The sequence below is a fragment of the Amaranthus tricolor genome, chromosome 1, assembly GCF_026212465.1.
Source record: "Amaranthus tricolor cultivar Red isolate AtriRed21 chromosome 1, ASM2621246v1, whole genome shotgun sequence".
NCBI lineage: Eukaryota > Viridiplantae > Streptophyta > Magnoliopsida > Caryophyllales > Amaranthaceae > Amaranthus > Amaranthus tricolor.
Window position 1 is genome coordinate 10,957,947 of NC_080047.1, and position 137,345 is coordinate 11,095,291.

At 32.5% G+C, this 137,345-nt stretch overlaps 9 protein-coding genes across 12 annotated transcripts; 5 read left to right on the forward strand and 4 right to left on the reverse strand.

Annotated features, from left to right (window-relative positions):
• Positions 1-12,237: 12,237 nt before the first annotated feature.
• On the reverse strand, positions 12,238-31,738 carry LOC130827149 (uncharacterized). 2 transcript variants are annotated; one of them, XM_057692805.1, is made up of 13 exons: positions 31,135-31,738; positions 28,103-29,192; positions 25,084-25,266; positions 24,711-24,943; positions 24,265-24,339; positions 21,222-21,293; positions 21,045-21,143; positions 20,886-20,954; positions 20,683-20,797; positions 19,557-19,625; positions 15,356-15,701; positions 14,270-14,381; positions 12,238-13,851 (listed from the first exon to the last, which is right to left on the reverse strand). In XM_057692805.1, the coding sequence occupies exons 1-13, from the start codon at positions 31,270-31,272 to the stop codon at positions 12,721-12,723; spliced, it is 3,732 nt and encodes a 1,243-aa protein (XP_057548788.1). In that variant the 5' UTR covers positions 31,273-31,738; the 3' UTR covers positions 12,238-12,720. The 2 variants fall into 2 exon arrangements, with proteins under 2 accessions (XP_057548788.1, XP_057548781.1); XM_057692798.1 differs by having other exon boundaries at positions 25,057-25,266.
• Positions 31,739-39,785: 8,047 nt separating this feature from the next.
• Positions 39,786-41,244, forward strand: LOC130826497 (protein EXORDIUM-like 5). Its single transcript, XM_057692080.1, has one exon. It carries the CDS (start codon positions 40,063-40,065, stop codon positions 41,122-41,124), a length of 1,062 nt encoding a protein of 353 aa, XP_057548063.1. The 5' UTR covers positions 39,786-40,062; the 3' UTR covers positions 41,125-41,244.
• Positions 41,245-63,234: 21,990 nt separating this feature from the next.
• On the forward strand, positions 63,235-64,877 carry LOC130800009 (metallothionein-like protein 4B). Its single transcript, XM_057663336.1, has 2 exons — positions 63,235-63,370; positions 64,510-64,877. Exons 1-2 carry the CDS (start codon positions 63,285-63,287, stop codon positions 64,667-64,669), a joined length of 246 nt encoding a protein of 81 aa, XP_057519319.1. The 5' UTR covers positions 63,235-63,284; the 3' UTR covers positions 64,670-64,877.
• A 1,195-nt stretch (positions 64,878-66,072) lies between these two features.
• Positions 66,073-72,431, forward strand: LOC130800019 (putative disease resistance protein RGA1). The gene is made up of 2 exons (XM_057663348.1): positions 66,073-69,917; positions 72,304-72,431. The coding sequence occupies exon 1, from the start codon at positions 66,338-66,340 to the stop codon at positions 69,908-69,910; it is 3,573 nt and encodes a 1,190-aa protein (XP_057519331.1). The 5' UTR covers positions 66,073-66,337; the 3' UTR covers positions 69,911-69,917; positions 72,304-72,431.
• Positions 72,432-72,800: 369 nt separating this feature from the next.
• LOC130800026 (bifunctional riboflavin biosynthesis protein RIBA 1, chloroplastic-like) lies at positions 72,801-77,311 on the reverse strand. Its single transcript, XM_057663360.1, has 7 exons — positions 76,701-77,311; positions 75,618-75,984; positions 75,313-75,534; positions 74,899-75,221; positions 74,565-74,694; positions 73,963-74,259; positions 72,801-73,334 (listed from the first exon to the last, which is right to left on the reverse strand). Exons 1-7 carry the CDS (start codon positions 76,748-76,750, stop codon positions 73,071-73,073), a joined length of 1,653 nt encoding a protein of 550 aa, XP_057519343.1. The 5' UTR covers positions 76,751-77,311; the 3' UTR covers positions 72,801-73,070.
• A 22,608-nt stretch (positions 77,312-99,919) lies between these two features.
• Positions 99,920-109,937, forward strand: LOC130800036 (dicarboxylate transporter 2, chloroplastic-like). Of its 3 annotated transcripts, none has more exons than XM_057663379.1 (5): positions 99,920-100,811; positions 103,788-104,105; positions 104,252-104,696; positions 104,776-104,912; positions 109,516-109,937. In XM_057663379.1, the coding sequence occupies exons 1-4, from the start codon at positions 100,017-100,019 to the stop codon at positions 104,889-104,891; spliced, it is 1,674 nt and encodes a 557-aa protein (XP_057519362.1). In that variant the 5' UTR covers positions 99,920-100,016; the 3' UTR covers positions 104,892-104,912; positions 109,516-109,937. The 3 variants fall into 3 exon arrangements, with proteins under 3 accessions (XP_057519362.1, XP_057519372.1, XP_057519354.1); XM_057663389.1 differs by lacking the exon at positions 109,516-109,937 and adding an exon at positions 106,652-106,670; XM_057663371.1 differs by lacking the exon at positions 109,516-109,937 and having other exon boundaries at positions 104,776-105,130.
• LOC130800051 (bifunctional riboflavin biosynthesis protein RIBA 1, chloroplastic-like) lies at positions 105,622-112,415 on the reverse strand. Its single transcript, XM_057663399.1, has 7 exons — positions 112,279-112,415; positions 108,208-108,532; positions 107,583-107,804; positions 106,867-107,189; positions 106,575-106,704; positions 106,193-106,489; positions 105,622-106,108 (listed from the first exon to the last, which is right to left on the reverse strand). The coding sequence occupies exons 1-7, from the start codon at positions 112,329-112,331 to the stop codon at positions 105,821-105,823; spliced, it is 1,638 nt and encodes a 545-aa protein (XP_057519382.1). The 5' UTR covers positions 112,332-112,415; the 3' UTR covers positions 105,622-105,820.
• Positions 112,416-113,175: 760 nt separating this feature from the next.
• LOC130800060 (probable flavin-containing monooxygenase 1) lies at positions 113,176-118,580 on the forward strand. The gene is made up of 5 exons (XM_057663408.1): positions 113,176-114,337; positions 114,955-115,192; positions 116,007-116,182; positions 117,021-117,391; positions 118,069-118,580. The coding sequence occupies exons 1-5, from the start codon at positions 113,894-113,896 to the stop codon at positions 118,403-118,405; spliced, it is 1,566 nt and encodes a 521-aa protein (XP_057519391.1). The 5' UTR covers positions 113,176-113,893; the 3' UTR covers positions 118,406-118,580.
• Positions 118,581-128,656: 10,076 nt separating this feature from the next.
• LOC130800068 (protein MAINTENANCE OF MERISTEMS-like) lies at positions 128,657-132,426 on the reverse strand. The gene is made up of 4 exons (XM_057663419.1): positions 132,275-132,426; positions 129,479-130,830; positions 128,979-129,401; positions 128,657-128,898 (listed from the first exon to the last, which is right to left on the reverse strand). The coding sequence occupies exons 2-4, from the start codon at positions 129,692-129,694 to the stop codon at positions 128,737-128,739; spliced, it is 801 nt and encodes a 266-aa protein (XP_057519402.1). The 5' UTR covers positions 129,695-130,830; positions 132,275-132,426; the 3' UTR covers positions 128,657-128,736.
• Between the last annotated feature and the right edge of the window lie 4,919 nt (positions 132,427-137,345).

The window sequence follows — 137,345 nt, forward strand, 5'->3', positions numbered from 1 at the left end:
TTTATGCGTTTTTAAGCGTTTTTGTCAATTCCGCGCGTAAAGTAGCTCAAACTTGGTTTTGATGCGAAACCGGGGCTGATTAAGGCCTTGGTTATGCAAGGATTAATGTTGTGCGTAAGCTTTGATTAATGACACAGTCAAAAACTACAAATGATCATGAAAAGAACATGAAACAACCACAAACACTTAAACAAAATTCTGATCTAGCAAACTGTCGACCAGCCCTCCTTCGGCTCAGCTTCTAGGAGTCCACGGGGATTGTTAGAATGGTTTTAGGACCTTGATAGCTAGATACAAGTACCAAGATTCCATTTCCACTTTAGCCTAGGTCCTGGATGCATAGGTTTGGTCTCCACGTGTCGTGCAAGGTGGTCTGGTCACTAGTTTGATGCTGTCAATTTCGCGTTTTTATTTGTCAATTTCGCGCGTAAAGTAGGTCAAACATGGTTTGTTATGCACGAAACTTGGCACACAACACTATTTGGCATATATTATTGTGTTGAAATGGTTAGAATTGATAATAATAGTCATATGCTAGAAATTAGAAGTTAAGTTGCGATTTTATGCGTTTTTAAGCGTTTTTGTGAATTTCGCGCGTAAAGTACTCAAACTTGGTTTGTTATGCACGAAACTTGGCACACAACACTATTTGGCATATATTATTGTGTTGAAATGGTTATACTTGATAATAATAGTCATATGCTAGAAATTAGAAGTTAAGTTGCGATTTTATGGGTTTTTAAGCGTTTTTGTCAATTTCGCGCGTAAAGTAGGTCAAACATGGTTTGTTATGCACGAAACTTGGCACACAACACTATTTGGCATATATTATTGTGTTGAAATGGTTAGAATTGATAATAATAGTCATATGCTAGAAATTAGAAGTTAAGTTGCGATTTTATGCGTTTTTAAGCGTTTTTGTCAATTTCGCGCGTAAAGTACTCAAACTTGGTTTGTTATGCACGAAACTTGGCACACAACACTATTTGGCATATATTATTGTGTTGAAATGGTTAGAATTGATAATAATAGTCATATGCTAGAAATTAGAAGTTAAGTTGCGATTTTATGCGTTTTTAAGCGTTTTTGTCAATTCCGCGCGTAAAGTAGCTCAAACTTTGTTTGTTTTGCACGAAACTTGGCACACGACACTATTTGGTATATATTATTGTGTAGAAGTTGTTAGAATTGAAAATCATAGTCATATTCTAGAATTTATGTGTTAAGTTGCGATTTTATGCGTTTTTAACCGTTTTTGACACAAACTTCTATTTTCTCTTAGTGCTTTCAACAACCTCCTTCTTCCGTTGACTGCGGCTACTACGCGCTGAAGTTTATGGACGATATTATAAATTCCGTGAAGGAATTTGGAGTCGAAAATATAGATGCCGTAAGTATTTGTTACGTTCTTAATTAAATATATTATTGGTAAAATCTAATGTTTCTATATTAATAGCTTTTATTTTAATATTATAATATAGGTTTTAAACGACATTCCGAGGGAAACACGCGCTTTGAGAAGTGAAGAGATGCGCGAATTAAAAGACAAGATTGCCGTGTATCTTGCTAATATTTGTCCTTGATAAATTGTAATTACTATTGATTATTTTTTATAGTTTATTTAATGTATATATATATATATGTACGTACATATTATATTATATATATATACGAGCGAGAGTTTATTATTACAAAGAGATTAATGTTGATTATCTGTGATTATCATTGGATTAATCACTGTTATTACATTGTAATATTATTGCATTATTATAAGGATTAAACGGAAAAAGAAAAAAGAAAAAAAAAGAGACTTATTGCTGCGGTTTTAAGCCTGACCGCAGCAAATAATGACACACTTATTGCTGCGGTTTTCCCCCTGACCGCAGCAAATAACACCCATTATTTGCTGCGGTTTTAGCCCATGACCGCAGCAAATAATGCCCATATTTGCTGCGGTTTTGAACCGCAGCATTTAAAGTAGGACATTTGCTGCTATCACTATTGCTGGGGGCCAAAACCGCAGCAAATAATGGCAAAAAAACCGCAGCAAACGAGGTTTTTTCCACTAGTGAAGATTATTATGAAACCAATTTAAAACTATAGTGGTACCATAAGGATTAAAAAAAAACTTTATCTATCACGCATACATTTTAAAACTAAAGGATTTCCATAAGAAATTTTCCTACAATTTAGAATATCCCAAATAAGATCAATTCAATTCGATCTGTTATAATATCTTATGCATACCGCATCAAATAATAACTCTTATTTTGGTTCTTTAATATATTTATATGTAATGACTTATATGAAAACTAATATTTTAAAATATCAAAAGAAAAATAAACATGCTTTTTATTTGTCGTCATCTTTTTTATTGTATCGCCACCTTTTTTATATGAAATTTCTAATTTTGCCCTCCCTAAAAAATCTTCAATTTTTCTTAACTCATCAGCGAGACGGCTCTGACTCCAAAAATCTGCTAAAGGAATACTTGAAGTATACATATTTAAAAAAAATTAATATAAAAAATTTTCAAAATTTGCTAAAATTAGTTATTTCGATATTTAATATCTTGATTTCACCTTTCATTTTGGTTTGTTGTACAAATAATTCATTCAGAGTGAGTTGAGAGAGTTTATTTTAGAGGGAAAACAAAGAGATAAGGTTTAAAGACAATAAAACTAAAAGAAGTAGCAACACAATAAAAAGTGACGATGTTAATAATGTCCAAAATTAATTACTAGTCGTCATCAGATCATTGTGTCGCCATTTGCCTCCTTTAATTAATGAAATTAAAAGAAGCCCCTAAATTACATTAAAGAAAATTTCAATTTAAAGTTTAGGAATAAGGAATTACTAGGCAAATGACATTTTTGAGGTAAGTTCTAACAAAAAAAAAAAAAAAAAAAAAAAAAAAAGAAAAAAAAAAGTTGAATTTTACATATTTTTAAAATAATGGTGAATTTAGCTCAAATTCAAAATTATATTTTATTATTTAATCATTTTGAAAAATTTAATTTAAAAAAGATAGCACATAGTGAAAAAGGTGGCGAGAGAATAAACAATGATTTGAGCATTATTTAATCACCACTTCCTTAACGTTCAACATTGGCTAATGTAAAAATAGATTGCCAAATAGACTCAACATAGCAAATCATTTTGTACTCCATCAACCATACTTTAGTTTTGCAAGTGTTGACTTTTACATTTGCCTTTTAAAGAATAACTACAATACTACATACATTTTACCATGTGTCTATTCTATTTGAGTTCATTTCACTTTTGCTCCATTTGAAGGCCTATTTGAAGGTCTTTAATCAACCAATAATGCTTATTTAAAGATAAAAAAAATAGAAAATTGAATTTTATCTTAGTTTAAGTAAATATTATTCGACCTTTCTTTTTACTCGACCTACTTTATAATTCAAAATTAGATAATATATCCTGCTTCATAATACTATAATACATTTAGTGTCAACTAAATAAGGATTTCCATGTTTCCATTAACTCATGCGTTTGTGTCAAAATGTCAACTAAATATGGCTTTCAATGCCACAACTAACTTTTAGTCCATTGGTTGTTAGCTCTAAACGATAATATTAGAAATCATTCCAATATAAATTTTCATAAACTTATCATGTCATTTTCATTGTAATAAAATTTTAATCATTAAAATGAATTTAGTATACATAATTTTCACTATCACCTAACACAATATTTTCAAATGGTAATACATTTGATAGAATTTTATGAAAATAAGAGATGATACAAGTAGAACAAGTATAAACATTAAATTTGTTAATTGATTTTCTAATTAAAATTATTAATTTTTAATTACAATTTCCATCATTCAATACAAACAATAAAACAGTCATTCGTAGTCTACTATATCATTCAATGCCAAATAATAAATTAATAATCGCTTTATATTGGGAATAAGGTTCTCTTATTAATAGGGAGCGGAGCAAAAATACACTATTAATTTTAAGGCACTATTTGTTAACTTTTTTTTTTTGAAATTTTATGACGTAAAAACATACAATTAAAGCAAAGCAAGAGAAATATAAACAAATGTAATTAATATTTGGAGCCCTTAACTTTAAGAGTTTAATACGACCAAACAACTTATACATGCTCAAAATCACATCTACTTATTAAAAGAAAAATATTCTAAAAGTAATGACTAATTTTTTTGTTATTATTATATTCGTGAAATGATGGGTTGTTTGAAGAGGACGTGAAATGTACGGTCTAGATTTAGTGAAATCTACCAATAAAATAACATCAGCCATCTAATGTTGGGAATTTGGGATGGTTGATTAAAGGAAGGAAAAATGATGATTTGTTAATTTGCTAATTTCATTTTGATTTGCAGGACATCATCATGTATTTCAAGACTTTTGTCCATCCTCGTTCTCCATTGCCTTACCTTTTTGTTGTGCGACCTCCAATCTTAGTGTATGTTTATATTGATTTGGTGGACGCTAAATTAGTTGCACCAATTTTAAACTTAATAATATTTCATTGTAGAGCAAATATCTTATTTTATTAGATTAGTTTACTTTTTGGAATGTTTGACATATGGAAACGGAAATTTGAGGATAAAAAGGTAGGATTGAAATTTGAAATTAATTGTATGAAATTGTTAAATATAATTCAATTCCTTATTTGGTACATTAATGGGAATAATTTGAGAATTGTAACATCTTTTATTTGGTTCGTTAGAATGTGATTAAGAATAAAATAAAAATTTATCAATTTATCCTTAAAAAAATAATTTGCGAATTATAATATCTTTTGTTTATTTTGTAATTTTACCCATTTAAAAGGGTATAAAAGTCTTTTAATATTTTTTTCTCAATTCCCACCCATTTATTACCACCCCTATATGGTAATAATATAATGGAACATGACCAAATTTAGATCCAATTTCCAAGCTTATTTTTAATCTCATTCTCGTTAACCAAACATAAGATAGGGATTTTTAATCTCATTCCCATCCTTAATTTCTTTCAACCAAACATACCCTTTGTCATATTTTTATATAGATTTGATACACGCTAGATTAGTTGCACCAATTAACATATAGTACTTCTAATCTAGAGAATAACAATTTATTTCTAAAGTTTCATTTTCTTAATATCAATAAATATGCTCAAAAAATGTGCATTACACTGGTACTACTTAGTATTGCTAATAATTTTCCAACTATTAAAAGGTAGGGAGAATATAAGGAGAAAAGTAGTATAATGGATTGGTAAACTTATATAGATCTATCTCCTATATCATTGTGCTACTCAGTATTACAAGAAGTTGCACTTATATATAGTGCAAGATATACAAGTAAAAACAAGTGTGTTACTATTAAAGAGGATAGAAACACACACAACTCAATGCATTCATGAGTTGTCAAATCAATTGCAATACTCCCCTTGAATGCATTACATATATGTGGGAATTTTATTATGACATTCATGGTCCTAAAAAAAAGACTACTTCATTAAAAACCTTTATCAGGAAAAACCCAGTGGGATAAAAACCTGATCAAAAGAGAAAAGAGTACAGTGAGCATATTTCCCCCCTGAAGTTAATATATGTCTCGAAATTTCCAATCTTGCGTACCAAATACTCGAATTTCTTTGAGGGGGGTGACTTTGTGAATAAATCAGCGGGGTTTTCACAGGATTGAATTTCTTGGACTTTTATCTTTTTATCTTTCTGCAGATCATGTGCGAAGAATAATTTTGGTGACAAGTGTTTTGTTCTGTCTCCCCTGATGTATCCTTCTCTGACTTGGTTAATACATGCATCATTATCTTCATAAATTGTAGTTGGTGCCCTAGTTGTATCATTTAAACCACAATCTTTTTGGAGTTGGCCGATCATGGATCTCAACCATACACACTTTCGACTGGCTTCATATAAAGATATAAGTTTTGCATGATTTGAGGGATGTAGCCGTTAGAGTTTGTTTTGTTGATTTCCGAGATATTGCGGTTCCTGCATATGTAAATACATATCCAGTTTGTGACTTGGCTATATGTGGATCAGATAGATATCCTACATCAGCATATCCAGTAAGTATGACATCATTTCTTGACTGGAAAAATAATCCAAGGTCTATAGTTCCCTTTAGGTATCGAAATAGATGTTTTATCCCATTCCAATGTCTTTTTGTTGATGCATTACTATACCTAGCTAACAAATTTACAAAAAAAAATGTTATATCAGGTCTTATATTATTTGCTAAGTACATTAAAGTACCAATGGCATTCAAGTATGGCACTTCAGGGCCTAAAATTTCTTCGTTTTCTTCTTGTGGACGGAATGAGTCATCCTTTATGTTTAGTGATCATATCACCATTGGGGAACTTAGTGCATGAGCCTTGTCCATGTAAAATCGTTTTTTAAAACTATCTCAGTTAATTGCTTTGATGGACAAATATTCCACTTTTCAAATGTTCAATTTGTAGTCCAAGACAAAATTTAGTTTTTCCTAAATCCTTCATCTCAAATTCCCTCATCAAATATTGAGTTGTTATTTCAATTTCTTTTGGAGTTCCAATCAGATTTAAGTCATCTACATACACAGTAATTATTAGGAAACCTGATTGAGATCATTTGATGAATACACATGGACTAATTTGATTATTTTTGAATCCTGCTTTCATAAGGTATTCACTCAAACGATTACACCACATTCTCCCATATTGCTTTAATCCATACAATGATCTCTTTAATTGTATATAAAATATTTCTCTAGATACATTCTTTATTGGTAAGTTTAGTCCTTCAGGGACCTTCATATAGATGTTTGTGTCAAGTGACCTATATAAATATACAATTACGACATCCATCAATCTCATGTGTAGGCATTGAGAAACTGTTAAACTTACCAAAAATCTGAGTGTGGTTGCATCAACTATTGGGGATTATGTTTCTTCATAATCAATTCCTGACATTTGAGAAAACCTTGGGCTACAAGTCTTGCCTTATATCTGACAATTTCATTTTTCTTACAAATACCCATTTGAAGCTTACGGGTTTTATGCCTTTTGAAGTTTGTAAAATTTGCCCAAAAACTTCTCTTTTTTCTAATGATTTTAACTCTGTCTCAATTGCTTCTTTCCATCTTGGCCAATCAGGTCTTTTTCTGCATTCATTTATCAACATTGGCTCAAGATCATTTTCATCATTTATTATATCAATAGCTACGGAATAAGCAAAGGATTCATTTGGAATGATCGTTTTTCGATTCCATTTTTTCTTGGAGAAATTATAATTTATTGAGGTTTCATAATTTTCATTTTTTTCATTATCGGAGATATCTTGATTTTCTCCTTTATCTCACTTTCATTGAGTATCATTTGGTGCACCTTTTTGTTTTCTCAATTTTCTTGGTTTTAAATCTTTTCAACCAAGTCGCCTTCCACGCTTTCTTTGCATAACAATTTCATCACTTTTTGCCTTTTCATCAGAAATTTCTATTCAAGCAGGAGTATTTGCTGCTGGTATATGTGATTTTGTGACTTTCTTAGTACCAACACTTTGTAGATAAACAGTTCGTTGTACTTCTTGTTCACATGATTTTTTTTTGGGTCTAAATATTGTCTCATTAAAGTGGCAATCAGCAAATCTAACTTGAAATTGATCACCAGTTAATGGTTCAAGATATCGAATGATTGATGGAGATTCAAAACCGACATATATTCCCATTCTTCTTTGTGGACTTATTTTTGTACGTTGAGGGGGAGTAATGGGCACATATACAGCGCATCCAAAGATTTTCAAATGTGAAATATTTGGTTCATGACCCGCTACTAATTGCATTGGTGAATATTTACAAGAAGCTGTAGGTCTTAGCCCATTCAATAATGTTGCATGTAATATTGCATAACCCCAGGCCGATGATGGTAATTTTGATTTCATTAGAAGTGGTCTTGCAATTAATTACAATCTCTTAATTAAGGATTCAGCAAGACCATTTTGTGTGTGAACATGTGGCATAGGGTGTTCCACTTTAATTCCAATTGACATTCAATAATCATTAAAAGTTTGAGATGTGAATTCGCCGGCATTCTCCAATCTAATACTTTTTATCGTATAATCAGGAAAATGATTTTTCAATTGGATGATTTGTGCAAGTAGTTTTACAAATGCATTATTTCTACTTGATAGAAGGCTTACATGTGACCATCTTGTGGAAGCGTCTATTAAGACCATGAAGTACCTAAAAGGTCCACATGGTGGATTAATTGGTCCACATATATCTCCTTGAATTCTTTCAAAAAATATAGAAGATTCAATAACAATCTTATTTATTGATGGTCTATTAATAAATTTTCCAAGAGAACAAGAGGTGCATAAGAGCTCATTTGACTGGGGAATCTTAATATTTCTTAGTGGATGCCCAACTAAATTTTCTATTATTTTATGCATCATCCCAGAGCCAGGATGACCTAAGCGGTCATGCCATAGAGTGAATAGCTATTTATTGTCTAGTCTTATCACATTTATTTCAATCAAGCGTATATGAGTGAGATACAACCCCGATGAATATGCTGGCATCCTTTCAAGGATAATTTTTGTGCCATTACTTTCTGTTGTAAGGCATAAGAATTCTTTCTCATTTATGGTTTTAGTTTCCATATGGTAACCATTCTGGCGTATTGCCTTGAAACTGATAAGATTTCTTCGAGATTTACTCGAATATAGTGCATCATTTATTACTAATTTTGTCCCCATAGGAAGTATATATGGTGCATGCATTTTCAGTGCCTTCAATTAATTTTGTTGTTTCTGATATAGTATTGACATTTTCCTGAAGCAATTTTAAGTTTGAAAAATATTCTCGATTTTTCAATATCGTATGTGTTGCTCCATTGTCCAGGAGGCAATGAAATGTTGATCCATTTACTGACATTTTCTTTTCTAAGACAAGAGAAGAAAAAAAAATTATATTATTAACATAAAGCCAGAATACTCAATACAAAAACATAAGTAGAGAATTACAACTTAGCAAATTAAAAAAAAAAAAGAAAAACAAGTCAAAGAAACAGAAAATACATCTAGTCATTTCAAAAGATGTAATTATCTTCTTATTAGGGATCAAGTTTGTGGAGGTTCACACCCTCATTAAAGAGATCGGAGACATCTAAGTTGGGCCCAGATGTACTTGCTTCATTTACAAAATTTGCTTCTGCCCTTTTTTTCTTTGTTTTTTGGGAAGTTTGATATAAATCCACTAAATGTTTGGCGATACGACAGGTTCGCCCCCAATGTCCAATCATGCCATATCTATTACATGTGCTTTTGTGTTTTTGGACTTGTTTAAAATTATTATTTTGGGGGGGCAAATATATTTCTTTCATAAATGTGGCTACGTCCGCGGCCACAACCAAGTCCGTGACCACGACCACGACCATGGACATAGAAATTTCCTTGTTCAAAAGTATTCATGCCGCCTTTTTCGTGATATTTTCCACGACCTCTGTCTCTTATGTAATAGTTCCCACGACCTCGATGACGCACATTCCTCTCAATCATATCTATCTCATTAAAGGGCATAGACCCTACAGGTCTCCTGTTTTGATTTTTTAATAATAATTCATTATTTTGTTTCGCAACAAGAAATGTTTTCAGCAATTCATGATATTTCTTGAAATGTCTTTCACGATATTGTTGTTGTAATAAAATGCTATTTACGTGAAAGGTTGATAATGTTTTTTCTATCATTTCTTCATTTGTTATTAGTTGTCCACAATAGACTAATTTTAATTTTATCAGATGAAGGGCTGAATTGTAATCACTAATTGATTTGAAATCTTGAAATCTTAACTCTCACCATTCATCGATGGCCTTTGCGAGAAGTACACTTATTATGGCCAAATCTTTTATTTAGCTCTTCCCAAAGTAATTTTGGGTCCTCATAATTGGTGTATTCATGTTTGAGACTGTCGGTTAAATGATGTCTCAAAATTGATGCAGCTTTTGCTATCTTCCTCTATTTTTATAGGATCTCTTTCAATACCCTTTCCTTTGTCAGCATGATTAAAAAGTTCAATTATTGTATATAATAAACTTTTTCCTTTTAGGTATAATTTGATATCTGAAGCCCATTGTATAAAATTGTTTCCTGTTAATTCCAAGGCATTGAATTCTCTCTTTTTGAGATCAGCCATTATTTTCTACAATTGAGAAAATGACAAAGTTATTTAATGATTTTGTGTATCATTAGAGATATTAAAGCATATTAGTTATCTCCCCTGATTTAATATCTCAAAGATAATAAGCACAATATAATCATAAATAAAAACAAAGTAGATAGTATTAATAGATGATAAAACAAAATACAAATTGCTAAAAAAAATTACAAGATTTATAATTTATTTTTGGATAATAAGGTAGAGCATTAGCGCTATGAGTAATACAATTAAACCCATAATGATAATGAATGCTTCTAGTATTTTACTTATATTGTCGGCAATTGGATTGATGTGGGTGTTTGTGGATGTATTGTTTGAAGAAGATGAAGAAAGAATTTATGGGTAATTTTTTTTTTTTTTTTGTGTTTGGGATAAGGTGTGAGTGGTGTGTGTGTTTGTGACGGGTAGAAGACCCTATTTATAAGGTGTAAAAATTTCATTTTCATATTTTATCTTCAAGTTTAATAAAAATGTGGTAAAAAAAAATTTTTTATTTTATTATTATTATTATTTTTTTTTGGTTCAGAATCGAACCTTTAACGACTTACTTAAATTATAATTTTTGGACCATTCTGGCATTCATCCCAGGGTGATATTTGTATAATTAAAAAGGATTTTATGTTATGTAGAACTAATGTAATCATGTGTGCTAATAATCTGTGTTATTGGTAAACTAAGACAACTTTTTATTATTGGGTTTACAATATTAACAAAAGAGAGCCTAATAACTTATTTTTTTTTATTATTTTTTTAAGGTGAAATTAAATTTTATGAGTTCATTAAGTGATTATATACATATAAATATATAAAAGTTTGATGTATATAATTTTATATACTAAAGTAATCAAATGCATATGCACATAATATGATGACATGATCAGATAAATAGAAATAAAACCGTCCATAAAGGTGTTAACAATGCTATATTAGCCAGTCCATAAAGGCGGTCATTACAAAATAATACTAGCTAGTCCATATAGGCGGCTGAAAAAGTAAAGACGAACATAAACATTAAACGACATTATTAAAATAAATTATTTTATGGATTAATAGTCTGAAAACGTTTACTACTAGTTCCTTCGCCTTCGTCATTTTTCCTTTTATTACTTCCTTATGCTACCATAGGATCATTAGTAGGTTGGACTGGTGGGTTATCAGTAGATTGTGGTGACTAATTAGTAGGTGGTTCTGCTGGTGGATTAATTGCATTATTGAGACTTGGCATTGGGTTTTCATTTATATTGGTATTATTTGGATTATGTCTTCGCAGTTGGTTTGAACCACTACTAGCTAGGTTGATAGTAACAAATATACAATTTTCTTCAAAGATAAAGTATAGAACGGTGTTAGTAACACCTTGAATAATAATATTGATACCATTTGATTGTTGGTTCATATTGTGGTTAAAAAAATGTGTTATAATGTTCTGAGAAGAAAAAAAAAATTTCCTTTTTGGATTTTTTGAGAGCGAAAAATTGGTGCTGATAACGTGTTAAAAGGTAAGGAGAATATAAGAAGAAAAGTAGTATAATGGATTGATAAACTTATATAGATCTATCTCCTATTTCATTGTCCTACTCAGTATTACAAGAAGTTGCACACATATATACTGCAAGATATACAAGTAAAAACAAATTGCACATATATATAGTGCAAAATATACAAGTAAAAACAAGTGTATTACTATTAAAAAGGATAGAAACACCAACATTATAGTATATATTTGACAAATTATTATGGTAAATTTTCAAACCAATAATGCAAAAATTTAGCATTTACCTTAAATCCAAAAGTGCAACTAATTTGTACATAAAAGAATTAATTATAGTCAAACACAATTGGAGACGGTCTATCCGAGAGACTATTAGATATATGGACTAAATAGCCTAATTAATATAATATAAAGAGAAAAATAAGAATATGAGCTTCTTGTTTTGAGGTCGTCTCTTTAAGAGTCGGTCTCTCACAAGTGTAGCTGTTAGTTGGTCTTTGCTCTAAAAACAAATCGTGTTATGCTCCAACTCCAAACAAATGCAAAATCAGTATCCACTGCTACACTACAGTATCATAATTCATAACACAGTCCGATTTTTCAGATCACTGTAAAGAATAACAAACACGAGCTGCTACTACAACGCCAGCCCACTATATTCACATTACAAACACCACAATATTGGCAAAGAGGGAAGAAAATCACAAGATTTCCCGTAGTTCGCATCAACAAGAAAAACGTAATAGCAAAAATTTTGCACACCCGGAAAACCCTCCAAGAAAATATATATGATAGAGGAGAATTTTTACAGAGGGGAAAAATCAAGAAATACACCAGCAGGAAAAGATCGATGCAGGAATGTCTCGGCTCATACATCACTGACAGAACTTGGCAGATACGGAACCTGCAGAATGCGTAGCTTTTAGAGATCCCAGATGAAGCATTCCTTAGCATCTCTAAGCAAAGTTCTTCCCAGCATCAAATTGAAGAAAAATGGAGTGTCACATACAAACTTACTATTTTCTAGAACGCGCTCCAACTATTTGTGTGTCCTTTAGGGGTTTCACTATCCATAGTAGACTTAAATGGCCCAGAAGAACCAAATGCATCCAAGTCTCCCCGTGGCGTTTCACTTACCATTGACGAACTAAATGGTCCGCCGAACCCATAAGAATCAAATTCACCCCTAGGTGTCTCGCTGCCAAAAGAAGATTTGAATGAACCAGAGTAACCAAAATAGTCTGATTCTCTTCTGGGTGTTTCACTGCCCAGTGATGACTTGAAAGGCCCACCAAAAGGGTCAGCCTCTGATCTTGGAGTTTCACTGCCCCAAGATGACCGGAAAGGCCCAACTGAACCAAAAGGGTCAGCGTCTGCTCTTGGTGTTTCACTGCCTAGTGATGACTGGAAAGGCACCGCAGACCCAAAAAGTTCTGAATCTGCTCTGGGAGTTTCATTGGCCATAGATGATGACCTAAAAGGCCCAACAGAACCAAATGCATCTAACTCTGACCTTGGGGTTTCATTTCCAAACGAAGAACTAAATGCACTAGATCCAAAAGCATCGGAGTCCCTCCTAGGAGTTTCATTACCAAATGATGACTTGAATGGTCCAGAACCAAAAGGGTCTGTATCATCAAATGACGTATACCGATCCCCATAATCAAAATCATTATTAGTACTTCGCATAGAATCAAACCGTGCAAATGTATCCCTTTGCTGAAATGATTTGTCATCTTGTGAGTCAAATTCTCCAGTGCTGCGCATGGAATCAAATCGAGATAGCCTTTCTTCGGGCTGGAACCCACTATCGATCGATCTGAAAGAATCAAACCTAGAAAAGTTGAGACCATGCTCTGGTCCTTCACCATACTTCTGTGGAGAATAACTTGACCCATAAAGTGGTGTGCTTGGAACAGAATCTGCAAAAATGCTCTGTTTAGGAAAATAGCCATCAGCAGGAGTACCGGGAACAGAATCTGCAAATAGGCTCTTTTTGGGCAAAAAGCTCTCAGCTGGTGTGCCTGGTACAGACTCCGCAAATATGCCTTTCTTGGGCAGGAAGTCCTCAGTCTGAGAACTAGTCCTGATAGGAGGCAGAGTCCACTGACCATGTCCAAACAAATCATCAATATGCTTTTCACGATCCATATCCTGAAGAGTATCAACATGTGCGGATAAGTTGAAAAATATCAGAACATAAAAATTTTATTTGCGGAAAAGTTTTCTTTTAACACCAACTATGGAGGTGAAAGCATTAACACTAGCAGGGATGACTAAAAGTTGTCCAACAATTAAAAAATCCTTGTAGACTTTGCAACGAAAAAATTAAAAAAATCAGCAAGACAGCACAAGCCAAAAACATAGCCGCCAAAACCCAAGTGAACACAAGTCAACAGAAAACACAAACATAAATCCGAACTAAATCTTTGTAAGCTTTGTATTCTTCCAGGCTATTATCACAAGCAGAATATTTCAATAGAAAATATTTCGATGAATCTTTGTCCAGCAAACAGTAGGATTAACAAGAGATTCATTTTAGAAGTAACATAATCAAAAAGTCTACGTTTACCTTTGAGGAATCCCACATCGAATCAGAGTCATCAGTAACATCAAATATGACCTGCGATGGCTTATCAGAACTCTTTTCTCCGTAAACAGAAACATCAGCATTCCCAAGGTCACTGCACAAATGGAGTAATAATGCATATAATGTCAAGAGAAGCAATGATACAGGAATAACAAAACAATAATATACAATGACATAGAAGCCAAACTGATGTTAGTCATCACAAATTGAATTGATATTGATGGGTTATATTAAGCTGATTAATACTCCTGAATACAGCAAGCACTCCAAACAAATTACTAGTTTAAGCAATAAACAAAGCTTTGACCTTGACGGTAAAGACAAAGGATGATATATTTTTTTCCTTTTCATCAAAAGACAGAGACAGTGTAGGATGATCACAACAAGGTTTCATTTCCTTATTTCCTGTTAATATGGAGGGAGGAGAGGATGAAACTAATCCACCATATACAGAATCCTAGCATAGTTTATGATATGTCAATATCCAAAAGGAATCTTAAAAGTCTACATTAGCTTGCACACTTGAGAAACATTTATTATCTTAATGTGATCTTTCCACCAAATATTTACAAGACTTCAACCCATTCCCATTAACTCAAAGGCTCAAACCATACAGAAAACAGGAAATAATTCGAGAAGATAATCACTAGCACTACAGGAACAATAATTCTATAATTATATTAGAAAACTCGATTGTTGATCGAAGGACATCTTTATTCGGAAAAACGTAAGTTAATGGCCACTAATGGAGGATAAAGGATCCCATAATCAGAAACATGCATTTTACAAAAACACATGCATAAAAGCTCACGATAAAGTTTGGTTGAGGAACAAAAATGAGAACAAGAGTAATAGGATATTAAGAAATATGCTGTCAAAAGCTAATAGAGCAAGAGATTAAATTTAAAAAATAAAAAATAAAAAATAAAAAATAAAAAAAAAATCATGTTCAGCACTTCAGTACAGTTTAATTCCATTTCTAGCTTCCAGATTAAAAGGCATCAAAATAGACTGTTAAAACTTATAACAAAAAGTAACGCCGTTTATATCATAAAGATAAAGGCATACCTCTGAGGTTCATTGGCACGAGGTGAGGAATCTACACCTCCAGACTCTCTGAAATGGTTGTCGTTGGAACCATCATGTGGACTTCCAAGTGAACTTCTACCTGAAGGACTAAAAACTGGACTTTTTACCATGTCATCAGCTTTAGAGGAGCCAACTACACCATTTTCAGTCACCTCGCCATCCGCTCCGGCAGGCTTCAAAGGTTTGGATTCAGTATCTGAGGTAAGAATAGATATTTCACCCTCAGCAGCCAAACTTATCTGTTTCTTGGCAACCTTGACTTTTGTTTTTGGTGGTGCAATGACATTCTGCACGTCGAGAGTCATTTCCTTCACAAAAGTGTAGCCTGAAACAGAAAAGCATTAGCACCAGTAATCATCAGAAAACGGAGCTCGTACCCATAATTTCTAAACATTGATCAGTAGTAAACACTTGGGAAATATAAAGATCTGATTACATTACTAAATTTCAGAGATTAACTAAGATCCCAAAAACTACTGGCTGACTCTTTTTTCAGAGTTCTCAAGGTTGTGAGGGAAATCCTCTTAAGAGCAAGAATTAATGAACTAAACTTTGCTTGTTGGATTAAACATTAATGGAAATTGGAAAAGCTTTATAAAGACATCCACACGCCACAGCACGGCACACAAAGTAAAGATTTAAAACAATCACATTCTGTCACTAGAGAAAATTCCAATTAACTTTTGCAGAGTTTCTGGTGTCTATGATATACAAACAAGTAGAGGTGCTTACCGGGGTGAGACGGTTCAACGGGTTATGGGCTTAGTTATAATGATTGGGTCATTGGTGGGGTGGGTTGCAATCGAGCATTGGTTAGAAAGGGTTAATAGTGGGCTAAAAAGGGTGCCTCTCTGCTCTCTATCTCCCTTCTCTCTTCAAAATCAAATGGATGAACTTCTGATTATCACAGTCCACAACGACAACACCACAACGACACCAGTCGTCAAAGCCTTAACACCAAAAGACTGAGAACGGCTACATGAACCAATATATCAGTTTTAACGGTCGTGTCTACGTAGATTTTTCTACTCCATTCATTTTGGTTCCTCTACCATCTCAATTTGCAAATCTAGATCCTTCATATCCTTTTATGCTCCTTCCCTCCAAGTCATCTTTGGTCTTTCTCTCCCTCTTTTAAATCTTTTGAATTTGAATCTTCTATCTTCCTTATAGATTCCCTAATACCTCGTCATTGAATACGCCCAAATCATCTTAAACGATAATTTTTCATCTTTTCCTCATTTGCAACTCCTAAACCCTTTCTTATATCTTCGTTTCGAATTTTATCTCTCAAGGTATGCCCACTCATCTATCGAATCATTCTCATTTACGCTATTCCTATCTTCATACTACGATCGATAACACTTACTCTTTAACGTCCATATAGTAGCATTGGTCTGATAGTCGTTCGATAACACTTACTCTTTAAATAAATCAGTTAGCCAATTTACTACAATCAACCCTAGGCATCTCTATGTCTTTAAAGGTATATCGTCTAAATGAATTTCTTTCTTTAGGTTCATTCTCTTCAAAGCCCCCTCAATTCTGATTTTTGCATTCTTTGCATGAATTCTCTAATTTCATCTAAGGGAGTAATTGTTGTGTCTACAATATTTCCTTGTTTTTTATAGCTCATCAAAATACTCCCTCCATCTGATCCTTGATGTTCTCTTCGTGAACTAGAATGTTCTTATCCTAATTCTCAATACACTTTACTAGACCTGTATCATTAGTTTATACTTACCCCCTCTTTGAAATCCCATAGATATCTTTGTCTCCTTTAGAATCTAGTGTGTCAAATATCTCTTTAAAAAGCCTTTAATTTCACATCACGAACTACTACTTTTGCCTTGGTTTTAACTTCTTTATACTAGGCTAAGTTTTTCCTTAGTCCTATATTTTCTTAATGCAAGATAACATCTTTTTCTTTTCCTTGATAACTATCTTAACCTCCTCATTCCACCACGTTGTATCCGTCTTTACCAGAACACTACCCTTGATTCTCTGAAATCTTCTTAGTTATTCGAATGATGCAAGTTTTCATCTTTGTCCAAGTATACTCTGCATCCGAATTTATCTCCCAGAAAATTTCTTAACCAGTCTATCAGCCAAAACTATAGTATTATCCTCTTCTAATCTCCACCATTTAATCCTATGTTACTCTTTGGTTTCCTTTACCTTTGGTGTTGCTTGAAGGCGAACATCTAGGATAAAGAGTTAGTATTATGTGGCTACACACTCTTTTGGGATAACCTTACATTTTAGAAAACTACCTCGATTTATCATCCTTGTCAAAAAGTAATAAAATTGAATTGCGTTTACTCTAGTTCTAAAAGTCACCAAATGACTATCTCTCTTTCTTAAACCATATGTTAGCAACCAACACATCATGAGTGCAAAATCCAAAATGAACTCTTCTGCATTTTTAGTTCCATAGCCAAAACCTCTTAACTATTTTCGTCGCCACTGGTACATATTTCCACGTGCCCATTCAAATCATCTCCTATATAAAGCATCTCATTCATTGGTATGTTCTACACCATATCATCAAGATCCTCCCAGAATTTCCTTTTAATTAATTCCTTTATCCCCATGTACTGTGCATGGAGCCCTTCCGACATGATGTTTCAAGTGCGGTAAACCTGGTCAGTGCACCAGTGTCTTTCTTAACTTAATTCTAGCTAATAATTCTAATGTGGATTTCTTCTTCCACTCCAGAATTTTTCAACAAATTTTCAAAGTTCAGCAATAGTATGGGCGTAGTGACACTAGCTACCAATTGAATCCCACTGCTTTTGCTTCAATTTTGGATTCTCTCTACTCTAGAATTTTCAAATTTCAACAATGGTGGGCATAGTGACAATTTTGGATTTTCCTTCAATTTCAGTTTTCAATGGAGTGATCATTCAATTCCATTTTTCAATGGAGTGAAATTGGACAAAATGTTTTCCGTTAGGTATTATGCCTCGGTCCTAATTATTGTGTTATATTTGTTGTAAAATTGCTACAAAGTAAAAAGCCCGCCAATTAATTGACCCACGACCCTCATCCAACCCGCCAATTATTGTGTTAACCACCTCTACAAACATGCAAGCAAAAGCAAGACATGAGGGTCAACATCTCTACGAGAACTCTGGTTGCGTCCTGGTAGCTAGGCTACATTTCCAGCAATAGGTTTTTGTATACCTTGTGCCCTAGCTAGATTATATGAAATTGAAATTTTCACCACATAGCCAGTGGCACATCCAAAAAGAAAACAGCAAGAAAAATAGAATAGACACACAGATGCACAAACTAAAGATAATTGTAGCCAATGAAAGAAAGAAAGCACAAATTAAATCTATGAGCAAGGACAATGAAGGGAAAATCAAAAAAGCACAAAAGATAACTGCAGATGATAGGTAATCAAATGAAATAAGCAAAACTACATATTCTCTTGGATTGTGTTAGCGATATGTAGGCTTGTCTCTACATGAATTTTTTCCAATGCCTTTAAGGAAACACTACAAACGTGTTAAACATCCAAATAACCAAGATCACTTCTAAATACACTAATGTTGTGTTTGGGAACAATGCTTTCACTTAAAAATCTAAAATTGACTCAAATTTAGTTTTCGGCAAATCAAAAAAATACAAATTTGGATCTGAGCCAATTTCACCTTTACTATTCTTAAAGTTGAAAATTTGAGAATGACTACCTATACCTTGTCATTTTCAAATTCTTCGTTTATAATTTCATAATTAAAATCATTAATTTGAAATGAATGACTTGTTGTCAAACACAATCAAAAAAATTGCTCAAGTTTCAAAATACAAAAAACCATTAGCTTAAGTTTCAAAATACAAAATAAGGTTATATTAAGTTTCAGAATAAATAAAAACATTAGCTTAAGTTATAGAATCAAACAATCATCAAAAAGTATGTACCAACCATTACAGCCAAATGAGACAACACAAAATGAATACACCAAAATTTCCAACTATTGAAAATAAAGTTTCTGCAAGACTACCAAATGCCTAGAAGCCATAATAGAACCACAGTAGCATACGTAAACCAATATGCATACACAGGTTCATATTAGAGCATAGAACTGTAAGCACACTAAAGTTGATCACTGACAAGAGATCAAAAAATGCTTTAAACACATCCATCAAAGAGTTAACAAAAAATTGAACTTGCCTTCGTCTTCAAATTTATCCCAATCTTCATCCCAATCAGCAGCACTCTCCTGGATACCAGGCTGCCATCCTGCAGTATAGAACAAACTTCAGAACAAAAACAGAACCAATTTAAAGTAGTGTTTCAGATGAAACAAAGGGTTAGCCAAAAACACATCAACTCGTATTTTTTGCAGTTCTATAATTTTTAAGCTATCTTGCCTTTTACTCCCTCTGTTCCTAAATGATGTTCTCATTTGCCATTTTGGGTCGTTTCATTTGTTGTTCTCCTAAAAGAATCTTATCATTTATATCACAAAATTTGGACATAATTAAGCTTGTTCATCCTCATTTTAATATTTAATGCTTAGGATTCCACATATTTTCCACCAACTTATTTTAACTTTGTTATATTTCTTATGGTCCCCATGAATTTTCCGCTAACTTTATTTAAATATTTTTTTAATAATTGTGATCTCTATATGTTTCCACTAACTTTGTTTAAATATTTTAACTTTATTATTCAATAAAATAAAATATCTATTATGTAAAAGATTCAACTTTTCTAAATTTTCATAAACATTTCTTATGGGAACATCAAGAGGGAACGGACAGAGTAATATTCTTTAACTTTCTCTTGCTCCAAAGATGCATCAAGTGAAAAATCAAAAGCTACAATACGCGATCTCCACTTTAATCAACCCAAACTTGTTTTTCGACCCTTAGAGCCAAAAATGTCCTTAAACAATATAAACACTTTGCCTAGATATTCAAAAAAATTAATGACTACGAGACAGTCAAAAACCCAAGGCAGTGATATCATTGATAACACCTATCACAGCATATTCATCTCTTATTTTGTTTGCTTCTTACTGCTCCCTAATGTCACTACCCAACAAAACCACAACAAATTAAAAGCTCACAGACAAATCGGAGAATGCCGGTTCTGTATGAAAGGCTTATGTGCATATGAACTGAAAAAAGCTGCAAAAACCTATTCAAGAAACTTGATTGAAAAAACAAAAAAGGCAACAGATTACAGCATTAAAAAGTAACAGGATAATAACTACATAGAAACTTACAGAAGCAATTCAATTCGAAGTGATAACAAAAATTCAAAAGAATGCACGTCAAAAGTCTAAAGTTACCAAAAGGAAGCTCAACAAGTGTGGTTGGTTTCGCGCGTAGTCCATATTTCTTGCAACGTTCACTGAGAGATTTAACTAATTCCTCCAAACTAGATTGGATACGATCGGCATGAACCTGATTACAATACACAACAGATCAGAAATGTTAACACCAAGAAGAGAAATCCATGCAAATTTCTTTCAAAACAAATATACAAAAATACCTGAAGGTTCTCATCAGTGCCATCCTGCTCCATCTTTACAATTGCTTGATACATCTCCATTTTCCTCTCCTACAAACAATCAGAGTACGATTACTCTATAATCTTTTACCTAAATATTTCAGACCAACCTGATGAGCTATTATAAATCACAACAAAAACCTGAATGTCACGGAACGTCGCTTCTTCGATTGTCAACCTAGAAGCCACATCACCTGCTTGTCTATACTTCTCTTCATATTTCTTAGCCAAAGACTCAACCTGAAAAGTCTCACTCTGATTAAAATCTGACCACTGATAACTAATAAATTAAATCTAGAACAACTAATAGGTCCACACCTCATGCTTATCTGCAGCAGCTCTTTCTGAAACTTCATTAAAGCGACTGTCACATCTACTCTTGTAGAGAACCTTAAAAGCATAAAAAATAAATGCAATTAATTTCAAAGGCAAGATACAAAAATAATATTTAGATATTAAGGGGCCATAGACATAAGCAGACCTATAAACAACAATTAGAAACAAGAAAATTAAGTCTGTCATAAGAATCAGCAATATTCTTTCATAGAGAAAGCAAGGCAAGCATTAACCCAAACCAGTACAGGGAAATAATAAAATTTTTACCCTCACCATTATGCCATTATTTAATTTTCCCTCAGTCTCAACGTGACCAATCAAACTTAATAAGAACAGAGGGATGATATTCTACTAATGCATTTTATCTATATTCATTTCTTTTATCCAAATATACAATATATTTTTTAAGAAAATTATACTAATGGGGAATTGTCAAAAGTACATGTTAGGAATGAGAAATCTCTAAAGAGATTAGTTAATAATTTACATTACAATCCTCCAATAATTCCTACAAAGATCATTAAACGTAGCGTATTCAAAAAGACCATTTGATTTTGCCCATGGAGACGCTAAGAGCTTAGCTTTCTCCCAAATGAGTTCCAGCGGTAAGAACCGATCATTAAAATTCGTCTATTCCTCTCCAAACCAAATAGACCAAAGAATTCCATAGCCGTGACATCTCCACAAATTTTTGAGTTCCTTCTTAAATCCAAAGCCTAGTGACTGAAGAATAAAAAATTCCTAATCCTCCTTGGAGCTACCCAAAGATCTCCACTAATCTGAAGAAGTCTACCTCATAGTTCTTTCGTAGACTACAATGCAAAATAGATGATCATCATCCTCTCCATCTACCAAGCACATTAAACATCGATGCGAACTCAAAGCTTTATCAGATCTCTTAATTTGGAGATTCTCCATAGTATTGAGCTTCCCTAAAACAACCAACCAAAAAAAAAAGCTCTAATTTTACATGGAACATTAGATTTCCAAATTAAGTTAGCAGCAAAATAAGTGATTAGTAGAATAAGAAAATAATACTAGGCAAGAGTAAAAAGAAGAGCGAGAGAAGCCTTTAGGTATATTTAGGCTCCAAGACCTAGAGTCCGAATTCTTATAGGGGGCAAAATTCTGAAGAATGGATAATAACTCAACATATTAAATGTCTCTTTCTCAAGGATGATGCCTAAAGAAAAAAGGCCATGCCACTTGGTTACCTCCCTCCATACAAGAATAGAAATAACAAATAGGAGCATCATGTTTTGTGGATAGTTCGTATCATCTAGGAAAAGGAGATTTGAAAGTTTGTACTCCTATTCAAACATCTTCCCAAAGTCTAATTGAATTGCCGCTCCACACTTTAAGTCAAATAAAAGGAAAAAATTTTTGAAATACCCGAGAAATTGACTCCCTAGGAATGAAAAACAAAGAACCTGAATTGGTGCATACTTCCCGTAGAGATGTAGGAGATCCATAGATGCTTCTGATAACTCGATGCGAAGAGAATCTGGTTCATGAGGGAATCTCCAAAGCCACTTACCAAGTAATGCCGAATTTTTATCCTCCAAATCCCTCACTCCCAAACCTCCTTGTGGTATTGGCAATTTGACTATCTCCCAATTCATTAAATGATCCCTTTTCACCTCTCCATCTTCCCCCCAAAGAAAATTTCTCATCGTCTTCTCCAAAATTCTAATAATGAACTTCAGGGCCTTAAAAAGGGAAAGGAAGTAAATAGTAATATTCCTTAAGCAACACTCGACAACAATGATTCTAACTTCCAAGAAAAAAGATGATTTCTTCCATCCATCAAGCCTCTTCGAAATCTTTTCAATAACCCGACCCCAAAAATCGTTTTTTCTATATATAGTACCTCTATATGCACATTTATCAAAATTTAAATTTTTTCACAAACCTCGTCATTCCAATTATGCACCATTACATAAGTGCGCATGGATGAAAAGAACACATTACACCATATATAATCAAATTCCATAGCAGAGACATAATTAAACAATTACAACAACCAAACATTAATTCAACCCCAAGAAAGTTAGACTAATACAAATGTCAGCATTACCCCAATGTCATTAAGTGTCTCCCACCTAGGGTTCCACCTTTGCAGAGTTTTGGGGGTTAAATGTGTACAACCTTACCTTTGTAAAACCAAAGAGGTAGTTGCCGATTTGGCCCCTTATATCAAACATCATTGCAACTTCATTTAAATAAAAAGTGTACATAATATAACAAAATAGTCCATTGTAATCTGAAATCAAAAGCTAAATATTTGGTTTTATTGAGAATAAATGCCTTGGAACAAAAATATACAAAGAACTTGATTAGAAAAGCAAAAAATAAACTGAAATTTTCTTCCGTTACAAATAATTGGAACATTTCTTTTTTGGAACATGGTCAAGATAATTGCAATGGACATTTTAGAAAAACGAATTTCAGTATTCTTCGAATATGTATGTAAGACCACTATAAGCTAACCAAATTTATATAAAAGATAATACAAAAAAGACGTAGAGAATGGAGAATTTGATAAAATTAATTAATAAATAGGAAAGAGAAAATGATTGAAGTAAGAAGACAATGTGCATTCCAAATTTGTCCAAATATATATTTAAAAATTGGAAAACACCAATACCTCAAAGGAAAATAAATGGTTAAAACTGCTTTGGAGAGCAAGCTTTCCATTTATCACAGGGAGCCAAACAATAGCAAAGCCTTTCCATTAATAAAAACACTAGAAATCATTAGGATATCAACACTTATACAAATAACTGAAGCTACATGGTACGAGACTGCTAGTACCAGTAGAAATTTGAAATTTCTGTTGTATAGATGTTGCCACAACTCCCAAGGGAGCTTCCAAACCAAATTAGTTACATAACAAGGTGTGTAATTTTTCTTATTTAAAGTTAAAACTCACAACTAAGAGTCAAGAACAAGTAACAAAGATGTGTGTCAATCAATTATTTAAATGAAAAAACCAAGGAATGAAATCTTAGATAAAGAGACTCACAAGCTCTTGCATCTTAACTCGGAAGAACTCCGTTTTCTCTCTTGATTCTTTTATTTCTTTCTCCAGTTCTTCAACCTGGCATTAAGCAAATGAGATTCTCAAAATATGTAAAAGCAAACTACAAAAGTCTAGGACTTTACATTTACGGCAAAGCATGAGCAAAGAGCATCTGATTCTCAAAACACATTAAAGCTGGCAATATTATAAAGAGTTCATAATAGATTAGACAATCATCAAATATAACTCAAGCCTGGCAGACATATTTCATACATCAACAATAGAAACCTGAAAATATAATATGCTCAGATTTAAAGCCTAAAACAATATACTTCCTCAAAATTGCCTCACTGGCATCTCAAACAACACAGCCACCAGAACATCATTGCAATAAAGGAGCACCTGAACTGGATTTGAAACACACAAGTTGTCTAAATGTAAACACATACTTTTTTATTGGCCTCTGATGCCTCCTGGAATTTCAAATTAAGTGATTTCTGCTCCTCCTCACTCAGCTGATCTACTAGGTGTTTCTCTAATGTTGGTACTTTGGCTTTTGGTGGTTTAGGAGGCATTCTATCGTCGTGTGATATATGAGCACTAACAGGCAACGGCGGCTTTCCAGTCGGACGTGCAGTTGGTCTAGGAGCTGTGGCAGGTGCTACTGCTGGTTGCTGGAAACCTGAAAGACAAACAAAAATTTACAGACTTTCATGCAGTTCAAAGCTTGTCGACAATAAAATCAAACATTAATTAAGGGCAAAAGAACCATGTCTTTTTTATGTATAGAATTACCAGCCGTATGAACCCATGCTACATTACCATATCCGCCTGCTGGTTGAACACTTGCAGGAAAATCAAGCACCACACTACTCGGAAGCACTGCTGGAAGAGGACGCCCTTCCCTGTATCTTTCCATAAGGTAAAGTGCAATGCAGAATTCCCTGAGAGAAAGCATGCTGTCATTATCCTGATCAGACAGGTCCCACACCTGCTTTAAGACCTCTGGAACATGAACAATACTAAGTTAGTGGCACATCAGATAAGAAATGTGTCCCTTTCACCAGGGAACTTGAAATGTCATATGCACAACAATTTCAACAGTTTAAAGAAACTACACTCCATGTATTATATCGGTAAAAAAGATTTGCATAAACCCAAAACAATAGGGCAGGCATGCAACCAAAACACATCACACCCCCATGCATTGTGCAAAAATGTCGTACGGTTGCAATCACTGATGCGGTAATGCGAGTAATGTGGTTATCGTAATACCTAAAGATCGGTCGAAAGCAAGAGATAGCCCTTGATACAGCCTCAACTACGGTTTGTTTACACCATTACAATGCGGAAAAACATTGGCTCGTTTTTTTCTTGAAAGCCTTCACGATGCAGCCGATGCGATTCGATGTCGGCTTGTTTTTGCATTATGCCCCCATGGCCCCAATACACAAAAAATAATCGATGCAAAGGTCGTAGTTGACTCCAAACAGATGAAACTCTCCCTCATAGTGCTCAATCAGTTCCACCATTATATACAAGTTACAAGAATAAGCTTTAAAGAAGTTATGCTTTTTAAGTACATAAAAATAAGCAGGGGGCGAATACAAGTCATAAATAACCAGCTAAAACACATAATAGCAAAGAATTTTGAAGCTACAGATGGTAAAAGCTATAGGGAGCAAGACATGCTTAACCACACCAAAACAAAAAAGTTTCAAACCAAATCAAGAAAAACTAATGAGTTAACAAGCATATTCAATCCTTTCAAAAACGAGGAAAGATAGATCTTAAAAGACCATATATGATATAACGTCCTACATTTCCATCCCAAACACACAACGTCCTACTTCCCCATAAAATATACCTTTAACCACTTTTCCTCCCTTCTCGTAATTTACACAAAATTGGTACTTGGGGTTAATTACATGGGGCACAGAGCAGAAGACAACATCTAAACGAAGTTTTGTGGTGATTATAATCACGCGGGAAAAATGTGGTCTTAATTATTGAATACGAATATCTCATAGGTCTTTTCATTTATACTCTCAGCTAACATTGTAACATTAGCATGTAAAAGGACCAATAACCAATGTTTTTAGACTCACTTTTAAACTTCAAATACACTTGAAAAGAGGTTACAATCACTTAAACTCAAGGTTTAAGTTGATTCCCAATTCTTTTTCCTCTAGGTTAGACTAACTAATCCGGAAGCAACTAAGCAGGCAACTTGATATTGTAATCCAAATTCCAACCTGCAACAGATGATGACAACAAAAGACACAATTCCTTAAAAACTATAATCCTCCAATGGGAATATGACTTGCACATGTCTACCCTATCAAAAAACGCCATTCCACAGATCTAGTATGACATGATTGGGTGCCAGAACGAAAGGTACACAAAACATTTCCCATGGTAGCAAATACAAAACAGATTGAAAAGGTATCATTTACGAAAATTAAGACAACTAAGAACTACAAAAAAAAAATACTCCCTCCTATCCCTACAATTTTTCCCATTTGAAATTTGACACAATTTAATAATTACACTTAGTTTTTATTTTTTTCTTAATTTATAAGTTAAAAGATAGTCAAGTAAGATCTTATTTAATTATGCATAATTAAGTATATTAAAGATTAAATAAGTACATTGACAAGCATGCAATCTCAAATTGGACATATTGGAGGCTGTTACTTGGATTCGGGTACTGATGTCGGATACTGGTACATGTCCAAGTCTCGGATACGTCTAAATATTCAATTTTACGCCTAAAATAAAGTGTACACGTGCCATACCAATGTCCGAATGTCCGAGCATCAAGGATCGGACACGGGTACGTGAAGCAAAATGAAGAGTCCGAGTAACATAGATTGGAGGAATAGGAGTGAGGAATAAAAATAAGAGTTCATCTAGAATAATGCATTATTTCTACAATGACACATTATGTATAAAACTACTATTGCTCCATCAAAAAATTGGAGCAAGAGTTCTATATACAAAACTATAGAGCATGAGATTCATGATTCTAAGTTCATGAATCATGACTTGTGTGGAAATAATTTTAAATCAAATTATACAATACAAACTCAACTTTTTTCAACAATACATCATTATATTACCCCAATGCCATTAAATAGCACCCACCCATAGGGGGTTCAAGGGTTTATATTTAAGAAGCTTTACCCCTGTTAGTAGTAACAAAGATGTTTCTGATTAACCTTAAGTTGCAAACATAATCTATAACTTCACACAAAAAATAAGAAACGCATATGATTTACTGGGTCATTTTATTATAGTCCACTATAATCCAAAATCAAAGAACTTTGAATCTAAGACCCATCGAACTAAAGGATGATCTAGTGGAAATTAATTTATTATAACTGTTTAGGAACAATGATATTTGGAAATTTAGGATCGGCTCAAATTTTGTTTGGCAAATCAAAAAAAAATCAAATTTGGATTTGAGCCATTTCCCAAACCTTGTTAATCTCAAATTTTTCGTTTATGATTTCACTATTAAAATCTACAATTTAAAATGAGATACTTGTTTCCAAACACAACTCATAGGAACTGCAATACTCCACCCACTTTTACTTTTACATACAAAACATTGGAAATCAATGAAAAAAATGCAATAGAAAACTCAATCCACAACTATGACTTAAAAAAAAAATGACAACCAAGAATTGTGTACACTATGCAATAAAAACTGATATTAAAAGGCATTTAGGTAATTAAAGTATTAAAAGAAAATTCTAATGAAATAGAAAAAGAAGCAAACTTGGACAATAGCAAATTAGCAATAAGAACACATAAAGCAGGAAAGCAATTGACACACCTCTTGGCAGTCTCCAACTTAGAAAGAGGTTGCGTGCCTGTTCCCCAGTTATTTTCCCATCTTTATCCGTATCTACTTCCATGAATACTTTGGTGTATTTCTGCAGATCAGTATGGGTCACTCTTGGCCAATTGAATTGGGGTTGAGTTCCTGTAGTGCTATGAAGCGAAGAAGCAGCCGCACCATGAGGAGCAATATTCTCGGCCCGAACTTGCTGATTCTGCCTTCCTTGAGATGGTAAGTTTATATGCTGTCCACTGACAGAAGCTGCAGTGAGTGATTTTGGTGCAGCAGAAATGGCTGGTTTAGAGGAAGGCCGGTTGCCAGCTGAATCTGGAACATATGTTGAAGGAACTGGTATGCTGTCAGCAGATGGGTTAGTGACAGAACCATCTTTTTTGACCGGTGAAGAAACTGCAGAGAATGCATCACCTCCATAAAAGGAACCGGGAGGTAACCCATTTTGTGGAACATGTGGTTTGGGTTGCGTAATAAAAGATCCTACACTATCCAATGGCTTAGGTGGCAAAGAACCCACTGGCCCTGCTGTCAAAGAAACCCCAGGCTGGTTTGTCAAATGATTATTTCCAGATGGTGATTTTCCTCCATTTGTAACTCCTGCGTGATTCAAAACTTTAGAATTAGGTAGGTTTGGGCTCAATGAAGGAGTTCCCCCAGAAAATCCTTGAAAACCACCTCCTTGTACAGGTTGTGTACCTACACCAGAAACTGCATTTTCCGGTCTCACTAACCCACCAACTGGTGATTGGTTATTCTGCTGACGGAAGTTGGCATTTGGCAACACTGGTACTCCTCTATGCCCTGGATTTTGAGAGGCAATAGGAGCAGCATTGTTCGTCTGAGATGCAGGAGGGGTTACTCCAGGAGCATTTGAATGGGGAGCAGATGCAGCAGGGAAACTGATTTGTGGTGCTGGTATTTTCGATGAAGCTGGGCCATATAGAGCTGACCTGACAAGCTCAGGAGTTAAATCGCGTTTACTCTGTACGACTGTCACAAGCTTAAGAGCATTATAGAATTCTGCTCTGCCAAGGAATCCTGTTCGATTTTGATCAGCATACGTCCAGATCTATAACAAAGATGGGAAAATTCAGTCAGCAGACCTGAATGTTCCACGAATATGACTAAATGCGGGCATCCTATACTGATATTTTAACACATTAACAACGAATCCAAAGTTGCCTCTTGCAGCTAATAGAAATGTTAGTCTGAATGCAGCTTACAGAGTAAAATCTATATGTTCCGTAAAAGAAAACTTTCTGTAATATGAATAAAAAACGTGTACTCATATTTTACGGACAATTGTTTAAAGGTTTTCACTTCTTTACCAAAAGAAGTAATGGCAAATTTTTGAGAGTTAAAAAGGAATGAGAACACATATTATGTGAGGGAAGGGGAAATGAAACCCGTAAAATGGAGAGAGAGAAATAGAGAGGTGCATAGAGGGGACCAAATGATGTGGGAGAAGAACAAACTCCTGACTTCTGTTTTTGAATTATTTCATGCCATGGTTGCTAGGTGTGTTGTAAAGTCCAATCAAATCTCCACTACAACTCCACACCATGACCAAACCACACATTCTAATGTCGCGGCTACAAATCTAATTTCACAAATATGCCTTCAGCAGTAGTAGAACTTAGTCTATTTACAACCTTTTTCCAATAAAAAAATATTATTATCCATGCCAGATCCCCTTTGCCCTACAAAAGAAATCTTACAGCAAGTGGACACAAGGTTCTAATGAGAGAAAACTTATGTTCTTTTGCAAACTACCTCAATCCTAGCACATAAATTCATAACATTACTCCTTATATGGCCTTCTCAAACACAAAATAGTGGCTTAATTGATGCAACAAAGTCAAATATGATTGTTCAATAAATTAAATAATGAATATCCATGATCTGAAACAGCCAAGATCATGACTTACCTATTCACACACTTCAAAACAAGCAAAAACTTGGATAGAAGAAAATTCCGGCATCAAAATGCCACACCTCAATAATTAAAAAAATAAAAAGTAGAGATGATAACCCCAGAAAATTAAAAGAGGACCATTGTGATTATTAAGATATAAGACCAGAAGCCCTTAGGGTTAATCCTAAGGCTACAACGGTCATCCCATAAACAGAAAACCCTAGCAATTATAGCAATTAGAACACAAAGGTTGCTATTCAATAGTACCTTCTATCATCGCTTTCAATCCGAATTAATGGACCACAACTACAAACTACAAGCTCAGGTGACGTAATGACTTACTAACTCGATCCCATATAGATTTACCCCTTGATACCAAAAACCTCTCACATCAGTAGACTTGAATGAACTTTATAGGTTGCAAAGAAAAGTTGATAACAACCATAACCAATCTCACAAACAACCAAAAAATGGAATTCAAACTGGGAAAAAGGCATAAAACTTGGTTTATCCCTAGATCCACTTCTCCCTCTCTCTCTCTCTCTCACACATGAGAAACAACAAATATTTTTATGATGCCCCTTGAGGATCAAAATGAGCCAAATATAATTACGATAGGTACCAAGTGAATATGCAATGCTATGTAACTTGGGGTCTTATGAACTTGAGCAACCCAGACTGGTTAAAAAATAAACCTACATATTTCCTTCCATCACCCTGCCAATACAAACAATACTTCCTAGCTTCCCGTTATTATACTCGTAATTACTATAAAGACTTTCACACATATCAACAGAAGTAAAATTCTCATTTATAATAGTTTTGAAATGCACTCGAAACATCCTACAGCTATGTTGTCAACTCACAATTCAAACCGTTATAATTCTATGTTCTAACGATCCAGAAGTAACCCTAATCATTCAATAAACAGGTTCAACTTATCTGATCACAACCAACCAACCAAAATCCAGAACAATTTCCAAACAAATATAAATCAATTTCAAGTAAAGTACCTAATATGAAGCTTAAAGTTACATAACATTCCTCAACATCAATAGGAGTGTGAAAACGCGACGTAAAGGGGGAAAAGATATACCTGAGCAAGAACTTGTTTCGGCAAATTAGAGCCTTGAAAGAAAGCAACAGCTTCCTGACCACTAATCCTACCATCTCGATCCAAATCTGCTCTCTTAAAATAAGCATCAAACAGATCTCCTTGGTTTTGTGCCGCCATTTCAACTTCCAAAACCCCAATCTACCGAAATTCTATCAAATCATTGATTTGGACACAATCACAACATCGAAAAAACAAATCGAATTTTAATAGTTACTTAAGTGAGATGTAAATTGGTGAAATCTGGATCGAAGAGGCGAATGTATGTAATGATTTCGCAGATGCTTTTAATTGCGATGTGATGCCGAAATTCGCTACAACGGTAATAATGGAAATGATAAGATTAGGGTGGAATAAGGGTTTTTGATGTTCGAATTTGGGGAATTTTTGATGGAGATTGGGAGAGCGATCGACTTTTCTGACGAAGGACAAAAAATTGGGCGTCGGCGATGACTGTCTGTCACCGATTTAAGACAAACGGATTTTGATTTTTGCAGAGTGTTTAGTGATTTTTCTTATTTCTTTTTTCGTTTTTCTTTTTCGTTTTTTTCTTTTTTCTTTTTTCTTTTTTCTTTTTTCTTTAATTTTCTGGTTCTAGAATTAATGACGAATTTGGCAAGTTTTGGAATGTGATCCCATTGTTTTGTGCACCTTTTCCTGATTTATCCAATCTGGCATGTGCTTTATTATTATTATCATTTTAACTAGCAAGTTCTTGCTCTTAGTGTAACTATTGATCTCATCTAGTCATTATTTTAGAAGACTCGAAAATTGGGACATATCAACATTTATCGTAAAAAATTATCGTGAAATGGTCTGATAGAGCAGAATTGAGATGTATCAATATTTATCGTAAAAGATTATCGTGAGATCACCTGATAAAGCATGTTATATACATAAGTACCTACAACCATTAGTATAAGCATTGCTCCATAAACTTTACCAATCATGATCATAATATTAGTGTAGAGCATAATGTGAAATTTCAATTAGATATCAAGTTAACTGTTTAAACAAGTACCAATATTCATATGAATGACGTTAACTTGAATCATATTATAGAGCATGCTATATCATGTATATTGGAGGAGGATGGTGAAGATGTGTCGATTTGTGTTGGATTAAGGTTTGGAATGATTGATGAGGTGCTTAACGTGAAGCAAATAAGGCTTTGCTAAAGGTGGGAACCATGTCTTGAACGAGGCAAGGCATGGTATGAAATTTGCTCGCTCGAGACAACATGAAAAAGCAAGTCAGAATGCACCAGAGGAGGGTGCACGTTCAAGCATAATATGTGCTCGTTCGAGCACATGTAAAATCAGCCAAAAGAAGCATTCTGATGAAAGTGCTTGTTCAAGCACCTTAGTGCCTTGAACGAGCACTTTGCCTAGGATGCTATTTTAGACTGTTTAATGCCCGGTTTAAGGCTTTGAAAGGGTGTATTGTGGGGCAATTAATCTAGGAATAATGGTGGGCATTATTTCTATGTTTATTGCTAGGTTTATGTTGATATTTAATATGCATTAAGAGGGTGTTTCATTGCTAAGATTAATGTATGTTAGTTGTAGGGTGTAATTGTGCTTTAACAGCTTTATTGATGCATTGAAGTGTGACTCTAAGAATGATACTCATCTTACTTTATAAAAGGGAGTATCATTCATAGAGCAAGGGGCACCACAAACACATATTGAGAGAGAGCTTTACTTTGATTGAAACTTGAGAGTCTTTGTCATTGTTTAAGCATTTTGTGATCTTAAGAGCATTATTCTTAAGATAAGGGGAGGTTTATTATACTTGTAATTGTTGAATTCAATATAATAAACTACACTTGTGTTCATCTTTGAGGCTATCATTTCATTAACCTTTTGAAATGAAATTGGTTTCTTGATATGAATTCAATAACAGATCTTTTGTAGAGCCTAACAGGACTCGCCCTCTGAAATTTTTTGATAATATCTAATCAAGAACTTAAAAGTCTGAATATTGGCCCCTTATTCTTTTATTTGGATAATAACTTTAACCCCTCATAACTTTCGACTAAAAATCCACCACTAATGATATCAGAAGCATAGCTAGAACTAAAATTCTAATTTCATTCTCCTCTCTTTTGAGAAACATACCAGCGTTACATGATGTTTATATATTTTTGCGTAATTTATATTAGTCATAACAAATTGTGTGTAAGGCTATTTACTCTTAGCCTATGTAACATGTACATATGAAATAATTATTCACTACTTCATATAAGAAAAACAATACAAGCTTTAACTATTATTAAGGTTCTCTTTTATTCTCTTCTTTTGATTTAAGTTTACTACCTAGGTAAACATGGTTTTCATGGAATGAATGCTTTCAATCTAAAACTTTCAAAGTGACAATTTTAGCATCAATCGTCTCAAAGTAAGACGGTCTCGTACAAGACGGCTAATCAAAAACAGATATATAAACTTCAAAAGTTCTATTCTCTTACAGCCAATCTTGCGAGCGACAGTCTCAATTATGTGACGGATAGCTCAATCAGTCCGATTATAGTTTTTCTCAATATGCGATCAGTAATTAATTTATTTAAGGTCATAATTAATACCTTTAAGGTCAAAATTATTTTTTTTATAAGTATAACTTATCATAATTGATCACTCTAAGGTCTGAATTAATCACTTTTAGATCAAAAGTGAAGTATTTTATAACAAAACAGTCATGAACTTTTGATCATTTTCAAGAACATTCATTGAATCAATTGGCAAACATAATTCGATATTGACACTTCTTCTACCTTCAAATCCAGGGTAAGTAAACACTACACCCACAAATTCATTTCTAAGTCTGTTATAAACAAAAACCGATAGGGGGAAGACCAATACCACTATTCCATCAAAACCATCATACTGCATCGAATAAAAGTACTTGTAATGTGCAATGTGTTAACACTATTATTGATAGTGTTATTGATCATTCATTTGTTGTTTGAAATTCATCATTAGAATAATACCACTTTATTACCTCCGATATGATATTGTAAAAAAAGAACTATATTTAGAGGTAGAAATTGATCAGTTTAGCGTCAAAATTAATCACTTTTAGCTTAAAATTAAATTTTTTTATTTTAATTGATCTATTTGAGGTTTACTTTAAGTTGAAATTGATACATTTGATATCAAAATTGATACCTTTAAAATCAATATTAAATTTTTATTCTTTAATTTTTAAAAGACTAGCCTTTTTTAGCCTTTTTTAAAAATAAAATTTTGGCTTTGGAATGCTTCATATGGACAGCCTCAATATGAGACGGTCTGTCTGTAAGTTTTTGTGATTCTCTTTAACGTTGTTCAGAGGTTAAACTTCGGATCAGTTGTAGAGATCAGAGCCCAAGATGAGGATTTGGGCCTGCATTTGAATCGTTAGATCATGGTGGCCCTTTCCATTAATTTGAGATAAATGGATAATCTAACAATTACACTCTTTGTTGGTTGGAAATTATTAAAGTTGTATATTGTATAAAAATAATGAAATGATATGGTTGATACATTAATTGAGACATAAAAGTATGGATGAGAATAAAAAAAATGATCAAAACATTTTCATAAAAGAGAATTATATTATAGTAAAAAGACATATTAAAAATCACAAGGACAGAGTGAGTATTTGTGAATGCTGTAAATACCAAGCTTTAAGCATTATTTTATCTCATATATATATATATATATATATATATATATATAGGGAGAAGTTCAAGTAAAAATCATCCTTATATGAGAACCGTGAGAATCATAAAAAGATGTTACTTTTTATATAAAAAGGTGTTACTTTTTCAGAAAAACGTGTTACTTTGCATCTATATTTTTTTTCTGACAGTTACACTTTTTTGGTAATAAGTACCAGGTTTTTTTAAAAACAAAAGTAACACAATTTTTGTGCAAAAGTAGCAAATTTTCTGTAAAAAGATAACACATTTTTTGGTTCTCACGGTTCGCATAGAACCGTGGTTTGCACCTAAACGCGACCTTATATATATATATATATATATTATATATATATATATATATATATATATATATATATATAATATATATATATATATATAATATATATATATACATATAATATATATATATATACATATATATATATATATAGGTAGAAGTTCAAGTGAGAATCATCCTTATATTAGAACCGTGAGAACCAACTTATCTGACAAAAAAGTATTACTTTTCTATTAAAAAGGTGTTAGATGTTACTTGTTGCCAAAAATGTGTTACTTTTTTTTTATAAAAAAAAGGATGATATATATATATATATATATATATATATATATATATATATATATATATATATATATATATATTTATATATATATATGTATATATATATATATATATATATATATATATATATAATATATGTATATATATATATGTATATATATATATATATATGTATATATATATATATATATATATATATATATATATATATATATATATATATATATATATATATATATATATATATATATATATATATATATAAATTAGTTGTCCTACACTATCATATCTGAAGCTCATATTAATTTGGAAGAATACATCAATATTAATACAAACTAATTGAATATGATGTTAACTTAATTAAATAGAAATAAATATTATTGTTATAAATTAATGAAAATAAAGGAGATCTACGGACAAAATTAGTAGCAAGAAAGTGAGAAACCTTGTAAGTAGCATGCGTATAACCAAGAAAAGGATACTTCCTACATAAGCTTTGTAGTTTGTGGATTATGTGGTTTCTCATTATTATATTCTAAAAAATATCTGTATTTTTGTGTGAAAAATACATTTAGCTTCTTATATATGCTTATCTCCGATTTATATAAAAGCTACACATTTTAATAAAAAAATCTATTTAAAAAATACAGATAATATATATATATATATATATATATATATATATATATATATATATATATATATTGTTGAAAGAAATCTTAAAAATGATAAGATATTTCCTTAATCTTTTTGGGTTTATTATCACAGTGTTCTACAGTTTTTTAAATAAGATGATAAAAACCAAAATTGATGGTTGAGGTGTTATGATATGTTTTTATACTCTATCACACCTTTTAAATGAGAGTCTTTTGGGCTATAAGCCTATAAGTATGAATGTTATATATGTCCTCCTCATACATAATATTGGTGCTTAATATTTCCATTTGAAATGAGAGGTGGACGAACTCGTCACCTTTTGGGCTATAAACCTTAATATTATGTTAAGAAATCTACCTATATTACTTAAACAACAAAATATTACTTAATTTATATGTCATTTTAAACAATATAACCATCATATCATAAACTATTATAAATTAATAAGTGAGGCGACCAGCCAGTGTCGGTTCTGAGCACAAGTCGGGTAGCCGACCGTCTAGGGTTTTCATAAATAAGGGGCCTTAATAAAATGGTGCTATTCAGACCCAGTTCTGAGCAATATTTTTAAGTGATTTGTTTGTAAATTTTTTTTATATTTAAAATAATTTTAGAATATAATGTTACAACACATTTTGAATTGAGTTATTTTTTTTAAGTGGAAAACATTTTAACTTTTAGTATAATGAAGGGCCTCATTTTGAAAGATACCAAAAAAATAAATAAGGTCTCCAAAATGTTTACTCTGTCCATGCGACTGCCGACTAGCCAAGTTATAGAGTTTGAACCGAGGAGTCATTAGGTATGTTTCAGAACTTTCGGTGGTAAAGGGACAAGATTAGAAATAAGGGCCCTTGTCGCCCTTTCAAATATTATAAAGCAAATTAAAATTTTAATTTCAAATATGTAAGAGATGAAAGAGTTTCCATTTGTTTTAGTGAAAGATGCCTATAAATCTTTTTCATTAATTTAATGTACTTGTCTGACAATTAATTTCTTTGCCAATAATATCCCACTATCACTCTTAATTCTTTTTATGTTTTAATATTTAAATTTAAACCTATTGAAGTTTCGAAATATGGATATCCTGGGGTCTCAACCATCAGCTTAAGCTTTTGGTTGAGTTAATTCCTTGACATGGTATTAGAAGCCAACGTGACAAGAGGTCACGGGTTCGAATCTCAACCACCCCTCATTAAAAGTGGAATGTTCAGCACCTATGCGCATCTACACTTCTAACTCAATGGGCTCTCGTGTGAGGGGGCGTGTTAGAGTATATAACATATCCTGGTTGAGTTGGTTTCTTGACATGCCCCACCTGCCCCTGGCCAGATACAGGCTTGAGAGTCATATCTCGGCCCTTATGGGGATTGCCCTTGTTGAACATTGCTCAAATGGGGGGCGATCCTTGGAGCTAAGGCCAACTTCATTGACAAGGTACAACCAACTCGGCCTCTATTGAGTCTTCAATATTCATAATTGAAGTCTTAAATCGCACATTATTTCTTCTTACTTGGTCCAAAGCAGTTAAAATTAGAACGTACTTTAATTGAGAAGACAATCCAAATTATATATTAGTTGGTAGGTGAAAATAGGACTAAACAATTTTGCATTTGTGTCAACCCAGAAGATATGCTTTTATGCTTTCTGAATTAAAAATAAAAGAGTACCCAGTGAGTATCCCAATTAGATTGGGATGGCTCCAAAATTCCAAACTTCATGCACTTTTTCCCCGTTAATTTACCACCCCAAAAGCACTTAACTACAATAGACCAAAAACAACTCATTATTTCCGTTTTTCACCCATAATTCTCGCTTTTCCTCCCTTGGTCCCGCCCTTTCCTATATGTGCCAATTAACTACTTGAATAACAACTACACATTTGTAGCTTCTAAATGGAGCTATAAATTCAATTACTCGATCGAGTTTTGGGTTAGATTTTATCATGTTCAAATTCTATTGGATTTCGTTTTGTCAGATAATTTAAAATCATTTTGTTTCTTTTTCTATTTGTTTCAGTTTTCAGTTAAAAAAGAAATTACGTTAATGACTATTTAAAAAATTATTATGTTCTCAATAAATTTAACTAATTTTTTATTTATTATAAGACATATATTACATGACTTTGAAAATAAAAAAACTATAAAACAGAAAACTACATAATTTCAAATTGTTTTTTTTCAAAATTTTGAAGTTTTTCAATCTAAAATTTAACCATTGTACCCTCTATTCAAAATTATTTCATAATTGTCTTGCTTCACATAAAGAATATCTAATATACAAATTTAAATTTTTCAAAATAGTAGATTTAAAATAAAAATCCCCTAACCCCCCCCTCCCCCCCCCCCCCCCCCCCAAAAAAAAAAAGAAAAAATTACAGTATTTTAAAATCTTCTTTTTATCTCAAATGAAAAATATTTGATGTATAAAATTAAATCCTCTAAAAATCTCCATCCAAAATAAAAATCTCAAAATTCTCATTCTAAAACTAAATTTTAAAAATTATTCCATCCGTTTTTTTTGTTTTTCTACTTTAAGTTTTTCCACTTTATGAGAGAGAAATTTATATTTGATTTTTAAAGTATAAATTCAAGACAAAATATATTCAAGTGGAATCTTGTTAGATTCGTCTTAATGCAAAGAAATTTAATATATAATTTTTATAATTTTTTATTATACAAACTATGAAATATTGCGTCTCAAAGTTTACACTGAAATAAGTGAAAAAGTAAAGTGAACAAGCAAAAAAGAACGGAAGGTAACTTTTTGTTTCAAAAGCTAAATATTTGATATGCAAAATTAGATCTCCCTATCCTACATCGAAAATAAAACTCACCAAAATTCTCTCTTAAAATTTCTAATATTTTCCTACAATTATAGAAGTAAAACCTTCTAGCCCTCAATCCAAAAATAAACGTGCAATTTCTCCCTCCAAAATTATAGGAGTATTTTTATGGCATGATTTTTATTTTTTCACAAAATATAAATAAATAAAAGGGAAAAACATTTATTAAATCAAAACCAAAAAAGAACTTAGGGGGTTCGGAAAGATCTTTACCAAGTAAGATGCTTGTGGAAGAATTTGATGATTTTCATGTTGGCAATAAAAAATATTGTTTAGGTTTAAGTATGATAATAGTATAAAATTAATAATGTTGATTATCATGGTAATAAAAAAGAACTTATTCTTAATTTTATTAATATTAATATAAATAAAAACAATAAATGACGGAGAAATATACATATCAGTCTCTTATGAAAACAAAACATTTTATTCAATTTTTAAAATCATAACTCTTTAAAATAATAGAAACATAACACCATTAATCAATACAAATTTAATAATAAAACAAACAAAAAAGGTAGTATACAATATTTCACACCATTATTAAGTATTTGAATGTTTTCTCTTTCACTAATGTGACAAAAATTTTGATTTTCACCCTAATCTTAATTTCAAATAAAAAAATATTTTTTCCTATTTTGGTAAAATACCCTATTTGTTATTTTGACGTTATACACCAAAAACTTTTAATTTGTATACAATTCTCAAAATATAAGTTATAATTATTTGAAATCTTGTTTGAATTATCTCAATATAAATTCTTTTAATTTTAATTTTTTACCAAACATAATTTGAAATATAATTTTTAATTATTAAATTACATATTAAAATATAACAAGTAGCTTGTATAATGAAATAGAGAGAGCACAATGAATGAATTTTGAATTATAAATATGTGTAAGTAATAAAAGTACAAATTAGAAACAATGTTCTTTATTGTGATTTCTGAATTCTCCATGTCCTTATTTTCCCCACAAATAACCATTTAAAGCACAGCCAAGTACCCACTTAATGCAGCTGGCTCCAACCCATTTCCCTCCTCTTTTTACCCTTCTTCTTATTCCTTCTCTTCTATAAACCCCATCTCTTCCCCCTTTCTCACTCCACATTCCACATTCCCTCTCTAAAACCTCCCAATTTTCAAAAATGGAACCCCTAAATCTCATTTTCTCTCTCCTTACCTTACTCCTCTTATCCTCTTCTTCTTCCTCAGCTAAACGCCATGAACAATCTGTACAAACACTTTCTATTAAACCCGATATCATCAACCCTAAATTACCACCCAAATCATTATCATCCAACAAGAAATTTGAAGGTTCGTCTAATTTGGTAGACTTGAAATATCATATGGGTCCCGTTTTATCATCTTCCCCGATTAATGTTTACATTATTTGGTATGGTAAGTGGGCCCCACAACAACAATCTCTCATTAGAGATTTTCTTCATTCAATCTCACCTTCTTCTTCATCCTCCTCTTCTAAATCGACTCAAACAGTGTCCGATTGGTGGAAAACGGTGTCGCTTTACACTGACCAAACCGGTGCTAACGTGTCAAGGAATCTTCTCATTGCCGGAGAATATTCCGATCATTATTATTCTCAAGGGTCTCATCTGACCCGACTTTCAGTCCAGCAAGTAATTGGAAACGCAGTTAAAACGGCACCGTTTCCAGTAGATCATAAACATGGAATCTACCTCATATTAACTTCTGTGGACGTTACCATGCAAGATTTCTGCCGAGCGGTATGTGGGTTCCACTACTTTACTTTCCCATCTCTCGTGGGTTACACGCTCCCTTACGCATGGATCGGGAATTCGGGCAAACAGTGCCCCGAAGTTTGTGCATACCCGTTTGCAGTACCCGGGTATATGGGTGGTAGCGGGTTGGCGGCTCTTAAGCCGCCGAATGACGATGTGGGTGTTGATGGGATGATTAGTGTCATTGGGCATGAATTAGCTGAGCTTTCATCTAATCCGTTGATTAATGCATGGTACGCCGGAGAAGATCCCACGGCTCCCACTGAAATTGGGGATCTTTGTGAAGGATTATATGGTACGGGTGGTGGTGGTGGGTATACGGGTCAAGTAATGAGAGACCGAAAGGGTAAAACTTTTAATATGTATGGGAAAAAAGGAAGAAGGTTTTTGATTCAGTGGATATGGAGCCCCGTTTTGAAAGCTTGTGCGGGACCAAATGCTTTGGACTAAATTTATAAAAATTTAATACTGATATTATTATTACGAATAGTAGTTTAGTATTTTTATTTTATTTACCATGTAAATTATTGTTATACTATTATTATATATGGTGTTTCATTCGTTTCATTACACTTGATAGAATATAATTATTTTTTACGTATTTAATTTGAGTTTAAATTAAATTTTTTAAAATGAATATTTTAAAATATTAGTGATATAAAAAATAAGATTTTATTTAGATTATAACGAAGTATTAAGCAATATTTAATATATAAGTAATAAGGGGCCGTTTGGTTGGGGGTAATAATCAAAGGGAAAGGAAATGAAAATACTCACTTCCCTATGTTGTTGTTTATTTGCCATTTTCTATCATTTCATTTCACCTATTTTAGTTTTGGGTTTACCCCAAACCAAACTATTATACTCTCATTTTCTACCCCCACACTTTCCCATTCCATTCCCCACTTCATTACCCATCACTTAAAATTTGAACTTTGATTTATGAATATTGTTATAATTCGCCACTCTTTTCATTTTATTGCCACCCCTAAATAAAATTACGAATTTGTCCCTGGAATTTAAAAAATAATTTTTTTTTAAAAAAATTGTTATTAATTTTATTTTTATTATTATTGCTATTATTATTGTTGTTATTGTTGTTATTATTATTATTATTATTATTTCAATGGAGCTAGAAATATATTATTTAGAGTTATGTTTTTTTTTTCTGCATATTACAGGAAAAGATGATGTAGGTTAATGATATTTTTTTAAAAAATAAGTTTTTTAAGTTTATCATATAATAACTAGTTATTTTTGGAAAAAATATAAAAGAATTTAAAAACTCATAATTTGATTCCTTAACTTAAACCAAACAGTCACAAAAGGAATCAATGAGCATTTCATTCCGTTTCCTGAACACAGCCAAACGATTAGGCTAAATTAGGGGAATCCATTCCTTTCTCCTTCATTCCCTTTCCTCATTCCATTTCGATTCCCTTGTGCGAACCAAACAGCCCCTAAGTATTATAGAACGGAACTAAAAAAAAATATAAGTATTTTACTCCTATTAGTAATTATGGTGTAGTTATTCTGAATTTTGTGACCCACCGAGGGAAGGTATAAGGAAAATGCTCCACGAATGTGCCTTTCATGAATATTGAACTCTGGTTATATTGACATTTGGAAACTTGGACCAACTCAACTCCTACATTGTTGTGGGCTGTGGCAAAGAGCCGAAGATATTTTAGTAAGTTTTGAAGTAGAAGTAATTCTTTTGTTCCACTATACTTTAGGTAGCGTAAGTAAATAAACGATGATTTATAATATTGGTAAATTACTTTTTTGTGGAAAGATCTGAGGGTGAAGCCTTTTGGATTCTAATTTATCTTTTTTTGTTTTGTTTATTTTATTGGTATTTGTTTTGTGGTAATTTATAAATCATCATCATCATCATCATCCTACCTAATGTACCTCGCTCATAGAATGAGGACAGGGTCTGTGGAGGGAAAAAGACGGCGGCAACTCATACCGATAAAGGAGAGCGCAGCTGAAGGAAGATAAATAGACGTACTAACCATAGGAAAGATAATTTAAAGGCCTATAAATAAAATAAAAGCAAAACCACTACAAAAGGAAAGCAAAAAACTGATAGAAAGTAAACAAGAAAAGCAAGAGGTTAAGACATCAGAAATCTAAGACATGGATATGGCGTCTCCAACTACTCATATCCCTAATCAGGTCTGCAGAGAGTTTAACTCATACAAGTCAACGCTTATTTGCTCATCCCAAGTTCTCCTGAGTCTTCATCGACTCCTCTTACCATCTATTATAATGTTTTTTATCCTCCTTACAGGGGCGTCGAAAGTCTTTCTCTGTACATGCCCAAACCACCTCAATCTATTTTCGCGCATCTTTCCAGATTTAGGGGCTATCCCTAGTTTTTCCCTGAACTCTTGATTCCTAATTCGATCCATCAATATGTACCTACACATCCACCTTAGCATACGCATTTCTGTAACTTCCATATTGTGTTAAAAAATCTTCTTTACAGGCCAACATTTGGTCCCATAAAGCATAGCCGGTCTGATTGCCGCTCAGTAGAACTTTCCTTTTAATTTACTTGGGAATTTCCTATCACATAGCACTGGGAGGTGCTCATTTGGGTAATCGGGTCGGTATCGGACGGGTGTCATTCGATTCGGTTGTATTTCAGATCGGTTATATTTCAGATGCATGTTGCGACGGGTCCTACTTGGGTCGGGTCGGTTAGTCACGGTTCGATTGAAAATCGGTTATTCGCGCTATCAGGTTAGCATCAGTTCGGTGTCGGTTGAAGTTCGTGTCAAGTTTCAATCGGTCTCAGGTTGTCATCGGTTAATAATTGTTTCGATTTTACCGAATGCAGAACGGGTTCGGATATTTTTCAAGTAGAATTCGGCTACGAATTGCGAATTACTAATTACTATTGATCGAGTCAGTATCAGATTAAGTTGTTAGTCATTTTTTAATTGATGATAAGGTTCCTTTACTTAAATCAAAATAGTGAAATTGCAAATCAATTAGTGATCATTATTACATTGTTACTTTTACTTGTTTGACCGTAAATTAAAATTATATCAATTTTTATATAATTCGATTAAAAGTAGTTAAATAAACATTTACCATTGATTATTAACTCTAAATATATTAAACCATGTATTTATAAAATTTATTTTATTAAAATATTTATGACTTTATTAGAGTAACTAATAACATGATTGAATATGAGTCAATCATACTTCTATGTAAAAAGTTGGTTTAGGTTTACAGCAGTTCGATCTAAACTTCGTTCGGGTTAAGTCGATTTTAGCCGGATCAAGTTCGGTTTTGAGCATGATTCGGGTCGATCACTATTAAGTTCGGGTAATCTCGGTTAATAGTTACGTGTCGGTTAGAAAAATCGGTTACAATTCGGGTTCAGTTTCTCATTTTCGGTTGTGAATCGGTTCGGGTTGGGTAATATCGGTTCGATAAACCTAAAAAAGGAACACATTTTCGGGTCGGTTTACTTTCGATTTCGGATCAGATTTTCGGGTTGGGTCACTTTTGAACAGCTCTAAGCACTGCGGTGGCGCCACTTAAGCCAACCCGCTTGTATACGATGATTTACATCCCCGTGAATCTCCCCATTCCTTTGAATGATCGATCCCAAATACTTGTACTTGGTTGTACTTTTAACAACCGTTTCATTTATGGACACCTTTGGTTCACCTACCGTTGATGTCCCACTGAAGTCACAGCGCAAATACTCGGTCTACGTACGACTAATGCACAACCCTTTACCTTCTAAAGCTTCCCTCCACTCGTCCAATTTATTACTAGCCTCCTCTCTAGTTTCTACTACTAACACTATGTCGTCAACGAATATCATACACCACGGTACCGTCTCCCAAACATATTTAAATCTCTTCCATTATGACAGTAAAAATGAAAAAGTTTAGAGCCGATCCCTGATGTAAACCAACTTTAACCGGAAAAGACTATGTTATTCCCACCGGTGTTTGAATGTTAGTCGAAGCTCTGTCATACATATCCTATATAGCCTCAATGTACACTGAAGAAATACCTCTAGCCTTGAGGCTATCCCAGATGACACGTCGTGGTATGCTATCATACGCTTTCTCCAAGTCAATGAACACCATATGCAGATTTTTCTTTCACTCCCTATATTTCTCCATGAGTCTCCTCAAAACATGAATTGTCTCAATGGTCGACCTTCCTGGCATGAAACCGAATTGATTCTCTCTAATCACTGTTTTCTGTCTAATTCTCCCCTCTATCACTCTTTCCCACAATTTCATTGTGTGACTTAGATGTTTGATACCTCTATAGTTGCAGCATACTTGCGCATCGCCTTTGTTTTTAAACAGAGGTACTAGCGTGCTATTCCTCCATTCTTCTGGCATCTTATGTGTCCTCAAAATAATATTAAAGAAGTTAGTCAGCCAAGGAATGCCCTTTGCTCATAAACCCGTCCACAATTTATAAATCACGGTGATCAATACAGATTTTGTCCCTATAATTGCTACTATATTTGACTTTTTCGTACACTTTAATGTGTTATTTTTGTTATTTATATATTGAACCATAAATATTTAAAAATTATAAAAAAATTATTATAAATATATGTGATTAGATAATTCAAACAAAATCGCATTTGCTTATATTTTTTCTTCCACATTAACCGCAACATATAAAATAAAGTTGAACGATAAATAATGGGAGTAGGGATGGTCATGGGTCCAGAACCCTGTTGTACCCGCCCCTTTTTTAAGGGTCTGGGTCTTATTTTTTGAAACACACTGGATTCGGGTTTGATCTGGATCTTGACCTGGACCCTGGACCTGCCCCTAGACCCGGACCTGGACCCTTGTAACTATTAAATTATCGTGCACTATTTTGTGACTTTTGTCTATTAATCTGATTTCTACTTTACCCCAATACCCTTTATATATATATATATATATATATATATATATATATATATATATATATATATATATATGTATATATGTATGTATATATTCCTCCTTGTTATTTAAACAATCTTTGGTCGAAAGTTAAATCAAGATTGACAACAATTTAATTCTTGGTGGACTAAACTTTCCCCGCCCTTTGCGAAAAATGAAAATCTTTGTCACGAAAATCGACAAAATTTACTTTATGATCTAACAACCAAATTCTGGCAGCATAGGTATAAATATATTTTGAATTCACTTTTTAGATTTTTGGTGAGTTAAAAATTTTAAAAATGTGTTTAACAAGTGATTTTTTTTAGATTTTTGAGCAAAATAAAATAAAGTTAATTTTCTTAAGTTTTTACAATGATTTTTGACTTTTTAATACACTTTTTTTCCTAAAAAAAAGCCAAGAAGTAATATTAAATTTTATTAAACAGTGGATCTCTTTTGACAATTAATTTATCCAACTATTTTAATAATAGACAAAAATAACATACACATTTCGCCGATAGATCAAGTCCAACAAAAAAAAAAGTAAAAATCATCACAGAATTGATGAAATAAGCACACAAAAAATCCATAATCAATAGCCGAAACCTATTTGTCAAATAAGCCATCATATTCCAAGTATTCTTGGTTGGCAAATGTTAATTGGTTTACTTTAAAAAGTTGGAAACAGTCAAGAGGCCCACATAATTTAGATAGACAATGATAGCGTTAACTTTTTAAACAATTGACTTAGCACCACATAGTTTAGTCCAATTCTTAGCAACAAACCAATGATTTATTTTGGTTAATTACTTTAACCTTTACACTGTCTTATCATGAGACGGATTCATATAATTAGCTCATTTTTTAAATATAATTAGTTTATTTTTTAATTAATTGTATTAAGCTCGTAAGTAATCGTTTTAAGATTATGAGTAATCACTCTAAAACTATTAAAAATAATTATTTTAAAATTATAAGTGATCACTTTAATGTTATAAGTGATCACTTTAAAACAAAAAATATATATTAAGACAACCCAATATAAATAGTCTCATCGTGAAACTGTCTCATTTAAGAGTCAGTCAATATACTTGAACTTGTGCATTTATTTAAAGGTATTATGTCCACCCCTCAAATATAGACTTGCTATTAAGTATTATGTCCCGGTGATGTGGATTTTTACCATCGGATTCAACTATGATTTTCAAAACATGCCATAACCAAGCCCTCTGATATATTGCTTAGCGCCAAGCGGTGCAAACCAATTTCAACTTTTTTTTTATGCAACTAACTAATTCTCTAACTTTTAAACCGTTACTCTTATTCAATATTATTTTTTATTTTGAGTTGTATTTTTTTTTACAGTATTTTTTTCTTTGACAATAATTTATTATTTTTTAAATTTTTATTTATACTTATTAACTTACTTTTATTAACTAGGTAATTTATTATATTGTTTCATTTATTATTAAATATTCACTTTTATCTTAAAAAGCACACCCTAAATTTTTCTTTGTTACTATAAATAACATGAGTATAATAAATACAGTGGAACAGTGACACTAAGTCGCATGCTCCAAAGTTGCATACTGCAACTAGTTGCACTTGTACAAAGGCGAAACTAGCAACACATGTTTTTATGTAATTTAGATTTAAATTATAGTACATAAATTTTTATATGAGACAATCTTATTGAAAGACGCGCATTATAGGTTAAATTGTCCTTCTAACACATATTATAAGCACATAAGCTTTTTATTTAAGGTCAACTTACCGAAAAACGATCTATCACAAGAATAGCTTATTAAGTATAAACTAGTATATGAGTGTCCTTGCCTTAATAGCATTTTTTAATTAGCAAGAACATCATGTAGACATATAATTTGTTACTCTGTTGTAGATGTCGTATAACATTTTTATCAATGAATTATAAGGTTCCTTTCAAAAAGAAAATAAATATTACCTTCGTTCTGAAATAATTGCAATTGATTGTGACTTAATGTGTGGCACAGTATCACTATCAATTGCAATTATAATGGGACTGATAAATTATATAGAATTCTTAATCAATAAACACGAAAAGTCGAGAATTAAGTTTTGTTTTAATTGAAGAGTAAATACTACTTTTCTAGTTAAGGTTAAAATTCGAATCTTACCTTATGCAATCTTAAAAAAACACAAAAAGTGTATCTGAAACTTATAGAAATTGTAATTATGTTGTGTGATTGGGAAATATAATTTGTCTAAAAGCATTAATGGTTATGTATACCTCTTTCATCTTCAACCTTAGCTTAGCTTAGATTAGATAAATATGTCATATTCACACACACACCATCATGTACAACTAATGTCCAGCCAGAAGCTCAAAGGAATGATAGAAAGTTTTACAAATTATGCTTATATACTTTTGTTTTCTTTCTATTGTCTTCGCTATCAAAGGTCAATTTTGATAATTTGATTAATAAATCTTTTAATAATGGGCCATTTTAAGGTTAATTTTAATTATTTGATTAATTAATCTTTAAAATAATGGGGCATTTTTTGTGGCTATGCATTTTTTGGGTACAAAATTGCTAATAAAAGAATGATTTGTTTGTTTTTACAACTTGATTTAGTGGTTAATATTTAGTGTATCTAATAAGTTAATTTGAGAGTATAATGAATTAGTTTTAGTGTCACACATCACATTCAAATATAGATTGTCCATTGTATATGAATTTATATAAATCAACAAATATGCATATTCTTATATTATACGGATACATATACTAATATATTGATATAATATGTGATATTACTTAATTTACTATCGTATCCTTTTATCCGTTTATAAATTTGCTACTTTCTTTTTTAAAAAATAACCTCATGATCTCTTAATTATTTCTTTCACACATTTGATTTCCTTCACATGCGAGTGTCCATTGTATATGATTCGCCAGTTAATTCATCTTTAAAATTCACGATTTATTAAAAGTGATCTTAAAATAGCCTAAAACTGATCATAATTTGTGAAAAAATTAATAAATTATGTGACAGTGGTATAACCAAGTAATGATGTTGATTAATAAAGTGGGAGTTATTGTTTTATTTTACAACAATGAAAAGGTAACATCAATTCAACATAATTGACGGAGACAAAATGTAATCGTAGATTGTCATTGATAAATCTACAAACTCGAGTGGAGACTGGAGAGGAGGATAATGCATTGGTTCGTACGCGTGAATTGTGCGCTGCAAAATGTACTGAAACCGCAGATTTATGAATTAAAAGCCTTAGAAATATAGAATTGTACTCCATGCCTCTATAATAAAGTAAAGTACCACAGTTGTAATTAATTCCTCCCTTCTGAAACATTTTTTGCGGGAAGTATTTTGGACATTTTAGGGGTATTGAGCAAAACTAAAATAAGATTGTGATGTATATGTTTTATTTTTTAAAATATCATTGAGAAATATTAATTTTTTTCTATTAAACATGACACTACTTTGCTTATTTCACACAATTAACCAATAAAATACAACAATACACCTTGATTAATTCAATGATTTTTAAATATCGGATAACCATTAACCCAAACATAGTACTCCTAATCGAAAAACACTAGTATAAATTACACTTATTTCTTTTTTAAATAAAAATAATATATTTTTAATATATAATTAAAAAAGTGTGTATATAAAAATTTTGGGCCCTAAGCTGTCGCTCATGTGACTCATGCTATACAGTCGGCCATGCTTTCTGTATTATGGTTATTGACCTTATTAATTATTCAAGCATATTTCCTTCATTATTTTTACTTGCACCAAAACTAACATTTGCACTATTTATCATTTGATAGTATTTTATATATTGCAGTTATCATATGAGAAAAAAATATAGTCATGTGGGATCTTGTTTTATTGATCTCGTCACATATATTTTCATAATATCAAATTTTTATAATTTTTTAGTTATTTATAACTCTAGATATAAATAATTCAACAAACGCATTGCACTGCGGAAAAAATGTTTCGATGCAAGTAAAAAAAAGAACAAAGGAATATATTTTTTTTGATAATTTAGAAAAGTATACTTTCACGATATTAACTTTTTGTAATTTTAGTTATGTATATAATTTAATAGGAGTATATAAATTATCAAAATAATATATTGAATTGCGCAAAAAGTCAAATATAGCAAGTCCAATATATTATATTGCATATGAATTAATAGGACCTTTTTGAATTTTATAGATAAAAAGATAAGGGATGAAAACAATTTTGTAAAAGAAAATTACAATGAAGTAAAAATAAAATAGAGTAATAACTAAGAAGGAAATTTTGATCATCCCCTAAAGATACGGAGTAGCAATTGCACATTTTTATTTTCTAAATTCTACCCCTATTTTCCACCCCATTGGCGTCAGCATAATGGGAGGAGAATAGAGAAAGCTAACGAACAGCAACAAAGTATTTGAAACGCAAACTTAAAAGGCAATCTCATGACGGGCTAGAGCAAAGATTTGGAGATTCTATTTTTTTAATATCTTTTAAAATAAATTTACTTTTTATATTAAAAGATAAAAATTTTTCACCACAATATAATTTGCTTTTAGTGGGATATATTTAATGACATTTAATTTATATGTCAAAATTCTGATAGTATACATAGTGGCTTTTAGGGGTGTTCAAAAAAACCCGGTTTGCAAAACCCGACCCGGAGTATCCGGTATAAAAAACCGGATAATTAACCCGATTTTTCAAAACCGGGTATTTCGGACCGGGTACCGGTTTATAAATCGGGTACTCGGGTCGGATCCGAATATCAAATTTTAGTAAAACCGGATACCCGGTATTTGGGTTTTTTTTTTAAAATAAAAAATGCTTATTCTTAATATATTATAATCATTTTACCCTAAAAAAAAATAAATGTGTTAAAATTCAAAGTAATGTGTTAAATTATATTCTATTATTGTCCTTAAATAATATTTCAAACGGTGTATTTCAAAATAAGTGTTTTCCGTAATTATTAGATTGATAGCATGTTTCATAAAATATCTCATCCGATGATCAGCTTAAGAATTTGCTTTATTCTTAATGTGGTATTGGCAATTAGATTGTAAATTTACTAAAATTATACTTGATAATTAGAATTTAATTAGGATCACCAAAGTAATAACTAATTAGTAAAGATATTGTGTTACTTAGTTTTATCTTATTACTAGTATAAAAACACGTATAATGCACCGATTTATTATTATAGAATATATAAAAATATTACTTCATAGAATATGTAAGTAAATATTATCATGATTAAATTTATTGAATACATGATTTTTTTAAGAAAAAATTAAATATTGAATTTTAAAATTATTTATCAATACATCACTTTTTCATTCAATTATATGTAATAAATTCTAAGTTAGTATGAAATTGCTAAAATAAATTACATAAATATTTTGCCTAATTTAGCTCCAATTTAAAAAAAAAATTCTAAATTAGGTAAATCTATCATGTAAACAACTTATATCCACAAAATTTCTAAATTAGGTAAATCTATCATGTAAACAACTTAGAATTTGAATTTTATATGAAAAAAGTTAAAAGAAATAAGGAAAAAAAACACAATTAAAAAAAAAAAACCGGATATTCGGTTTTCGACCCGGTTTAAACCGGGTCGGAACCGGGTCACATTTTTAGGTACTCGAAAAAGCGGGTACCCGGATTTTTGGATCCGAGTCGACCTGGTACCCGATTTTGAACACCCCTAGTGGGTTTAGTGACATTTATTAGATCCTTTAGCAGCATAATGAAAAATCATACTAAAGTTTTTCGCGACGTAGGATCTGATGACATTTCTCATAAATGCCACCATAGGCTATAGTAACAATTACATATGCTACTGAAGATCAAATAAATTGTCACTAAATCACTTTAAAATAGAATTTCAAATAAAAATGTATAATTGTTACACTAAAAATATAAATCAGTAACATTTTTTTAATGCAATTAAATCCAATATCACAAAAAGTTAGATTTTATTGTAATATTTCCATTTCAGAAATATATTTCGAAACAAAATGTATTGTAACATAAAGGTTGAAAGCGTAAGCCTCAAAGAGGTTTAACAAAGAAAAGCAAATGAAAAATATAACGCAAAATGAACACAAGTATTTATGAGGTATCTTGAATACCTCCCCCTCAAATATAGTTTATTATAATGAATTCAACAATTACAAATATAATAAACCACCCTTATCTTGAGAACAATCTCTCAAGATCACAAATACTAAAGCAAAGTAAGAACACTCTCAAGTTTCTAACAATGCAATAGCCCTCTCAACAATATGTGTGTTTGTGGTGAATGTTACTATGAGTGATGAATCCTATTTATAGGCAAAATATTCATCACTCTTAGTATTCCCTCATAAATCACCATAAACTCACATTTAACAACTCAATTAACATCCTAATTAACTATGACAATAAACATTACAATAAACAATAGAGTAATGCACCACATAATTGCATAGTCACTTCATATTCTGACCAAAACAGAATTCAAAGTAGTCTGTTGATCTTCCTGTTGCTTTGATCAAACAACTCTCATCAACCGTTCCAAATCTTAAACCATCCATATTCGACACATCTTTATCGACCCCCTCTAAAGTACAAGACAAAGTATGTTCGATTAAATGTTTAAAGTTAACGTCGTTATTAAGATTATTGGTACTTGCTTTAACAAAGGTTATTATATTACTTCAAATATAATTAAAAGTTCACAAAATAATCACTTATTAAAAAACATTGCTTAAAACTGGACTCAAATGACTCCATTTAATATTTAAGGCCACTTATTTCTAAGACCATCAATGATTGACTACCCGAATGCTCTATAAATTGGCCAAATGTTGCACCCAAATCAATGCATAAATGTATAGACGTAAGCATTGCATGTAAAGCAATGATAGAGGAGTATATACCGTTCTGTATAGCTCATTTTGCATCCTTTAAAGAGATTTTTATTCAAATGATCCAAAAGGAGTGGGATAAATGAGTATTATATTCTGAAATTTTAACTTAAATCTAAACTTTTAATGAAATTGGTATCTTAATATGATATTAAATGTCAATGTTATCAAATGTGTTAATTTGAGTTTTGTATTTACATTGGTATTAATTACATAATTGTGTTTCCATTTTAAAGCTGAGTGAACGTCGTGTTTGATTATACAAAGGCGGATAAGTGTTGAGTGAGATCAATTCTGAACATTTCAAAACATAAAACAAGGTCACAAGTTTGAATCTCATTTACCCTTCATTTTTAATGTATATATTTAGCATGCACTAGATATGATAAAGACATGTGTTGCATCTACATCTATAGTTTAAAAGGATTGTTATATAAAACAGCATAATGAAGTACAAATAATATATTGTGCGAGCACTTCAATTTAAGCTTTAAATTAAGCTTTTTGCGAATATAAGGGTTTATTCGAGTTGTTGGGTTGATTTCGGGTAAGCTGTTTCAAGGCAATTCAAAATTGGATTTTGTGGCCGTATTGTTTTTACTTAATTTTAAATTATTTATAAAGTCGGGTCAAATTAAATTCTGTTATAAAATAGAATAAATTTCAAATAATCAAATGTGTTTTGAACATCTTTAGCTCCGGACAAATAAAAGTAGTACAACTGGCTGTTTTATAGAAGTAAGACTTAAAGTGCTAGGACTCGACGCATCCATAAACGTTCAATTCTTCTTAATTTGCTAGAGTCGGATCGTTAATAATGAGTCAACTAATTTAAATAAATTGCTTTACATGCCTAAAATATATTTTATCTATTTTTTTTGTCCATTTTACATTTTTCTATTTTAGAAGAGAAAAATTTAGATTTCATAGTTAAATATATTCATATGGGATCTTGTTAGATTTATCTTGATGTAAAGTTTTTTAATATATAATTTTTATAATTTTTGTTATACGTAATTAGAGATATTAAGGATTAAAATTTGATTTGAAAAAGCGTGTTAAAAATAAAGTGGACAAACAAAAAGGTACTAATTTAGAAAGTATTATAACGGATATTGTTTGGGGTGGAATTTAGTTACAATTAGTATTAAATGATGGGAATTTGATAGTATTAGCCAGCGCAGCTGCCAGTTGAACTAATGCATCCATGGTGAGATTAAATTGTGGATGAATTCCTCCAGCATGTGGTGTTACTGGTATTTCTTCCTGCATCTAATAATTTGACACATTTTGCTGTCTCTGAGAGCTTTGTGATTGCCCCAGATTTCGCCTTTCATCAACTATTCTTTGTGCAATGTTTCCAGTTCCAGTATATCTCCTCCTATGAGACCTACTTCTTTTGGATTGATTCATATTCTGGCTCCGATTTTGCGAATTTCTCGGCATCCTCTTTTGTTGAGAATTCTTAAGGCAACCTTTTGGTGGAAAAAGAAAAACGAGCCCTCCTTTTAGCGCCAAATTGTTCTTGTATTAGTTTTGCAGAATAATTAATTTATAGACTTGAGTTTTTGATTAGTGATTAATCAAGTGCTAAGTGCTGGTGGAGGCTTGTCTTTAATGCCTTGCTAGGTCATGTAGAAAGATCTCTTGAGAAGATGATTGTTCCTACAAAATGCAACAAGGGGTTAGCAGGGCCTGAAATGTATTTTCGGGGACCCACTCCGACGCCTAAGTCAGTAACAGTATAAAACAAGTTTGACTAATAGGTCATTCCAGGAGCACTATGGTTGCTAGGTGGATTACTACTTAGGACTTATTTAGACGTGAGGTCTTTTGTGTTTTATTCTGAATAGTTGTTGTCTTTAGTATCAATCAAGACAATTATTCTTGCTTTAGATTTATCACAATAGTATTAATATCTTTCTCAAAATCAGTGTGGACCCTTGAAATTCAATTGTAATAACTCCCTAGTAATAAATTACTTTGAGTTCTTTATGTTTCTCTCTTAATAGTAGAAATTAATTACCTCATTTATAGGCTCCTTTCTCTATATTTATAGCTGATGATTATGTATGTAAAACATTGCAATGATACTTTACTAATCTCCAAAATTCTTTGCATGCCACTGTGCTTATCTTGGACGTGTCAATCCTCTTATTATTCTATTTCATTTTCCTTTATTTTCTATTACATTCTTTGCTTCTCCTTTGAACATATGTCCCACTATCTCATAATGATTCTTTATAATAGACAAGTGTCTTCTAGCCGCACGTGAGCCTCCCATGCACCAATGTCATCTTGACCTTCTCAGATGGATGTTGCCAGATGACTACTTAACCCTAACAATTCTTCCCAGATTGGTATTAATCTAACCTTCTTAAATGATCTTCTATCATAATTACACATGATTAATCTTTTACACAGGGTTATATACCCATTAATACTACATGAAATACAAAATCTTTTTTGGATTCATATGGGTAACCTCGAGTTAGTGTAATAGTTTAAACTTGATTGAACAATTCTATCTGTCAAATCAAGTCATTTTTAACAAGAGTCCTACCGCAAAGCAAGTAATTAAAAGTATTAGTCGATTATGTAGAACAATATATGTTTTCATATATTCAGTTGATATTTAGATGATTTTATTTCCATATTTAATGTATAGAAATATGGGAATATTTTTATTGCCTTTCTTAAGAGTAGTATTCAGTGTATAAATATTAGGTTGTAATGTTCATATTAATTTAATACAAAATTAGTATTCACTGACCAAGCATTTTCTTTTCTGCGTTATTAATTTCTTCATGGTATCAAAGCCGTAAGATTCAGATCTGAAAATTCGACCAATTTTCCGATTCTCATCTTTACCATAAGTTTACCTCAGATGTGGAATTTCGACCACCACCATCATCTCCTTGTTGCAACCGAAATGGTTTAACACCAACAGAGGGGTCTCGGTTTTGATTGCGGGGCGACGGACGCCATGACTTATGATTCGTGTGATATTATTTCTTTTAAACTCGCCAGCGGAACTCATATTCAAACAACTAATGGAGAGTATATTAGTGTTGCTCAGGCCGGAGTTGTTGATATTTCTCCTTCGATTTACTTAAAAAATTGTCTCTTAATTCCTAGTCTATCCCATAAATTATTATCAGTTAGTCAATTGACTAAGGAACTTTATTGTACGGTTCTGTAGGCTTCTGTTAGTTGTATTGTGCAGGATGCTCAGACCGGGACGATCATTGGACGTGGTATTGAACGAGGAGGTTTATACTATGTGGATGAAACGACTCAACAAAGTAAAGCTATGCTTACTAGTGGGTCTCCTGCTCATCAACTCTGGACGTGGCATCGTCGTTTGGGTCATCCTTCTCTACCTTATTTAAAACATTTATTCCCTTCCCTTAAAAACACTGTTATGTCTCTTGATTATGAATCTTTTGTCTTGGCGAAAAGCCACAAACACTCATATTTGCCAAGTTTGACTCGTTCTACGAGTCCCTTTTCTTTAATACATTCTGATGTGTGGGGGGCCTGCTTTTATTTCTGCTACTCATAATTTCTTTTATTATGTTTTATTTGTGGATGATTATTGTACTCATATGAGTTGGGCGTATTTTTTGAAACACAAATTTGAGGTTTTTTTAGTTTTTGTCGCCTTTTATGATATGCTTCAAACTCAATTTCATGCCAAACCACAAATACTACGAACTGATAATGGGGGTGAATATGTTAACTCAGCTATAACACAATTTCTCTCAGACAATTGGATGCTCCACCAAACTTCTTGCCCAGACACACCACAACAAAATGGGATTGCTGAACGCAAAAACCGAAAATTACTTGAAATCACCTGAGCACTTTTATTAAAGTCTCATGCTCCAGTTTCTTTTTGGCCTGAAGCAATTGCTATAGCTACTTATCTCACCAACCGTCTTCCTTCAAAACCTTTACAATACAAAACACCCCTTGAAACCTTGGGATCTTTTGTCTCTCTTCCCTCTTCACATTCCTTACCACCTTGTATCCTTGGGTGTGTTGTTTATGTTCATCTTCTCAAAGAACCAAACTTGAACCTCGGGCAATTAAGTGTGTTTTTCTTGGCTATGGGGTAAATCAAAAGGGATATCGATGTTTTGACCCTCTACAAAACCGGATGTATACCACTGTTGATTGTGATTTCTTTGAACAATCCTAAAACTATACCCAGCCTAGTCCTTAGGAGTCAGGGGGAGACAGCTAGTGATGACCTTAGCTGGCTAATACACCCAGTTATGATTGATCTGGACCTAAAAGAGCAGGAAGGCGAGACTACCGATGTTGTTTCTGAAGACATGGTATCTCCTCTTCAGTTCACTCCAGTCTCTTCTGATGAGCATCCAACTGAACAAGAGGTAACACCTAAACCCTTAATCGATATATCTAATCATGATGTTCCTAGTGTTGATATTCCCAGAAGATATGAGTTACCTCCTAGAAGCACTAGAGGTGTTTCTCCTAAAAGGTATGATCCAGAGTTTGAGTCTGAGCGATCTCAGTATCCCACTAACCGAGGAAGTAATGAAAATTTATCTCAGACAGCAACAGCCTTTAATACCTCATTGTATGCTAATGTTCAACCAAAAACCACTGAAGAAGCTCTCCAAGATCCAAAGTGGAAGAAAGCCACAAAAGAAGAAATCACTACTCTGGAAAAGAATAAAACATGGGAACAATGTACTCTACCAAAAGGAAAGAACACAGTTGGATGCAAATGGGTATCAAATATCATGCAGATGGAACCGTTGAGAGATATAAAGCTCGGCTTGTAGCCAAAGGCTACACACAAATCTATGGGATAGAATACTCTGAAACCTTTTCTCCTGTTGCCAAGATTGACACCATTCGTGTCCTTTTTTCAATAGCAGCAAACAAAAATTGACCATTATACCAGTTTGATGTGAAGAATGCTTTTCTACATGGGGAGATTGAGGAGGAGGTTTACATGAAAGCTCCGCCTGGGTTCTCAGAAGGGTATGCTCAAGGTGAAGGGTGCAAACTCAGAAAAGCTTAATATGGTCTAAAATAGTCACCTAGGGCATGGTTTGGTAGATTTACTAAAGTTATGAAAAGGTTTGGTTATAAACAGAGTAACTCTGACCATACTCTATTTCTCAAGAAAACTGATAGTCAAATCACATGTCTTATTATCTATGTAGACGATATGGTTATCACTGGAGATAATGCAGAGGAGATTAGTGATCTTAAGAGACGATTTTTCCTTGAATTTGAGATGAAAGATTTGGGTAATTAAAAATACTTTCTAGGGATCGAGGTCTTAAGATCATAGATAGGGATCTTCATCAATCAAAAGAAGTATATCTTGGATCTTCTAGCTGAAACAGGAGTGCTGGACTGCAAACCAGCTGAGTCACCTATTGTGACTAATCATGGGCTTCAAATAATTGAAGGAGCTAAGATGACAGACAAAGATCAATATTGGAGGATGGTGGGGAAGCTCTTTTATCTTTCACACACAAGGCTAGACATTGCCTACACTGTGAGCATAGTAAGCAGATTCATGCATCTTCCACAAGTGCAACCCATGACAGCAGTGATGAGGATATTGAGATATTTAAAGGGAACTAACAGTGGGGGATTTTCTTTTAAAGAAATGGCCACCTAGAACTTGAAGCCTACACCGATGTAGACTGGGCAGGAGATCGAGATGGTAGGAAGTCTACTTCTGGATACTTTACCCTAGTAGGTGGTAACCTGGTTACTTGAAATAGTAAGAAGCAAAAGGTTGTTGCCTTATCTAGTGCTGAAGCAAAATTTAGAGGAAGAGCAAAAGGGGTCACAAAAATTCTCTGGATTAAAAAACTATTGAATGAGCTATACTGTCAGCAGAAAGAGGCAAGTAATCTATATTGTGATAACAAAGCAGCTATCAGCATCTCTGAGAACCCAGTTCAACATGATCGAACAAAGCACGAAGAGATTTATAGGCATTTCATAAAAGAGAAGCTAGAAAAGAAGATCATCAATCTTCCTTTTGTCAGATCAGAAGACCAACTTGCCGATATTCTCACAAAAGCTATAGCATCTGAAGCTTCTAGTACCGTTTTGGACAAGTTAGGTATTGGTGATCCTACTACCTAATTTAATACCTAACTTGAGGGGGAGTGTAGAACAATATATGTTTTCATATATTTAGTTGATATTTAGATGTTTTTATTTCTATATTTAATGTATAGAAATATGGGAATATTTTTATTGCCTTTTCTTAAAGGTAGTATTCCGTGTATAAATATTAGGTTGTAATGTTCATATTAATTTAATACAGAATTAGTAATCACCGACTAAATACTTAATTTTCCGCGTTATTAATTTCTTCGGATTATGCCTATGACTAACAAATTTAAGCTAATTTGATCAAATTTGTCCATAAGGGAAGGGTAAATGTAAGAAAACAGAATTGGTCATTCTTTATTTATTCGAAAACAGAATTGGTCATTCTTTATTTATTTGAAAACATAATTGGTCATTCTTTATTAATTCGACTTTGTAATTAAATCTGACTTTGATGCGACTTTAAAAATAATTCATATTTATATAAAAATTAACGTTGACATAAAATTTAATTTTAAACTGATCCAATACACCTAATAATTCAAAATTAATCTGATGACTCGAATCATCGACTCTAGCCGAAAAGAAAAAGAAATCCAAAATTAACCAAAAAGGGTAGAAAGTTTATCAAAAGTGGCCTAGTAACCTGTGATGATTGGTTTTTCAAACATCATTCAACTTTTATGGTGATTGGAATTAGGATAGGATAGACAACTTGATTGTCCTTACTCCTTTGATTCCATGCTGGTGGGCTTAGTATAATTCAAGAACAAAGTCCAAACTTTGAAAGTATAACCAAGTGTTATCGAGTGTTACTTTATGGCAACAGATTTTGGTTTTAATTTTGACGTGGTAATTTTATGGTTTTGGGTTTTCCACATAAGTAACAAAAATCTTTAAAAATTTTATATGGTAACTTTAAGGTTTACCAAATTGTTTTACCGTGACCTTTTTGCACATAAAACGTTAGCAAACGTTAGTTTCGAAGCTTTAAGGTTATTGTACGCTTATTTATGGGACTCACTATTTCATATGCCATTAGTTTCAGTATTTTTCCCCAAAATATAAACTTTAACTCTACTGTCTTTGGATTTGGAGAAAAAAATATATGATTTAGATGAAAGATGGTAGAATTAAAGTTTATGTTTTGAAAAAAGGTTGAAACTAATGGCATTTGAAATGATGAGTCGCATGAATAGGCGTACAACATCCTTAACGCTTCGAAATCAACATTGGCTAACATTTTTATGCGTAAAAAAGTCACGGTGGAACAATTACGTAAACCTCAGAGTTACCACGTGGATTTTTTTAAAAGTTTTAGTTACCACGTGAAAAACTCAAAACCTCAGAGTTACCCTGTGAAATTTCGCTATATAATATACCTATTTTAAATAACTCATACCTTTTTTTGTTTATTTTTGTTTCTTAATTTAAATTTTTAAATAGTTTTCAAACACAAATTTTAAGCATTTATATCTCAAAATACTTAAAAAAATATAATTAAGAGAAAAAAAATTAGAAGAGTTTAAGAATTTTGTGTGACCCCACAACTCATTTTGGGACCGAAAGAGGGGTATCTTTTTAATGATATTACTAAAACTCTAAAAGTGTAGAAATTGTTGAAGGGATGTCTATAAACTTTATTAATTAAGGTCATGCAACAACTAAAGAAGTATGACCTAATGATACTAAATAATTAATAATTTGACCCTACATCATCTAGGAGGTAGTTGAAAAAGTGATTATCTTTCTTAATTTTGGTTTTGGAGTGTAGTTAAAAAGAAACTATGCATTGAAAGCATGCAAAAGTCTTTTAACCTATGCTGATTTTTCCTTGCTCCAATCATCTTGTAAAGCGAAGCAAATTAAAGAGCTTTGTTATTTCTACTCTGATAGTTATTTGTTGTAGTTTACTTCCGTATGTTCTTCTTAAATAAAATTTATAAATATTAATGTTGAAATTTTTAAATTCGTCTCAATCTGAACAATCTAAATATCAACTTTTTAGAATTTTTAAACACCCACAATTAAAATTATTTGATTTTTAAAGTTACTAATAATCTTGTTTAATACAATAATTACATAGAAAAGACAAAAATTACTAATAATAAATTAATTTTTACTCGAAAATAAATTTCTCTCTTGTTTATTTTTATATAAATAAACCTATTGCACAAAATTGCTAAGAATTGCTCATTTATTGTTTATTTCTAGTTGCTGACTTATAAAGAAAACCTGAATTAGGTTATGAGTACAATAAGTTGGTTTTAATTTAAGTAATTATATCTAATAGATTGGTTTATTTAAATATAAACAATAAGTAGGTTTATTTTTAGCGAATCGCGCAAATGCTTATTGCCAATTTAGCTATTGAAATGGGTAGAATTTTGATTAATGAATAATTAAGCTAATTAATTTCAAACTTTAGTTGAAAAGTAGGAGTTAACATCATTAAATTGTAGGGTTTTGAATTTATAAAGATTGTGTATATGAAAATTAGTTGTTTAGAATTGATTCATATCAATACACTCATATGATAATTATATCTTTTGAAGTGAAAATGTTGATGCACTGTAATTGCTTAAGCTGATGGTTGAGTCCCCACAATATGTTACTTATTCTGACATACCCTCATATACGAGAGCCGTTTAAGTTAGAAGTATGGATACTGGTGTGAAAATTTCACTTGAATTTTGTTAGCGTTAATGGTGACTTGAGTGCATTAAATAAAATCTATGCATTAGTGTGTGCATAGAGATGGAACCCATGAATGGATTAAATGGGTGATTAAATTGGTGTGATGAATGTGGTGTTTAAGTGAGTGTGTTAAATGCATGAAGTTATGGAACATTTAGAAGTGACTTAAACACAAGAATTTTGATGGCATGATGAATATAATGTTCTTATTGAAGGAGTTCATGAGTCAAGGAATCTATTCATATCCTAAGTGCTCGAATAAGGCACAATGAGAATGTCACTTGACTTGAACAAGGAAGTTGATCTGAACAGTTCAGAGGGTGCAGTAAGGATGTGCTTGAATGAGCATGAATAGTGCTCAAACGAGAACAATGTTGTGATACAAACAGTAGCTTTCTGAAGTCCATGCTTGAACGAGCACTTACTTGCCCTGAACGAGCAGTCTCTTTAAAATTGCCTAGGATCCTATTTTAGATCGTTTCAAGTTCTTGGAGCTGATTAATGTTGTTAATTCTTTGCATTACTTTGCGTACTCATTAAATGTATAATCCTCTATAAATAGAGGTTCATATGCCATCGTAAAAACATTGGCCAAATACCCCAAGCCTAAACACATAGCCTAATCTCTTCTCTATTGTAATTTTCCAATTTGAGAGTTCTTTGAACTCCTTTGTGACAATACAAGTGAGATACTACACACCTCCGAGGAAATAGCCAAATTGGGTGAAAATCTAAAATCATTGAGTCATTTTTATTGCTTTATTGTCTCTTACAAACGTTGTTTTCATTGAAAGTGTAATTTGTTTGTCACAAGACTTCATACCCTTGATCTGGGTGATATTGGAGTTTAAAACACGTTTGAACTCTAATAATACAAACATCATTTTCAATTGGTATCAGAGCCAAATCATTATTACTTTGATTTAGAGGGCATATTGGTGCAACATGGCTACAATGAAGCTCGATATTGAGAAGTTTGATAAGAGTGTGAACTTTGGTTTATGGCAAGTTAAAATGAAAGCATTCTTGATACAAAATGAAAAGGAGTGCATAAAGCACTTGATGGTGAGGAGAAGAAACCCGAAGGCACAAGTGAGGCTAAATAGGAAGAAATGGATGCGAAGGCTCTATCCGCCATATAATTTTGTTTCTCTAATGAAGTTTTTGAGAGAAGTTGAAAAGGAGGAAACTTCAAAAGACATTTGAAAAAAGTTAGAATCAATCTATATGGAAAAAGAGTATTACCAATCGAGTTTTATTAAAAAGTCATTTGTATGATCTCAGATTGCAAGAAGGAAAGCCCATGAAATTGCGCCTTGATGAATTTTACTCAATAATTATAGATTTGCAAAATATTGATGTTAAAGTGGATGATGAGGATTTGATTATTCTTTTGTTATGTTCACTAGCACCTTCATATAAGCATTTTAGGGAAACCTTGTTATATGGAAGAGACACATTGAGTAGCGAGGATATTAGAAAGACCTTGACTCAATAAGACGCTTCTCACAAGTAAGACGGGCTCACCACCAAGATTATTCAGATTCATATAATTAGGCAATGGGTTGGGCTGTTTCTTTGGGCTAAACAACAGAATTCTATTGGGCCACTTGCAGTGAACTTGGCAATTCATGACTTATAAAGTAGTCAATTCACCAAATACAAAAGATAAGCCACGAGATGTCTAGAAATCATCTTAGAAGCCTTAAGAAACTTCTATATTAGTCAGGTTCTGCCACGTACCAAATCAGCAATATAAGTTTATGACACGTGGCGTTCATGGCGGTGAAGTAGCTAACTTATATGAATTTATAAGAAAATCCTATCCTAATGAAATACTAATTGAAGAAAAAGAGACGTACAATAATATAGAGATCAAAAGATTAATTAAGAGGGAATTAAGGGAAGAGAAATGGCGGATATAAAGGGATCTTCTAATGCAGATTGTAATGACACTTGTGGGTGTCCTTCTCCTTGCCCTGGTGGTCATTCTTGCAGGTTATCCCTTTTTATTCTTGGCCCTACTACTAAGTCTACTACTATATATTAATATATCAACTTTAATGTTTTATGTCAAATTAACCTACTAAATTAAAGTCTTACGTAGACTTGTAAGAGTCAATTGGATCGAAAGTCTGATTTAGATGCAATATGAATCCTATCATGAGTTATTCCACTTTAAAATAAAGATGGTTAATATTTAAATTTATAACCTTTTTATCACGTTGGCTTTATATTTCTCGTTAAGAAATCAACTTAATTTAAAGCTTAATTAAATAGATAATTAAAGACCTAAAATGTTATATTGTCTAAATTTTATGTTACGTGTGGTTTGTATTGGTATATTCTTGAAGTTGATTACTCCCCTATCTTATAGAAGTTTTTACTTTCTATTTACATGTTTTATTTGTTATTCCTACAATAAATATTTTTATTTTTGTTTACAAATTTCGAACAAAAATAATCTTGTTTATCCTTATTTTAATATTTTAATAATAGTTTTAGTTTTCACATATTCTCTATTAATCTTATTTTAATATTTTTATATTTCTTATAATTTCTACTGATTTCCACCAATTTTAATAAATATTTTTTTGTTTATAGTCTATTTTTTTCTCTTAACCTTCTTTTAATTTTTTTATATTATTTATACTTTTTATTTTTTAATTTAGTAAAATAATATCTTTACCATTTAAAAGATCTATTTTTTAAATTTCCATGAACATTTTTTATAAAAACTTCATAAAACACAAGAAGAGTATAGTATAATATTAAGAAAAATACAAAAACGTTGGAGGAATTATCTTTTTTTTTTTTACTTTAAATTTCTATCTATGACATAGAAATTTGAGGAAGTTGGAAGGTAATAAAATTATTAAACAACCTATAAAGCATGTACTCTATCGTCATGAACTTCCGATCCCCTATAGGTAATGTACTCCTGTTTGGTATCAGAAGCTAATGTGATGATGTGATAAGAAGTTACGGATTCGAATCTCAATCACAAAGTTGAATATTTAGCGCCACATATGAGGAGTTTCTGTTCTGCATTTGCACTTTTAGCCAATGTGTTTTATGATATATCATAATATATTCAGGGGCTTTAACCATCAGCTTAAACTATATGATTGGTGTAGGTGCAACACATCGGGAGGAGAGGTGGAGCACAAGAAGTGCTCATGCGGAGAGCATTGCGGTTGCAACCCATGCACATGCACAAAAATAGAGGTGAAAGGCACTGGAAAGGACTTCTGCAAATGTAGATCTGGCTGCGCTTGTGCTACTTGTGCTGCTTGAGATAGGATACTCGAACTAGGAGTATATATGTTCACTGTTCTGCTTCTAATGTTGTTCTGATGTCTGGGTGTTTTTAGTTAGACTTGTAGATTTCTGTATCTTCAAAAAAATGTCATGTTTTTATTATGTTTGATATCTGAATAAACAGAGTTACAGTTCTGTACTTGTTTATGTCAGGATCGATAATACCTGATTCAAGATCAATTTAAGCAAGATAATCAAAATGAACGTTATGTACTTGTCTATTTAATTCATTCATTTGAGTTTTTTTTTTTTTTTTTTTTTTTTTTTTTTTTTTTTTTTTTTTTTTTGAACGTTTATATTTAAATTTGTATTTTTTAATATGATATTAAGATCTTTTAATTAAGAGTTTTTATGCCCAAGTGAAAGTTAATTTGGGATGAATAGTTGATGGTCACTTTCTTCATCTCTTTTTTACATCTTGTCGAGTGTTCATCCTACTTTTGTTGGGAATGATACAGTAAACCAAAAATATTTTGGGAGGCTACATGTACTCGATAGTTCCAAATTCCAATTATGTTTCGTTTAATTCGCTTAATTTTTAATTATTTGATTGAAAAAGATTTTTAATGAGCAAAACTGATTTAGGGCAATTGTAATTTACTAGTTAAAATTAAATTTTTACTGATTACAACACATTTTTATGATTAAAGCTAATTTTTACTAATTACTAAGAAATTAAATTTGAAACTAAAAAATTAAATGTAGTGGGTTAAAACAGTAACATTTTAGAAATTAAAAAAAAATATTATAATGAATAAAAATGTGTAGATTCATCCAAAAGTAAAAGTAAAATAATTTTTTAGAACAGACTCTAAAATAAACAATGAGACAAATTAAGTGGCACATATGTGTATATTTTTCCCTCTCATTTACCCAAATAGCTAGTCTCTTAAGAGACCGTCTCTTTTAAGATTGGTACATACTAAATAATGTAAACTGTGTTTATACAAGACTGTCTTAATTGTAATATTTAATGTAAACAGCTGATTTTAAGAGAACCATTTTTTTGAATTTTAGTACCCATCATCTTCAACTATCTTACATGGAAGTTCTTGCTTCATCTCCCTTGGTCCCTACCACTTATAAAGGTTTTTTTTTTTTTCTTGTTAAGTGCCTCATTCCATACGTTTCTTCATTCAATTTCCTGCTTAAACAATCTTAAAATTCTCTTACTTGGAAAAAAAAAACTTGACTATTATTACAAGTAAATGTGTTAAGTCATTGCATATCCTTAATTACAAGAAGTTAGACCGATGTGACATTTGATCAATAAATTTGGACTTGTACACAAGAGGAAAATTGATTGCATACAAACCCGATAAGGTTCCATCCTAAAATCAATTGGTATTATGAAGAGTAGCCTATCAAGCATAAATCTTAGTCAACCTCTCTCCGATTCTTCAATGTGGGATCACATTTTCCAACATTGAAAATGACAATTATGAAGCAATTACAATCATGGCATAAGAAATTTTCAATGATTTTCCTTGAAATTACATTGCAAGAAATCTGATCAGAGACCAAAGAGCTAGTCAAGCTCTTCTCATAGAATATACATAAACTTAACAAATACATTTCTCTTCAATTCCTGTCCATTATTCTGAAGACTCTAAATTAAAATTATTATTACTCCATAAGAGAACTATGGATGTGTCAGTAATTCTAACACTGATACAATGTCTGATCCAATTGCTTGATTCTCCTATTGGAGAGGAAATCGGATCATTATGGGGTTACAAATCTCAGCTCGAGAAACTCAAGGATACCCTGTCGACAATTAGAGCTGTTCTTCTTGATGCCGATAAGTTAGAGAGGGAGCAACTTGAGCTTAGTCATGTACTTCAAGATAAGCTTCAAAGGCTCAAGGAAGTTGTTTACCAAGCTGATGATTTGTTGGACGAAGTCTCTACTATTGCTCAGCGTAAGAAGCTTATGCGGGGCAACAAAATGAGCAAAGAAGTAGGTCATTTCTTTTCTCGCTTTAATCAGTTCTATTCTGCGTTTAATATGTCTCGCGAGATTAGAAAGATTAGGATGATCTTGGATGATATAGCCAAAGATCATCATGACTTTGGCTCAAGACAACATTGGGGTGTTGAGGTGAGCCAGGTGACACATGAAAGGGATACTCATTCTTTTGTTCATGAGGGAGATGATATTTTAGGGCGAGATGATGATAAGAGAAAAGTGATCGATATGTTGCTAGACAATTCTACTACCGAGTATATTTCATTTGTGACCATAGTTGGGATGGGAGGTTTGGGGAAAACCACTCTTGCCCAACTTGTGTATAATGACGAGAGAGTTGAAAGGGAATTTCCGTTGAAGATGTGGGTTTGTGTGTCTATTGATTTCCATACCAAATTGCTCCGTAAAATTCTAACATCAGTGACGAATCAGACTGAACATTATGGTCTAGAAATGGAGCAGCTCCAGAGAAAGCTTCGGCAAGAACTTGAGGGTAAGAAGTACTTGCTCGTTTTGGATGATGTCTGGGATGAGGATTTTGATAAGTGGAGTAAGTTGAAAATTCTGTTGATGGGAGGTGGAAGAGGTAGTAGAATTATAGTGACAACACGCTCTAAGATCGTAGCACATGTGGTTGGAAATCGCTACACATATGAATTGTCGGGTCTCTCAGAGAAGGACTCGTGGAATTTGTTCAAGAGGATGACACTTGAATCAAGGGAACATGAAATGGAGCCATACTTGATCAAAACCGGAAAAGAGATTGTTCGCAAGTGTGCGGATGTTCCACTTGCCATAAGGGTAGTTGGAAGTCTTCTTCGAGGCCAGGGGAAAACTAGATGGCAATATTTGAAGAACACCGACTTGGCAGACATAAAACAGGACGAGAATGACATAGTCCGTACATTAAAGATGAGTTATTCTTATCTTCCGTTACATTTGAAGAGCTGTTTTAGTTTTTGTGCCATATTTCCCAAGCATTATAGGATCAAGAAGGAGGAATTGATTAGTCTTTGGATGGCACTCGGTTTCATAATGCCTTCAAATGGAGAGAGTCCAGAAGTTGTCGGTGAGGACTACTTCATGACTTTACTGCAAAGATGCTTTTTCCAAGACGTAGAACGAGCTGATAGTGGTGAAATCTTGTCTTGCAAAATGCACAGTTTGATTCATGATCTTGCTACAGAAATAGCAGGACAAGAAGTTTTGAGATTCAAAAACGATTCAAGCTGTTCTTATACAAAAACTCGCCATTTATTTGTGGATCGGACTCTCAAAAGAAAAGATTCTAGAAGGAACTTGACCTTAATGAAAAGGGTGCGTACGATGTTGATGATGAGTTACCCTGCTCCTTTAGAAACCCTTGATATGCTGTTGCCGACAATGCGATATTTAAGGGTCTTGGATTTGCATAAGAGTTCATTTGATAAGTTTCCGAGCATGATCGGCAGATTACTGCATCTAAGATACCTAGACCTCTCTTGGAACCATAAGTTATCGGTATTGCCCTCGTGCATTACTGATCTTTATAATTTGCAGACGTTAATGTTACGTGGCTGCACAAGACTTGAAGAGTTGCCAAGGGACTTTTGGAAATTAGTCAATCTTAGGTGTCTGGATATTTTCGATTGCACTAGTATGACATATATGCCTCCCGGGATGAATAGTATGATACGTCTGCATAAGCTGACTATGTTTTTAGTGGGTGGCCGAAGCAATGCAGGTGGACTAAACGACTTGAAATGCCTCAACAACCTGAGCGGCAGTTTGGAAATCAAGGTCCATGAAGATTTGGTGCATGATGCAACAGAGGCTATGCTAGGAGGATATCTAATAAACAAGCTGAATTTAAGAAGTATAAACATATGCTGGGCGCAGAAGCATCGTAGAACTGGGAACTCGAGTTATATCGAAGATGACAGCAAGGGAACTAACGCAGAAGAATTACTGCGTGGCATGCAACCCCATTCTAATCTTCGAAAGTTAGGATTGATGGATTATCCTGGTGTGAAGTTTCCAAGATGGAGGAGCTTATCAACGAATCTCAAAACTTGTCTGCCAAATCTTGTTGATATAGAACTTGATGGATGTAAAGGGTTGGAGCACCTTCCATTGTTGAGCCGATTGCGTTGTTTGAATGGCCTTCGGCTTGTCGGATTGAAGAAATTGGAGTATGTGGAGAGTTGTAGTAGCGGAGATAGCACTCCACCGGCATCAGTAATGTTAACAAGATTAGCATTAGACGATGAGCCGGTGTTTTTTCCATCCCTTGAAAAGCTTGTGTTAGGATGTATGAATGAGTTAAAGGGTTGGCGTGCAGAAACAGGCAACGAATACACAATTGAAAGAATGCCATCATTTCCTCGGCTATCTTATCTACATATATGGTCATGTAGGAACCTGACAGCTATTCCTTTGTGCCCGAAACTGGAAAAACTGGAGTTGAACAGATTCAACGTAGCAATGAGCCCTATGGCTCGACAGGAAATTGAGAGGAATCGTGTTACTGATTACGTTCCTGATGATGGTTCTTCAACTTCTATTACTCGACGGTGGGAACAGGGGCAACATCAGCACATATCAGGAGGGCTAAAAGAAGTCAAGATAGATAAATTAGGATATCTGAATTCCTTGCCCCTTGATTCCTTTCAGTTCCTTTCTCATTTAATGATAAGAGGTGATCATGATATGGAGAGACTGACGATAGGGGAAGTAGGAAAGGTATTCCGAAGTCACAGGTTGTCGTCTCTTCGCTCACTAGTTATTTCAGATTGCTCCAAACTGAAGACACTATCAGGACGAGGAGTGTGGGAGAATTTCACTGCCCTTGAGAGCCTACAATTGAAGTTGCTTTGCGAGTTGGAGCTGGACGATAATGCTGATACTGATGGTGGCGTTCCATGGAAATACCTTCATAACAGTCTTCATTCATTGTTATTATGGTATCTCCCAAAGCTAGTGAAGCTACCAAAGGGAATGCACCATTTGACTGCTCTTCAATCTCTCCGAATTTCAAATTGTGAGAGTTTTGAAGCCCTACCACCATGGATAGCTTGCTTGTCGTCTCTCGAATCCCTGGTGATTACAAATTGCAGGAAACTGATATCGTTACCGGAGGAGATGCACCACCTCACTTCCTTACAGCACCTTGATGTGCAGGAATGTGCATCAGAGTTAAAAGAAAGATGCTCAGAATCAACTGGTGTCGACTGGCCTAAAATCCAACACATCCCCCGCATTGATGTCTGAAAAAAAGGTTATTAGCATTACCTTAAACTTTTATCTCCTTTCTGTCCTTACCTTTTACCTTAGCCATTTGATATTGCTCACTGAGCTTGAACATTCATCATGTTACCAAATCCAGATTACTCTTCCTAAAGACCTCAGATTTTGTTTGTAGTTTTCTTGTCTTATATTGAGAATTGTCTAATGATCATGAATCACCTGTTACAAGAGCATGAAAAATTCTACGCTTTTCATCCACTGTCATTGTTACAAGGATACAAAAGGCAAGTACTTTTTACGGTTCATGTCAGAGTGATGCTTGTATGATACTCCCTGTGTCTCCAAGAAACTACCACATTTGTATATTGCATCGAGATTAAAAAATGGTTGTGTTTGGATGGAAGGAAATGGAGGGAAAGGAAGGGGAAGGATTAGAAGGGATGGGATCCCATGCTTGGATAACAAAAAGGGAGGGAAGGGATTTGGAGGGGAGGGATTTTAAGGGATTGGATCGGATGGATGATTTTTATTGAGGTATCAATTTTTCCAAAGTCGGAAAGATTTGAAGGGAAATTTTATGGCCAAGGCAAACTCGAGTAGTTGTTGTCTGCTCTCATTCTTTGCGCACCCCCATGGACCAAATTAAAAACATATGCCTCCTTGCCTATGTGTCCATTAAGTCCCCGCCTAGGAACACGTTCTCATTTCCTGGGATGGTCCTCATAAGGTTGGCTAGGTTGTCCCAAAACTCGCGCTTCTCATCCTCTTCTAGCCCATCTTGGAGCCCATAGTCACTTATGATCGACGTGGCCTCCTCTCATCCGAACCTAGCATCCCAACCCCACTACGTCTTTCATCCGAACCTATATACCACAACTTATACCCTTTTACACCATCCGCCTTATGCGCCTTCCACCTTGTCTCCTAGGTCATTGTGTAAAAACAAGGGCGCATCGCATCGCGTCGGCCGCGTTGTAATGGTTTTTAAAAACAACGAACCGACATTTTCCGCGTTGTAAAGGTTTAAAAAAGCGTTTTAGGCCGTATCAAGAGATATCTTTTGACTTTGATTGATATTTAGGCGTACAATAAACGCGTTACTTTCGTTGCCGTGTCACCTTTTTTATTACCACAATCATACCTGTAACTGCATTTTTACTCTATGTCCTAGATGCACGCCACGTCTGTCCTGTACTACTAAGCTCATAAGCTAGATCCAACAACTTGGCTTCTAGCGTACCTATGTTCCAAGTCCCAACTCTTAACTCGAAATCTCAATTGCATCTACCCATACCACCCCCGTGGACCCGACCTCAAGTTACCATTGTTACACTGAAGTTGTATCTTAACTCCAGAAAGACTCAATAACCAACTAGCAAGACAACTAACAAAAAGATAAGCAAGGGCACACAAGAGGTACAAAATAAATAGATAAATTAATAAATAGATAAATAAATAAATAAATAGATAAAAAATAATAAATAAGGTCGAACTAAGGTAGGCAGAAGCGACACAAACTTGGTGGTTCAAGGGTGGTACTAGCAATTGTGGTTCAAGGGTAGCGTGATAATTGTGGTGGTAACTCGGGGTGGCTCAATAGGTGGTTGTAGTTGGGATGGTGAGGAACGGCAAGGGGGGTTCTTTGGGTTTTATTTTCATAGGGAAGGGTGGAGGAACTGAGGTAACCAGGTGCTGGTGGCGGTGTGGCTCGCCGATGGGTGTCACTTAGGTTGTCCAAAAACAAAGAATGACAGGAGAAACTTAGGAAGTACCTGGGCACCCTTACCTGGGTGGCTTACCGGGATGGCGGGAGTGGTGAGTTGACCTGTTATGGTGCCGTCGAGGAGAGCACAATGGTGGTTGTGGTTTACCTGTGTTGTGGCCATTAGCCTGGTGGTTGGAGACTTCCGATCATTGGTGGTGATGACGTGTCCTGGTGGTGGTTGCTACCGGCTTTGATACACCTGCAAAGTAGTAGCACAAAGAACAAAAAAAACGAGAACATGGCTATTGGTCTTAGGGAGGACCGTTGATGGGTTTGGTGTCGTAGAATTAGGTTATGCATACTGATAATCCGCCAATCTCAAAGTTCTTAGTTCACTACCTGCCTGCAAGAAGATGCAAGGACCAACCACTTGTTAACGAATCCCTTGTACTATTTAATTCATTGTCTATTGCTTCCTGGCTTCCTGCAAAGTATAACAATTCTCAGTTTCATAATTTTCCTGTATGTCATGCTTTAATTCTGTGATCCTTAAAGCCAAAGGATAGCACAGATAGAATTGCTTTCACAATCTGCTTTGAAGCCATATCTTACTGGTTCGGCATTACATAGCATAAAGCATATACTTTTGCTAAGAATAAATTGTAATTAGCAATATTGAATTTCATCTGTTTGAACTACACAATTCATGCAGGTAGACTAGCATTGGTGAATTTGAGAATGAACATTAGCTGATGTAAATCATTGATATATTATGAAATCATCCAGATTAAACCATAGTATCTTATTGGATCACACGAGGGAGTTAGCTAGTGAAGTATTGCGTTGGCTGGATGCTCAGCTTCCTACATACTTAGGGCCGGTCATGCGCTAGGGGGATAGACAACCACTAACAGAAACAGTGCTCCATATTGCAAGGCTCAAGAATATCATCTGTAGCATGTGCTCTGTTTATAAATCTAAGAACATAATAGAGACGTCGTATCAGAAATTTCTATTTATCCCATAGAAGATTGCTGATAGATATGTGAAGTTGCCGATGATGTTTACTGCTATAAGTCAATCGGAAAAACAACCTCTATATTATCACATACAAATGTATAATAAGAGTAAGATTGCATACATCCGAAAACCCAAACCCCACCCTACATTAGAGTCACTTAATGGGAGAAGGGCAATGACCAGTTGATGTTTTTATGCAAAAACTCGTTATTTCATTGAATGAAAAGTAGACGAAATTACATTCTTGATCCTTTCTCAAACCTATTTTACACATAAAGAAGAGAAAAAAATGATATCATATTACAAAAACATCAAGGATCTTTCTTGATTAATACAGAAAAACTATAAAAGTAATAGACAATCAGCTGATATTGCGCATTCTGATTGTGAAGCAGCTACCAAATGCATTGCTTCTGGATTTCAATTAGTGAAAACATCATAGCAAGACTATTCTACAAGTTAAACTGCAGCATCTGGTGAACTGTTCGTGTTGGGTTTGTCATTTTCAGTCTTCGAACGACTACCATTGCTAATTAAGTCTAGGCCATAGACATGACCCATCTTCTTACGCTTAGTTTCCAGGTATCTTTGATTTTCCTTGGTTATGGGAGTGATAAGAGGTACTCTCTCAGATACAGCAAGGCCATAGCCCTTGAGCCCTACATATTTTGCTGGGTTGTTCGTCATCAATTTCATTGTTCTGACACCCAAATCCCCCAATATCTGCATTCAAGCCCGAGTTCATTAAGGTGAACAAGAGATTCATGCCAAGTAATGTCACTCACACAAAACCATCAATCTGACTCAAAACTACAACAAAAATAGAGTTGAACCGACTACCCACCTAAATTAGTCCTGGTTTAAAACTGCTTACAGCTCAAATACAAGACAACAACAATATCAAAGCCTTTAATCCCACAATATGGGGTTGGTTCCATAAACCAAAACAAATGAATGTGAGGGATCGTCGCTAACAAAGATTATTATTTATTTCGTTCCATCTTTAGCACTAATCTTTAACTTCAAAAATGAGTCCGATAATCATCCACATATATTCTAACTTACAGGCCAAAAGGCCTGCCAATATAGGGGGTGCACCGTGCAGCATAGTTCAGTAAAATCAACTAGAAAGTATGACAGAACTTCTGTCATACTTTCTAGCCTGATTTTACTGAGTTAGGGCACAATTTTCAGCCTTTACTTCTCCAGGCTGAAATAGGACTACAACTTTGGCTCTGGTTCAAGCCATGATCAGCTTTATATTCTAACATATTAACACTTAAAAGATTGAGACAGCAGTACGAGAATTAAATAAAAAAACAAAATGATAAAAAAGCTCCAAGGATAATACCTGTGCACCAATTCCGTACTCTCTTGAGTCAACAGGCAATCCCAGTTCTTCATTGGCTTCGACAGTATCACGACCAGCATCCTGCAGATTATACGCACGAAGTTTATGCCCTAAACCGATTCCCCTGCCTTCATGCCCACGTAGATAGACCAACACTCCCCTTCCAGCAGCCTCTATCTGCTTCATTGCAAGAGCAAGCTGGTTTCCACAGTCGCATCTGGCTGAACCAAATATGTCTCCTGTAAGGCATTCTGAATGAACTCTCACCAAAATATCCTGCCCATCTCCTATTTCTCCCTAAATACAAAAACAAGAAGATAAAAAAAACAGACATAAATAAATAACAATCAGAGATGCAGGAAGTTGTCAGGCAAGAACCTAAGATTTGTTCACTAAATGTAGTCAATCCTCATGTTACCAAAATTCAATAATAAATTCCTATCTTGTTTTTAGTTTCGAATCCAGAAAAAGGAAAAGCACCTGGTTTTTCTTTATAAGATTTTTCCTGAGAACAGCAAATCATACATTTTACGAAAAATGTTAAGAGAACATAGAAAGAAAGCCAATCATATTCATCAATGATCACATTAAGAAAAACTCACCTTAACCATTGCAATATGCTCTATGCCTTCAAGGTACGACTTGTAACAGTAAGCTGTGAAAGGTCCCCACATCGTAGGGATCCTCGCTGCTGAAGAACGTTCTACTAATTGGGTTCTCTTCCTCCGGTATCTGCAAATAAAAACGACTCAATTCAGAAATCATCTATCTAGACGAAATCAGATAAATTTGCAGCACCCAACTAGTAAAAAGAAAAGAAAAGAACAAAAGGTAAAAAGTATAGCTTTTTGGTTCTGGGAGTTTAGTTAAGGAAAATCACAGCCTCAAAAATCATAGAATCAAACTAAGTTTGATACAAAAAATTGGATAGCACACCTTATTAGATCAGCAATAGATACAATCTTGAGGTTTTCCTTCTCTGCGAATTCTCGAAGCCTAGGCAATCTAGCCATTGAGCCATCATCATCCACAATCTCGCAAATTACTGCAACAGGATTTAGTCCAGCTAACATAGCAAAATCAACAGAAGCTTCAGTGTGTCCTGCTCTCTTCAGAACACCGCCCTCTCTATACTTCAATGGAAAAATATGGCCAGGGCGATTGAAGTCCCCAGGCGTGGATTCCCTTGATGCAAGGGCTTTCACTGTGATTGCCCGATCACTGGCAGATACACCGGTAGTTGTACCATGTTTTGCATCCTACAGATTCACATGAGTCCAAAGTAATTCAGAAAATGTACGTGCTTTCAAGAGTACAAATAATGCAAGCATGTCGATCCATAATACTCACGACAGTCACAGTAAATGCTGTGCAAAGCTTCTCCTCATTATCCTTGCTTGCTACCATAAGAGGAAGTTGCAGTCTCTCCAAGTCTTTTTCTTGCATACTAACACAAACAATTCCAGTTCCATGCTTAACGAAATACGCCATAGCTTCTGGTGTCGCTAACTCCGCTGCCATGATCAAATCTCCTTCATTTTCTCTGTCTTCATCATCTACAACAATTACCATCTACAATAGCACCAAGGTTATAAGCACAAATTTCATTCATCAGTTTACTTAGTCCACGTTTTCAAATCCATAAAAGTACAAACCTTTCCTTGACGAACATCTTCAATAGCCTCAGGAATGGAAGCAAAGCCCGGAGTTGGGCGATCTAAATCACACTCATCATCCTCCATAGCGAACCCCACAGATGTTGGAGCGGTATCTGCAGAGAGTGCCCCTAATGCTACAGCATCAGCTAGCATCTCATTGTGGCCCAAGACACCAGTATTGCTCGAGTAAGAGAAAAGGTCACCTTCTCCAGAAACAACAGCAGCCCAAGTTCTAAAAGTTCCCTTTCCCTTCCGCATTGATTTGCTCCCTAAACAAACCATGTCTAAATTTGACTTTAATCCTCCAGCTAAGCTTAATTTTGTAGCATTCAATCTATTCCATGAATCATGGTTTATACTAGCTCTGCAGTAAAAAATATTCATCCTCATCATTTCATATTCAACATCTCAAACACGAAAAATATATAAAAATCAACTACTTAGCTGCATTGATTATCATGTCACAAGAAAGATCAACCCATTTTTTCTTCCTTGGAAACAACTAAAGATATATGCTTGAATCAAATTATTTCTTGTATGCTAATTAATTCGGAAAATTATTAGACTTCTTCGCTCCAAGAACAAAGAACACAGTCATCTTTAATAAGAAAACCCCATCAAAACATCAGTTTATGACAGGGGCGGAGCTTCTAGAGGGAGAAGATAATGGAACCTCTCAAATATCCTAAACTCTTAGTCTTAGTACTGATTACCAAACTGGCCAATAGAGTCTTTAGTCTCAGTGTCAACATAATGGAACCTCTCAAATATCCTAAACTCTTACAAATTGCAATCGATTATATGAAACCAATTTCAGCCTTAAATCATCCCCCAATACAATTACAAACCCCACAATAAGCTACATAACAACCCAAACTACAAACAATTTGCCGTTGATCGTACATGGAAGAAAAAAAAGGCAAAACCCGGGAAATTAAGACAAACCCAGAAAACAAAAGGATAAAAAACAAAACCCCACTTAATTCAATGTGGAAACAATAAGAAATAATGAAAAAAGGATGAAGCATTAAAATTCAACAAAACATAAAAGGTAGGAAGAAAAAAAGAAAGAATACATACTGAGAATTGCAGATAGCAGCAGAAGGAGGAGATAGATAGACAGAAGCCATAGATAATTTAGAAGGAAAAACAGCCGAAAAGATGTTGGAAGATTGTAGTTTGATTGAAAGTACAAATTGTTTTGCAAATCACAATCGTATTGATGTATATATAGTTGTCGTGGTCGAAGAAGATTTGGTTAAAGAAGATAAAAGAAAAGTGTTGAGGAAAAGGGTGAAGGAAGAGAAACAGCGGCGAAAAGGCATGGATCACAACTGAGAACAATTTGGAGAGTACTCAAGAATGATGCAAATGGGCATACACTAGGAAATTTTGGTTTTGATTGATTCGACTGATTAGACTTAGATTCGAATAAAACCGTTGAATTTCATGGGATTATTCCTTACATAATCCAAATGTGGCAAGGAACAAGCATATTCACCGACCTTTGGCAACCAAACTTATGGCAACTCAAACTTTGACAACCAAACCTTTTGAACATTTAACATACAGATTATCATTCATTCAAGTTATCAGGTCCATTTAAAATCGAATTTTGTAACTTATGAGTATTAGTTTTTCATTATTATTAATCTATATTTTATATTAGGTCAAATCGAGTTCGATTACAAAGTCGAGTAAATATGAGATTATTGAATTTGTTTTAAACATGTCTAATTAGCATGTATGATATCATTATCTCTTCTATATGCTTAATCCACATACAAAAATGCACCAAAATGAGTGTGAATGGGGAGGAAGATTAAAGAGGAGTGCACAATAGAAATGATATGGACCAAGTCCATATTAAGCTTTATGTATGATGTAGAGATGACATCTCGTAAAATTGTATGAGTTTTGCATTGTATATGATCTAATGACAAATATGAATATGAATTGAGGATAAATAATTAATGCGTAGATTTAGATATGAAAATTCTTACAATTTATTTAATTACTATAGTTTGTTTATGAGGTCTTACTCGTCCTACATCTACCCGTCCCACCTCATGCTCACCCATCCTTCTCCAAAAGTGTCCCATCCTTATTATATAAAAATAAATGATATATTTAATTATTCGACATAAATTTTGATTTTATCTTATTGATTTTTTATGATTTAGGTAAAATTGAAAATATAATTAATTCTACAATGAATAATGATGCTACAGAGTGAATATGAGGCAAATATATCTATCATGGAGAGGGGTATCTACACCTGTCTATAGGGTTAAGTAAAACAATTTAATGACTAAAAAATCTAAGGAATAGATATAATAATAAATAGAACGACTTAAGATGAGCAACGAAAACATAATTAAAAAACAAATTGAGTATTCATTGATATACTCCATGTAAGTATAGGCATGGAGGATTTTGATGTCAAACTAGAAATTAGAAAAATAAAAAGTAAATTGATACAATTACAACGTCACCACTACATATGATTTGAACCAACGAAAAAAAAACATGATCCATGAATTATATATATCAGCCACTTCCCATAAATTTATATCTTTTGCAAATAAAGCTGTATTTTGCTCCCGTAGTTTTCTTATCTTTATTATGAGCAGCTGCATATGCTTTAATTAGGACCACTATATATATGGATAAGAATATGATTATACGAAGAGTAGAGTCGTCTTGAAAAATTTGGGTGTTTTGCGCAAAATTTTTATTTTGCACTTTACTAATAGTAAATATATTTATTTTTTAAATAAATTTAACATATTTTTTTTTAATTAACTTTTTTATATACGGAAGAAAGACAATTAATTACCTAGCACACCCTTAAAGACCCTTTTAAGGGAGAGACTCATAAATTATCTATTATTAGTACCTGGGTTGTGGCATAGAGTAGCATAGGCTACCCATACTTTTAATATATATATATATATATATATATATATATATATATATATATATATATATATATATATATATATATATATATTCCTTGCTTGTTTCTGCAAATACCAACTCATATCATGTTCAGTTTCTTAAAGGAGTTTAACAACAGTAGCAAGCGGTACTAATGACACTATGGAACAGTGGATGATGAATTTAACAACTTCCTTGCTTGCTTCTACTAACACCAACTTCTTTGCCTTTTTATATACCATTAAGCTTCAACTCATCTTTGCTTATTCTAATATTTAGTCTTTGCGTAGAGATTTAGTGTTGTCTACTTTTGTTGATATTGGTTTGACAGACATATATAGAATAGGAGAGAAGAAACTGCTTGAAAGATAATAAAGTGGAAACTAATTCTTTATTGAAATTGATAACAAGGAACTAACATAACTTAGTTTTTTGGTCTTTTCAAATGTCATTTTTTTATTCGTTGTTAGTAATAATGAACAAAAGGTTGACTTTTTAACCTGCTTTTTTTATTCACTCTTAACAACAGCAATCATATAGCTTTATCATAGAAACACTTACTTTGGGATTTAAAATTTCAAAAGCTTATTTTGGGAATTTTTTTATAAAATAAGATTATTTCATTCAAACTTTTTACTCCTAAGAGACCATCTCTTATAGAGATGGCTCTTCAAGCCCAGCCCACTAACATTTTACATTTTTAAAAAAACGTAAAAGCAAATGCACGTTTTATATTTAATCAATATGAAGTTGGTGTTTATTGAAGTTGGTATCTTAACCTATTTGAGTTGTTATTTTAACTTATTGAAGTTTGTTTTTAAAGTTAGTGTTTTAATATGTTAAGTTGCTAACCTGGTGAAGTTGGTATGTTAATAAAGTTTGTATTTTAAAGCCATTGAAGTTGGTGTTTTAAGCTTTTGTAGTTGGTTAAAACTCCAACTTTAAAATATCAACTTCAACAAAAAAACGTACCAACTTCACCAAGTTAAAACACCAATATTTATAGGTTAAAGTGAAGCTAAAGAAAGCGGTTAGAATAGATGGTATACTTATTAAGCTATGGAGATGCCTAGAGACGATTGGGGTGATTGGTTAACTGATTTACTCAACAAGATTTGGAGGATAAATAAAATGCTCAATGACTAAGAAAAAAAATACTCTAATGCCTATTTGCAAGAAGAAAGGAGATGTCCAAGATTGCTCTAACTGTCGAGGTATGAAACTCATGGGCCATACTATGAAATTATTGGAAAAGTGATAGAGATATTAGGAGAAGATGCATCTCCAAATCACTAGAGAACCAATTTGGATTTATAGCAGGAGATCTACAATTTAAACAATCCATTTTATGAGACAATTGATGAAGTACTATAGGGTTAGAAAAAGAGACCTACACGTGATTTTTATGAACTTGAAAAACACACAAGACAAGGTACCAACAAAAGTACTTAGGTGGGTAATGACAAAGAAGGGCATTCCCAAGAATTATGTTAATATAGTGCAAGATATGTATTGAAAAGTAAACACAAATGTTAGAACATGTGAGGGGGAATAAATGATTTTTCCCACCACACGTGACCTTCATCAAGGCTTGACCCTAAGCCCCTTTCATTTCGCAGCGGTCCTATATGAGATAATTCATTCGGTACAAGGAGACGTGCCATGGTGCATGTTGTTCTTGATGACATTTTTTTAGTAGATGAGATTGGGGATGGGTAAATTCTAAGTTGGAAAGACGGAGACAAGAGTTGGAATCACGAGATTTCAAATTAAGTCAGAGTAAGACATGGTACATAGGGTGTAAATTTAACACAAACAAGATAATGGAAGACATAAAGCTAGAATAAAAAAATCGCTTCAAGTAGATGTTTCAATTACCTTGGGTTTATAAAATTAAGTATGAGCAAGCTTTATCGAACGATTATTAGACCAACGCTACTATATGGATCAAAATATCTGACTTTTAGAAAGGATCGTAGTAGAAAGATGTGAGCAAAGAAAATGCAATTGTTTTGATGGATGAGTGTGCGTAATAAGGGATATGGTTTAGGAGTTGCAATTATTGAGGAAAAATGAAAGAGCATCGTGTGACATGGTTTGACGAATTGGTAAAGAAGATAGAAAGCTGAAGCTCGGGTAACTTAAGAAGAGGGCGAGTGAGGCCGAAGAATACTTGAAGGACAGGAGTGGAAATGATATGAATGACCCGGACTTACAAATTGAAATAGTAGAAAATCAGAGTGAATGGAGAAGAATCCATGTGGATCATCATTGTAACACCCTAGAATTTCCGACCCCTTAACGAAACCAAAACCGTAAAGGACGGGAGGAAATTCGGGTGTTACATAAAAGAAAAGGAAAAGAATTTGGATAAATGTTAATATTAACTTTAAAAAGATGAGTGGAAATTTCGGCAGCATCTGCCTTAAAACTGTGCGCCTTTGTAGAAAAACAAAAGTTATTTAGAAGCTAATAAAGTAAAGGCACCAACGGCCTATCAAAACTATGTCACGGCGGAATGATTCGTCGCCGGCTTCTCAAATCAACATGCCAAGTATGGATCGTGGTTCCAGTGTCGACGTTTGCGTTTTAAAAAGACTTAACTCCTTAAAACCGTATAGAGTTATAAACTACGCAGCAGAAATACAAATATACGAGGGAGGACACAAGGCCTCATAACAAAACATATACAACCAAAAGATAACAAGAGCTACAAAATCGAAAGATAGCGGTATGAAACAGGTTATGCTTCGCCCTCACCACTCTCCCCAAATGCAATGCAATACAAAACAAGCTCCAGTACCTGCTACGCCTGTCTATGATCCTCCTGCTGCTCGACATTAGACCAAAGGTCAATGTGTCATAGCAGGACAATCATAGAAAGTCATCAACAATCAAACATAAACACAAACACGTACACGTCAGTAACTAGCATCAAATATAATAAGGCCAACTACTAGATAACATTATATCATAAAACAACATAAGATGATTTCATAAGACGCAAGCACAGATAGTAACTGTTTATCGGCCACTTATACTTCTTAATTTCATTACGTGCTTTCCAACCCGAATCATTTGTTCTTGGGTAGAATGAGGTCTTCACGCTCCTCTTTTCAAACATAAACTCTTGCAAAACACGTATAGTTCAACTCGACCAAGGCATTAACAAAATACCTAACACATGACCTTATAAAGCTTGTCTATCTTAAGGTAAGTGTGATCGTAGTCTGTAATACCCTTGAGGTAACTTAACTTAGGCACATTTCTCACTAGCATAAACTATTCTATAAATAAGTAGATGTTCTTTCAATGAGTAAATATTCTTTCAAAGAGTAAACGTTCTATCAATGTGTAAGCTTTCTATCAAAGAATGAACCTTCTATCATTAAAAAATTTTCGATCAATGAATAAACTTTCTATCACTGAATAACTTTCTATTAATGGATCTTTCTCTACTTCCTGGCTTAGTGACACGGCCAAGGGCGTTATCGGCCATCCGGCGCCCATGGCAAAGTATGAGCTCATGCCCCCTCCAGCTGACCCTCTCGGGTCCTACCTTCGGGAAAAACTAACACACTGGGGTACTAAACCAGTGAAGAGGCCACCATATTGAGGTTTGCAAGGCCCGCATGGTAACACCTCGGTCAAGGGGCGGTATCGGCCATCCGGCGCCTAATGAACCAAGCATACTCATACCCCCCTTACGGTGGTCCCGTCGAACCTCCACCTAGGGGACTACTAAATCAACCGGACATAATCCAGTTGAGTCACGCCAGCTAATCATAATCTAATACTTTATCAGATGGGAATAACTTCCACTTTCGACTATTAATGAGCGCCCTGGGATAGCAGCACGCCAAAACCCACTGAGCCACTCAACAAAATATGAAATTCACCTATAAAGGAGTCATTCTAACTCCAATTAAGACATAATCTAATTCTTAAATAAATAAGGGGGTGGTTCCCGCCTTCTATTAACACTCTCATTCTCTAAACTATTCTAAGCGCAAGGATTTCATAATCGATAGCTCTTCATATAAAGTGTACTCACTAGTACCTCATAGTTTCGATACAATGCATATTATCACATTAAACAATAATGTCTTAAAGCAAATTGCATATAAGGGTTAGTTACCACGTGTACGTACCTGTAAGCGTCACTGCACGATCAAAAGTCAGAAAATCACCCCAACTAAGGCTCTACTTTCCTCTTACGAAATGGGCACCTATATAAGTTATGAGTAGAAGTAATAAGTTCCCTTAAATACTTTGACATACCAAACTAAATACCAAAGTAACCGCTATCACCCATTCAACATGAGTTTCCGATGACTCTAGCACGCACACAACTCATTCAATATAAGTCAAAATCATCAACTCAACACAACATAAGTCTTTCTATCAATTTAAGGTAGAAGTATGTGTGAATCGTTTCTTTACATTAACTAATTTTGAGCATATCGGCTCGCATTACCCAAAAATAACTAATCACAACTAAATCTTACAATTTTAATATAATATTAATATAACGATGAGGCAAATCTTAGAGTTATCGTATCGGGATATCATTTGTTACATTCTCCAAAGCTATTAAGAAATATAGTCAAAACAACACGACAAATTACTTTAGCAACCATCAACGATAAGTTGACATTATGCTCTTGGCTTACTAATATCATGTATCTATAACTTCAATAACAACCTAATAAGGGTATTTGTAATTCACAACAATCAAACCACAACAATTAGTAACTATTATTCCCAATTTAATCAATCAAAATCACTTTCATAGTCAACCAAAATCATCACCATTACTAATTATCACAACAATAACCAATCGGCTCGGTCTTAAAACAACTTTTAAGGTTATTTAGTCAATCATCACACCACCAAAATATAGTATAAACACACATTATTAGTGATTTCATCTCTAAATTCAAACCCTAGTCCTTTCATGTACAAAGATGACACTTTTAACCATTATTCATAGCAAGAATCAATAAAACTAATACACCACCAAAATGTAACACGAAAGCCCACACCATTTCTAATTTCAAAGATAACAGCTTCAATTATTACTCATAGTAAGATTCAAAGAAACTAACACACAACAAACATACAACTCATAATTTCTAATCATACTTCAAATCCTAAGTCATAAATATGTTCCATTCATCAATCACACTCTTACCCACAAAAAGATTCAATGAAAATAACACAAAAATCAACATCACACTCATAAACTTTATAAAACTTTTAATTGAAAATAAGAAGAATCAAATGGGAGAAGAGGAGATGGCTTACAAAGTTCAAACTAGTAAAAAAAAATGGTGAAGAGGTGGATGAAGGTTGTGGTGGTTGAAGGGTCCAAACGCAGCCTAGCTGCTGACCACGAGCTGCACGACGCAGCCTAGCTATTGGTGGGAAAGTGGCGCTGCTGCTACCGTGAGGAGTAAGGGAGAAGGGAAGGCGTGTCTGGCTGCTGCAGGGGAAGGGAAACATGGCCTGCTGCTGGTGCTGGTGGTCACGGAGGAGGCGACAACTGGTGGTTTTGTGAGCCGTGAGGGAGAGGGGATTGAGAGAAGAGGAGAGGGAAGGGAAGGGAGTGACAACTTGTTTTGGGGCATAAGAGTTTCTTGCCCTTTTATCATGATTATTATTATTATTATTATTATTATTATTATTGTTATTGTTATTGTTATTGTTATTGTTATTGTTATTGTTATTATTGTTATTATTATTATTGTTATTATTATTATTATTATTATTATTATTATTATTATTATTATTATTATTATTATTATTATTATTTAATCTGGATTAGTTTTCTTGCAAGGCTCAACTAAGAGACTCACCTTTGTGTACTCACACGTATAAATAAAATAATAATTTTGATTCGAACCTCTTTATTTTAGAGGTCGCAATCGTATTTTTAATATAATTATATGTTAATATTTAAATTCATATATAAAAGGGATTTATTAAAACTACTTCTAAATTGATTTAATATAATTACAAAAACCCTAAAAGTCATTAAAATATTAATTAATGACATTAGAAAATCTCGGGGTGTTACAATCATTAACCGATACATTGGTTTATGTAGCCAACATCAATCTCTAAGAATTTAGGCTTAGACATGTTATTCTTTTTTTTTTCAAAGTCATATAATATATGCCCTATAATGTATTTAAAATTAGTTAAATTTATTGGGATCATAATGATTTTAAAAATCGTCAACTAACAAGTTAAAACCACTTTTTTTGTTTTTCGAATCTTGGTTTGCAGATTCAAAAAAGTGAAAACTAAAAATAAACCACACAGACGAACCCTAACTTTAAAAAATAAATTCAATCAAATAAAAAGAATTACAAAAAAACACCAAATCAATTTATTAATTCGATTTGGATTGGTTTAAATTTCTATTTTTGATAAGTGCAATTATTTGAACTTATTTATATCATTTTATACTCCTTAATGATGGTCATTGTTAGTAATTTCGTGCTTATTTTGAAGATTATTTATGCTACTTTACTCGTTTTGGTTATTCATGTTGATTTTAAGTGGTTTTGATTGTTTTAAGCATAATTCTTATGGTTTTAAAGATGACAGAGTTTACTAAGGGGATTTTAGCTCGGGTGAAGATGTTCTACAAAGAAAATGAGCAAAAGAGTAAAAGTATGTTTATAAGGCAAAAGTTTTGAGGTGAAATTTGATACATGTCTACTATTTTGGTCATAACTTTTAATAGGGAGATTGTATTAATGCAAGGTTTATGGCATTGGAAAGTAGACATCAAGATCTTTCCAAAGGTATATTATATGCGCAATTTTAATAACCGATCAAGAAATGACTGATTGTTGAAATTTGCTGAAATTGTCAGCCAAAAACGCCGACTCGGCTTCGTGTTCGTGGAAGAGGTCACCGACTAGGCTTTTTCTTTTGGAATCCGTGCAACCCATTTTTCAATACTTTAATTTTGTATTATTTTATTTTATCTTTATTTTTAATTAACTTCTTAGGGTTAATCTAGATATTAAGGACATTTAGGTTAAGGTTTTTGTGCGTGTGGGTGGGGGGCTCCTTCCTCCTCGACTCTCTTCTTCCTTCATTTGACTTAATTACTCTTTTCCATTAGTTTTACTCTTAATTTCAGCATATAATTTAATTTTTCATTAAGTTCATCATTAATCTTCCTTTAAGCATTGTAAGTTTTCTTTAGTATTTAATTTTCTTTGCCTTTGATTCCTTGTATTAGTTTTAATCTTCCTTTAGTGAACTTTAATTATATATTATCATTAATCTTTCTTCAATAAAAACTAGTTTTGTCCTACATTTATTATTCTTTGAATTATTTGTTGTGTTCTTTGGTATTTAATTATTGCTTCTCTTGTAATTTTCATTAATATCATTCTTATTCATGTCTAGTGTCATCTTAGGGTTTATATTTAGGAAAAATTACCCTGAATAATACGAACTTTCACTGATTTTCCTACAATAATACGAACTTTCAATTAACCATGAATAATACGAACTTTAATACATATTTCCCGCTAGCATACCTGACCGGTTCTTTACCTGGAGAAACGGTAAATTTCCCATTTCTTCATTATGCTAGCGGGAAATATGTATCAAAGTTCGTATTTTATTCATAGTTAATTGAAAGTTCGTATTATTGTAGGAAAATCAGTGAAAGATCGTATCATTCAGGGTAATTTTTCTTACTTAGTTTTATCAGCCAAAAAAAAAATTTAAAGGAATGAGTAAGTTTACCGGTAATAAGTAAAATGGTATGCCAGCGGGAAATATGTATCAAAGTTCGTATTATTGATGGTTAATTGAAAGTTCGTATTATTGTAGGAAAATCAGTGAAAGTTCGTATTATTCAGGGTAATTTTTCCTTATATTTATTGCTTTCACCATGAATAGTTAGTAGATCCATTTTCTAGGGTTGGGGTTTGAACCTAAAAGTGAATTATGATTTGATGATTCAAAGTGTCTATGAAATTAGGATTAAAATTGTTAATTTGTGCTAACAACCCTAAATTAAATATGCTTTGTTGGTCTAGTTAATAAAACTAGCGTGTGAGATTACGATCGACTATACTTTAGGGTAAATTTTAGTTAAATTCTTATTAATTCGTTCAATAAAACTAGTGTGTAAGAATTAAATTAGTAGAGTCTAAATCTAATAGTTAATCAAAAGAGCGAAAGTTTGAGATTAACTAGATCATGTTTAACCACATAATTGATCCGACATTTCATAAACACTAATGAGAGTTTGATCGTACACAACTTTAGGGGATTCCCGACACCTAGATCTTTTCATCATATAGTTTAAACCTATTTCTTATTGCATTTTTAGTTTATTAGTTGAACAACCGATCAACTATTTTTCTCTTCAAGCAATATAATTAGTAGAAATTAACAAGTTTTTTGTCCTAACTTCCTTGTGTTCGACCTGCAACGACACGTACACCGTGCGCTTGCGGTTAAATAAAATTTGCACATCAATTTTCCTCCAAACAACTTAAACCCCTTAATAACTTCCTCTAGACTTGAAGACAGAAGATATATAGCTTTGCATACATAAAAAATGGAGATATAATTTGAGGGTATATACGTATTATCTCATCATAGATAAAACAAAAGGTGTTTACTTGGAGGAAAAATTATCTAAAATAGTTCAATTTTTTTACCGATTTTTTTATACCAATATCAATTTTTAAATTAAACATGAATAATTTAAAATATAGGAATGCTTGCTAAAAGGCTATAAGGTAATCTCTGAATTATTAAACAAGTTATTTTGTATAAAAAAATAAAAATATAAAAACAAACTTACATTATAAAAAATTTAAAAAAAAGTAATTTTATTTATTGATTTTAATTTTTAATTTTTAATATTTTTAAATTTTTATTTTATCTTTTCTTTTCAACAATTAACATGTAAAAATCGTCACTATTTGAACAATAATGTTCCTAGTAAATAGGTCTATCAAACAAATTAGGTTAGGCCGGGTTCGAGTTCATTCATATATAAACAAACAAAAACCCTTAATCCCAAACTCAATCCATTTAATTATTTTGACGAAAATCACAACCTTAACCTAAAATCTATATTTATATTGCTAATATTTATATGATAGTTTTATCAATATTTCTCCGGAAATAAACTAAAAAGTAATTGTTATGTTTATCTTGTTATGTGACCCAAAAATCAGTTAATCATCATTCGTCAAACACATACAATCACAATTAATTAATAATACACAATAAAAATAATAATAATAATAATTATTATTATAATAATAATAATAGTAATAACAAATTATAAATCACAATATATTCTTCCTTTTCCCTTCGACGGCTCACTTCTATTTTATCCTCCATTAATGGACCTTAACATAGAAATATCCCAAGAACATTCACCCACCCCTAACAACACTCGCCCGAATTCTTCCATCACCACCCCAATTCTCCAAGCCCGACCTACCAGATTCCGACCCCGATTCAAAAACTTCCATTGGCAAGGAGTTAAACCCCTCCCACTCCTCATCTCACTCACAATCGGTTTAATAATCCGATTCGCAATCCCTAAACCGGGTCAAGTCACAACCCGAGCTTGGGCCCTTCTCGCCATATTCACCACCACCATATCCAGTTTAGTCTACGCACCTCTACCCGTCGGAGCATGGGCTTTTTTTTGTTTAACATTAACACTTATAAGCAATGTTAAAATAATCTAGAAAAATCTAGGATTTTAATTAAATATAAAAATATCTAAATTAAAGAATTAAAAAATAAAAATATCTAAGATAATATAATGGAAGATCCTAGAAAAGTAATTAAAAAAATAAAAATATCTAAGATATTTTAGTAAACTTGCACTATAAATACCCATTGATGTAATCAATTTTTTGTGCAATGAAGAACAATATTCATTCTACATATTCACTCATCTTCCTCTCCAAATAAATCCATTCACTATTTTACCATCTAAATTTTTCCTACATTTGGTATCAGAGCCAGGTTAAAACCAAGACCTCCAAACAACCTAAACACATTAACCAACATACTCCACAATAAAACAAACCTCTAACCACAAAATAAAAAATGACCTCAACCACTAATTACCCCCAAGTTAATTGGGTTCCCACATTTAAGGGAGAAAAATATGAACAATGGGCTATGCAAATGAGGTCAATATTTATCTCCCAAGATTTATGGGAATTAATACAAGAAGGTTACGAGCAACCACCCAAAGATGACACTAAAGAGTCATCTTGGGATGAAACAAAAATAAAACAATATAAACAAAATAGGATAAGGGATAACTATGCCCTATCTCTATTATATCGTGGAGTCGACGAGGCAATACTTACAACGATCATGTCTGCAAAAACAACTACGGAGGCTTGGAGGATCCTGGAGACAAAATACAGAGGTTCCGAAGAGGTAATTCTTTTTAAACTCCAATCACTATGGAGAGAATTTGATAATCTATTAATAGCAGAAAATGAAACAATACATTCATTTTTTGACCGGGTCACTAATATAGTTTATCAAATAAGATCAAATGGTGGTAAAATAGAAGATGAAAATGCGATTCGAAAAATATTAAGGAGTCTTTCACAAAAATATAACATTGTTGCCACAACAATAGAAGAAGTTAACAAGAAAAATTTATCTCAATTAAGTATGCCCGAATTAATGGGATCACTACTTGCACATGAAGATAGATTAAAAAGATTTAACGAAGAACCACTAGAACAAGCATTTCAAGCTAAATTAAAATTTTCTAATGGTGAAAATAAAAATAGTCATTGTAAAAATTATGAAAAAGGACAAACATCAACTAATTGTAGCAAGGGGAGAGGAAATTTTAAAAATCAAAGGAGTCGATTAAATAATCAAACTGACCTTTATTGTAAATTATGTAAGAAAACTAACCACAATACTAATGATTGTCGGTACAAATGTAAGAGGTGTAAAAAACACTCTCACCTCGAAAATACTCTCACCTCGAAAAAGATTGTTGGTATCGACAAAAAGAAGCAAACTATTCCGAAAATAATAATTCCGGAGAGCAAATATTTTACACTGGATTAAATGCACAAGAAAACGTAAGTGACATATGATATATTGATAGTGGTTGTTCAAACCACATGACCGGCAATAAAAATTATTTTGTCACTCTTGACGAAAATGTTAAAACACACATCACACTTGGCGACGGTAAAAAAGAAGATGTCGCCGGAAAAGGAACAATTGCCGTTAAAACAAAAAATGGATCATCAAAATTAATTCATGAAGTTTTTTATGTTCCCGGACTTGCACAAAATTTATTAAGCGTAGGCCAATTAATTAAAAAAGGATATATGGTTAAATTTGAGAATAACAAATGTCAAATCTATGATAAAAATAAGGGTCAGATAATAACAACTGTTGAAATGGCTCCTAACAAAATATTCCCATTAAAATTGCCATTTGAAGAAAAATTGGCTTTAAGCTCAATAAATGATGAATCCACCTTATGGCATTTGAGATTTGGGCATCTAAATTTTAACAGTCTAAAACTATTAAAACAAAAAGAAATGGTAATTGGACTACCATCAATAAAAAATGAAAGAAAAATTTGTGAAGGCTGTATATATGGCAAGATGCACAGATTGCCATTTCCTACCGCACCTTGGAGGGCCAAGGCTCCTCTAGAGCTTGTTCATGCAGATATCTGGGGTCCTACCAAGAATCCGTCTCTTGGCGGAAAAAGATATTTTCTTCTGTTCGTAGATGACTACTCCCGCATGATGTGGGTATATTTCCTGGAGAAAAAATCAGAAGCTTTTTCCCACTTCATGGAATTCAAAGCCTTCACAGAAAATCAAAGTGGGCATTCTCTTAAAATTCTTAGAACGGATCGTGGCGGAGAATTTACAAGCAACGAATTCAAAAACTTCTGTAAGAAGCATGGGATTAAAAGAGAACTTACAGCAAGGCGTACACCACAACAAAATGGTGTCGCGGAAAGGAAAAACCGCACTATAGCAGAGATGGCCCGCAGCATGATGCAGGGTAAACATCTACCCAAAGGATACTGGGCCGAAGCTGTTCACACGGCAGTATATATCCTCAATAGATCTCCCACAAAAGCAGTTAGGGATTTAACGCCATATGAAGCCTGGCACAAGAGAAAGCCAAGAGTAGAACACCTCAAAGTGTTCGGATGCGTAGCTTATGCCCACATCCCAAAGGAGAATCGGGAAAAGCTCGACGAGAAGGGAGAAAAATGCATATTCATTGGATACAGTCACGAAACAAAAGGATATCGCCTTTACAAGCCTGAATCTAAACAATTAATCATCTCTAGAGACGTAATTTTCGACGAAGCAGCCGAATGGACGTAGAAAGAAAAAGAAACTGAAGCTCGCGAAGGAGATACTCTCCTAAGAGATCCAAGTGAAGAAGACGGAGCAGACCAACCAACAAACCCATCATCTCCGAGTCCAAGTACACCTGAAAGTACAAGATCATTCCCAAGCTCAAGAAGCCAAACATTACGTTCAACTCCTCAACCTCAAGAAGCCCAAAGATCAACACGAGATCGGCAACCGCCATCATGGTTACAAGATTACCATTGTGACCAAGCAATGATGGCTCTCTTCTCTAGTGAGCCACAAACATTTCAAGAAGCAGCACAAGAAGAAACCTGGATTGAGGCTATGAACGAAGAAATCAAAATGATCGAGAAGAATCACACATGGAAACTTGTAGACAAACCACAAGACAAGGAAGTCATCGGACTCAAGTGGGTCTACAAGGTGAAACATAATGATGATGGCTCCATCAACAAGTACACAGCAAGGCTCGTAGCAAAGGGATATGCGCAACAACCAGGAATCGACTTCAACGAAACATATGCACCAGTTGTCCGCATGGAGACAATCAGAACAGTCCTGGCATTAGCAGCACAGCATCAGCTACCAGTCTTTCAAATCGATGTCAAATCAGCATTTCTAAATGGAGAACTTGAAGAAGAAGTGTACGTCGAGCAACCGCAGGGATACGTCATCAAAGGCCAAGAAGACAAAGTATACCGCCTTCGAAAAGCTCTGTACGGACTCAAACAAGCACCCCGAGCGTGGAACAGCAACATCGACAATTATCTTCTCCAGCATGGTTTCATCAAGAGTCCGAGTGAACCTTCACTATACATCAAGACACAAGGTAACAACTTTCTCATTTTATGCTTGTACGTGGATGATCTAATCTATACAGGCACACACCCAACGATGATCGAAGAATTTAAAAAGGCTATGATGAAGGAGTACGAGATGACAGACCTTGGTACAATGAAATACTTCCTTGGCATACAAATCAAACAAAGCCCAAGAAGAATATTTCTATCACAAGAGAAATATGCAGAAGACCTTCTCAAGAAATTCAACATGGGTGAATGTAAACCGCTGGCTACACCAATGGCAATCAATGAGAAGTTATCAAAGTACGATGGCAAACCAAAAGTCGACGGAGCAATGTATCGAAGCTTGGTCGGCTCTCTTATCTCACACATACAAGACCAGATATAGTCAACGCTGTCAGCATCGTATCCAGATTCATGAGTGAACCGAGCAAGGATCATCTAACAGCAGCAAGGAGGATTCTCAGATACATTAAGCGAACAAAAAGCTATGGGATCATGTACGAAACTGAAAAAGATTTCAAGCTCACAGGATACACCGATAGCGACTGGGCTGGAAACGTGGATGATAGAAAAAGTACAAGCGGGTACGTATTTCAGCTTGGAAACAAGGTGGTCTCATGGTCATCAAAAAAACAGGCGACAGTAGCTTTATCATCAGCAGAAGCAGAGTACATTGCAGCAACAAGTGCAGCACGTGAAGCAGTCTGGCTGAGAAGGATATTAATCGATCTACAACATAAGCAAGAGACACCAACAACAATGTTCTGCGACAACATGTCAACAATAGCAATGACGAAGAATCCAGTGTTTCATAGTAGATCAAAACACATCGAGATACGACATCACTACATTCGTGAGTTAGTAGACAAGAAAGATATCAAACTACAATTCTGCAAGACGGGGGAGCAGCTCGCAGACATTTTCACAAAACCCATATCAACTGATATATTTTTCGAGTTCAGAAGACAATTTAGAATTCAAGATTTTTCAGATTAAGGGGAGTGTTAAAATAATCTAGAAAAATCTAGGATTTTAATTAAATATAAAAATATCTAAACTAAAGAATTAAAAAATAAAAATATCTAAGATAATATAATGGAAGATCCTAGAAAAGTAATTAAAAAAATAAAAATATCTAAGATATTTTAGTAAACTTGCACTATAAATGCCCATTGATGTAATCAATTTTTTGTGCAATGAAGAACAATATTCATTCTACATATTCACTCATCTTCCTCTCCAAATAAATCCATTCACTATTTTATCATCTAAATTTTTCCTACAACCAAAACCCTAACGTTTCTAGAAGCTTTTAGTGCAATGACAAATGAAGTAATATGGTTGATTGTCGTAGCGTTTTTCTTTTCTCGTGGGTTTGTAAAAATCGGTTTAGGAGACCGAATCGCGACTTGTTTTATAAAATGGTTGGGTCGAAAAACAATCGGGTTGTCATATGGGTTGGTATTAAGTGAAACTTTGGTTTCTCCGGCGATTCCGAGTACGACGGCTCGAGCCGGCGGGGTTTTTAGTCCGGTGATAAGCTCGGTTGCGGCGAGTAATGGAAGTTTGACGTTTGATAAGAAGTCGGCTAAGAAGATTGGGTCGTTTTTAGTAATGTCGCAATTACAGGTAATGTTGTTAGTTTGTTACTGATAATTATTTAATTTTTTTTATTTAATTTATGTTTTTTTTTACTTGTGAGTCGTGATCTTGTTAATGAAACTGGAAAGTGATTATGTGCATTGCGGCTGACTTAATAAAGTATTTTTATGACACAAATTTTCATAAATTATTCTTATTCTTATTGGGTTGATCTAATAAATACCTGTGATATTTTTTATAGATTAAAAAGGATTTATAATCTTAGAATGATCGCTTATAAATTTAATAAACATAATAAAATAAAAAAATTAATTAATTATATAATTTCATATCATAGTGAGATACTCTTATTCCAAACTTTTTTTTATTATTATCATGCTAATTAGACGACCTTAATAATAAAAAATTAATTTTAATTTCATGATTAGTGGATGGAGTGAGAGTGTGAGACTAGAAGTACGAAATTAAAGGAGAACTATAATTTGACTTTTTCTTAGGTTTTGATTTGTGTGCCGCAAGGAATGTTTTATATGGTACTAAATGCCTATGAGGACCATACAACTTTTTTTTAACTCTAAATAGGTTAAGAATTAAGATGCAGAGGATTATCCTTCCTTAAATTGTGAAAATTGGAATTATATTACAGAAGAATGATAGAAAGAAAAACCCTTCAACTCGGCCTTGTGCTAACCATAATTCTTATTAATGATCTTAAAACTTGAAATGGAATTATAACGAATTTTAATGCTAATTATAACGAATTTTAATGCTACTTCCTTTGTACCCATTTAATATTTTATACTAGTACTATTTATCGTTCAAACTTATTTTAGTAAGAAAAAATATAGTCAAATACTCAAGTGGGATTTATCTTTTAGATGTGTATAGTTCAATATATAAATAATCAAAATAACACATCGAATCACGTAAAAAGTCAAATGTAACAAGTATAATGAACGGAGGAATTATAACATAGGTTAAGAAAAGTAGAATGTTTTAGAGGAGAATAATGATAAATTAGATAATAGATATAGAGTATTATTTTTTATTGAATACTAAAAATTAATGGAGAAAATAATGTAGAACTATAAACATCTAAAAAATATTAAGATAAGTCACCGAGAAAATATTGATACAAAAAACATTAAAAAATGAGAAAATTTGTCCAGAATATCTAATCTATTGCCCATTACTCGTAAATAATCCCACTTTTTGAAATATTTAAATAATTCAACCTTTGCCTTTATTTTGTTGCGAATGGACCCTCGAAAAAATAAAACGGCTACTCCTAGTTACTACTAGCCGTTACATTCAACTGATCAGCCTCCTCCTTCTTTATAAGCTTGCTTACATGGAGTAACACCATATTCAACTGTAAAATTTTGGAGAAAGAAAAAAAACTTTCACATTTTTTATTTAGTGAAAATCTTAAAAATTTTTTAAGGCATGAACTTTAATTCCTCTTCTTCTCAAAGTGTTGGTTTAATTTTTATTCGTGTCCAAAATGAAGAGGAAGACCGAAAGAGGTAAATGTAGACTTTAAAGAAGGTCAAAGTGATTTTTTAATTAAAAAAAATAAATGGTACTGTTTGAATAAGTTAAAAGGAAAAGAGATTTATCGGTTGTGACCAGTTCTTTGCAATAAAGGTTCATTCACAACTAAAGCTATGCAAAAGTTGTATTATTTAAAAAATTTCAACAGGTGGAATTATTAGCAAAGAATGGACAATAGGTTGGATTATTCAAGATAATTATTCCTAAAAAATATTAGAATAAAATAACTAGGAACTATGTGAAAACCAGTATTATAATAAAAATATTAAAATAAAGTTAATAGGTGAGACTCTAAGATTATACTCCCTCCATATCAGAGAAAAAGGGACATTTACTTTTTCACTATCCAATACACTTATTCAAAGCTTAATATCTCTTATTATACATAAAGAAATATTATAAAAAGTAGATATAAATAATCTTTGCATTGAGACGAATTAAACAAGATCTCACTTAATTATGTTTTAATTTATAAATTAAGAATAAAATACAGATTAAGAATAATAAGTGAATAGTGTCAAAAAGTAAACGTTTCCTTTTGACCTTTTCTATGAATCGGAGGGAGTAAAATATTATGATTAAAATGACCAATACAACTTATGTCAAAAAATATAATATAATATAAATTAATTTTTTTTGGAACTATCAATTAGAACATCAACATGAGACGAAGGGAATATATATGAATTAAGATTGAGTATAATAAAGTAAAATTATTAAGAAATATTTGTAAATTTTAGGTAGGTCCATAATAAAATAGTGTATACTTAATTCATACAACTTACAACACTTATATAGATAAGAAAGAGTAAGCATGCAACTTGAAAGGTGGTCAAATGGCAATAGGAATAGACTAATACATTGCAATCTATACACTGCTTGCGCTCAATAATGGAAAAGTGACTCACTGGTGCAATACCAATAATTCATCAGGGCCGTCTTAAACAGAATTTTTGAAAAAGGTGAGCGAAAAAAAATTAATTGAATAAATAATTATTCAAACTTTTTCCAAAACTAAGCGTGAAAACTCCAGACCTATGGTTTGGAGCTGTTCGCAGTTATTAACTGCGAACAGGTCAAAAAAGACAAAATAGTTGTTCGCAGTTAGTAACTGCGAACAGCAAAAAGAAAAAATAGTTGTTCGCAATTACTAACTGCGAACAGCTATTTGACCTAAAAAAAAAATAATTTTTTTTTCTGTTCGCAGTTAGTAACTGCGAACAGCTATTTTGTCTTTTTTTGACCTGTTTGCAGTTACTAACAGCGAACAGCCCCAAACCTTAGGTCTGGGAGTTTCACGCTCAGTTATTGAAATAGTTTGAATAATCGTTAATTCGATTATTTTTTTTTTCCCCTCACCTTTTTCAAAAATTCTCTTAAACATATATGAGGCCCTGTTCTAATTTTTATATTGGGCTCCTAATAATAAATTTACAATTTTAATAATACCAAATATTTTTTTAAAATAACCAAAAACTCATTACTTTATTATAATAGTACATGTTTCAATACAATTCAATTTATTACTAATATTTTACTTAAAAAGTCTCATTTTTCTAACACTCTCTGAAACAAATCTCCAAAAGGCAAATTATAATAAAATTTTAAAAACCTACGATCATATGAAAAATCAATCAAATAAATTAAAGACAATTAAAATAAAAACAATAGAAAAAATACCCATTTCATGTCATCATCTATAACAGCAATAAGTTGATGTGCAACTACTAAAAATCAATTCCCCAATTACTTCAGCAATTTAATGGCAAAAAAAATCAAAGTAAATAAACCATTAAAGTTTGATGTCAATTGCCATTGCCATGAATATTCTTATTTCTTATACCCAGTATATGCCAATTATACGGTATACCCAGCAAGTTTCAACAATAGTTTGAAAGACCCAGCAAATTTGAATAAACGAATAATTTATCAATTTATGTCATTGTTAGAGTGAAATAATTGTTACTGTAATTTTCTTTGAAATTGAGATTTTAGAATTATATTAAAAAAAAAAAAAAAGAAATTGATATGATTTACTTACTTGAAACAAGAAAGAACCTTTGGCCTTTAGTAATCACTAAAATAATGAGAAAAATCTTGAGGAAGAAGACAACCAAGAATAAAAAGACTCAATTTTGAAAACAAGAAATAATTATTCTACTGATATATATAACTTTGGAAACATAAATTATCATTATTATACCAGTATAATAAGCGTGTGTTATAAACTTATAATGGCGAGTAATGTGAATACCAATTTATAAAGTAATTTACAAAAGTAAGCGATTGAGGGTAGGAGAAAAGGGGAAGGGAAGGAGAGAAAGGAAAAGAAAACAGGGGGAATGATAAGGATATGAAGATGACAAAATGGACGGATGGGTGTGACACTCCCTCTCCTGTACCCATACCCATTATATCCATATCCCTACTTATCCATAAAATTCTTATAAGTACCACCTACTCACTGTGCCTTACCTCCTTGTTAAAAATGAGATCATTTGTATTTTTTATTTTGGCCCCCTACTAATATTATGTATAGTTTAAAGAGTGCAAAATCATAACAAATATAATTACAATTTAATGGTTGAAGTAATACATTTATAATCTAAGGTTAAGAGATAAAACCCTAATTTATTTTAAACTATTATTTTGTAATAGACTGATATTTTTATATTTGACGATTTAAAGTGAATTTTACTAATAAATTTATATTATTATGTTATTACTTTTTATCTTTCATAATTTCACATTCATTAATTTTAGCGTATGTATTTATAATTTTGCTATCTTAATTTTAATATTTTTTTAGAGTTATTAAGCAAATATATAGAGTTAAAAATACTTAGTTTTTTTTCAAAAAGGATACTTATAGGGACGCTTAACATTATTTGGAAATTTTCATAGTTTAACTAGTTTTTCTATAGTAAATAATTTGCTAGTATATCGACAATTTAAAATCCTGACTTCGCCCCTAGTGGTGCTTGCCCACCCAAGTATTCATTCACACTCATCCTTACCCATTATGGGCAATTCATATATTTATCATGAGTATACCCATCTTATATCTGTTTCACATTTATTCATGTTTCTGTTATATGTGCTTCGTATAATCGCAATTTCATACAAATTTAATTGTGTATCTGATTTATTTACAATATAGTACCATAAAATTAATATCATTGATCTTTTGTCAATAGTTTTTCACAAAATTATATAAGATTGATATAAAGTATATAGGGGTGGGTATGGGGCAAGGCAGAGAGATATGTTTTGAGTCAAATTTAATACACACTGCTCGTCCACTACCCAGGAAGGCAGGAAGTTTATACTCATATTTGCTCTAACTGGAGTGAATGCAGTGTGATACTTGTATAATTTTACTCGTATAAAATCCCTAAGTATAGAAACCCTTCCTTGTTTTATGTTTGTTCAGGAGGAAAAGAAAGAGAGATGATTCCAAATTTTTCCACAATTACACTATGTTTGAATATTATTTTTGAAAGGAAAAGAAGGAGAGGAGAAGGGAGGGAAAATTGATTGTGTTTTCTCTTTAGTATTGAAAGAATTTATTTTGTTTAATATGTGAAGGATTTATTGCTTTCAATTTCCTTCCCTTAATTTTTCTCCCTTTCCTTTATTGATAATCAAATGAAGGAAATACAATCCTTCTATTTTTCTCTATTCTCCCTTCCTTTAATTTCCTCATATCCATAGGAAGTGTTAGATTAAATGATTTGGTTATTAAAAAAGTTATAGACTTAATGCTTTGAAATAGGGGCGGAGCTACATATTGCAAATAAGGTCATTTGACCTCACGTGACTCTTCTAACTCTTAAAAATTTAAGTTTATTTACTATGTATAATAGAAAAAATAAAATAAGACAATGCATTAAACTAACTTGATATCTAGAAAACTATAAAAAGTATTTAAAATTGAAAGTTGTATTAATATGGTGATAACATTTACCAATCAATTGAAAAGATTTTTTAAAAGGTTTGAAATTAGAGAGAAGATAAGTTTTCTTTTTGAAGGAAGGAGAACGAAAGGCAGTAGCTTCCATTAATGAAGTGATTAAGCTTCTTGTAAAGATAAGTTTATGGAGGTTTAGGTAAGGAGAAGAAATGTATCAAAGAAGGAAGATGGGAGAATATGGAGAGAGATATGACACAAATAGAGTACTTAGCTTATAAAGAAAATGAATAAGTTTTGGTGACAAAATATTTTGTCACATAGTTTGTTACCAAAATTAAGAAAGATAAAATGGCGACAAAAGCGACAAAGTAGGGGATAAAGAGTTTGTCGCAAAAAAGTTTTTACTGTTCAATCAAACTTACCCCGCCCAATTACTAAAAAAAATAAACCGTTTAAAAATTTTGAACATCAATTTTGGTGACAAAAAATGCCTTTTTGTCGCTAGATTTGTTGGCAGACTTAGAGACAAAAACTTTTTTTTATCTCCAAACTTTGTTTTTTTTGTAGTGATAGAAGCTAATATCATCTTAAATATGTTTCTTAATTTTCATAAAATTCCTTCAATTCAAACATAATATTAACGATAATATTTTCATGATTCTATGAGTACAATAATTAAACAAAAACAAAATTTTCTAGTTTATGAGAAAATGAGGTTGTGAATTATGATAGTGTGCCTGTTTTTATGATGTCTGCAAAAATCTATAAAGTATGTTACTTCATATGTTGGTGACTCTTTTTAGTTGTTATTAATCCGGCGCTTCACATTTGGGCACTTCTCCCTTCAATGAATCCAAGCGTTACTAATTGTCAGCTCACAACATGAATGACAGATCCACGAGCAATGAGCTTGATCGATAAATAGTGTGAAAAATCGTTCTGTACCAAAACACATAAAGTAGTTAATAAGGATTAAATAATTAAATTAAACTGAAAAGTAAAACGTTGCAAGTATTTTGACCGATAAAATTATTGATTTTTTTTAAGCTATAAATTGAGAAAATTTTTTAAAAATAATTTGACCTTACATTTCTTCCATTTCCATTTCCATTTCCCTCCTCACATCGGAACATCCGCTTCACCTTTCCGCGAACTCTCCTCTCTCCTCATCACACAGTTGATGATGGAGAGTTTAGCACTTCATTCCCTTTCTATCTCTACAAAACCCACCATTTTTTCTCCCTCTACCGCCAAAACCACCGCATTTTCTCTCTTCACCACCAAAACCGCCTTCCTTTATCATCGCCGCCTCCACTCACTTTCCCTCTCCTCTCCTCCAAACCCAAAACCATTCTCCTTCTACATCACAAAACCCCTTTTGAAACCTATAAATTCCGCCGCAACACCCGCTGCTGTCCCCGCAAAACCACCTTCAAAAGGCGCTAAACCAATTCCGCTAATAATCTCAATCTCTGTAGGTTTAATTCTTCGTTTTGCAATTCCAAAACCACCTGAACTCTCTCCCCAATCATGGCAACTCCTCGCCATTTTTCTTTCCACCATTTCTGGTCTTGTACTCAGCCCATTACCAGTCGGGGCATGGGCTTTTCTCGGTGTAACTGCTTCAATTGTAACTAAAACGTTGCCGTTTTCTACAGCTTTTAATGCTTTCACCAATGAAGTGATTTGGTTGATTGTTATTTCATTCTTTTTTGCTCGTGGGTTTGTGAAAACTGGGCTTGGTGATCGGATCGCGACGTATTTTGTTAAATTGTTAGGGAAAAGTACTTTGGGTTTGTCTTATGGACTTACTTTTTCTGAAGCTCTTGTTGCTCCTGCTATGCCATCTACTACTGCAAGAGCTGGTGGTATCTTTTTGCCTATTATTAAATCGCTTTCTCTGTCTTCCGGGAGTTTGCCCGGTGAAGAGTCCAGGAAGAAGCTTGGTTGTTATCTAATGATGACTCAACTGCAGGTTTGCCTTTTCGAATTTGGTAAACTTTTGTTTTGATTTTTCAATCAAACGAGATATAATTATAGCTCATGGCTATTACCGCAATGTGTTTGATGTAACTTTCCCTCATGAATCATGATTTGATTTGGGTGGGTTTAGTGATATATGATTGTGGAATTGAGTTTTTTGGGCTTGGAAGCAAAGACGATTATATATACTAGTATGGGGTAGGACAAACAATCACCTTTGAATGTTTTATGTCACCCAATTCATTCTACCCTATGCTTGGAAGGATATTTCAACTTATGGTGGAAATACATGGAGTTTTGAGAACATGTTATTGTTAATTTGTTATTTGATGTAGTTTGGGGCATTATGTAATGTATTTGCCATTGTCATTATAGTTTTTTGTATATGATTTCATGCAGCGTGAGACTTTTGGTGCTGTTTTTTATGATTGAGGAAACATTGAGAGGAAAAAATTCTGAATCTTAATCCTTAGGATCGACTACTTGAATCAAAACAAATCTGTGAGAGAACATTGATATTGGCGTTTGGCACCCATGGTTAATTTTTGGTTTTAAGATATGTGTTAGTTTTGCGGTTTATCTCATTATGTGGCACATTTGCTACTGAGATATGAGTACATTGTTTTTCGTTTGATGTCCTGTCATCATCTTTGTAGTCCGGGTAAAAATTGATGACTTGTGACCTTGAGAAAAATCCTTGGCTTGTTGTGCATTACTAGAAGGGATCCATGAATTTATTTTGGCTTTATATGCTTAAGACGACTCATTTTCTTAAATCTCTCCCAAGTCCCAACCTTCCTCCTCAAATTCTCTCCACCAATTCTGCACTTGTGATTAGAATTCATGATGCTCCAACCACATATTCTTGAACCTAAATGGAGTAGGACCCCACTTATTCGTGTACTTCAGAATTGAAGTTAAATGATCAGAGACGACTCTTGATACCAAGGCTAAAGGTAGATCTGGGAATGCCCAACTCCATCCTCCTGCTCATGAAAACCTATCAATCCTGCTAGCCATATTTCTTTCACGTACAATAAACCAATTTAAATTACCATTTTCTATTGGATAGCCGAACAAGTTATTCTCTCATGATTTCGTCAAAAAGCAGCATACTTCTCAAATTTTGGGACCTTCTTTTCGTTTCAGAGGCATATCTTGTTATGTTTGAATTACTCCTATCAACGAACATAGAGAGAGCAATAACCCTATATATGTATCAATGATGTGACAACTCAAAAAATTCTTCTCTTAACAATTGGTCTCGGTGATCCATAAACAAGTAATTCAAAAAGAACCTTTGCTCTATATTTCCAACAAATACGGATGCAAAAATGTAATCCATTAATGTTTATTTTTGTTCCTAGAACCCCATGCTATTAAAATTCCCCCTGACAGTCAAAAAGATCCAATTGATATATTTTTCCTCCCAAATTGACCTAACATCAAATGTTGTTAGTTCCCTCGTTTTGTTTCTTGCTATAATATTTTGTACGTGTGTTTTTTCCTTTGGAGAGATTTAACTTTTCTCCTTTTCTCCCGGGCTCCCTGCTCTCTAGACCCCTTACATTCCATTAAACTATCTTAATTGATTATTTTGTCTGCACCTTGCGGCTTAGGAGTTAACTCTAGATAACTAGTCAGCCTTTACGTGTGTTTGGCAAATGCTTGTTGTTTGGAGTTCACCAGCTGCATGTATGGATCGATTTACTAGTTGAAAAGATGTTTAATAAATATTAGTTGAATATTTTTAGACAATCATTAGAGTTATCTTGGTTAATGCTACTGTCCCTATTTGTTTGGGATTAAAGCTTTGTCATTATGGTTTTTACAGTTTATTTGATTTAGCTGAATTCATTAATGGTATGGTTCTTCCATTGTGCTTTTGTTGGATTTGTATTAATGATTCTAATTTTAGTGACCTGATATTATGTGTTTTTACTTTTGAAATTTTAGTTTTAATCATACTGCAAGAATACAGTTTTAGTAATGGTTGCACAATGGATTTCGCTGTCAGTGTGGCCTATATTTCGGTCATGGTAAACCTAAAAACCTTTATAATATGCGGTTGCAATACGGTGATATGACCTTGTTTTTGCACTATGGCATCAATCACCACCATCTTTTTTTGCCAAATCATTTTGAAAAAATTCGAGTATTACATTGGCTTTACTGCTTGAAAGGTATGTCAAGAGGTACGACATCGAGGTGCTAGAGGCATATGAAAATTATTTCCAATTTTATATGTAAAAAGCTTCTCCTTTTCGCCTTATGTTCTGGAAATACGCCTCTGTGTGCCTTGCGGTTTTTCAACTAATAGTATTAATATAGGTGTTTTTCTCTCACCGCTTGGAACAATTTAAAATGTTTGAGCAAGGATCTGATAGTCTACTTGGAATTCTTATGGTAGTTAGCAATTAGATTCATCTTCCTCACCTGTCATACTACCTTTGGTTTCCAGATTAGATGCTGCTCTAGATTTTATGAATGTAATTTTGAATTTATATAAAGGCCTCATCTTTTGAACAGTTCAGAGCAATTTTGTTTGGTCCTAGAAAGCTTTTTGATTATGTCAGCTTTTGATCTCCTTAGCAGCTGAAATAATTCAAACTCTATGGTATCTATTCTGAATATTATCTGAATGGATCTCTAATATAAAATTCATTGGTTAAGCTGAAGCAGATCTTGTCTTTCTTAGAAAAATGAGCCTCTTGTTGTAAAGATCATAAAGGTAGCCAATTAAACAAACATGATACGCCTTTGAGGATATATATTGAACAAGTTTTTCAAATAACTGTGGCTTATAAGCTGGAGTATTCTCTGTTTTAATTAAAAGAAACAAATAGTTGGAGTGTTGTGTCATTTATTTATCACTTTTTATCTTTAGCCACTGTAACTTACGAATTTATCTCTACCATATAATTACATGGATATGATCATAACTCGGTACTCCTTGTGTGCATGGCAGTCTGCCGGTAACTCTAGTGCTCTTTTCCTAACTGCTGCTGCTCAAAATCTTCTGTGCCTCAAATTAGCCGAGGAGCTTGGTGTAAAGATTGCTTCTCCTTGGGTTTTTTGGTTCAAGACGGCTTGTCTACCAGCAGCTGTTGCACTCTTGCTCACTCCACTGATTTTGTACAAGCTTTATCCCCCTGAACTCAAAGACACCCCGGATGCCCCCACATTAGCTTCTGAAAAATTGAAGAGTATGGGGCCTGTCACTAGAAATGAGTGGGTGATGGTTGGTACAATGCTTCTTGCAGTCTCACTCTGGGTATTCGGGCAAGTATTGTTGTCTAATATTCTCTGTTTTGACGACCCTTTCTATATTTATTTGTGGAATCTGCTGCTCATTTTCGTTGACAATACTGACTCCTTTCTGTTTAATTCCGTTTTGTATTTATCCTTTTTTCTATTTTTATCTTCAGGGAGCGAATTGGCGTTTCAAGTGTTGTTGCTGCAATGCTTGGGCTATCAGTTCTCCTGTTGTTGGGAGTACTAGACTGGAATGATTGTCTGAATGAAAAATCTGCTTGGGATACTCTTGCCTGGTTTGCCGTTCTTGTAGGAATGGCTGGCCAATTGACTCACCTTGGTATTGTTTCCTGGATGTCTGGATGTGTCGCCAACGGTCTGAAAGCAATGAATTTAAGCTGGCCTGCTGCATTTGGCATTCTTCAAGCATCCTACTTTTTCGTCCATTACCTATTCGCTAGTCAGACTGGCCATGTTGGAGCTTTGTACTCGGCCTTTTTGGCTATGAATTTAGCATCTGGAGTTCCTGGTGTTTTAGCAGCCTTGGCATTAGCTTATAACACTAACTTATTTGGAGCACTTACGCATTATAGTAGTGGCCAAGCAGCAGTTTATTATGGAGGTGCGCCTTTTTCCCTAGTATCTTTCATTTGATCAAATTTCATTGGCTATGGCTAATTATGTTTTTAATCGTGAAACAGCTGGTTACATTGACCTTCCTGATGTATTCAAACTGGGTTTTGTTATGGCGGTCATCAATGTTATTATCTGGACGGTGGTAGGGGGATTTTGGTGGAAGATATTGGGCCTCTATTGAGATTGTAGTTTTACTACAGAGGTTTGTTTTTTCCATACCTTTATGATTCCATTTAACTGAATGCAAATGACAACATTCTTTTTGAGTCTAGTTAGAGTTGGAATTTAAAACTTATTTTCAAAATTTTTGTTTTTCGGCAGTTGTAAGTGAAAATATTCTGCCATTTCTTTCCTCACTAAAATTGCTTAATTTTGAATGGATGGTGTTTCATAGTAGATTTTAACCCTGATACTATATAAGCTGAAATGCTGCACATCCCTTGAAACCCCTTTTTATTATTATGTAATGCCTTGTCAAAATTTGCACGGAGATTAGCCAATATTGTCATCGGATTGAATAAGGCCATGGGGACGAGTCAGGGTTTGGAGATAACAGACCAAATCAACGCAAGCGTATTATTACTCATAATAATTCCATGTACGGTGGCTTAGCAATGACAATGAGGACGATAACAATGATCTCAAAATATGAAATCCGTTATATAAATCAAAATTATAAAAATTGTGACAACGAATAATTCAGAAAAATATAATTGTTGCAAAAAAATAATATAACCCAATAGCATTGTCGGATCAGTTTCGGTTAATTGGATTAGTGTTGGATAATTTTATGGACCTAAGAATGAAAAACAGGTAGTATATTAAATTATTTTATTGTACTCTGCATTATGATAACAGAAAGATAGAATTTTTAAAGCTATTGGATGTTTTCACAATTTTGACAAATTTTGCAAGTATTCCTTTTGTTTGAGTATAAATTACTTTATCAATTTCGTATAAAAAAAACCACGATATGCAAGAGAGAGGTTGAAGGAGCATCAACAATTTTATTCGTTGTATAAATACATGGCGGTAACTCCTAAAATCTTATTATTATTATTATTACATTAAAAAAAAAAAGACAATTAGGGTTTTACAATTCCAATCGAATCACATCTTTACATTAACAATAACATCGTCTGCCGAAGTGTTCGAGTTGGTAGTTTCAGCATTTTCAGTCTGGGGGCTGCTTCCATTGCCATTTTCATGCAAGTCCAGAGTATAGACATGACCCATCTTCTTACGCTTGGTTTCCAGATACTTTTTATTGTCTTTGGTTATAGGAGTTATCAATGGAACTCTACCAGATACAGTAAGACCATAACCCTTTAACGCTATATATTTTGTTGGGTTGTTTGTCATCAGTTTCAGACTTCTAACTCCCAAGTCCCTCAATATCTGCATTCATCCCATAATTAATTGATCAATTTAAATTCAGAAGCATAAAAAGGATTTAATGTTAAATTGTTATTAATCACGTACCTGTGCACCGATCCCATACTCTCTCGAGTCAACAGGCAATCCTAGATCTAGGTTGGCTTCAACTGTATCTCGACCAGCATCCTGAAGATTATACGCACGAAGCTTATGCCCTAAACCTATTCCCCGACCTTCATGTCCACGAAGGTACACGACAACTCCCCTTCCAGCCGCCTCTATCTTCTTCATTGCGAGTGCAAGCTGGTTTCCGCAGTCGCATCTTTCTGAACCAAATATGTCTCCTGTTAGACATTCTGAGTGAACTCTCACCAGAACATCATGTCCGTCTCCTATGTCGCCCTGATCATAATAGTAAAGAGATTAAATTAAGATATCGCCCTATAATATGTTATATACTGCCTCTATCAGAACGTAATGAAATCACCTTAACCATTGCAACATGCTCAATGCCATCAAAATGCGACTTATAACAGTAAGCTTTGAACGTTCCCCACGTTGTAGGCAACCTTGCTGCTGAAGAGCTTTCGATTAGTTCCACTCTTTTTCTCCGGAACCTAAAAGTCAATCGCATTGACTCAAATTCAAATGATCCACACTTAATATGATAAATAGTATGAGAAAAGTTTCCCTCCTCAAACCTTGATCGATCATAGTTTCTTATGAGCGGGATACACTAGGTACGATGATGAAGATGATAGTATGAGAAAAGTGGATACCTTATTAGATCAGCAATACATATGATCTTGAGGTTATACTTTTCTGCGAATTCTCGGAGTTTGGGAGATTTGGCCATGGAGCCATCATGATCTGTAATCTCACACAGAACGGCAATAGGATCCAGTCCAGCTAACACAGCAAGATCAACTGAAGCTTCAGTGTGGCCAGCTCGCTTCAACACTCCTCCCTTCCTATACTTCAATGGAAATATATGGCCCGGCCGATTAAAGTCGTCGTGCTTGGAGTCCCTTGATGCCAGGGCTTTCACTGTGGTTACCCGATCGTTGATCGAAGCACCATGTTTTGTGCCATGTTTCGCATCCTGTAGATTCTCATAAGAGTTTAATGCTATGTCTAGAACGATGATTTCATTTGAAAATCTAAAAAGTAGTTTAAATTTAGTGTTTGGAAATCAAAATAAAATTTGAGCCAATTAATTTTACTATAAAAAGTAGCTGAAGTTGAGAATTTAAAAACGATTTTTTAAACCTTAGCATTCTTAAATTCGTTATCTTTATTTATGATTTCATACTAATTCTTTATAGCTAAAGTAATTGAAATCTTTAATTTGAAATGTAATATTGAGAAATGTTAGGGAGTAGAAATCATTAAATTATGTAAATATGATTAAAAGTGATTTAAATTAAGAGGAAATGTATGAATTAAAATCAAAACATGTTGTGAGGAGCACTATTCACCATTGAAATGTACGTACCACAGAAACTGTAAATGCTGTGCAAAGGTTGTCCTGGTAATCCTTGGTCGGCACCATGAGAGGGAGTCGTAATCTCTGAACGTCATCTTCTTGCATGCTAACACAAACAAGGCCAGAGCCATACTTAACTATAAATTCCATAGCCTCTGGCGTCATTAGTTCTGCCGCCATTACCAGATCTCCTTGGTTTTCTCTATCTTTATCATCTACAACTATTACTATCTGCAATACAACACCACTCCAAGGTTACGACCTTATTAACAACATGCTATAACATATAAATGTTAGTGTATGATGTAATATAATTTATTCACGATCTTAACTATCAGCTTAAATTTTTAGTTAAGTTGGTTTCTTGACATGGTATCAAAAGCCAACGTGACAAGAGGTTACAAGTTCAAATGTCGACCACCCCTCATTTAACACTTTTAGCCAAATGGGTTTTCGTGTGAGGGGGCGTGTTAAAATATATAACATATCGTGAGGTCTCAACCATCAGCTTAAACTTTTGGTTCCCTGTAGCCTACTTTTAAGGTATACTCTTGCGGCTTATTCATTTATAATTTTCCGATCTCTTTTAACTTTTAACTTTAACTTTACATTTAAATCAAGAAAAAGAACAAACCTTTCCTTGACGAATATCTTCAATAGCATCAGGAATGGAATGAAAACCTTGAGTTGGACGATCAAAGTCATCACCTTGATCATCCTCCAATGCAAATCCCATAGAAATTGGTGGACTTTCACTGGAAAGCTCAGTCATATGATCCAACTTTCGATTGCTGCTCAAGTCATGATCACCTTCTCCAGGAACAACAGCAACCATGGTTCCAAATTTTTGAACCTTGCGCAGCCTTAAACAAACCATACCAATATTTGTATTCATTCCTTCCGCCAAGCTTAACCTTTGGCTATGCAATCCATCCCTTGCATCACTCTTTTTGTTAGTCCTGTGATTAATTAATATATTAATAAAATAAAGTTTTAATTTTCATCATTTAATTTAGTTATGGAGTAATATTTAATTCTACAAAGTCAATAACTAGATCAAGATATAACGAAATGTTAGTTCATCAAAATTTATCAATTTAGTTTTTTAAAATTTATTTATTTTATTCAATTATGGAGTAAAATACATATATAATGCCCAAATTTATTATTTTCATAAAACTAATGCTTTTTACAAAATTTTCTATCAATATGATTGTAAAAATTAATGTCCACATAACCCAATAATTTATCAATTTTCAATAAAATTGCTTTTATTTTTGATGTTGAAATTCTTTAAATTGTATAATATATATTATAAAAGATCGAATTGTTATAAAAAATAATCTATATTTTTGCTTGTAAAATAATTACCATTAAATCATGCATTTCTAAGATTGGGTTTTAAAGTTGTTTTTTTAGTTATAAATAAAATCCACATTTCTATATTATAGAGTTGCTCTATTCATTTATTGGATTCGATCTATCCATATATTGGATTTTAAAATCTCTCATGATAAGAATTTGGTCTTGTTATCAAGTTGATGGTAAAAAGATATATAACGTCATCACGAGTGTCAATTCTACTAATACAATCAATAGTATTAATTTTATCTCTATTTAAAAGACATGTCAGATCTAAAGATCCCCTCGGAGGAGACCATATCAAACGGTGATATGATAGAGGGAAAACTTCAGTGTTAGATCTTCTTTATAATGATTGTGACTTTTCTGTATAGAATTTTGTTTGATTTAAATTGTTATATATTTGATAGATTGTTACTCTATTGCAGAGGTCGAATGACATTTTTATCAATGAATTATTAGGTTCTTCTAAAAAAGTAAAGATTTTAAAAATAGTTTTATTAATTATACATATTTATTTATATGCATTTTATTTATTTTTATTTTATGTTAAGGATCAAGCTTGTGTGATAAGATGCAGGCTTGCAGAGTTAGCTTCAGCTTCATTCAGTCAATCAGTCCTATTCGTTGCAGGAACCTTTCTTTATGAGGATCTTTCTTGAGTCAAGGAAATCTTTGGCCGCACTCTCTTTTACGGGTATGGGTCTCCGTTTTTCTTCCATCTCCAGACTCTGATCATAGTTTTCTATAGACGAGACACACTAGGTATAATGATGATGACGACGACATATTTGATGTAATAATTTCTTAAAAGCACTTATCTTTAATACTTAAAATCATAACTAATATAATAAAATATTTTTTAAAAGCCACACAATAATATTTTAATTAACCTGTAAAAATGCTTCAATTTGTAAAAGTATATATAATCGATATTTTAAATTTCCCGGTTCTTTTATCATATTTTGTGATGATAACATGGTTGTAGAAGTATCTTCATTTGCTAGCATATACTTCCTCTATTTTATATTGGTTGCAACATTTAAAAAAAACACTATTTATTATCACTCTTAATTTGTGATTACTTTTTAATTTGTAGGTTAAAATATAGTCAAGTGACATTTTGTTTGATTTTTTTCATTGCAAAGATTATTAATATCAAATTAGTATAATTTTTTATTATATATAATTAAAGATATTAAGGATTGAATTAGTGCATTAGACTGCGTAAAAAGCAAATGTTACAAGTATGAGTTGCCCTTTATTAGAGTATGATAAAAGAATATATATACCACTTAATTATAAGCTTATAGACTAACTTTTATTACTATTAATTAATTTAAAAAATTATTTTTTGTTTTTTATTTGGTCACACCAAATATTTTTAACTGTTTGATTTTGTTAAAATTTAACAATGAGCCTAGGCTATCAGAAAAGGAGACGAGACAATCCACATTTTAGTTTAAAGGTTGTTTATTACTAAAATTAATAATCAAATTTTTAATTGTTGTTAGGCATTTATAATTAGACAATTTATTAAATCATTACTGAAGGTGCCTCAAATTAATTGGACGTTTATTCCCGTGAGGTTTATTGTCGTTATAGAGCTGACTAAATCTAAAGCTAAAGTTGATAGTTAAAATCATAGGATATGTTATATAGTTAATCATGTCACCTCACACTAGAGCCTTTTAGGTAAAAATATAAATGCAACACATGTCATCCTTATACATGGCGTAAAATGTTCCATTTAGAATAATGAAGGGTGGATGAAATTTAAACATGTGAATCTTTGTCGTGTTGGTTTCTACCACTATGTCACTAAATTAACTCAACTAAAAGTTTCAAACGATATTATGAGCTTTTTAATAGTAAGATAAAAATTCTAAAGACACTCACATTGTGAGCGAAATTACAGAGTAATGTTCATTGTATGTTGTCCATAATTGAGTTTTCCAACATCCAACGAAAAGAAAGGTGCATACCGCTTGATAAGTTTGAGGCATAAGTCTTAGTGCTACATATTAATTCATTTTAGTAGTGAATCTGACAAAATATAAATGTATAAATCATTTCAATTAAAATTTTACAAGTTGATGTAATTTTGACCTTTTTAGCAGTAAGATAAAAATTTTAAAGGCACTCAAATATGAGCGAATATAACCATAGAATTGTTCATTTTATGTTGTCCACAAGTGCATTTTCCAACATCCAAAAAATAAAAGAGCATATTGCTTGATAAGCTTGAGACATAAGTCTAAGTACTATATATTAATGAATTTTAGTAGTGAATCTGATAAAATATAAATGTGTAAACCATTTAAATTTAAGTTTACACGACGAAATTATGACCTTTTTAGCAATAAAATATAAATTCTAAAGACACACAAATATGAGCAAAAAGTATATAATAATAGAAGATTTCATTGTATGTTGTCTGTAAGTGAGTTTTCCAATATCAATAAAAGATAATAATAGTGTTCATTGTATGTTGTCCAAAATTGAGTTTTCCAGCATCAAAAAAAGAAAGGGTATATTATTTGATAAGCTTGAGGCGTAAGTCTTAAAACTATATATTATATGTGTAAACCTGACAAAATATAAATGTGTAAATCATTTCAACTCATAGTTTAACAAGCTAATAAAATTGTGATCTTTTTAGCAATGAGATATAAATATGAGCAAAATTATATAACAATAGAAGTTTCATTGTGTGTTGTCCACAAGCGACTTATCAATCATCCAATAAAGAAAAGAATATAGAAAAGAATATATCGCTTGATAAGCTTGAGGCGTAAGTCTTAGATATTAATGTGTAAACATTTTCAATTAAAAGCTTACAAGTTGATGGAATTGTGACCTTTTTAGCAATGAGATAAAATTCTAAAGGCACTCACATATGGGCGAAATTATATAAGAATAGAATTGTTCATTATATGTTGTCCACAAACGAATTTTCCAACAGATTGTATATCGCTTGATAAGCTTGAGGCAAGTCTTAGAACCATATAGTAATTGATTTTAATAGTGAATCTGACAACATATAAATATGTAAACCATTTTAGCTAAAAATTTACAAGATGAAATTGCAACCTTTTTAGACATAAAATAAAAATTATAAAAACACTCCATGTGAGAGAAATTATATAATAGAAATGTCATTGTATGTTGTACATCAGTGAATTTTCCAACATCCAAAAAAGTTTTGAGGGGTAAATCTAATTAATACTACGTAGTAATTAATTTATTTAGTAGTGATCTTGACAAAATGTAACTTAGTGTGTGCATAATGGAATACTTAGAATTAAGAGCACTGAGAGAGAGCGAGAGAGAGAGAACATACATTGAGCCGCAGAAAGCAGCAGCAGAAGATTGAGAAAGACAGAAAGACACCATGATTGAGATCCAAGATGCAGCACCAAAGTTATTACAAATACTACTTTGGAAATATGATTTCAGAGCTTGTATTTTCTCTTTCAATCTTGCTCATTTAAATAAACGAAGATGGGAGTTGGGATAGAATGAAAGGATAAACAACTCTGTCTTGTATGAGACTGTCTCATTATGAGACGCTGCGAAAAATAAATTAAACTGATAACTACTTTTTGAGTTGTCAAAGATCATCTCCCACTAACATAACCTCAAATTAAAAATTAATATTTTCATAACTTGTGTTATTAAACCATTTAACATATATCTCATAATAAGAGTAGTTTAAAAATACACGAGCAGAAGATCACATGATTATTATTATTTTTTTACATAAATTGGCCTTGTGAGTCATCTTTGTTTATTTTGTTCATTTATTTTGGCTTTTTATTTGCTTTCTTCAATTTTTGACCTAATAATTTAGATAATGATCAATATGATTAAAGTACTAATAACCTATACTTACATCCCTGATACCATCTTTATTATACTCCCTCTCTTTCTATTTGTTTATTTACTTTGAGTTTTTCTATTTTATGAGAGAGAAAATTAAATTTAATTTTTAAAGCATATATTCAAGACAAAATATAGATTCGTCTTGATGTAAAAAAATTTAATATATAATTTTTACAATTTTTTATTATGCGTACTATGAAGACTCAAAATTTGCTTTGAAATACGTGAAAAAGTAAAGTGGACAAATAAAAAGGAACAGAAAGAGTAGTAGTATAATTCGAACTCACAGTGAAACGGTTTCATTGTGGGACCATAATAATTTGGACTGTTTCATTTAGATAATGATCAATGTGATTAAATTACCAACAACTCAAAATCTAATATTGGTTAATTATATGAGTTCACTCTTATCATATAACTGCGAAATATTATATAAATATTATCAAAACAAGATGTTATTAAGAGTACTATTTTTAAACTGTAGATCAAGAGTTCGAATCATAATTCCTACATACCCAGTGTTTTTGTTTGAACAATATCCTTGGCTCCATTAACTAAATCTAAAATCGGCCACTATTATAAATAAGTTACTCCCTCCGTTCCTTTTTGATCTTCCACATTACTATAACGGGTAGTTTCAAAAGTTCTTCCACTTTAGAATACTTTCTATTTTTAGAAAGTTTTTATCCCACTTTTACCCCTTAAAACCCCACTTTTACCCCTTTTCTTTTATTTATAATTATTTTCTCTCTCATACTTTCAATACAATTATTACTTCACACTACTATTTAATTAAAATAATACCCACTACAACCTCATACTTCCAATACAATCATTACTTTCCACTATTATATAATTAAAATAATACCCACAACCACCAAAGATTCTCTTTTTCTTAATCTTTGTGAAATACCCAAATAGGAAGATCAAATAGGAACGGAGGGAGTACCTCTTATTGTCCTTATTTCGGTGTTCAAGGCTCATTTTTTTAATTTTATGAATCACTCAAAGTATAAAAATAAGTAGCATACTTTAGTGAGTACTCCGCTCCACTCAACCAAATTACAAAAACCATGGAAACAAATTGTAAAGTATGCATAATTGGAGCAGGCATAAGTGGTCTATCAGCATGCAAATATGCCCTCTCTAAGGGTTACAATCCCATAGTTTTTGAGTCCAAAAGCACCATTGGTGGTGCTTGGACAAATACTCTTGAGATTACAAAACTCCAAACTCCTAAACAACTCTACCAATTCTCTGATTTCCCATGGCCTTCTTCTATTTCAACACTATACCCTGATAAAGACCAAGTTAAAGAGTACCTTAATTCTTATGCTAAACAATTTGATTTACTTAAGTACATTAAATTTAATACCCAAGTGTTGAGTATTAAGTATGAAGGTCCTTCCCATGAAGAGATCCAATCTTGGGCTCTTTGGAATGGGAATGGTGACCCTTTTGGTAATAAGGGTAAGTGGATTCTCACCACTCAAGAACTGCCCAATCAATCAATCAAGGTAAATTTCTTCAATTATTTATTCAGCTACTCTTGTCAGAGACTGTCTCTCAAAGAGATCACCTTAAAATAAAAAGTCTACATTTTTATTCTCTTTAATTTGCATTGGTTGGACTATATACAATTTGTTTTTTTAAATAACTTATACTCCCTCCTATTCAGTATTATTGTCCTATTGGATTTTGTCATATTTGTGAATGCAATATTTTTATTTTACATATCTCTAATTGTGCTTAAGTAAAATTATAAAAAAATTAAATAATAATGAAATTTACATTATGACGAATCAAATAAGATTTCATGATTATTTTTTAACTAATAAATTAAGAACAAAATACATTAAGAATGATTGCTGAATAGAATTCAAAAACTAATTGAAAAAATAATAGTGGATAGGAGGGAGTATTAAAGTTCGATAAATGTGTATTCCATTAAATATTTTAATTATTTTAATAGTTGTTGTTTGCAATTATCATTATTATCAACCTAATATTCCGCTCAAAAATAGTATCCGTTTGAGGAAAAGTAATCCCTTTTTAGAAAGAGGGCCAGAGGAATGTTGTTTCAAATCATGGGATTTACAAATTAATTGTAATTTTGAGTAATGCATGGAAACAGATGATGGAAGCAGAATTTGTGATCTTGTGTATTGGAAGATTTAGTGGGCTGCCGAACATACCAAAGTTTCCTTCAAGCAAAGGACCAGAGGTTTTTGAAGGGAAGGTTATGCATTCTATGGATTATTCTGCTTTGGACTACGACTCTGCTAGAAATTTGGTTAAAGGGAAGAGTGTTACTGTAGTTGGCTTCCAAAAATCTGCACTTGATACTGCTATGGAGTGTTCAAATGCTAATGGTAATATATTCAACCATTTTTCTAATTTTATTTTTTAATAATAATCAACTAACTGTTAAATTATCGGCCAAAACTAATAGTTTTAGTCCTAAAATATATTATATAGTTTATGAAACGCCCGTGATAATTATAACACCATGATATATTGTATACCATTCCTTCAGTCCTTTTGGAATATTGCATTTGACTTAAAAAGATTTCATATATTTGAATTAAATGATGTAATTATATAAAAATAAAAGAAATTTATGTTTTATGTTGTATAGTTGAACTTTTTTTAATGGAACAATCTTAAATATAGACTAATTATTATGAATAGTACTCATTCGTTTTTTTCAAAAGATGTTCCATTTGCTTTTTGAATACTATTTATCAATTACTCTTAATTTTTAATTTATTATTAATCTATAAATAAAAACATAATTAAATGAGATCTTTTTTTATTCATCTCAGCATAAGGTATATTAATATATATATATTTTTTATTATGTTTAATTATGCACAATAAAAAATATTAAAGATTGAATTAATGCATTGGCAAATGCGCAAAAAATAAATAAGACGTTTGAAAAGAAACAGATAAAATATAAACTATTTATTTATTTTTTTAAGCAATTCTTATACGAAACCATCACATCTTATTTCAAAACATGAATTTTTGAATATATAGAGTGATAATTTAGTTGGACTATTAATTAACCCACTTTATTTAGTTATTTGTGTTGTTTTAGGTTTTAGCAATAACTTATGATAAGTATCAGTACTTTGGAAAAAATAAATTTTGATAAATTGATTGATGGGATTTAAAATACAGGAAAAGAACTTCCATGCACAATGATATGTAGGAATCCACATTGGAATGTGCCTGAAAATTTTCCATGGGGAATTAACATCTCAAACTTGTATTTGAACCGCTTTTCTGAACTCTTGCTTCACAAGCCTGGAGAAGGTCTTCTTCTTAGTCTTCTAGCCTCATTTCTTTCACCTTTGGTATGTACCTTTTAAAACTATTTACAAAACTTTTTATTTTTATTTTCGTGTTCGACTTTGATTATATCATATAGTTAAATTTTATCTATAATAATGTTTTAGTCTTGAATTCAAAACATTTAAGTCGGGTACATAACTCATGATATCGTTACAACTTTATAAAATTAAAAAATTGATTATATTTTATTCAGGAAGAAATAAGTTACATACTTTAATGACTGATTTAGTTATTATAGTTTTCGGTTTATAATTTGAAATCAATAATTAGTTATACTTATACATCTTGAATTGACACCATAAAGATGGAGCAACAAAATATTAAAAAAACTAATGAAAAGACATTAGCCTTCATGAAAATAATTGCATCACAATCTCAAAATATTATGATTGTATGAAAAGTTGACATATTTTTCTATATTTTCATTGATGTGATATTAACAGGTTTAATCATATTTTCGATTCTTAGCATCAACTAGAGGATCAAAATTTTGTCAATGCCCTTTACACATGTAGGATATTCTCCTTTTCTTGAGGCGGAGTCTACATATCTGTTTGACTGTTTCTATTATGGGTCTAATATTTTCATTAGATTTTTTAGAGTCCTATTTCGAATAGGTTTTATGGGGACCCTTTATAAACTTTTATTAATCTACTGATCGTATAATTTATATTCGACTCACTAACTCCCTTATATATTATATTATAATAATAAAATATGTCTTGTCACGTAGCTAACACATTATAATTCATGAGGTTAAATTTAGGTGTGATGTGTATTATTTTCCATTTATTTTTATTGCGTTTGTCTTAAAAATGGTATCAATTAATTCATAAACAGAGATGGGGAATCAGCAAAGTAGTGGAAGCAAGTATTAAGAAAAAATATCCTATCAAAAAATATGGGATGGTTCCTGATCATAGCTTCCTACAAGAAATGAACACTTGTACATTTGCAACAATCCCAGAAGGTTTTTATGAAAATGTTGAGAAAGGAAACATCATTTTGAAAAGGGCCCCATCCTTCAGCTTCTTCAATGGTGGTGTTGTACTTGAAGATAGCAGTATTGGTTATAAGGAATATATAAAGACTGACTTGGTTATTCTTGCTACTGGTTTCAAAGGAGAACAAAAGCTCAAACACATTTTTGAATCTCAATTTTTTCAGGATTGTTTATTTGGCCCCTTACACAATACTATTCATTTATACAGGTGTTACTCTCTCTGTCCTTTTAAATTTGAAATATTAGAAAAATTAATATTATTTTTATTCTGAAATATTTTTAACTAATTGTTAAATATTGCGTAAAAATATATCACTTTTAGTTGAAGTATAATGAAACCAAAAAAGTAGTTTAAACCAATTCGTTAAAAAGTTGTTTTTGTTGGAATGGAGATTAGGACTGATCCTGAGATTTGTAAGGCCCGAAGCAAAATATTAATTATAGACCTCTAATCCCTAACTATTAAATCTACTATTATAGGTTTTTAACTATTAAATTAAATAGATCAGTATGTCTTGTTTGAGACAGTTTCATTGTGAGATGTGTCCATACAAATGACCTATTAATAAAAAAACATAAAAACAAAAGAAAAAAACAATGAAAACTAAATTCCACTTGTATAGGAACCTTTTTTTTCTAAATGGTTCGAGCCGACTCAATTAAATTCATCTCACGGGGAGATGGCCTTAATAGAAATTTAGTGTAAATATTAAAATATTGTTTTCCTGATTTTTTTGGATGGGCTCGGGGCATACGCCCTTCTTGCCCATTATAACGTTGGCCTAGAGAATGGTATCCCCTAGATATGAGCATATTTGAATCAATTTTTGTGAACTAATTAATTGAATGGACGTGTAAACTAAATGCTTAAATTGACGGTTACAGAGAATGTATTCATCCAAAAATTCCACAATTAGCAATAATTGGACATTCAGAGAGCGGTTCGAACTTATACACGTCAGAAATGAGATGTCGTTGGTTATTTGAACTACTCGATGGAAAATTCAAATTACCAAGCGTAGAAGCAATGGAAAACGATATCTTAGAATGGTGCAAATTCATGAAAATGTATTCAGGTAATAACTACAAAAGAGCTTGTATTGGAGCATTGCATATTTGGTATAATGATCAACTTTGCAAAGACATGGGCATAAATCATAGGAGAAAGAATGGTTTCTGGGCTGAGTTGTTCCAGCCATATGGCCCACTGGACTATGCTTAAGGTTAATAAATTTTAGGAAGATTTATTTGACAAATTCTTCCTCTTCTTTTTATTATTATTTTATTGCACTTATTAATGTACTTTTAGACTCTTTTTGGTGTGCTTATTCCGTTACATTTATAATAAAAATAATCTTTATTCTAAGATTACTTTAATTGCTCAGATGATTATTCCATATTGTAACAATTTTTGTGTACATATATTACCTTAAAAGTTATTCCAATAATGATTGTTCACGATAAAATTTTAGATGGTGAATTTATTATTTTATAGAAAAATGAATTTGATGGAGGAAAAACAGAGATTATTGATTCATAAGTATTAATAAATATTAAAATAAAATTAGTGAAACAATATGAAGACTACAACTATTAAATAAATGTTTAATAAAGTTAGTGAAAAACATGTGGAACCATAAGCAATATAAAAATATTAAAATAATGTTAGTGGAAACATATGAAGATCATAAATATTAGAAGTATTAAAAAATTAAAATGAGGATAAATAAAATTAATTATATTCAAAATTCATGATATAAATAGAAAGATTTTTTAAGAGAATAACAAACATAACATTTCAAAATTACAAATAAAATCAACTTTAATAAACGAAAACTTAATTGTTCCTTTGAGTTTAATAGTGATCAAAATGACATGTTATATAAAAAAAATATTATTTTTTCAATATGAAAGTCAAAGTGATTTGGATAGGAGTTTTGTTTTGCTATGAATCATGAGTGTAAGGGGTGAATACTGAATATGGATGCATGTTGAAACTTGTCGTCCATCGATCCTACCCGACAGCTGTAGCGAGGAATTGAGCAATTCGAGACAGAGTGAGCGATATGTATTATTTCTTTCTTTTTCGTATTTATTTAAAGGAATGATATTCACATTACTAAAAGTTATACACTTACCGTTCTTAGATAAAGTTTTCACAAGCAATAATTTTATGAATTAAGTAAAATAGAATTTTTTAAATGATAAATTTATTATTTTATTGAATAATAAATTTGATGGAGAAGAAGTAAGGACTATAAACTCAAAAAAATTAAAAGAAAATCAGTTGAAAAAATATGAGAACATACCACAACTAATAAAAAATTGCTTATATAAACTTAGTAGAAAACATGTGAAGACCATAAGAAATATAAAAATGTTAAAATAAAGTTAGTAAAGAATATGTGGGGACCATAATCATTATTAAAATATTAAAATAAGGATGAATAAGATCATTTTTGTTCAAAATTTATGATACAAATAGAAAATTTTTTTATAGGAACAACAAATAAAACACCTCAAAAACCAAATAGAAACTTTTTTAAGGAATGGAGAGAGTACTTTATTAAAAAAATAACAATTTCTTTTATTATTATTTATTTTAACCTTTTGAGATTATTTAATATGAAAATTGAGAATAGTTAATGCTTTTAATATAATTATTTTAATTTCTTGGGATAGAATTAAAGGTTAAAAATAGTAAATTATTAAAGAATCTTATATATTTTCATAGGAATTACAATATTAAATTACATATTAAAAAAAATAAAATTGTCCTGAATAATCCAACCTTTGTTTTCATTTTGTTGCAAATAGATCCTCGAAAAAATAAACCGACTATTCTAGGTTGCTTCTAGTCGTTACATTCAAAAGGTCATCCTCCTCTTTCTTTACTTGCTTCCTTGGACTAATACCATTATCAACCCAAAATTTTGAAAGTAGAAAAAAGTCCATTCGCAACAAAAGGTATGCAAAGGTTGGATCATTAAAATTTTTTCAAAAAGTGGGATCATAGCAAAAAATGGGTAATAGCTTGGATTATTAAGGACAATTTTTCGTAAAAAAAATACAAGTTACGTTCTTATATTGTTGGCCGGGGTGTTTGGCAAATAATTGGTATCTGATTACATTGACTGCTTGGGCCCGTTGATTTTATTGATTGGTTTGACTAGCTGATTTTAAACTCTCTGCTATAAGGAACTTGTTCAAAAAATTTTACTTATAACAATAAGTTGTTTCAACAACTAATAATTTAACAAATAAAAGCATTGAATGGTTTAACTCCCCAACTCTCATGGATTTTTTTGGTTCAAATTCTATTTAAATTATCAATGCTAAAAAGCAACTTTGAATTTCAACCAAAAAGTAAAAACTCATAAAATAATACAACTTTATTTTAAAATTTATCAAATTATAACATTATGGCGCTTTCTAAGTATGAAAATTCAGAATAGCCCATCACCTTAATCAAATATTAAATTTAATTTTTTATTTAAATTATCAACAACTTTTATTGGATTTGCCCCTACTTATCACCTAATTCTATAAATTATTAATTACATGGGTGAAAAAGAGTGAAAGTGCGAGAGGGAGTCTAAGTACAAGAGGTGTAGACATAAAATTTGATTTTAAATCAATTTAAAATTGTCTAATGACCTGAATAAACACCTCTATTAAGTATTCGTTTTGTCTCTCTTATATTGCATCATTTCTCATTTGAATTTGTGCCATTGATTTTACGCTCTTTCTTTTTTTGATAATGGTCCACTTTTAATGATCTTTTTAATCTCATTCACAAATATATACTCTCTTTCCATCTTAACCACTCATTTATATTATTCACTTGTTTTTTTATCTCGTTTTTTCAACTCTATTCTCTTTTTCACTAAATTTTATCTATCTTGTACTAGAAAAGAACACGGAGAATGTTAAGGGCTAAAAAGTTATACTCCCTCCGAACCAATTCAGATGTCCCATTTGCTTGGGCACGGTTCGACTAAGAAATAACTTAATAACTTTAAATCCAATAAAGGGTCTTACAGCATAAGAGAAAACTGAAACGCAATCTATGTCCATATAAAATGTAAACAATTTAAGGTAAAATTTAAACTAAAATACCACTCTAACAAAAGCTATGTTTCTAGGTGATCCTCACTCCACGATTCCCACACAATCAATAACCTGCAACATAAGAATGCAAGAAAAACAAGAGAAAAACTCCCAAAAACAGAAAATTGAGTAATTCCAACTCCATCCCGTAAAACGATTAAGTTTGAAAATGATTTTTTAAAAAAACCAATTTGAAATAGATGTGGCGGTAACACTCCCATGAGTAGGTTTTGGCTCATGTTTTTCATTAAAGGCGTTTTCAAAAGTCCGATCGTAAAGGGTAAGTAGTGAAGGGTAAGTAGTGAAGGGTAGTTGGGTAAGTAAGGTATATGGGGGTATATTCGTAATTACTTGTGTGAACTAAGGATATTTAGGTAAAAAAAATTTGACAAAAATAAAAATGAGACAACTAAAAAGATTTTGCCAAATAAGGAAATGGGACAACTAAATTGGTTCGGAGGGAGTATTATTTTTACTCCTCTTTATGTACGATTTTACTACGTTTATTAAACAATATATAATACTTAGTATATATTTAAATTTATGAGTTAATATCTACACTTATATAATTTTATTAACATTTTATAGGATTTTTGATTTAAAATAAAATTGGACGAAATGAGAAAATTGAAGTCGAACAGAAAAAAATGTAATTCATAAATTACTTGACGTTCCGATTTTAAAATAGGCATATTTTACACTTCCAAACTCCAAAATAGGTATTTTTTGAGGCTACAGACATACTTCCTCCGTTCCGTTTTAGTCGCTACATTTGCATGGGCACGGAAATTAAGAAAAGTGATTGACCTACACTGTAGCTGATTGTTTACTTTATAGAGTATAGTATTTTATTATTGTTAATTGAAAAAGAAAAAGGAAAAATAGATTGTTAGGTTACTTTATAGAATATAGTATAATATTTTATTATAGAGTATAGAGTAGAATAAAAATAGGTAGGTAGAACTTTAAATGATTGTTTTATTACTAAAAACGAAAATATAGCAAGTAATATGAAATTGCCAAAAATAAAAAATGTAACGGGTATTATGGAACGGAGGAAATATATTCGAAAAGATCTACAACTTTCAAGAAAATTTCAACAAAAGTCTTAGTTGGTGGGAAGCATTTCCAGATTTGTGTAATAAATGCTACAGCTGTATTTCTCACTATACAATAGACGTAATCAAACACGGGGCCGGGCCGGGTGGAAAAAGCCCATTGATGCGGGCCGGGCTAAAGTGCGGGCCTAAAAATTCTTGCCCAAATCCGTAATATGCGGGCTTATGGGCCTATGTTATATATTATTTATACATAATTAAAAATACAAATTACAAATAATTTAAATAAACAAATACAATTGTTACATATTATACATAATTTAAAATACAAATTACAAATAATTCAAATAAACAAATACAAAATAATCAAATTATGTAACTAATTAGTGATTTGACAATCGTCATCTTCACGATCTACCTCTTCTTCCTCCTCTTCAACATTAAAAATGGTAGACCGACCTTGATGCAATATGAAAAAAAAGTGTTAGCATATGAAATAATCAAAATATGTAACTAATTGGACCAACTTAGCTCCTTTCGGGCCGAGCCGCCTATGATCAGGTCTACTATACAATGCTTGAACAACCTTTCACAGGTTGGTTAGATGTCATACAAGTATTGGTTGGAGGAACGAATCTCTATAGCAATACTTAGATTTTGTTTTTGTCTTTTTCTTATGTGCCCACTTCAATAAATAGAGGATTTACCATCCAATAAAAATATAGTGTAATAAAGTAAATGAACTACTAATATACTACTAAATAGAGAGAAAAGAGAGATTGAAAAATATATTTTCAAGTCTCTTATTTTGTTTTAAATTTATTTACGTAATGAATTTCTCTTATTTTTCCTACTTTGCCATGTTTAATTTAGAGTAATTCTATTTGTAGTAACATGTATTAATGTCTTGGCATATTATTTTTATGAGTTTTGAAATGGGTCTTTAATCTATGCAACTTTGTTATTGAATATTTATGTAAACTAGTTTTTATTTCTAAATTTATATAAGAATAATTTTTTTTGAGTACACTTAATTATTCTTGTATAAGTTAATTTTTTAAAATTAATTGAACTTTGTTTAGTTTTTTTATTAAAGAAACAACTAGTAATAATAACTGCATCTAGTTTTATTATTAGAGTTCACATAATATTAAATTTAGTTGGGTTATAGGGTATCTTCTTAATTAAGTTTAATGGTTGGTAATGTCTTTCTAAAATTAAAGCAATCAATTCATTAAAACTGGATTAATGAACACTAGGGGTTTACAATCTTAGGTACAAATAGTAAGCTAATATAAAAGGGTTGACAGGGGATTTACAAGGGTACTATAAATCCTACAATCACCTATTTATATAAAAAGTTGTAATTAATTAATGATTAAAAATAATTTGGCCAATGACTAAAATACATGTTGCTACTACTTTCTCTTATTGATCTACTCTTTTATTTACTTTACATATTTCATTTTTAAGTTTATTTTATATTTAAGTTCTTAGTAGTGTAATCACAACTCATTTTCCCACATCTTTTTACTTTGTATATTTTCTATTAAAATAAATAATTTAAAAGTATCTTTAAAATTAGTAATCACAATCTCTATGGGATCGACCCCTACTTTCCACTTACTATATTTAGCAAGTTTTAATAGAAATATAAGTTAAATTTTTACGCATACGACAACGTACTACAGAAAATAATGGTACTCCCTCATATGCACCTTAGGTTTCCCATTTACTTTTGGGATACTATTCATCTATCATTCTTAAATTGTACTTCCTCCGATTTTTATTACTTACACCCAAACTCAATTAGCACTGTTCATCATTCTAGGTATTTTACATATTGCGACTATTATACGAGAAAAAAACAGTCATGTGGGATCTTGTTTTATTCGTCTCGTCACATATTTTCATAATATTAAATTTTTATAATTTTTAGTTGTGTATAATTCAAGATAAAAATAATCCGACAAACGCATTGGACTGCGTAAAAGTTGTCTGGATGCAAGTAAAAAAAATCGAAGGATGTATTTTATCATTAATCTATAAGTTAAAACATAGTCATGTGTGATCTTATTTAATTAATTTGAATGTTAAGTTTATTAATATCAATTTTTTTTATTTTAATTATATAAGTATATCGAATAAGATGTATGAAATAAATAAAACACTTTAGATGAATAGGTGTGAGTACTCCTATTAATTAAAATCATATTGACGTCTAAGTATTCAAGGTGAAATTGATACAAAAACCAAAAATAACGGATAAAAGAGATTCGCTAGTGTAAATCAAAATACTCGAGAACGCTGCAAATCATTGTAGATTTGTAGACAAAGCACGTGAATATAAGAACAATAATTATGTCCTAGTTTTGTGTTGCAATTTATTTAGAACGTTTGTTTTTTTATAGGGTGTTGCTATTTTTTGCCATCCCTTTTTATTTTTTCGCCACCCTCTAAAATTACTTAATTGCCCTTGGATTTAAAAAAATTACAAAAATGCCATTGGAGTTAAAACATAATTAATAAATGTAAATCACGCTTAATAACACTATTAAGAATTTAATGCGGATGATTTGTCTATATATATCGAATTCTAAGATGCGTTTGAAGTACGAATTCAAACACGGTATTATCTCTCTAAAAAACTGGTACTATCTCTCTAAAAAGTGTTAAAGAAGTTGTAAGGCGTAATTGGTTGAATATGGCTAACGAAAGCGACTATGAGTCGGATGCGGTACGTAAAACTGTCGTTCGAAAAAAAAAAAAAAAAACAAGTCGCACAAATCTAGGCGACTGAACCATGGTTCAGTCGCACAAATCTGGGCGACTAACCCATGGTCCAGTCGCACAAATCTGGGCGACTGATCCATGGTCCAGTCGCCCAATTTTGTGCGACTGGACCTTGGGTTAGTCGCCCAGATTTGTGCGACTGGTTTATTAATTTTTTTTTATTTACGTATTAATGTTTTTTTAAATTATTATTATAATTATTGTTAGTACTATTATTATTATTATTATTGTTGTTGTCATTATTATAATTTTTATTGTTGATATTTTTATTTTTTAAATTTTTTAATATTTTAATTTACGTAATTTATTTATTTATTTAATTATTTATTTATTTATTATTGTTATAATTATTAATATTACTGTTGTATTTGTTGTCATTATTATTACTATTATTATTATTGTTATTATTTGTCTTGTCGTTATTTATTTATTTTAAATGTTTTTAAATTTTTTTATTAACGTAATGTTTTTATTATTATTAAAATTGTTATTGTTATTATTATTACTTAATTTATATCATTTCAAATGTGCAGGAGTTTGAAAACTTTGGAGACAACGTAGACTACTCCGGTCACTTTGTTACGGATAGAGAATTTATCTCCATAGATGAGTTACATAGTTGGGCCGATGCGATAGCAATAACAATTGGTTTTCAATTTACACGTGCTTCTTATAAAAAGAAAGAAGGACGTTCCAGAGTTAGTTGTTATTTAAGATGTCACCGCTATGGTAAACTTAGGGATGATGTAGATAATGCTGCCCGACCTGGTTCTAAAAGTAGGAGTTGTGGGTGTAAATTTATGATTGTAGGAAGTAGTCGTAAACCAGGAGAAAGACCTTGGACGGTAAGGGTGTGTCCTGGTGAAAAGGGAAAACATAACCACCCATTCTTGGTGTACAGAAATGGTCATGTAAGGGCGAGGATTAATGTAGATATTCGGGAGCACATACGACAGCTTAGTGCAACCGGCCTTTATTATGAATTTTATTAGAGATAATTTTCCTGGTTTTTATGCTAGTATGAATCAGATATATAATATTAGGCAATCAATAAGGAGAGATGAAATGGAGGGCAGGACTCCCCTTCAACACTGTCTTCATATGGCCACAGAACATAATTATGTGGTCTGGACAGAGTTGGATAATGACGGGCACTTGAGCAGACTTTTAATTGCAAATCCTACTTCAATCCAAATGATACGTACGTGGCCGTATGTTGTGCTGATAGATACAACGTACAAAACGAACAAACCAAAGTGACCACTATGTGAAGTGATCGGAATGACGCCAACAAATCACAACTTCTTGGTTGCGTTTTGTTTGATGCGAGATAAGGCGGCTGTGTCGTACTCGTGGGTGCTGCAGGGATTGAGAGATATTTTCGGCAGTGCTCAGACTCCTAGTGTCATTGTAACCGATCGTGACGAAGGTTTATCTGCAGCTATTCGTGACGTCTTCCCAGGTAAAAACGCTTTGTGAGTTCATTATTGTGGTTATATCTATTGATAATGTCTTAATTACGTTCACTGTTTTGTTTAATGTAGATGTACGTCATTTGTTATGCACCTGGCATATTGACAACGGCGTTGAGAACATGGTGGACAAGTTGTGCGGCGGCAAGAAAAATCAACAAGGGCAGTTATTCAGGAAAAGTAGATGGAACCCCTTGGTTGAAAGTGCTACAATCCGGGAATATGAAAAGAGATGGGAAGGGATCGTCAGTACGTGGTCGGTTAGGAACCGAAGGGTCGTTCGGTATTTGACTGGAACATGGATTCCACTTAGAGAGAAATTTGTGCGTGCGTGGACGAATGATTGTTTACACTTGGGTAACCATACTACCAGCATAGTGGAAAGCCAACACTCGTCTTTTAAGTATTACCTTGGTAGCGGTAATAGCTCATTCGATACCCTTTTCAAAAGGGCGCACGCACAGATTACAAATCAACAAGCTAAAATCCGACAATCGCTACAGGAATCCATGACTTCTGTACCAAGAATGCTACGACAGTATTTCTTTAGACCTCTTTATCGCCACGTGTCTCTCTATGCCTTGGAGCAGATCCAGAATGAGTTTAACCGCATGTTAGAACTGGGTGATTTTGCATTGAACAAATGCGGTTGTGTACTTCAAAAAACCCATGGATTGCCGTGTGCATGTTATTTACAAATGACCATTGGATCACATGGTGCTTTGTATTTGGATGACATTCATGAATTCTGGAGTACTTTGAGGTACACAGAGGTAGGAGACGAACCCAATGAAGAAGTACGAAACGCGAATGCCAATGACAAAGAGTACTTTGAATCTCTGGTCGATGAAGTCCTTAAATCTGATCCCGCTTTTGTTCGCCGAATGGCTGAGGTACTTGATTCTGAATTACACCCAGATGGTGCGGATATACCTGAGCCTTACGCTAGTCCACCGAGAAAGAGAAGACCAAGCACTAGTAAAACCATGAGAAGGAGAAAAAGTTCATTTGAATATAGCCGATCATCTTCTCGTGGTCGAGGGTGTAGATCTTCTTCCCGCGGGAGATCAAGTGGCAGATCTAGTGGCTGAGAGACGCAATCTTCAGTAGGAATTAAGTTCAGTTTCAACTTATCCGGTAATTGACTTAATTTATTTTTTTTTCATTAATTATTTGTTATTTACGCATATTAACTTAATTTACATTTATTGTAGATGATCCAGGAGGTCGTGATTTCTCACTGTTTCCATGGCCTGATTACATCCCATTCATGCTTCCTCCTTATTTGTTCGACTGGATTGATGTGTTAGGTGATGGTAACTGTGGATTTAGAGCAATTGCTGTCACAGAGCTGGGAGGCGAGGAAGCATGGCCTCTTTTAAGACGTGCTATGAGTATGGAAATGCAAATGAACAGAGCGCAATACCTAACTTTGTATCTATCTCAGGAGTCACTAGACGAGTCAATATTCAGAGTAGGTTCACACACCGATGGACCTGCTCCTTTCATGCACTGGTTCGATGCACCGATGTCTTTCTACTCTGCAGCAACGTTTCTTAACATTGCCATTGCTTATTATGGTGCTGCCGACGGGAATCCGCAATACAACTGTTTGATTCTTCCGTTAAGAAAAGCACAGGCCGCGAGAAGTGTAAACAAACTAATACATATACTTTGGGTTAATCGAAATCATTTTGTTCAACTTTTTATGAACGACGATTCATCCCCTCTGCCGCCGATCCACCCACGTTGGAAACAAGCAGCTGACAATTTCGCGAAAGATCTTGACACAAATTTCACTACGAGGATTATGCTGTGGAATAATCTACGCGGGTCACACCCACCAACAAATAACACCGCTGACGATGCTGTAAATTTAGATACTCCATAGAATTTATACACGACATTCATTAAAAGTTGTATTTAATCCATAATTATACTACATTGTGTGGTGTTAACAATTTATTTATTTCTTTGATTAATAGGAGGAATTTATAATGTTGGTAGACAAATATACATGTATATGTGTGATGTGGGTTAGTGTGTATATTTATGTAAAATAAATGCAATCATTGACGAAAATAAATGCAATAAATAATGTAAAATAGTTTCAGTACAGACTATTCAGGGCTTTGCCCTTGATCAATTTGCCATTCATCAAATAAATCTCTACAATCATTAAGGTATATTTCTAAAGCATGTCGTTGACGGGAGTTCAAATCCGCAATCCGCGTAGGTAGTCTTGCCACTGGAGCGAATCGACTGGCCCATTCTTTCGCGAACTGAAAACACAAAAAGACAATGTGCGTTATTAATTCATTAAAAAAAAGAACCTGGAAAAAAAATTGATAATAAAACTCACGTAATCAGATCTGCTCTGACCAGGACCAGGACCGGAAGCCAGCAATTCGTCTCGGGATATGTACGGGTGCGAGCACACTCTAAACCATTCAACGTAATTAGGTTCAGTCTCTGAAGGAACAGTAGCCCGTCGAAGTCCCTGCTCTACAAGGCGGGCACTGTAGGGGAACCTACTCCACGCCTCCACAAATGCAGCAACAGAAGAAGGAAAGGTCACGGAGTAGGTTCCGTGTGCCGGTCGAAGAGCCTTGGCTGGTCTAATAGGAGCTGGAGGAATAGACTGCACGAACCCAATCTGTCGCAATGCCCGCTCCGGCAAATACACCTCCACAACATCAAAGCAGGTGATACCCCCGATGACTGTGGTGCGTGGGTGCTCATTCAGCAACGCAGCAGCAGAAAAATTGTAGGGAGTCCATTCAACCTGCATACAGGCCAAGTTAAAAAAAAATTTCCTACAAATAAAAAACAACATGCATGACAAAATGTAATGTAAAATACCTGAGTCTCTATAATTGAGTCCAGAACCTTGCGGAACTCCATCAACCTGTCCAGCTCACGACCTACTTTCTTCGGCGTCCACATCTCCGCCCTAGTCATGTTTGGCACATCATCTCGGCGAGGATGAGGGCGGAAAGCGGGGAAGTACTCATAGATCCATGTCTGGAGCAATGTGAGGCATCCAGCAATGGTCTTGCAACCAGCCCTAGATGCCATTCCGAGCTACCTGTACAAGAACGCCAAGGTCACCGCACCCCAGGCCACGTCCTGTTCATCGTCGTTGACGACAACTATCGGGTGAGGTCGCATGCCAGTCCTGGTCTTATCCGCCAACAAGGTAGAGCCGATGACAGCCATGTAGTACGCTGTGGTCTGGGTATCCAAGGCCTGCGACCTATGACACAGTCGCATCAGTTCAGCAACGCTTATGCATCCGCTGGTGAATGAACCTTTACGTCGAAGCTCAGACAGAGGCTCGCCGACCAGATTGGTGATACCAACCTCCCACTCCGCCTCCGAAGGCTCAGCCGGCAGAGAACCATCAATAGAAATGCCCAATATGCGTTGCACGTCGTGCAACATAATCGTCATCTCTCCCCAGGGCATGTGAAAGGTGTTCGTATCCGGCTGCCACCTCTCGACGAACGCCGATATCAAAGCAGAGTCGATGTGCTGGTGCATAATGACCGGTAGTCTACCGAGGGAAGTGGAAGGTAGAAAATCGACTAGCTCATCGGACATATCCCTCAGTCCGATGATGGACTCCACTGGTCTCTTCCTAAAACGGCACTCCAGAATCGGAGGCGTACGCTCGGAGCCGTCATAAATAAGTTTAGCTATGTGCCCGCCATAGCTAGGGATCAGTCGCGTATCTATCGGCCCCCCGGGCTGGGGTGATGTCACTAACCAGTCCGTGTTAGTGGACTGTGAGGGCCTGCCCCGTGGCGGCTCATTATCGACAAAACTTCCTCCTGCACGCTCAGATGCGGCTGAAGAACTCGGGCAGCCAAGGGCAAATCTGCCGTCGGGGCCATGAACTATAGTCCAGTCCAATGGGGCAGGCTCAGGAGCTTGGAACTGAACATCATCAGCATCATTATCATCATCACTATAAACCCCCCAACTACTCTGGAGGCTATCAGCCTGGTCATCAAAATGAGTACGCACTTGGTTCAGCGTACTCGACCTTTGGGCCTCACTGTGTCTGGCCGCCTCTTCCTGCCTAGCCCTCCTAGCAGAACCCGTGACCCCCCTCTCATGCGGGTCCCCTCTTAGTAAGGTAGGCCTAGAACTATTACCTCTCAACAATTGCCTAAAAAACCCTTTCCTTTTCCTTGATTACCAGCCATTTTCTACAATTTTTTACGGTTTCATTCAATATTATAAATAATAATATTTCTAAAAACATAATAATCATAAATAAAATATGGAAAAAAATAACATAAAAAAAAAATAATTAATTAATAATACAAACATAAACAATTATATAACAACAAAAAATTAAATTATTATTAACTATCACAATAACAGTAATAACATAAAAAAAATTATATTTATAATAATAATCACCTTTTTTTTAAAAATCAATCAAAAAAATTATTAATAATAATCACCTTTTTTTTTTCCAAAATTAAGTACAATATTAACATTTTATTAAAAAAAATATATAAAATTATTAATAATAATCATGTTTTTTTTTTATATTTCAAAATTTAAAATTATTATTCCTAAATAAACGGAAAAAAAAAATCAAATTTAAAATAAATAAATAAATAAATAATTTACAATATTAACATTTTATTAAAAAAAATATATAAATTTATTAATAAAAATCAGGTTTTTTTTAAAAATTTCAAACTTTAAATATATTTTTCCTAAATATAAGGAAAAAATTAAAATATATATATATATATATATATATATATATATATATATATATATATATATATATATATATATATATATATATATATATATATATATATATATATATATATATATATATATATATATATATATATATATATATATATATATATATATATATATATATATATATATATATATATATATATATATATATATATATATATATATATATATATATATATATATATATATATATATATATATATATATATATATATATATATATATATATATATATATATATATATATATATATAATAATCAGTTTTTTTTTTAAAAATTTTCAATTTTTAAATTTATTACTCCAAAATATACAAAAAATTAAAATAAAAAAAAAAAATAGAAAATGAGTCGCCCAGATCCGGGCGGCTGGACCCCGGTTTAGCCGCCTAAAATTAGGCGACTGAACCGGGGTTCAGCCGCCCGGATCTGGGCGACTCATTTTCTTGTTTTTTTTTTTTCCGTAAAATATAAATAACATATATATACGCTTACTAAAAAAAAATAAACATTACAACATACAAATTTAAACTAATAATTTGTAAAACAAAACATAAACATATATTTAATAATAAATAAAAATAACAATAACAATAATAATAATAAAATTAATGATAACAACATTAACATATATTTAATAATACAAAATTAACAATCACAATAATAATAATAAAATTAATAATAATAACATTAACATATATTTAATATTAACAAAAATAACAATACAATAACAATAATAATTAAATTAATAATAATAAAATTAACAAAATACATACGGAAAAAATTTTAAAAAAAAAAAAAAAAAATTGGGTGTGGTTGGTTTTGTATGTTTTTTTTGATGATTAAATTTAATTAAAAATAACTTACCTCGATTGAAAAATTCCGGATTGAACTTAATTTTTGCTCCCAAATTTTGCTTTTGTATGTTGGTTTTTAGTTGTAGTGAGAGAATTTTTAGTGTGGGTGTGGTTTATATAGAAAATTTTAGGTTTAATGGCATAATTGTAATTTTTTCAAAAACCAAGGGCAATATGGTAATTTACTAGGGGGGTGGCGAAAAAATGAAAAGGGTGGTGAATTATAAGAATTGGGTTTTTATATTGTCCAATACACTAATTTAATTTTTAATATCTCTAATTATCAATAATAAAAGATTATAAAAATTTAATATTGATAATCTTACAATGAGACAAATCAAATAAGATCTCACTTGATTATTTTTTAACCTATAGATTAAAAAGTAATCACAAATTAAAAGTGATGAATAAATAGTATCATTTTTACCACTGTTGCAACTAAATTGAAACGGAGGAAGTATTAAATTTAACTGATAGGTATTTGGTTATGAAATCAAAAAAAAATAAAACAAAATAAAATTTGTGCAAATAATAAGAGAAATGTATGGACGAATTGAAAATATAAGTTAAATATGTAAATAAAATTAAAGAAATTATATACTTCTTTCGTTCTCTAATGTTTTTTTTATTTAAAATATTTCACTTTAAAAAAGAGAAATTTAACTAAGATTTTTTAGTGATATGAAGTACAAAAATAAAAAATAAGATATATTCATGTGAGTATTCCTCTCATGTATATTTTTTTTATCATATATTTTTTATAATTCTTATTCAAAGATATTAAAACTAAAAGTTTATTTTAAAAACTGTATTTAAAGTAAATGGAAACTAAAAAATACAGAAGTATTGTTAAATAAGATAAAAATGTTAATAATAAAAAAAGACTATCTAAAAAGATAAAAGTAGAACAATGCCGTTGAGAATTATAAAGATGCATTTGCATGATTTGTGTCCATCAAAATAATACTCGTAGAAGCGTGAATAACGTGTTAGACAAATTGCCCCACTTTCCAATCGCGTAGCATAATTGCTCCACTATACGGCTATAACATACTAACTCCTATTCAATTTATAAGTCTCATTTAGCTTTTCACACTTATTGAGGTAACATTTTAACATTTAATATTTCTAATCTTTTTTAATTAAAAATTAAAAAAAATTGATATTAATAATCTTTGTATTGAGACGAATTAAACAACATCTTACATGACTATGTCTTAAGTTATAGACTAAGAATAAAATATAAATTAAAAGTGATAAGTAAATAGTGAAAAAAAATAAATGAGACTAATGGGTAGAATAGGAAGGAGTATTTATTAGAGAAATGCTATTCCTACCAACTCTACTAATTAGTGGAAAGCATAGCAAATTACTCGATGTTTAAACTTCGCTACTCTTTTCATTTTATCGTCATCCATATTTTAATGAATTGCCGAAAATACCCCTAGACTTAAAATTTGTGTAACACACTTCAATCTCACTCAATAACACTTTTATCACTCTAAAAACACTAAATTAAAACTTAAAATTTATGGAGCTAAAGCTAAGGAAATCAAATCCCGAACAACAACTCGAGGTAATTTCTAATCGAATTTCATTCCAACATTCAAAAAAAAACTATTCGAACATCAATCGCGCGCGACCCAACGGCGGAGGAGTCGCACAAAACGCGAGACTGGATCGTGGCTCAGTCGAGCGTTTTGTACGACTCCTTCGCGATTGTGTCGCGCGCGACTGGAGTTTGATTAATTTTTTTTTGAATTTTTTTGTTTTATGTTATTTATTAATAATAATTAATATTTATTTTAATAAATTATATTTTTTAATAATAATTAATTTAATATTATTATTATTATTAAAGGTACTATTGATAAAGTGTTAAAACTTAAATATTACATTAATAATTCTAAAGGAACATAATAATTTTTAATAAAAAAATAATCCTCAAACAAATGGCGCACTGCCGAGCGCCACCTCAGACTTGTCCAGCTACTCCAATTTTAATTGGAGTAGTCCTTTTCAAATAATTCAATTATGTTTGTTTGGTTTTACTACAGTTTTGTCGGTTTCTTATAATTACTTTAATTGGATCTTTTAGTTGGTTTCATATAACTACTCCAATTAAAATTGGAGTAGCTGGATAAGTCCGAGTATGGCGCTCGGCAGTACGCCATTTGTTCGAGGAATATTTTTTTATTAAAATTTATTTTTTTTAGAATTAAAATGATACTATTTATTTATCACTCTTAATTTGTGATTACTTTTTAATCTATAGGTTAAAATATAATCAAGTGAAATCTAAAGATTATTAATATCAAATTTTTATAATTTTTTATTATTCATAATTAGAGTTATTAAAAATTAAATTAATGCATTGATACAAAACAAAACGTTCCAAATAAATTGCTAACACGGAAAGCAGGACATAATTATTGTTTGTATATTCACGTGCTTTGTCTACATTGATTGGCAGCGTTCTCGAGTATTTAGATTTACACTAGCGAATCTCTTTTATCCGTGATTTTTGGTTTTTGTATCAATTTCACCTTCAATACTTAGACGTTAATATGATTTTAATTAATAGGAGTACTCACACCTATCCATCTAAAGTGTTTTATTTATTTCATACATCTTATTCGATATACTTATTTAATTATATATATATATATTTGATTATATATGATTAAAATATAGAAAGTTGATATTAATAAATTTAGGATTCAAACAAATTAAATAAGATCACACATGACTATGTTTTAACTTATAAATTAATGATAAAATACTTCCTTCAAATTTTTTTACTTACTTGCACCCAGACAACTTTTACGCAGTCCAATGCGTTTGTCGGATTATTTTTATCTTGAATTATACATAATTAAAAATTATAAAAATTAAATATTATGAAAATATGTGATGGGACAAATAAAACAAAATCCCATATGACTCTAATCACTAAATGACTCTAAATTACCACTAAACAACCGAAAATGAGCATATAATAACCACAATAAGTGCAAATAATAACATTTATCAGATAGCAAAACTCTAATCACTAAGCTATTATTGTTTTTGTGATGCTTAAATTGTCCTTATACATAATGTTATAAATTAATTAGGGGACAAGCTAAAACTACAAAAAGACAAGTATTTTTTTTAAGTAATATTAGTTGGCATCACCGATTCCCTTCAATCAAAGATGCCCTAGGTGACGAGGATTTGATAGTAAATATACTTAATTACTCTTTATTTAGAGTTTTTAATAATATGTGTTTTAATCAGTGTACGCAATCAACATTTTTAGTCATAATATAAACTATTCAATATTGGAGAATGGAAAAAGTACACCATAGTTATCTTATTTTGTTTTTAGATCGTCTTATTAAATTTGTTTTATGTTTTTTGGTCATGAGGAATATTATTATTAAATTTTTACTCACACGTTAACTTATATTTTCACCACACTTCCATGCATTTCTTCCACTATTTCTTCAAAATTTATCTAGTCGTATTTTTTTTAGTTTGTTCACAAAATAACTAAGGTGCAAATTTAATGGGATGAAATGATTATTATATGTATATTCACGTTCTTTGTCTAGAATGATTAATAGTAAAATACTTCCATTGAATTTTTTTAATTGCACCCAGACAACTTTTACACAATCTAATGCGTTTGTCGGATTATTTTTATCTTGAATTATACACAACTAAAAATTATAAAAATTTAATATTATGAAAATATGTGACGAGACGAATAAAACAAGATCCCACATGACTATGTTTTTTTTCTCGTATAATAGTCGCAATATGTAAAATACCTAGAATGATGAACAGTGCTAATTGGGTTTGGGTGCAAGTAATAAAAATCGGAGGAAATACAATTTAAGAATGATCGATGAATAATATCCCAAAATTAAATGGGAAATCTAAGGTGTATATGAGAGAGTACCATTATTTTCTATAGGACGTTGTCGTATGCGTACAAATTTAAAAATATGTCAGGATGCTTTAGTCGTTTTCTTATCTGGCCGATCAGAAAAAATATCGAAAACGTGATTAATTAATTAATAGTTAGATGGTACATTCATCAATAATGCTCGCAAGAATGGCCAATTCCATGGAGTAGTGGGCACACGTAAATGTGTCGTGACCAGTGGCGGACCCAGGAATTTCAATTTGGGGGGGCAAAATCCGAACGTCACGTCGTTCGAATAATTTGATCGTCGTCCGAATAATTTTTTTTTAAAGAAAAATAGAAAAATACAAGAAAAATAGAAAATTACAATTTACAATATCAAATCCGATGTTAAAAGTTTTACAATCCAAAATATTAAAAAAAAAAAAATACAAGCGTTCAAATAAAAATTACAAATTCATCCTTCGAGTTTTCATATTTTTAAAGCGATCAATAATCTTTTCATCAGAAACTTGTAGAAACACTTCCTTCTCAATGTAAGTAACCAAACAATCATTCACTAGTTGATCACCCATGCTATTTCTCAACTTATTTTTGACAAACGTCATTGCGGAAAACACTCTTTCTACACTTGCCGTAGCAACAGGAAGAATCAACATCAACTTGATTAGCAAATGTATAAGAGGAAAAGTCTCATGTCTCTTTGTTTTAACAAGCATCATGGAAAGAGAATTGATATCTTGCAAATCATGAAATCTTTCATCATTTTGCATAGAATCCAAGAAGACATCAAGTTGAAGATCAAGAGCCGTTAAATCAAAACATGAAAACTCTTCGGGATATACACCCATTCATCATCCAATGGTTCATCACAACTACTTGAACCACCTACTTCCATATTAACATCTTCACTTGGAGGGGAACTTAAAGGAGGACTTAGAGGGGAACTTAAAGGAGAAGATTCATTGCCTTCGTTAGATGTTTGTTGGGATTTCATTCTTTTAAACAATAATTCACGAAGATCGGGTTGTCTTCCCTTTGCTTTTGACTTTTTCAAACAAGATGAACTTGAATTACTTGACATTTCCTAATTAAATTAGAAATATGACTCAATTATTCAATCTAATTATTCAAACTATCAAGTAACAACTTGTCAACTTGCAACCAA

Excerpts from the sequence above, each read along its gene's own strand:
- LOC130827149 (XM_057692798.1), bottom strand. The coding sequence starts at position 31,272 with ATGGCGGCACAAAACCAAGGAGATCTGTTTGATGCTTATTTTAAGAGA. Across the intron at positions 24,944-25,056 it reads AGCATGGGTTCATACGGCTG|GTTTCCAGCAACCAGCAGTA; the intron begins GTAATTCTATAC and ends TTTGTCTTTCAG. Across the intron at positions 21,144-21,221 it reads CTGCTGCAGATAAGCATGAG|GTTGAGTCTTTGGCTAAGAA; the intron begins GTGTGGACCTAT and ends GAGACTTTTCAG.
- LOC130826497 (XM_057692080.1), top strand. The coding sequence starts at position 40,063 with ATGGAACCCCTAAATCTCATTTTCTCTCTCCTTACCTTACTCCTCTTA.
- LOC130800009 (XM_057663336.1), top strand. The coding sequence starts at position 63,285 with ATGGCGGATATAAAGGGATCTTCTAATGCAGATTGTAATGACACTTGT. Across the intron at positions 63,371-64,509 it reads CCTGGTGGTCATTCTTGCAG|GTGCAACACATCGGGAGGAG; the intron begins GTTATCCCTTTT and ends TGATTGGTGTAG.
- LOC130800019 (XM_057663348.1), top strand. The coding sequence starts at position 66,338 with ATGGATGTGTCAGTAATTCTAACACTGATACAATGTCTGATCCAATTG.
- LOC130800026 (XM_057663360.1), bottom strand. The coding sequence starts at position 76,750 with ATGGCTTCTGTCTATCTATCTCCTCCTTCTGCTGCTATCTGCAATTCT. Across the intron at positions 75,535-75,617 it reads AAGATGTTCGTCAAGGAAAG|ATGGTAATTGTTGTAGATGA; the intron begins GTTTGTACTTTT and ends GTGCTATTGTAG. Across the intron at positions 74,260-74,564 it reads AGCATATTGCAATGGTTAAG|GGAGAAATAGGAGATGGGCA; the intron begins GTGAGTTTTTCT and ends TTTTGTATTTAG.
- LOC130800036 (XM_057663379.1), top strand. The coding sequence starts at position 100,017 with ATGATGGAGAGTTTAGCACTTCATTCCCTTTCTATCTCTACAAAACCC. Across the intron at positions 104,106-104,251 it reads CACTCTGGGTATTCGGGCAA|CGAATTGGCGTTTCAAGTGT; the intron begins GTATTGTTGTCT and ends ATCTTCAGGGAG. Across the intron at positions 104,697-104,775 it reads AGCAGCAGTTTATTATGGAG|CTGGTTACATTGACCTTCCT; the intron begins GTGCGCCTTTTT and ends ATCGTGAAACAG.
- LOC130800051 (XM_057663399.1), bottom strand. The coding sequence starts at position 112,331 with ATGGTGTCTTTCTGTCTTTCTCAATCTTCTGCTGCTGCTTTCTGCGGC. Across the intron at positions 107,190-107,582 it reads CAGCATTTACAGTTTCTGTG|GATGCGAAACATGGCACAAA; the intron begins GTACGTACATTT and ends GAGAATCTACAG. Across the intron at positions 106,490-106,574 it reads AGCATGTTGCAATGGTTAAG|GGCGACATAGGAGACGGACA; the intron begins GTGATTTCATTA and ends TATTATGATCAG.
- LOC130800060 (XM_057663408.1), top strand. The coding sequence starts at position 113,894 with ATGGAAACAAATTGTAAAGTATGCATAATTGGAGCAGGCATAAGTGGT. Across the intron at positions 115,193-116,006 it reads GGAGTGTTCAAATGCTAATG|GAAAAGAACTTCCATGCACA; the intron begins GTAATATATTCA and ends TTTAAAATACAG. Across the intron at positions 117,392-118,068 it reads AATACTATTCATTTATACAG|AGAATGTATTCATCCAAAAA; the intron begins GTGTTACTCTCT and ends TGACGGTTACAG.
- LOC130800068 (XM_057663419.1), bottom strand. The coding sequence starts at position 129,694 with ATGGCATCTAGGGCTGGTTGCAAGACCATTGCTGGATGCCTCACATTG. Across the intron at positions 129,402-129,478 it reads ACTCAATTATAGAGACTCAG|GTTGAATGGACTCCCTACAA; the intron begins GTATTTTACATT and ends GCCTGTATGCAG. Across the intron at positions 128,899-128,978 it reads GTCAGAGCAGATCTGATTAC|TTCGCGAAAGAATGGGCCAG; the intron begins GTGAGTTTTATT and ends TTGTGTTTTCAG.